At 37.8% G+C, this 121,896-nt stretch overlaps 2 protein-coding genes across 3 annotated transcripts; both read right to left on the bottom strand.

Annotated features, from left to right (window-relative positions):
* Nucleotides 1-501: 501 nt before the first annotated feature.
* Nucleotides 502-10,906, bottom strand: EIF1AX (eukaryotic translation initiation factor 1A X-linked). The gene is made up of 7 exons (XM_074906178.1): nucleotides 10,703-10,906; nucleotides 9,299-9,382; nucleotides 7,401-7,504; nucleotides 5,711-5,761; nucleotides 4,119-4,200; nucleotides 3,922-4,013; nucleotides 502-1,864 (listed from the first exon to the last, which is right to left on the bottom strand). Exons 1-7 carry the CDS (start codon nucleotides 10,716-10,718, stop codon nucleotides 1,859-1,861), a joined length of 435 nt encoding a protein of 144 aa, XP_074762279.1. The 5' UTR covers nucleotides 10,719-10,906; the 3' UTR covers nucleotides 502-1,858.
* Nucleotides 10,907-13,242: 2,336 nt separating this feature from the next.
* On the bottom strand, nucleotides 13,243-93,096 carry RPS6KA3 (ribosomal protein S6 kinase A3). 2 transcript variants are annotated; one of them, XM_074906165.1, is made up of 22 exons: nucleotides 92,902-93,096; nucleotides 78,563-78,619; nucleotides 54,704-54,820; nucleotides 52,376-52,457; nucleotides 48,544-48,624; nucleotides 47,460-47,539; nucleotides 44,948-45,054; nucleotides 42,589-42,626; nucleotides 42,058-42,200; nucleotides 38,873-38,943; nucleotides 34,875-34,963; nucleotides 34,548-34,612; nucleotides 34,343-34,445; nucleotides 33,432-33,556; nucleotides 31,298-31,420; nucleotides 29,398-29,487; nucleotides 25,995-26,153; nucleotides 22,329-22,490; nucleotides 22,062-22,138; nucleotides 20,860-20,977; nucleotides 18,576-18,716; nucleotides 13,243-17,435 (listed from the first exon to the last, which is right to left on the bottom strand). In XM_074906165.1, exons 1-22 carry the CDS (start codon nucleotides 92,971-92,973, stop codon nucleotides 17,313-17,315), a joined length of 2,223 nt encoding a protein of 740 aa, XP_074762266.1. In that variant the 5' UTR covers nucleotides 92,974-93,096; the 3' UTR covers nucleotides 13,243-17,312. The 2 variants fall into 2 exon arrangements, with proteins under 2 accessions (XP_074762266.1, XP_074762256.1); XM_074906155.1 differs by having other exon boundaries at nucleotides 31,298-31,423; nucleotides 92,902-93,084.
* Between the last annotated feature and the right edge of the window lie 28,800 nt (nucleotides 93,097-121,896).

Raw genomic sequence — 121,896 nt, 5'->3', positions numbered from 1 at the left:
GGCTGAGCCAGACACGAGCCTGGGACAGGGCAACCATAACAATTCTGCCAGGAAATTTCATCTTTGTCCTGCAGTTAAAGTCTCTGTTATACTGGAGAACTCTGGTACAGGGAAATATGTTGAGGAAACCAAGAAGCTACAGAATGGTTCATAAACCTTATCCTGAAATGTTACAGCATTTATGTTGCTTCACAAACGAATCTCGCTCGCATACAAAGATAGTAAATTCACATACTTTAAGATCAGTGGAGTAAGAATGATATACTGGTAGTATCTTTTCCCAATATTTAACAACAAATATCTAAACCCCATGAAACATATGGCAAAATTATCTAATACTAAGAAAACGTTACCCCTAGAATACGATACCAGGTCCATGTAAGTAAAATAGATACTATAATGAAAGAAAAAGAGAAGACATTTTCACAAAAGTTCTAGAAGTTCAAATCAAGCACTGAACTCCTCCTTAAAAATCATGTAAAGCAATGAGGCCACTCCGTATTTAAAGCCATTTTGGTTTTATCTATTGGGGTAGTCACTTTACATCATACCAAAAAGACTGCATAACGAATACAAGTGTCAAGAATCAGATTTTTATGGCACAAAAGGAAGTTTTCCATTAACCTGCTTTCAGAGTTGTTAAATACATAATTGAAGACAAACTAAGGCTACCACAAAATAATTTTTTCATGATGATGTTAGTCTTTATTCAGCTTCTTAACTGATTCCTCCAGTCTGAAGGTGGAGAAGAATCTTCCCATTAGTTTGTTTCAGTGATTTATTCTGGATGAAAAGATTCTTTCCTATGTTTGACACAAATTTATTTTCTCATTCATATTGTTATTCAAAGTTCATCACATAAGCTTTAATGTTGTACCTTACAATGTACGGAATTTAAGATTAAAATAAAACTCTACTCTTAACATAACCTTTTCTATATGTAAAAATATTCTACATGTTTAACGTATTAAGAATTTTAAGCATTCACTTTGGGGAAAAACTTTTTTACGTATTTTTCAGTACAAACCCGACTGTTAGAAGTTTTGTATTAACGTATCCCTGTTAAGTTGGGTGTCACCCAGTGTTCATCTTCTGCAACTACGGCGTGACTACTGCACTTACAACACAGAAGAGCTATGTGTACAAGACAGTTTTCAACAACTGCAAATTTGAGATGCTGCTTGCTTTTTAACTTTGCTTCTCCCCTACCCCTCCACTGTGGCAAATTTACATCTTTGAAATAATGAGTGTTTTTAATTATCAAAATCAGTATAAAAATAGCAGCATGCTACTAGACATGAAAAGCAGATTCATCATGCATTATGAATTTAAATGCAGATTTCTGCCTTCCTTTTATATTATCAAAATCTTTTTAAAGTTAACATCAAGGCAAGGGGTATAGGGACAGACACTGCATAGTATGATCTGATACTAATCTGAACTGGGTACTTGTATTTAATCAAAATCCATGATAATTACAGGGTAAACAATTTTTATTTCAAAATACAAGTTTAACTGGAATTGTAGTGATGAAAGCAGAAGAGGGAAAAACACAGTCTTTTATAGCCCATGTCACTGTATCTCACACCCAGAGGTAAATGCTCTAACTGCTGAAGAGAAAATATTTGTGGCATTTCATTTAACCTTTGAGATAATCCAGCATTATCCATTTCTAAAGAAATATAAATACTTTAAAACAAACATTGAAAATAAATCCTTTTGATGTAACAAACTACACTCTTTACCGAGAATTTTCAGTCTTCTTAAAAGAAAGGGACTTCACCCAAAAATAATCGAAATATCAATGTAGAACAATCCTTGGAGGAAAAAAAATCGGAATGTAAACTTCTGTTCCAAATTAGATCTGAAAAGCAAAAACACCACACAATGTATTTAATTCACACGCATTTTTCATCATGCAACTCTGACTGTAAGCTGTTTTAATGGTTCAACAGGAGACTTCCTGCACTCAGTACAGTACTGGTTTTGCTGCAACTCACATCCCGTTTTCATAACGTGTGGACAGTTACTCTCATGTCCCACCACCACTACAGACCTGAATTAGTCCATGACTCTCAAAAACGAAAACAAAATGAAGTTTAATGGTAACTTCCCCAAGTAGTGACTTAATTTGGTACCAAAATGAAGTTTTCTAACCATTCTTCTGACATAAACAACAAAGGAAATGTGCCACCACGTCTTTCATGTTAACTATGACCTTGGAAACTGCACTTAATTCTACATAGACTAGGATGATCCTTAAGAGAGGTTATTCACATTTTATCTCTTTGTCTTTTTTTTTCTTGAAGCATGCCATTAATATCATATTGCATAGCTGACAGAAGCTTAAAAACAATCACAGCTGCTCACTTAAATATACATCCCCCCCGAAGATCCATTAGTTTGCAAATTTTACTATTTCAGTATTCCTACAGCTACTTTTCACTTTGATGTCTTAAAACAGCTTCATTATTAAAAGCATGTAGTACTAGAAAGTGTTTCTATCTTCAGTAAGCTCAACCACTGACAGGCTCAAAGTGCAATTTTCAAAAGCCTGAAGAAAAATTCATCAGGATTTTGATATTTTAAAAATGTTTGATCTGATGCATTAAGTATCGAGAACCTCCAAACAGTCAAAATAATGTAGGCATTTAAAGAGAGTTAGTCATATTACCAACTTCGAGAGAGAGAGAGAGAGGACTAAAAAGATGAAGAATTAAAACAAAATAATATACTTAGAACAGCCTATCCAATTAAGTTAACTCACTGTCTTGGTAAATTACTAATCCAGTCAGACAGTTGACCCTGCCCTGCACACATTCGTCTTTTAACTGCAAAATAAAGTGCATCATCTTAGAAAACACCTCACAGCAGATTATACTCCTGCAATTTGCTATATAATCTGAATTATAACAGTTTTACTACTACAGTTTAAGAGTGTGAATGGTCAGTTACTACAGCTTAGTGATAAGCAGTAACACAACTGACTGACTCTGTGAATTCACGATTACTGTTAACTTTAGTAACTACTAAGGTGCAGCTTTTTATGATTTTAATGTAAATGAAAAACGAGACTTAAAGACTTTGTTTTTTAAAAACACAAATCCCTCAGTTATTTCTGTAGTTATTATTAGATAGTGAGGTTGTTAAAAGTACAGGGGAATCAGAAAGGTGAAAGCCACAGGTGTTTGTGCAATCTGCCAAAACACCTACATAACCTGTGACCCATTCCAGCAGTTGGTGTCCAAAGGAGTGTGCATCAGCAGTTTATGGCTCACCCTGCCTCCACTGAAGTGGCCACGGTTGCCCTATGTGGCACAAGAGCTGACCCACCAGTCTTTGTGCCTGCTCCCAAAGAGGTCTGTCTGGCCTTCTGTGCAGGGGATGCAAGGAAATCCTACTAGTCTGCTAAACCATCCCACATCATCTACTTCGCTTTCTGTCACAAGCTTGTTGTACAGAGCTTACACTTCAGAGAGCAGCACTGAGGGCCACATTCAGTTCCTTCAAGACGAACATTCCCAGTTTCATGTACGCACGCAGTCGTTGGTTCGCGTAATTGCAATGCCTCTCGCATGTGCTCACACACACACAGTCATCTGAATGGAGGCTGCTATGTAACTCTAGGTCTTTGGGGTCAAACGACTTTGATTTTTTTTTTTTTTTTTAGACAGCTTAAAGGTAACGAGAAGACTGCTGCTCTACTATTTGCTTAGAGGTCAGCTGGAGGATGACTGTAGGACAGAGGTGAGAACAGAGAGCGGACATGCACACATCCACACCACTTTCTGAAGCAGTCCCTGACAAGGTGAGCTATTCTGAATATTCATGTATTATTTTACTTGTTCTAAATGAAGAATAGCTTATTGCCAAAGATGACAGTTTCAAGCGTATGATACAAAATACATATTTACTACTTACGTCATCAATATCTTCATCATCATCTCCAATATCATCAAACTGGATTTCATCATCATCTCCAGGGCCAAATGTGTCTGTTTCATTGATTTTAGCTAAAAAAGAATTTAGAATGGTTAATGAGTGCACTTATATCAAGTCAAGATAGACTGATTATTCTTGTCCAGTATGAACTTCCAATTTGAAGTGAAAAAGATTACCATGTTCTGGAAGCTCTCCATATGCTTTCAGGCTTCTGGCTTCATCTGCATTGTACTTTAGAATAACATCAGCCTTGTTATCCTAAACGAGAATTTATTAGAATTTATTAGTAATCTAGAAAGGAAAAAACCTCCTTATCTATATTATTTACAGAAGAATATCTTGTTACTTCCTCCCCTCCAGTTCCTTTAAATTTGAAGTAAAAAAATGCTCATTTGTAGAATATCTTCATTTATTCTGGGTTTTCTACAAGTATAAGTCATTTGAGAAATCTAGTTTCATGCCTTTGAAATTAATCTTTCTTCAGAGACACACATAGTGAGGTATTTGATGGTCAGTCAGAAAGTGACAAAACTTCCTAGTTTTAAGAAGTTTAATATATACAGTAAATGACAGTATCTCAAATATTTTACAACTCTGTGTCCTAGTTTGAGCTGGGATAGAGTTAATTTTCTTCCTAGTAGCTGGTACAGTGCTGTGTTTTGGATTCGGTGTGAGAATAATGTTGATAACACACAGTTTTAGTTGTTGCTAAGGAGCACTCATCCGAACTTAAGGATTTTTCAGTTTCCCATGCTCTGCCAGCAAGCACATGTACAAGGAGCTGGGAGGGAGCGTGGCCAGGACAGTGGGTCTGAACTAGCCAAAGGGATACCCCATACCGTAGGACATCATGCTCGGTGTATAAATGGGGGGAGTTGCCCAGGAGGGGCAGATTGCTGCTTGGGCATTGGTCAGCAGGTGGTGAGCAACTGCACTGCACATCACTTGTCTTTTCTTGGGTTTCATTAGTCTCTCTTTTTGTTATATTCCTTTACATTACAGTTATTATAATTATTATTGCATTTTATTATTGTTATTATATTTTAGATTTATATTTTATTTTAGTTATTAAGCTGGTCTTATCTCAACCCACAAGTTTTACTTTTTTTCGAGTCTCCCCCCATTCCACTGGGAGGGGGGAGAAGTGAGCGAGCAGCTGTGTAGTGCTTAGTTGCCAGCTGGGCCTAAACCACGACACTCTGTAATGTACATTTCAGAAGCAAAATCTATCTTTGAACAACTGATGACATGACACGTTCATGAAAAGCATTTACCTAATGAAAGTTTGACAACTGTTTTCCATTAACCTTTACATTAGGTAAAACTACGCTACTTCATTTTTGGAAATTTAAGCAGAAACTAATCACTGATCAGCTGGCCTCTTAAGATAAAAGCCTAAACATCAAGGCTCCAGAATTCTGAGTACTACAACAAAATGTTTGGTGCTTGGCTCAATCTCCCACAGGACCTAATCCTCAAACAGCTACACCTGGAAAAAAAGGCTCAGGTGTGATGTCAATAAGCACCTTCCCTCACAAAGTCTCAGGAAGCAATTTAGACAATTTAGAACAAGTTGAACCAGGATTTGTCATCTACTCTTGACAATCTTTCTGTAATACAAGGAAACTAAAAATCATGATTTAGCATCACTAAATACAAATTCAAATAAAGTCAGATGTGAATTCCCTCACGATACCTGCTGCAATTTAACATTCAATAAAACTGTTTGTAAGATATTCTTCATTGGGAAATTACACTGAATTTTTACCTGGTAGTCTCTTAAGCCAACCAAGATAATATCAGATGTATTTATCCAAACCTGAAAGAAAACGTATGTTATACTGCAGGAATTCAACTTTTGTTTTATAACACAAGAGTCAAACAGTGCATTTATGTTTACTGAGAGATACAGTATACAGCCACCATTTTCACTTTCTAACCAGAAAACTGGAAATACTCAATTTCATATTTTAACAGCAAAACCCAGGTCATAAATACTCATAATATTTCACGTGTAATGGAGATAATATTAAGGTAAATCAAACTTCTTTGAAGAGGTTCCAGCCAACAAGGTGGTTATTCAGTTGTAACTTCTGAGAAAACAGAAATGATGCATCAAGCCACCACTCTGTGAACTGAGCTCCACAAGGGCAAAAAGGAAAAAAAAAAAAACAATGAAGGGGGTGATGGACAAGCACAGTAAACAGCACAAGAAAATGAATGGAGCTGTTTCTAGCAACTGACCATGCTAACCAGTCAAAACAAAGCCAGAAGCCTGCAAGAATTTAAATGCTCGATAGTTCTATCCTACATCAGCTTGATTTTTTTTTTTGAGACGAAATATACTTCAGTTGAAATTTTCTTTCTTTTAGACACGAGAAATAGCTGAGTGATGCTTTCTGTAGCAAGAAATTAATTCTGCAGCGCCTAGCATTTATCTGTGCACATTCTCCAATACTTTCAAGAGCTTATTGCAGTGCATTGCAGGCAGCTAGCAGAGCTCACAGGGATACCAAGATACGGCTGTTCACTGGTCTCCAAAATCAGACAGGTAGAACAATCCAGAATGAACACAGTGAATCTCTGTTCTTATTTGGAACAAACTATCTGAGAGGGCCTCCTCCATACCATATACCAGCAGAAAACAGAAAGCTGACATCTGACAAGGGCAAGAGCAGACACCATCCAAAGATGGCAAAGTTAAGAATGCAAACCATACACCTGACTTCCCTGAAGGTACCAACTTTTGCACATCAGCGTTGTATGAAAGTATCTTGGGAACTGATGAAGTGGACAGTGAAACAATGGCATCTGAGGTGCCCGCAGGAAACTATAAAAGCAACCTTCCCAAACCACTCTTAATGAACTGTTCTCAGGTAAGTCACCCAGTGAGATGATGATAATTATTTAGTTCCTCCCCAGATCAAACTAAGTGGGGTATCAGACCCTGATTCTTACTGGTTTCAGGAAATAGCACACAAAAAAGGTGGCTTTGGACAACCCTTTACACCTTTATTTCCTACTCTGGGTGTCAATCTTCATGCTAATAGAAGTACTGATGCTAAGCTAAGTACTGATCTAGTCTCAGATGTAACATACTGATTTTCAAAACGGTCAAGTTCTTCACCTACAACTAGTGAACTTTTAAATATCTGATATACATATAAGTTGCTAGAATATAAAAATTAGTATTTCATAAGCAGACAAAAAAATCTCCCCTGGAATATACCCATCCAAAGGCAGCCCTTCAAGTACAAGCTTCACTCAAAAGCCAAAGACTGCCTATTGTTGTGCGAGCAAGACAAACAGAAGAACACACTAGTTTACTATCAAAAAAGAAGTTTAAGATATTAAGTAGAGTAGAAATATTAACATTTGTAACAAGCTACATACTTAAATTTTTAAATTACATATCATGCATAATGCCACTGTTCTCTATTATAATGCTTCAAAATTACCTTTTTTCTTAGTTTCCCTCTAATATGACATAACCTCTTCACACCATCAAAACATAATGCCTCCAGTCTTCCATTGCCTAACATCTTGATCACCTGGGCATATTCTGAAAGAGACAGTAACATATAGCAAAACTTCTAAACAAATACAGCTTCATGAAATAACCAATAATTTTTGCCAGTGTAACCAAAATTTGCTGTAACATTTTATAAAACATCAACAGCTGAGAGGAACTTTGATCAGCAACACAGGCTGCTGAATGTATTGCAGTTCTCATATCATCATTGATGTTAATACTTTCAAACATTGCTCATTACTAGTTGTGTCCATGCTTCTGTTCCCTCTGAAATGCTTACTACAGGTAACTGACTATCAAGTCACGCTCAGAGTTTGAAAGCTTATGACAGCATCACAGCACCCGTCCTGACAAAAACTGGCGCTATCATTGAGGGAAAAGGAGAAAGCAGCACATCCTGTACACCCCACTGATACACTGAATCCCTTCTGCTGAGGTTCTATGAAAAAAAAAATGCTGTTTGTGTAAGGACACGTTGTGGTGTTCTCAGAAACCATCTGAAAGACAAGTACCACGCTTCACCTGAAAACTATGAAGTTGCTCTCCAACACCCACCCTCAAACCTCTCACCTTGTGTTTTATCTCCTTCCCTCACCGAGTTCCAGGAACCACTGCTGAAGTATTTCACACAATTAAAGTTTGCAGTATAATGTATTAGCATTTAACTAAAAAAAATAAAGCTTGTAAGAACTATATCATAACTATTATAAAGCTTGTAAGAATTATAACAGTATCTGACCACCTATACTTGTCAGAAAAAAATATTTATCAATTAGCCAAAGCTGTATTTAAATATCCTAAAATCTTTACTTAGCACAAGTTAGATAGTCCAACAAACCACATGAGACTATTAATAACCGAGAATAATGTTTCATTAAGTAGATTTTACTTGGGAGTTTAAAAGGATTTTAAGTTTTCTAGGTGCATCAACATCAACTCCTTTTTTGCTTGCAACTGTCACAGAATATCAGAAAGAGCTTAAAAAATTAGTTCAGTGGTCACTTCTTTTACAGTGATCTCAGTCAGTACTTTTCCTGTACTTCTAACAAATCAACTGATTTATTGGTCACTAGGCAAGTACTCACATATACGAGACCAACCACAAGATTGTGACACTCAAGACGGGCTAAGCCAAAAGGGAGGTGAGCTTACTGTCAACAAAAGGCAGGGGAGAGGGGAATCCTAGTCATCACCTTCCAGCTGAACACTCCTGTGGCTTACTTCACCTGGCAACATCCAAGCAAGCACCTTACCTATTGCTCCTGTTTTAATAATTGTTAGGCATCCCAACCTAGGAGCCAATTTAACCAAGCCATCAGGGGACAGAGGAAGAAGAGCGAGATGTACTGTTCTGCCAGGTCAGTGACTTTGGAGAGCTCATCAAGGGATCCAAGAAATGTTACAGCTGGTATAAAACAGAAAGTGGGACTGTGCATCCAAGAGGCAACAAACAAATAGTGGCAACACTGAACTACCATCAGCTAAGCTAGCTGCTGACAGACCCTCACACAGAGCCACTCAAGGGATTTCTATGGAATGTTTACATACATACTCTATTACACATGGCACCACAGCAAGGTCAGTGAGAGGCAAGCTTCATTCTTAAGTGGTGAAGCGATTTAAAATTTCCCTTTTCCCAGTGTCTTCCTCCTACACTCAACACATCATTTAGAATTCAGATACAACCCCAAGAATACCTCTATTTATTCCACAATAACTTCTCAGACATCCAGATGTTTTCTTTGTGCATTAACTTCCAATGTATGTCACTTACAGTATCTGACTGAAAACAAAGACACTACCATACTATAGTTAAAAACTCACCTTGCCCGTCTTCCTTGAACACCAGTTCTCTTTTTTCTGATTCATTCTCATTCTTACCTCGTCGCCTGTTTTTACCTCCTTTGCCTAAATTAAAAGGGTGAAAAAAGAGCGTGTTTGACTATCTCTGAATATAGTGAATGAGTTCTGGGGACTTCTGTGCTTGTTCTCTATATGGCTGTTTGAGTATTCTATTCAGATCTAGATTTTTTTCCTTGGTGTTAACATGCTTAGTTCTAAATTTTTTACTGAGTAGTAACACAGTAATTAAGAGATTAGAGCCTCCACCATTTAAAATGTCCTGGTTGCTCTGGAGGGACAGCAGCCTTCAACAAGGATTTGCCCAAGATCAAAGAATGGTTTGGGTTGGAAGGGACCTTGAAGACCATCTAGTTTCAACCCATCTTCCACTAGGCCAGGTTGCTCAAAGCCCTGTCCATCCTGGCCTTGAACCCTTCCAGGGAGGGAGCATCCACAGCTTCTCTGGGCAACCTGTTCCAGTGTCTCATCACCCTCATAGGGAAGAATTTCTTCCTTATATCTAATCTAAATCTACCCTCTTTCAGATTGAAGCCATTACCCCTTGTCCTATCACTACGTGCCCTCGTAAAAAGTCCCCCCTCCAGCTTTGATGTAGGCCCCTGGAAGGCCGCTATAAGGTCTCCCCAGAGCCGTCTCTTCTCCAGGCTGAACTGCCCCAACTCTCTCAGCCTGTCCTCATAAGGGACCTGCTTCAGGCCCCTGATCATCTTTGTGGTGTCCTCTGGACCCGCTCGAGCAGGTCCATGTCCTTCTTATGTTGGGGGCCCCAGAGCTGAACTGCCATTTTCAGATTTTGTGGCCGCTACTACCAAACGTTATAAATAATGGTGGGATAATGTGATGCTCATAGCCACCGAAGAGCAGAACAAGTGGCAACAGGGTTAAGTGCTCTTCATGAAAACACAGAAGAGCAGCTCATACTTCCCCCCTGTTAAAAAGCTGCTGCTCGCTTCCTCTCACTTTCTCTTCTCTTCCTTTAAGCAGCGGGGTGGGGGGACGGCAGAAGCAGCACTCCCCAGCGAGTACATCGAGGAGCACGCACAGCCGGCCGCTTCCTCGGCGACCGCCCCTGACAGCCAAGCCCCGCCGGGGCCTCCCCCTCCCGGCCGGCCAGGCCCCAGAGGCCTCCGACAAGCCGCTGGGCCGCGCAGGACAGGGGCCAGGCCGGGACCCGCGTCCGGGAAGGGCCAGGAGCGGGGAGAGGGAACTGGCCCGGCGGACCCGCCGGCGCGGCGGGAGGGCTCCTCCGCCCCCTCCCCTCCCCGCCCCGCCCGCCGGCACGGGGCCGCGGCGGCACACACGTGAGAGGCGGCGGCGAGCGGGGCGTCCCCGGGCCTCCCCAGCGCGGCCGCGCCCGGGCCTCACCTTTATTCTTGGGCATGGCGCTGGGCGCTCCGCCGCGGAGGGGCTGCGGGCAGGGGCGGCGGCTGGGGCTTCACAGGGCTCCCGCGAAGCGGAGGCGGGCGGCGGCTCCGGCCGGGATCGGCGGCGGCTCCTGGCGCGGCGGGACCGGGGCCGGGCTGCGGCTGACTCGTGCGCTCCGGCCGCTGGCGCCTAGCCGACCCACAGCGCCCCCTGGCGCGCGGGCGGCCTCGCGCCGCACGGCAGCGCCGCCTCTGCGCACGCGCCCCGCGCCTTCCTGGCAGCCCGCCCGCGCCTGGCGGCGCAGCGGAGTTGGGGCGGGACGCGCCTCGACGGGCATCGTCATCAGCGGGCGCCGCGCGATTGGCCAGAGCTCCGCGCCTGGCAGGCGGCGGCGGCCAATCGGAGGCTCCACAGAGCGGCTGCGGCGGTGAAGGGCGGGGCCGGGCGGGCGCGGTAGGCGCGTGGTGAGGGCGGGGCCGGGCAGCCGCGCTGGCGGGCGGCAGCGAGTACCCGGTTGATTTAGTCTGGTTTTTATAACAACGGCGACCCCAAAAGTGTCGGGGCCGGCAGGCGCCCTGGTGCCCCCTCCCCCGGCAGCCCGCCGCCGCCCCGGGACCGGTCCTCGCCTGCAGCCGCCGCCCTCCCGCCGCTCCCCGCCCCCGCGTGGGGCCCAGCCGCAGGCTCGGGCACGGCGGCTCCCGGGGGTGGCGGGGACTCTCTCCGGTGGATTTCAAGGAGCAGGAGGAGGTCTCGCACCTCCGGCCTCAGCAGCGGGCAGCGCAGCCCCCCGAGCCTGGGGACCCGCACACTCACGCTGTTACAAACGCGCGGGTTAAACGGTTACAGCGTGAGGGGAGGAAAGGGGGACGGGCTGAACTAAGGCACGATAGTGTGCATCATCGGGGGGCCGTGGCCTACGGACCTCCCTTCCATGCCAGAGGTTCTCAGGGCATACAGATTATCCAGTTCACACAAAAATATATATAAAATGTTTTTCAGACAGGACAAAACCTGGTGTTGGCCCAGGGCCACACCAATACGTATCTGAAGACAGCCAGCCCAAGCCAGAGAGTTGACCTACAGATGAATCCTGTATATTTTATAGCTGAAAACCATTGTACTAGTCGGTATTGTACTAAGTTATAACAACCCACTTATGCTGATGTAAAAAGTGCTAAAGCATGGAAGTACTGAAGCCTGAACAACAGGCCCCAAGCAGAAGATGCTAACTTAGTATATAATCGTCAACAAAGTATGTAAGCTCGCTAGTGAAAGATGCAGCCTAGAATATAATCAGTAGTGAGGACGAAATGCTGAGAGAATGTATCCAGCTTCCCTTGTTTAGCCTTGTTCAAGGCTGAGAACCCACATATCTGGCCTTGTTAGAAACTCCCTTGGTCTCCCCCCCCGAGCCCTGGCCAGGCTTTGAGTGAAATCCAACAGGAGAATGAAACCAGAAATTTTCCGCTCAAAACAAAGGTACCAGCTATTCTGGCCTGTCGATCTCTGGTATATAAGGCTGGGCCCGTTTGCAGCGACTTTGGAAGCCTCAGCTATGGGTGGACGCCCCACGTAGGATTTCCCACTTGCCGGGACAGGCTCCCCAAACCCTCGCTGTAACCGGGGCTGCCCAGCCACTGCGGGGCTGGGTGATGGTAACGTGTGCAAGTGGTGATGGATCTTTCTTAGTCACTATTCTCTCTCTCATGCAGTAATGATTTGATGCATTACCCTGTATTTTCCTGTTTGTTGCTTTAGGTGCACTATTCTGCTTTTCTTACCACATGCTTTCTGTATTACTCTGTTACATTATTTAGTTATCACCAGTAAAATACACCTGCTCTTTTCACTCTGGTGTCTGAGTTTAACTGGTATCCTTAATCAGCAAAACAACATCTCGGATCCATGGTGGGAATTTCTCTTGGGAGAGAATGCTGCTCTCTTGTGCTTCGTTGAGCCTGTTACCAACTCTCTTGTCCTCTTGGAGTTTGCTTTTGGTACACTTGGAGAATAGAAGAGGAACATAACCAGAAGTCCTGCTATCACAAGTACTGTAATTTTATGTAGACTGTGCAAAATGAAAAAAAAATCTTCCATCTTTTCCAGGTTGCAAGGCTAAAAAGGATTACAGTTGTAAGCTTCCAAGTTGTGGGAGCTGCTGAAACATGGGCATATTACTTATACACATATTTCCATTTTGAAAATGTTTAAAAGTTCATTCTCAGGGTCTCGAGCAATGCAGGCATTGCAAGTATTATTCAGCAGCCTCCCTAAGCTGTACTTCACAGCTGACTGGAGTCTTTACATGGTATTAAAAATACAATATTCTTGCACTTTGGTCTTGCTGTGCCATATATTGGGTCTACAGCATCTACTGCATACAAGGGTTTTTCCTTTGGCTATTTACCTTACTAACAGTGATCTGGCTAAATATGCTGTAATACAGTGACAACTGACAAACACTTATTAAAAACTTTCTGGTTGACAAGGTATGCTGCAGGTGTAGTTCAGTGTTAGTGATGAACAAACAAAAAGTTTCATAACTGAGCAGAGCCAATGATTAACCAAAAAAGCACTTTAAGATGGTTGAAAGTTTATTCATAGTAGAAATTTCAATTTCTTTTGAAGACTACAAAACCTGCCATGAGACAGGAGTACAAGCAGTATCTTTCCAGAACTGTTCATAGTTACATCTGGAACAGTTCTAATTACACATTAATAGCATGATTGGAACACTTCCTAGATCAGACTCTGAATAAAACAATCATTTAAAGTATTCAGTACAACTTTTATTTTTTTTTTTACTAGCATTTCAGTTCTATGACAGCAGTGACAAGCATCTAACAGATGCTATTGTAATGGTCTAGAACAAGGTACAATACCACTGTTTTCCTGGAACAGTACCTTAGACTCACTCACATGTCATGCTGAGAAAACTAGTATAAAGTATGATTGTATAGAATTGTAGAAAAATATTTTATCTGTGATTTTGTCATTTTTTAAAAATGTTTTAAGTAGATTCCCCCCCAACTAGGTTGCAAAATAATTACATCCCTCATAAGTACACCTTCCCTTTGATTAGGTCAAGAGTATCAAGATAAAGCTAATCATTTACATCATTTTCATAAGTGAAAATTCATCTATTAACCATTGCTGCTTACTAAGGACCAGCATATTTTTAATCCTTTCCTTCCAATAATAGAAAAGCACAGCTTTAGTTGGTACACCACATTTACAAAAGCAAAACACACACAAAAAAATCCCAGACGCGTAAATCTATTTTCTTATACCCATGTCTCTTTAGAAAACAGTTTTAAATAGTTTCTTGAAAAACTCCTTATAAGTTTCATTCAATGTTATAGTGATTATGAGTAAAGAACGTTGCCCTTAGAGGATATAGATGGCATTTAATGAGTATTGCAACTACACTCTTCCCTCTGTTCTCTCATGCTCTCAAAGCACAGTAAGTGGTAATTTCACACTAACACACACACCACACCCCCCCCCCCCCATGGCCTACATATAGAAGATTCACCTGTATCTGCAGTCCTCCTTTTTATCCTCTATGACTCTGTATCCTAGAGTCACTTGCTATGCTTTGCAGACAAAGCAGCAGTCCAGCAATGAAATCACACAGTGTGTCATATGTACTCACATTCTAATAGAAAGGTGCTGGGATTCAAAGAAGCATTATGTGGATTTCTTTATAGCTTCTAACAACTGCAGCTACAAAAACATAAAAATACATGTGAAAGTTGTGAACATGGATCCAAAACAGGAAGTAAGGTACATAAAACCATGTAAGTCTAGTCTGTAAAATACACCTGCATAAACAGGCCTTTTATACCTTGGTAGCCCTTTATACTTTGGTTTAGAAAGTAAATTAAAAATATAGCAGATCTAGACTTTAACACACTCAAGTTAGCATGTCTTAAACTGCTCTCTTTTATTAGCATTTAAACTGTTCATCCTATGCTGCTATATACTTGACATAGTAGCAACAGCTGTAAAGTCTAGACTAAATTAACAGCTTACTTGAGAATGTAGATACATAAAATACAGGAGTTAACTTTGCTTTGCTATTTGGCTAATGACCAATGAGCTTGAGGGCCACAAAATATTGCTAAAATAAAACTACTGAAAGTACTTTTGTATTATTTTAACATGGATATTGCCAATAGGGAAGCAGAACCTCCTTTCAGGTTGTTCTTTGCAAGGTACCTGTATATACACACTGAGAACACACAAGAAATTCCTTCCTGAACTGAAATGCTATTATTGACACACTAGCAAGTACTGCCATTCCTTTATTTCAACAGTATCAGTTTTAAATCTTGTTTGTTGACTAGGTAAGAGGATCTTCAGATTAACACATTTAAAAGCTACTCTGGAAGGTACAGTTTCTCGATTTTGATAAGCCTGATTTACAGTCGCTAACAGGCTGAAAATACATTTTCTGAAAGGTAAGGTTTTACTGAATTACTTTGGAACTGCAGACACTGTCAAAGAAAAATTATAAAGGTCTTCTTTTGCCTCTAGTTAAAGATGTTTCTTGAAAGAAGGGTAGATGCATCTGTACAGCTAAAGGGAACTTCAGTGCTAGAGGACCAAGTAAGGGGAAAAATGCTAACTGCTTGGAAGAGCCATGTGTTCAAATTTCTGACATCTATTTTAAAAATAAGAATCCTTATTCATAAAACCTATTCCTTAAGAACTATATGAGGAATTACAAATGTAACAGATTTTTAAGGGCTATAAAAGTGGGATCCTTTGCAAGTCTAACAAGGAAGCTTCCCCAAGGAACTTGAAAAACTTGTGGCAGAAGGAATACTCTCACAATCATCTAGAGCAAACCTGTGGTGTCATAGAGATGATTCTCCCTTTCAACAAACCTCTGATGATTTCAGGGAAACTAGCAAATTAATTACCATAAAAGAAATATAATACCACTAAATCAAAAAATACCTTCTTATGCAAAACACAAAATTGCACCTTTTAGTTTTTAAATTGTATTGTTCACATAGAGCTGTTCACCCAGATGCATATTTATTAAAGCTGGAATTCCAAATAGCCATTTCATATTTGAATGAGTTGGTGTAGCGTATCATTTTGGTAGAGTGGGACACTCGCTGAACTCAAACACACTCCAGTGCACCTTCTCATGTGGGCAATTTGATCTTTCAAGAGTAGCCATCAAGATGCACCTTTAATTAAGACACCAAGAGGCCCAGAATATTAAAAGTTTAGCTATCAGTATTTAAAAATTAGTCTTTCACCCTCCTTACAAACTTGCTTCCACCTGGGGAAAAGTGAGAACACTCACTCTGAACAGCTTTGTCTTACCTGACTGGGACGATACTATTTTCATGGTAAATTATAACGAACCTTTTCTAACCCCTGACAGATCTGAATGACTGTCCTCTCATTTTGCTTTGGATGTCAATTAAAATTATTGGAGAATAACTGACAGAAATTAGATCCAACCACAATGAATACAGTTTGAACCTACTTTTTGCAGGCTTCTGCTTATTAGCGGACAATACGTTTTGCTGTATCTTCAATGTTGCCTTTCTTCAATAATGCCAACATTCACTGAACAAATCCTTTGCAGCTTAAAAGTCACAGACTAGAGATAAAACATTAACAATGGATTATAAGAATAAACAATATAGAAATGTCCTCTATCAGAAAGTATTGAGCAATGATTCCTGAGTCCAGAGATTAGATGGGAGAGAACAAAAGGGAGGGGAGGGGGAACAAAAGTCAGAGCGAGATACGGAGCAAGTTATCTTTTTTCTGGGTTATATTACCTATTGTATATATAGTATGGTGAAAGATCCACTGTTTCACTTTGGAATACTACAAACAGTATCCTGATTTTCATAGCATGACATGCAGCGTCAAAAACATGGAAATGTAGAAAAGACACAGGCAAGGAGAAATACATATTCATAGTATTACATTCAATAGCTGTTTAACAGTCAGGCTTCTCTTAGAACTGTCCAACAACACTGATTAATCCAGGTGAACTGTTTCATCAGACTTAATTGTCAAAATGATTAATATCATCTAAGTAAAACAAGGCATGTATACATTAAAGAAAACAGCACAGAAATGTACTGCTGTGAACTGTTTACAAAAACATACAAAATGTTGGATGGCACAAAGTATATAGTGCTAATATAAACAGATTGTTTAAGCTAAGTGCTTAACATAAACTGTCCATCTCTACCTGTAACAAAGAATATTTTAGGGGACAAAAAAATATTCCTTATAAAAATAATGCTATGTGGTGCAGAGTGCTTTATTCAGTGTATTTTTGACAGAGGTGGCATTCGTTATTCTTCTGGTTTATTTAGTCGTGAACATGATAGTTTTCGTTGTGTTTCCACTTGTCACTCGATTTGAAGCTCCAGTAAGATCAGTAACTTGCCATCAACAGTTTAAAGCGAGAACAGATGAAAGCAGCAGCAGCAGCAGGAGCAGCAGCATTATAGGTACCAGCTGGGACAGAGTGTGCTTGCAGGTATCTGTCAGATATGTGCTACCTGTCGCCATGATTTGTGCTATCATCTTATGCCATGGTACCAAATATCTGGTTGAGGTCACTTCACAGGGCTGTTGAGGTAATTTTTTTTATACCTCTCCTCTGAGCAAGAGTAGAACGGCCGACTGGCTCCAAAACCGGTGACTGATTACGATTCAAAGCAGAGTAAGTTGCTGCCATTGCACCCTGTGGGGCAGAGGGGACAAAAACCAAGACGATCACTTTGTGACTGATGCACACATGACATCACACAGCGCTAAGTGCCAGAGATTCTGAATGAGTTTTAGCTCCCAGTCTACTTTCATCTACAAAACAGAAACCTACCCCTGCATTACTTAAATATTAATAGTGTTAGGAGTGTTTTTTAAGGTAGTAAATAGTTTTCAGATCAATCTAAAGCAATTTTACCTTGCTTAAAAAGCCAAACCCAGAAGGTATAAGACAGATTGTTAAATTAAATTCTCTATCCATGCTTTGCAAGATAGTTGGGGAATGAAATCCCATCGGTAAGCTGTTTCTGCTCATCACTTACGTAACCATTTCGGTTGCCCACGTTATTCAACACATGAAGATTTATTTAAAAAGTTAGAAAGTTGTGAGCTGTGGAATCAGAACTTCCACCTCTTTCCACCTCTGTGTTTTGGATGCAAGAAATTTCTAATAGGTGACTCAGAGTGTTAATTATATTCTTCAGATCCCTTTTATGTTGCATGACAGAGATTCTTGGATGTAGCACTGAAGGCAGCGAGGAATAGAGAGAAGTAGAATTGAATTATTTTTGATTTCTCTCTGCTTGTTCAAAATGACAAAGTTTATCAGGGTCAAAACCAGATTGTGTTTCAGAGTGTAGAACAGTACGATACTATATTAATTAACACTGCCTTTTTGACTTCTTTTTAGCTTATAATGTGATCATGAAGTATACTGTTTTCTTTTAGTCACTGACAATTAACCTCCTCTGAAACTGTAAAATTAGCCAAACTATTTTTCAGCTCCTCTGTAGTCACCCGACAACACTATGAGAAGAATTATTTCTTCTATGCTGGTTTCTTAAGGCAGTTAAGCCTTCCAGTGTAAGTCAGTCCAATAAGTTTCAAACCTAAGAAAATGAAAGTCTTTTGAAAAAGTGTTATCCATGAGTGGGTTTTTATGAAATCCTGCTACATACTACAAGTTCACTTTATGGCTTAGTGCAACACCCAGTCATAACAACTTTTAAATAGTATTTAGTGGAAACACATGCTACAGTAAATTTTAAAAAAAAACCCCATCCTGTTGTTTGCACTAATTTTGGCTATAGAGCAAGCTAAACTAGTATCTATTTACCTTCACTAAATGGGGAGCATCCTGCCTGTTCAGCTGGTATTGAGGCAACTGGTCACAGTGAACTATCCAGGGGTGACCAAGAACCTGGGCTGCAGTCAATCTTTGATGTGGGTCAACATGAAGCATTTTTGAAACAAGGTCCTGTCAGTAATATACAAAGAGTTAATGCAAATAACAGTAAAACTTCAGCTTTAAAACAGATTATTGTTCAAACTTGAAGATTTTATGGTATAATAATGTCAGTTTGAAACAGCTGGAAAACTGCCCAGCAATGCCTAACACTGTATTTTTTAGTTATGTGACTTAATGGATGTTTAGTAACACAACAGGAAGGCATCCAATTAAGTGAGGCAAAAACCACAAACAAAAATATGCACATTGGGCTAGAGTAGAGACCCCACTATACCAGTATTTTAACAATGACAAATAGCAGATATGTAGGAAATAAGTACTGAAAAAGGAAAACTTAAGAAATCAGATGATCCTTCCCCTTGCACGACTTCCCTGTGGCTAACAATCTTTCAACAACTGTGTAAGGTAAAAGTGGAATTTTAGTACTCCTGCTGGCCATATACATACTCACAGAGATTTTTACCTCACCCCATCTGAACTAATTTTGCTGCTTATACGTTTTTTTCCTCACCTCTTCTCAAACATCTTTCACAGTTGTTTTACAATTAAGTTGTGAACCTCATGAATAGGTATTTAATTTTGTTTGGTTTTTAACTTCTGCAGAACATATTAATTGAATTATTCCTGATTGTCCTAATAAAATCATATGAGAAAAAAGGAATTACTCTTTCCTCTTTGTACCATCAGTAAGATGATCTCCTTTGTTTGTCATGTCAGTCAGCTCTGCTGAGATGAAACACCATATTCTATTTACGCACTTTACATGGAAGTGGCTCTTGAGATCTAATCAGATTTTCACCTTCATTTTGGTACATCCTTTTCTACCACCTTTTCAACGTCTATTTTATCTTCTTCAAATTATGGTAGTGAGAATTGCACATGACACTCAAGATGAATTGTTGAAAAGAAATTTATACAGCAGCATAATATTTTATAGATGACTTTAGATGTCAGTCAGTAAGGGTCAACTGTAAATAGCATTTCTACATTAAGCAATTACTTGTGGACAAAAATATTTAGTTGACTACAACTGGGTTTAAGATAATTGAAGTTACATGAGCAATACTGGAAATTTTCTTATAAAACACTATTTGTTTTGCAATTCAAAAAGAGTTTGAACATAAAGATATCAAAAAGGAATCTAAGAATTTTTTTTACATGGCTGATCGGTTTTTGGTTCATTCTAGACTCCCAAGTACAACTGAACAGAATGGCACTGAAGGAAGAAAAAGCTGATGCTACCAGATTAGTGTAAACATGTTATCCTAATAGGTTGATTTGTCAATCAAATGAATGATATGATTTGTGGGAAAATGGTTGAGTTATGAGAACAGTACCATTAGAAAGCACATGACAAATCAATTAGCAAGAAAGAGCACAACATATGTAGACAATTTTTTTGGGGAAACTAGCACTTTACTCTAGCTACCCAGAAGGGACATAAAGGATACTGCACAGTTAAGTCTAGGGTCTATTTGCTATTAAAAATGTACTTCTCAAAAAAGTAAAAATTGTCTAAAATTTTTACTTTGTACAAACAACAGTAAGAAAATATAATACTTCAGTGGGTTTTGTTTTGTTTTTTTAAGTAGATATGACAACCTTAAGGACCAAAAGTTCTTAAAGTACTTAAAAGAATAAACTGCTCAAATCCTAATGAAAGAGTATGAGATTAAACTGTCTTGGATAACTCTGAAGAACTGACCCAAACAGAAAAATGTGAAAAACAATTTATTTTTATAGTGTGAATCAGTGGAGGATATGTAATGATCGTAATATTTTCATTATCCTGATTTAGACTATCTGTACAATTTTTTGAATATCGTGCTTCTACATGAAATTTTGTGACAGCTCATCATGGATGATTGCTCATGTGTGTGAATACTGATAAAATATACTATATTTCTAAGGACAGTTGTTAACCTCTATAGTATAAGGCACACCTTTTTTTCTTCCTACATGCAAGTGACTGTTGAAACAGTCAGTGATCATAAATAGAGAACATAGTTCAAGGCACATAAAGGATCAGATCAGTATTTTAAAATAACAATGGGTGGAACTTAGTCATGTACGATATAACATATACAATATAAGCAACAGGTTACATTGCAATCCATTTCCATTGCTCAAAGGACAAAACAAATATACTTGCCTTAGCTGTATCTGAAACAGTATTCCAGTAACCACCGCTGAGAGAGAACTTTCCACTACCTATTCGGGCCAAAATCTCCTCTGGGGTATCATCAGGACCATTTGCAAAAGGAGTGTAACTGTTTAACCAAACAAACAATTTCAATGTTAAGAACTTTTATAACCTGGACCTCAATAGTTATTACAAGTCTGATCATAACATTCAGTGAGTTCAACGTATATATAGGGAACAGATAGTCAGATAGCTGTAAAAAAAATTATTCTTAACACATGAACATGCATGCACTGACTACAGATCTGTTCTTAGTATATATATTCACTCTATATCGGGTGTGAAAACCAGATTTTTCCTATAGCTAAGTACTGGATTACAGAAAGTATTCCTTAAGCCTTCATATTTTAGCAAAGTAATAAAACAAGCTGTTATAAAATTAAATGTGAAGACTTTATGATGAGTCTGAAAAAGAATAAATGCTGGTTTGATACTAGAGGAAGGAAGGTGTAGCAATTTTCCTTGCTTCACTATAAGCATTCTTGCTGCTACCAGAACATCCACAACTAAAAAGAAGATATATTTAAAACCAAGTATGTTTGTCATTTATTTTAAAATGCCAAAATGTCTCTGAGGATGTTAACTCTTAACCGAAGTGGAATAATCTGGAAGAAAAGATAATCTTATTTGGCAGGTGCATCAGCAACTATCTTTCGAACTTGTGGAACTATAGCTGAATTTATTGTTCATCATCTTTTATACAAATAATTTCTGTTGCATACATAAATGCATTTCTATGCATGTATTACATCCTAACTGCATCACTTCAAACTATTCAGTGGCTGAATTTTGCATACAATCATGCTTCAATGCACTGCAGTTATATTTGCAACATGCATTTCCTTCAATATATATCCTGCTTAATTAGTTAATTTTCACATGAAGCAATTAATTCTTACTCCTAAATCACCATAAAGCAGAAATTAAAACACCTAAACCAGATAAGACATAAGAAGCCAAGAATTTTTCACATCAGTCCCTGTAAACTTGGATTCTACTGAAGGCAAAGCATGTTCTACCCCCACTGAAGCCAAAGCTGAGATTAATCAGTGCCTTGATAGAAACATCTTCATCAGTGGGCCTACATTTATTATTTTTTTGTTTATATCAGTTTGCTGTTCTACAGCAAAACAAACTAAAATTACCCTTACCCAGTAAGCATGGTATAAAGTAGAACACCAAGGCTCCATATGTCACATGCAGCATCATAACCTTGCCTCTTTAAAACCTGAGGAGACAAACATTTCTTCTGAGAAAAATGCTTAGAAACGCTTTGATCATGCCAAAAATAGTGAGATTTAAAATTTTAGTGTTTACAAAGTGATTTAACTTGTTACACAAGAATGAAACAAATGTCTGATTAGCAAAAAAAATCCAATACAAATAAATCAAGGCATATAAGCTATCATGGTGTTTACCTCTGGTGCAACAAAGTTTGCTGTGTAACATGGAGTCATCAGAAGACCATTTTCTGCTCGTAGTTGTTTTGCAAAGCCAAAGTCACAAATTCGAATTGATTCTGGATTACCAGATTCATCAACGTAAAGAATATTGCTAGGCTTCAAGTCTCGATGCACAACCTAAAGAAATAAAACTAATCACTAAATATAATAAGCTAAACATATGAAAAGCTTTATATTATATAACTATAAATTCTGTTACCTATTTTAAAATCTCCCATCAGCAATCATTTTCCAGATCTCCAGCTTCTAACATCAGCTGCAGTATTCTGATGCTCAGTGGTGTTTAGAATACTACAGTTCCACCTGGGAAACTAACTATAAAGACCCCTCCAGACATCACACTTCCCCTTAAAAAATTTGTACAGACAGTTCCAGATGTCTTGTTCTGATGGGTGAATATTTGTTTTTCCTATTTTAACATGCATACACCTACAAGGCTTTTTAAATCAGAACCTTTAGCTAGTAATATCTTTTGGAGACATGGATGTCTGTAGCTGCTGATGCATCACTGTGCTATGTAACGACACACTAGTTACTGCTGCAGTAACCCTATATATTCCACTCTCTTCATTCAGATGGTCTAAATTAATCTCAAGTGCAATCATTGAAAGCCTGATTAAGGAGGAATTTTAATATAGTTCTGCCAAAAAATAATTAAATATATCAAATAGTTATTCTCCTAATGGACTGTCATGTCAAAAAAAGCCTGTACTGGTTCCCAAGTACCTGAGATGTAAAATACTTGACAAAAACTGTAGAAGCTGCTCAAGTCTTGGCAGAATCAATCTCAACTTATTTGAAGCTTGAAGCTATGTTATAACAAGCCTGACTAAAATCTGGAATGTGCAAAGACAGTCTCTGAAATCAGATGACCTGTTTGTTATATTTTCTTCACAAGCCTTCTAGAGTTTGTTCTAGAGCTGTAAGACAGTAGAGTGGATCTAAATGTTCTCTTTTAAATATTTAAATAGGCTTGCTATGAAGGCCTTTACCTTTCTGATTGTTCTATGTATTTGACTAATAATAAACACAGCTTTTCATGATTAAATTTGAATAGAGGAGATTGCGGTGAAATATTTTAAGAAGATAATCACATTAGAATGAGAAGATACCCCAAAACTCCTGCAAGTAAATGATGTGCAGAATCAGAAGTTCTATGCACTCTTCCAGAAAGGTAGCAGTGTTTCAGGAAAGTAATATAAGACCAAGAAGTAAAAGATTGCAGAGGGTCTGTAGATTGTAAAGCCATTTAACACAGCAGGTCTATTTATTAGAGGCGTTTTCAGCATGCAGATACTTTGCAATTCTCAGATTTAACAAAGCAAATACTTAAAATTATGGAAATAAGCACCTTGTAAGCTGAAATACACAAGTGATAGTAAAGAATTTGAGCTGGAACAGTAGATGTTAAGAGGAACATCCTGGCTTGAGATGTCAGTGTATGAGAGAACTGGCTCTTGATAGCCTTCATTTTTTAGTGTTTAGACAGACTAGAATCCTTTCCTAAGTAATGAACGAAACATCCTTTACTGCTCCAAGAGGCAGAAGAAAAATACCAGTTTTATTCTAGTTGGTGGGGGTTTTTTTAATAGATTCTAAAAGGGGCAGGAAAGGAAGAGGTGGGCAACAGAAGCAGCACAGGGCTGGGGATTTGGCAGACTGTTTCTAGAACCAGTCTGCTTGAGTTGAGTTGTTTTTGTTTGGTTTTTTTTTTTTTTTTTAAGGGGAAGCAATTCTCAAGTGGGAGGAAGACTAAGTGTAACAGTCTAATTCAAATCCAAATCCTAATTCCAAGGCAATCAAAATGTTTATGTCAAAGAATAATAAATTGCCTTCCTGTATTAGGCTGTTTTCCCAAAGGTGAATTTTGAAAAGATATCAGATGTTTAGATTATACTGTATTTTGCACAGAAATAACATTTTACTGTAGAGCAGAAGAAGAGAGCAAACCAATATGCAGGACATTTCAGTTCTTTATTGTTTAGCATCATGTTTTGATTAGCAGTCTCAAGCATCTACCAGCATGCAGAAGTATTCTGCTCCAAGATGACATGATACTTCTTGTTTATCCTTTTTACAATGTCTGCTGTGCCAACCCTTAATTGTTGTATGCTGGCCCTAATACTTTTAGAATGAATTGGGAGAGAGTTGGAAGTATTGCTTACCCTGAGGAGAATGACTGCATTCCTGCTTAGCTAATTTTTCAGTTCAAAAGTTATCCTATGAATGTCCATGAGGAAACTCCTTCTGTGAAGGGTTGTGGAGACTGCACATAGATTCAGAGTCTGTCAAACCAGGTATTACCTAATACCATATTCAAATGAGCTCCTCTGGTGTCCAGAGCTACAAAAGGAAAATCCACTGAAGCCAGGGAGGACTCTCCCAGATAAAAGTTAGACTACTGAATTGCTCACTATTTACATATATGGCCACCTTTTACGCAGAGGTGTACTTAACATGATGACCCAAAAAATTTCCAAAAGTAAGAGTTCCAAAGAGCATGTGATCTAATGCAAATTAAAATGCTATTATAATATTTACAGAGATCTACAGCAAAGAAACAAACAAAAGCCCCTAAAATCCCTTGATGCAAGGACACTAGGTCTTTTTTGGCCACATATGGTAAGAAGGAACCAAGTTATCATTTGTGTTACTCTATTACATATTTCCAAACAGAAAGTATCGAGGTTTATTCATAATTCCCATGGATGCTGCTGGCCAAAGATTCTAGTCCTGTACACACAGGCTGAAATGAAAACCTACATGTGAGCAAGAGATTGAAGGAAGTGATGTATCACAGAAGATAAACCAGATAACTTTGAGCATAAATTTTCTAAAATAAATGCTCCCAGAAATGACAGTGTGTGCTGAATTGTTATTTGTTTCTTAAAATAATTTGAGTACTATGTGTTCCAAAGCATATTTTTTTGGATAACGATATTAGGTGTTAGCAGCTTGACTTTTTCCTTGCACCCTTGCTTTCTGCTTTTTCTCTATCCCCCTTTTCTTGTTTACTTAAAAATGCAACACAACTTGTCATTCTTGCCATGCTATTGTCACACTGGCCTCCTCTATCTTTGAACTACTTCTGCTGTCTCCAAATTAATTTCCTGAAGCATGAATTTGCTTTCTCCTAGCAGTCCACTGCAATTCCCTGAGCCTATGGCACAGGAGTTAAAAGGTATAAGCCACGCTCTTCAAAACCAAGAAGTGGAAGAAACTGCAAGTGTGACAGGTGGTAGAAAATAAATTTTCAGGTTCTATCACAGGATGGGGTTGGGATTAAACATTAGGTCCCATGGCTAAGCAACAGCACTGGTCCTAGTGTTTCTTCCCCACTTCTGCTCATATCACTCTATTAATCATTATCTGCATATTCCACAGAATGGCTGACAGACTGCATGAAGGACAGCAGAAACAGTTGCATCATCTCCATTATCTGGACATCTACACAGCTCATGAGGAATGTTTTCATTTCAACACAAATGCCTGCTGCAATGTAATTATTTACTAGAAATGACTTAATTACCATACAGAAGAACACATCAAGATATGAGTTTATAATTCTGAAAGGGAAGAATATTAACATCTATAAGCATTTTGTCCAAGATGAAAACTTACCCCTTGTGCATGGAGATATTCAACCGTTTTTGTTATTGTGAACAGAACAGCACTAGCTTCTCGTTCTGAGAAAAATTTTTGCCTGAGGATTTTATCCAGCAGTTCTCCTCCTTTCATAAGTTCTGTTACTACATATACATATTTTCCATCATCATACACCTGCAAAGAGTACATGAAGATATAAATTTCAAAATATTTATTCTTTGCTATCTTCTTGTGAAATGCATAGAGATAATGCAGGTGCATCCACAAGCTGTTTTCTTCAATTATTTTTCCTATATTTCTCACCCCACATACTATCAACCACTGTTCATCTTCAGAAATGAACACAAAACCTTCTACAAAAAGGCAGTACAGTAATGAAATAAGATAAAAATACCAGCATGTAAATGTTTAAAGACAAAAAAAGATTAATAATATGTAGTTGTCCCCATATAGTTTTACTGAAACAAATTAAACGAGACATGGGAGAAATTAAGAAGTAGTAATAAATGGAAACTAGTCTGATTAAGGCAAAACCAGAGCTAATTCTAGAAGCAATTATTGCAAATTACAAATATGAACGGAGATCATTCCAACTGAAATAAATCTAAGTTGAACTCAAATAACCTCTATGAAGACTGAAGTTAATTCATGCAAAGCTGCTATAATAAAAGCCTACAACTTACACATTACTCTGCACATTAAGCCCAAACCAAAGTCTGAAATTATTAAAATATGTATAATATTTTAGTCCTTATTTCTAGTTATGGAAAATAGCTTAATTTTTGCAATGGCTTTTATCTTTTATGGAAACAATAATTGATAATTACTTATTTTATCACCAGGGGGCACTACAGACTGTACTATACCAAAACACATTCTCAAGCATACTTAAGCATTTCATTTCAGTTGCACTTTCTTGGGCTTTTAACTTAATTCAGAAAGTGGTTCCTGCTTTAGCAAAACCTTTTGCTGACTCTGTTCCCTATTATTTCAACCTATTGTTTATGGTGACATTGGAATTGTTCTCTTCAGTAATACATGTGAAATAAAAATTAGTTTGTGTTTAGGCAGAAACAGTTATCCAAGTTGTAGTAAAATAATTTTATGAATAGATAGTAGTTAAATTTTAAAAAAGCATTCAACCCGATTTCCTTGTCTTAAGATACCTGGGAAATACAGACTACTAAAAGTTCTAAGCTTAGAGATTTTTGTGCTCTTATAAATCCTTTTAGTATAGTCTTTCTCACCAAATAAAAAAAAAAAAGGGGAAGAGTGTTAAAGAAATAATTCTGCAGGCGTTACAAGCTTATAATCTTAAGGAGAGGAAGACATGACAGGTTTTTATGTTCTCATTTAACAGCAATTTTTCCCCCATGAAGTAAATGACATCATCAGAATGTGCTTGTATTAAGACTTTAAATATTACATGGCGTTAAAAAGCAGAATTATCTAATTCTAGATACTAAACTGGCATTTTAGGGTTTTTTTAATAGGCAAGTTCTCTGTAATCCTGGTATAACGTGAGAAAATAAGCTTTTTTCATTTGACATGACCGATCATATGCATCGCAGTACTGCAGGGGGCATTCAAGCAAAATGTGCATTTGATTACTATTTTATTTGCTCCCCCTTGCTGGTCCTGTCTGCCTGCCAAAAAAACCCCCACCTCAAACAAATCATTCCCCTCACCCTGATTTTTCTAATGGTATTATCAATTTAGTTGTTTGCACTAAATGCTGTCGAAGTTTTCTGCACAGTTAGGTGCACAGTATTGTGCTGAGATCATAAATGTGATGCTAGTTTTTAAGATGAACTCCTGGTACATGCCAAAGATCAGTCAGTACGTCTTCTCTACCAGGCAAACTGAAAGAAACTATGATGAGAAACAGATCCAGGCACATGAACAAAATATAATGTAATGAAGAAAGAGAACATGTTTTTTGCAAAGTAAAATAAGATTTCACATACTTATTAGGTGTTTTTTTGAACTCATAAATAAGCACTTGGACAAGGAGACTGGATATACTGTATCCAGGTTTCTAAAATGCTTCTGGAAAAGATTCTCATGCAAGCTTTAAGTAACTCAAAACAGGGCAAAAGTTCTGTTATAGAACAGTAACTAATAGATAAAAAGGGTAAAATACATATAATGGTCCAGCACAGGAAGCTTCTAGGTAATGGCTTGTTGGAAGCTGTGTGCTTCCTCCATTCTTACACTGTTTCCTAGGCATCCACTAGTGGCCAATGTCAGAGGCAGGATATTGGATAAGAAGGACATCTGATTTAGCACAATATAACTCCTTCTTTTGTTTATATACTGTGTAACTGAAAAAGACCACTGATAACAATCAGAAGGAAAAATCCCAGAGGACTGTGCATTGCAGAAAGAATTTGGTCTTTTGAATATCCATTGTTTTAATCCAAACACCTTTGGAATTAAATTACATAAAAAGGCTGAGCAAGAATGAAAATTTGTTCTCCCAAGAAAGGGCCAGACTACATGATATTGATAAGACACATTACAGGAGAACTTTAGGCAGAGTTCTCTAGCATTCATCTCCACATTATTTACAAGCTACTGTTTTAATAACTTCAGAATGTTTAAGAACTTCCCTTCAGCTGAGCTGAGCTTCCTGGTTAGCTGTTTTGCTTGAGGTTTGGTTTTGGCAACCAGAGTACTTTCCTGCAGACTAAGAAAGTAATTAAGTATATGCCTTTTTGATTTTTAATCCTCTTTAATAGCATAATTAAGACAATTTTCTGTTTCTGTTAGATCATCAGAATCTACTGTTCACTATGAAAATACCTCCCAATTTATGTTATTCTTTGCTTTTTATGGTCAAAGTGTTTCCATGCTCAGAGAAAATCATACAAGAGAAAAATAGCTAGATAATCTTCCATACAAAGATCAGGTAAAGATACTAGGTAAAAGTGATGACCGTGGATATGAAGAGATTTTGTGCACCACTGAGTAACACTCGTTACTGTCCATGAAAATTACTGTGGGTATTGTGTTAACACAGTGAGTCCTCAGTTACATAATGTACTTTAAAATTGCTCTTGACTAATGTAAACAAAAGTAGATTCTAAGTTAACAAGGTAATAAAAAAAAAATTTATTCCTTTAAAAATAGAGCTGATGTTGAATTAATTATTCCTGCGCTAGGATTTATGAAGGATAAATTACTTGACTGTTTAGGATTATGTTGTACCAAAACATGAGCATCTTTAAAAGAGAACAATGAGACATCTCAGTAAAAAAATTGGATGTTGTTGAATTAATTGCATTAGAATGTTGCTTTACTTTTAAATACTGAAAAACATGAATATACATCTAAAACATGTAGTATGTCATGTCTTAAATTAGAAAGTGATATGCAATTATAATACACTGAAGGATGTCCTTAACACACTACTTACATCTTTTAGGGTAATTATATTTGGATGCTGTCCATACCGCAGTAGGATTTCAATCTCCTCTGTTGGATCTCTTTTACTCTTGTCAATAATCTGTAAGAGCAAATAGATTTATAGGCATAATTCTTTTTGTGACTATTATATTGTGTAATACTTTCGTGTGCTTACTAGCATAAGAAGATAAGCAACACATTGTTGGTAAAGAGCATGGATTATAACTAAAAGTTTTTTAAATTGGAACAGCAAGGAAAAGCAAAAAACATTGGAAAAACATGGAAAAATCTTTCAGTTGAAAACCGTTTTGGAGGATAAATGATCTGATCCTTCAGGCTTTAATAAATAATGCAAGGCTGTTCAGTAGATAAGACTTCAGTCAGCCATCATTTAATAAAATAGGAAGTTTTTAATTTGACATGAGATGCTGTTTTGATGATAGTAATAAACTGGTTTTCACAAAGCTAATCTCAAACAAATGTTTAGTGCAGCAAAAGAAAAAGCAGTAGAGTAAGGGAATCAAAAATAAGAAAATGGAAAAATTTCTCAGAGTTAATTCAGGCAACCATTCTGTTATGGAAGTTCATTTGAATCTCTGGAGACTTGCTATCAGGCTCTGAAGTTCTTCCTGTGCAAACAAGAAAAATATTATTTTGCCCTACTTAAAGTATTCTTATTCTTCTCCCTTTTTTCCTCTCCCTCTGAACTGTAGAATTTCATCTAATGTCTTCTCTATATCTGTCCTACCCCTTCTTCATCCTGACATCCGTAAGCCCTTTTACTGCTACCAGCACCATCCTAACACATTGGACACTGATCACCTTATTATTTTTTGATGATTCCTTGCGGGGAAAAAAAAGCCACAACAGAGGCAACAGAAAAGTAAGACAATCTTCACAATAAATGTTACTGCTTAGAGAATTAACAGCAATGCCAGTACTTTCTTCCAGTTTCAAGAATTACTTCAAATTGCAAGCACAGAAGTCAAATCCGTTCCTGGCCAGAATCAGAATAAAAGACAAGTATGCAACTACCAAACTGAACTTGGAGGGTTTTCAGTGACCAGTCTACGTACAAGGGATACAGTAAAACGTACTATGTAAATTGCAAATATAAATTCAGTAGTCAACTGTTCAGCAATTAAAAAAAAGAGCCACTTCATAGTACAGGATTTAAATTTCTCTTCCCTCCACCACCCCTTTACAGCCTGTTAATCCATACTCCTGCTTTCATGGTAACCATTCAGCCCCAAAGTTTTATATGGAAAGATAAAGATAAAAAAAAATAAAAATCAACCTATCATTCCACTTCTGGGAACTCTCTGATTTCAACTAAGAATTTAAATGCCTTCAAAGAAGCGCCAGAAAACCCAGTAGAATAACATAAAAACTTTAGAAACCTTGTTAAAAACTAGCAAAGACAAAGACTTTTAAGTTTATTCTGGAAGGCATACCAGACTTAAGCACTGTTATGAACTCTTAGCTATCTGACAATTTATAAATCTGCTTTAGAAGCAAAAACCTCATCTATAACTATGTTTAAATAAAAGTAATCAATCACATTTTTTAAAAAATGATGAAAAGTCATGTAAGTTTTTCACAGCACGTTTCCTTCTAGAAGCAGTCATGTAACTCCCATCAGTTCTACTGTAATTACATAGGTGTTTCAGAGACTGCAGATTGTTTTTCATGACCCAAACCAGCATATGGATAACAAACCCCATAGCAACTCCATATAAATATCTGCCAGTAAGTATTATATTTGGTTGATTAGTATAATTCATATTTTCATCAAAAATATTTTTATATTAATTATTCTAATTTGCTGTTATTTATGGCAAATAAATTAATGAAGTCCAATGTCTATGATGCTAAAACCCGAAAAGTGTGTTTTATAACAAAGTAATTACCTTTACAGCATATTCCATGTTTGAAGCTTTATGAATACATCTCTTGCAGATAGAGTAAGAACCAACTCCGATATCCTCCTTTACTTCATATCCATCAGTAAACTGAATGCTGTTCCTGTGCAGCTGCTACCAAAATAATATTATCAATTGATGAATATTCTAAATATATAACTGACCTTTATATTAAAAATAAATTTTTGAATTCCTACAGATTTGCTTCAAATTTTAAACTGATGGCTGTACTAGCTCAAAGTGGTCTAAATAGCCACTACCTTCTGTTTGATATTAGTATGAGATAAATTATATATTAGACACTGTAAATAATGCACACTATTTTAGAAACTGACAACATGACTCTTTTGGTTACTGATTTATTAAAGAGAGAATCTCCAAAACAAATAAAATCATAAGACTACATGGTAAAATAATTATAAAATAACATTAAAAAAAAATCTTCACTGTTTCTATTATCTGAACAGATGAATGCCAGCTGGAAAATTCAGACATACTGAATAGAATCAGATTAACCAGAAATTGCATGAAATGGCAGTCAAAAAATCCTTTCACAGAAATAAAAAGCTGAAAGAAGGACAAGTGTTCACTCTTGTAAGGGAAGGAAATGGTGTTCTAGTGTAAAGAGTTTGTGCAAAGGATGCAAAGCATTTGCAGGAAACCATCTGGGTATCCTGCAGCACTGAAAAGAGGAAATAGGAGTGAGGAAGTGGTTGAGGGGCACAGAGGAAAGGCAGCAGAGAAAAAGACCTTTACAAGAGAAGGAAACTATATACAAAGAGAAAGAATTTCATCTACCAAACTATGTGGGAAAAGAGCATAGAAAAGCTTGCAGAAAATTTTAGCAAGGCTTCAGGTCCAGGAATCATTCTGATCCATGTATCAAAATCAGACAGCTTCTTCAGAATAAAAAAAGATCCAAACCCCCTTGAAATGTAATGGCTTATTACACATGAAACAGGTAATGTGTACAAACAAGCATGTCATGACTATTCTAGACATTAGAGGATTAAAGAAATAAAAGAACTATTCATGTTCTGAATAAACTGTTTCTGAAAAATTCTCTCAGACATTTGCAAAATATCCTTGCAGTGAAAAATATAAACAAACCCAATCATACAGCATACGTTTTTATTCCTACCTATACACCAGTAAGTTTTCAACACAATTTAAATCATCAGTTGGTTTTCATGACTCAGTTTTCCTTGCTAATTAGAATTATTAAAAGCAGAAAGAGGAGGTAGAAATACAATTTTTGCAGAGGTCTTCCAGTTTTCTTTCCTGGACATGCATCTGCTCCTTTCCCACTGGTTATAAACTCTCCAGTGCTGAAGCACGCTTTTAGAATAACCTCAGCCTCGTAAGGAGGCAAGGCATGCCTCTCCCCATTCTAGCATAAGGTCCACCTTTCTTGCCTCATACAAAACTGCACCTAACCAAAGGTCTGTTGTCAAAAATAAGCAGCTATGGCAGTAATAGAATATAGCAACTGTATTAGGCTACTCAATGTGACAAACTCACAATTATTAATATGAGAGACCATATTGGAGTCATTCTAATACTGCTAGGAAGCAAAGCTTGTCTGCGTACTGTAACATTGACTTGTAGGATACACTGAAGTTAATTACAAAATATCACAGATTAGCACATTAACTTAAAGTGGCTTGGGAGGGACAGACTATGTCCTGGGTCATGGGTTCCAAAACGTACGGCAGCCCAAAACATCCACATACAATTCACAAATGCACTCCAGTGCCTCCTACTGCACTGCAGGATTCAACTGATATTTTCATGCATAGGGGAAAAAAGATGGAGATGTCTGTTACTCCCCTCCACCCTGTAATTATGGCTTGATAATAAAGAGTTAATACAGTACAGACGGTAGGATGTTTTCATTTAAGGGTTGAAGCCTATTCATACCCGTGGCTGCTCAGTAATTACACCGGTCCTGCAGCTTCAGAGGTTTTCTATGGATAAAATAATCAAATTTTTACTTTTCTTGTATAAAGCTAATAATGACTTTATCATGATACTTCCTTCTGTGATGAAGGAAACATCCCTCCACCAAGAGACAGCAATACTGCTTTACTGACTTTTCTTTTTTTAAAGCAGAGGTACTCACCTGGACAATTGAATGCACTCCAACTGTCTGCATTGCTTGGCTTTCATCATCTGATGCAATAGCTACAAAACTAAATCCCCGAAAAAGTTGATGTGCATTAGCACTAGGTGGGATACCAGGCGAATCTGAAAAACACATCATCTACTTACAAGCAGTTTTTAAAATGTATAGATGAGATTATGTCTACTCTGAAGAGCAAACTACAGCTTTATTATATAAAGTACAGAGGAGCTGGAATTTGCAGAAAGTGTTTCTGAGGATCAAAACAGAAATAGTTACTGAATTGTTTTGCATATACCATCTAGATGACCACACAACTGATAAACAATGACTACACAGATCATATTAATGTCAGACAATACTTTTTACATATAGCAGCATATCCATGTTACATTTATGGATGAGAAGTACTCAAATTTTGGTAACACTGAAAATATGTAAAGACAAAAATTTCTATCATATTTTGAATTGATCAGCAAAACTATGCAGAGATACATTGCCTTGAAACAGCAACTTTGCCACCCAAAGCCTGAAATGACTAAGCTTCTACATATAAATATTATGCAGAATCACCATCATGAATTAAATGAAGCCACAGAACATAGCCTTTAAAGACACGAATAATATTTTTCAATTTAAAAAAATGAGATTATCTTGGTAAGTAAAATTAAATTTATGTATATGTTCTGTTGCTGAGGATTACTTTATTTCTAGCATAGGACAACTGAGTTGTCCCTCATGATATATTTATATCAAAGACCACAAAAACTTTTATGAACAATGGAATACTTGTCTGTGAGCATTTACTTAGCCCAGCAACATCTGGAAGAACAAGACACTTTACATAAGCTGAACAGGAACAGTGTTTCTAGTTTTTTAATATGTAAATTGTTTAATTCTTCTCTTTTTACCTTTTGGAGTTTTTGCTGTAAACTCAGGGTCAAAATAAAACGTGTCTTCGGGTCTGCCAGTTGCAGGTTTAAAAGGGGGATGAATTTCTCTCCTGTACAATTTCTGAAGAGAAGGCACAGGCCAGAATGAATTAAAAAGTTATATGACACCACCAAACACTTAACTAAGAAATGTAGTGAATTAAATTTTGAATTAGAAACTCACATTCCAATCTATTTTGGAAAAGAATACATGCCTCTTAATTTCTTCAACTCCATCTGGACCTGCTCCTTTTATAAGGAAGAAAAATGTCTGTGAATTATTTTCTTCTTGGTCAAAAGTATGACTAGCAAAATTATATTTCTTATCTTTTTTTAGATGTATAAATAGCAGAAATTATATTTTGTTCATTATAAGATTAAACAGGCAAACTATGTTCTTACTTCAAAGCCTGTTTTACGCAAGCAACTGTAAATTTATTTAGTCAGTTTAATGATCATTTATGTTATCAATATTATAATTACGTTTTAAATAGTCTGCTAAACACTTTACCTAATCTGTTTGCTGGGTTTCTTTTGAAGAGCATTCGCAGAAGACTCTGTGCTTCAGGACTCAAGAACTGGGGCATTCCAAGTTTGGCCCTATAGAACAAAGATAGTTAATAGCATACAAACATATTTAGGTAAGAATTAACTTTGCATCCCCCCTGTCCTTTGTCATTCAACAAATCCATATCAAACAAAATAGCATCACTGAGAAATTGCCTTCAGACATCAGAAACAGAGCAAAAGTGCTGTCAGTCATGTAAACATGTAATTTCTTTTTTTTTCCCCTGTTTTGATTAGTATAATATTTACAGTAATGACTCAAGAACTTAAGTAGAGAAAGAGGTGGTAAAAACGTAGAAAAGAATAATTACAGGATAACAGTTTACAAACTTGCAAGTTTCTGTAATATGCTTTGATCTACTTTTAAGTCCATTTATTACCAAATGACACCAAACAAGCAAATCCATTCCGACAGCAAGATAAAAGACATGTTAGAAGGGGTAAGAAAACTATCACAGTATGACACACCAAGAACACCCAAGAAAAACAGGAAAGCTAAGCTAGAAGATAGAAATTGAATTAAGATAGGACAGATCTTACAAGATTAGTAGGCAAAAAGAAAAAAAAAGAAAAAAGACCGCTCCCTTCTTTCTTTCTTTTTGCTCCCCCAATCCATTTCAAATATTACTTTCCAACTTACTAGTCTTGAATTTTTAGATTTAAGTTTTTGTAGATCTGTCATTTAATTTTGTTTTGGAATCCTTGCCAATTTTTCTCCTCTCTGTTTAACGTTGAACCTCCATAGTCTCACCATTACCAGGTCTTATTTTTTCTTAGAACCATGCTCATGGTAAGGATGGATACAATTCCCTCCGTTCCATCTCCCATTCAATGTGTAGCTTGTATATTTTCATAACAATCCATGGCATAAGCTTTCTTATGCTTTCTGGTATTTCAACCAGAAAACATGTTTTACCTTGTGTTCCAGCTATTTGTAATGTCCACCTACATGTGACTTCACTGAGTGCACATACATTGTCATTGATTCACTATTTATTACTTTAAAACTATAATTTATTACATCTTCCATTCCTTTCAGCATTAAAGAAGCTGGGGGTGGAGAGTCTGAAAAACTTTGCCTTCTTTGGGCTCTTCAGTAACATACTACAGACAGATCAAGACCACCAATGGAGTGGAGGAAAGGGCAGTGGGCCATCCAATGCTTCCTTGCTTGCTGTGCATCACTAGCAGCTGAGTTCTTACTCATACACTTTATATGCAGTGATTTCATTGCATGTTCACTTGCTATCATTTCTGCTCACAGCAAAGTATCACAGAGCTACACTGTAAGAAGGAAGCAAGGAACACATTGTCTGCAGAAGCACAATGGTATCATTTATGATGTTACTGAAGGACAGAGAACAGACAACTAAATATGATAGGACTGTGCTGGAGTGGGTGAAAATCTTTGTCCTATTATAATCCAAAGCAGCTCCAACAATAGGATGCAGCCCTGAAGGTTCAGCATGAGAAGCCAACTGCTTAGAAAAATCTAAAACTAGGCCAAAAACATAACTGCAATTAATCTTACTGAGAAGTGACTCAATGAATCACTGAATATGTAGAAGAAAATGAATATGTAAAATTCACTGAATATGAAAACATATTAATTCACTGAATATGTAGAAACTGAATATGTAGAAGAAATTCCAGTGGACTGGTATGTACTGCAGTCCACAGTGGAGTGAATTGGAGGCCATTGGGCAAATCGCAGAGATTAAGATTGTCATTTCTCCCTTTCCATCATGAAGGTTCTCCTTTCACAAAATCCTTTACTGGCCATGTGACACAGCAGAAGGAAAAGGTGATCACTGGGTCCTCAGAGTTCCTAGGTTACATGAGTGACAGCAGTTTTTTTCTGACATTTCTGATGGACAAAGACAAAACTTTATACGAAGGCATACCTCTTTAGTAAAGGAGAAAGGATGCTTTAATAAGTTAACTTTATTGCTGCAAACTATGATTTCTTCAAATTGCAGAGCTTCTCAGTAGGTAAAACACACAAGAATAAACAAAAACTTGTCTTGGTAATGTTGTGAGAAATAAAGAGCCCAGAAACACGTGTTGTAAGAAGAATACATTTTCTGTGTATTTTCATGAACAGAAGGTAAGAAAAGCAATATATTTTAAATGATAAACTGAAAATATGAATTTGTGTGCACATCTGTCCATTGTAAACATTTACTAGTATACAGAAAATAAGAAGAAAACATACTGCCATTCTTATGGGGCCAGACAAAAAATGTGAATTTATCAGAAAATACTTTAGAATATCTTCTGGTTTTCAGCTGTTCATATTACCAACAGCAAAACAGATCTCTATGTATGTAATAATCATAAGTGTACAGAACATTAAAACAGGGGTAAAATTTTACTTCATACCACATTTTTTGTGCAGCTCTGAAACTAATAACAATTACAAAGACTAGAAGATAAGAAAGAGGTTGGGAAGGGAATGAGATATACATGCTCACATGAACTCTGAAAGTAACTGTGAATGTCAATTAACTGGGGAGATGCAAGGATATTCTACATGGCAGCTGAATACAGAAGATTTTTGTAGAAACAGTGGACAGACTGTTGAGGAACAGAGTGGAGTCACATGCAGACAGAGGAGAGAAAAGAAAGAGGTGACTTGTGAGACATGGATAGAAAAAAACGTATGGCTCCTGAAACAAGTGAGAGTGCAGTAGAACTATCTCAGACTAGCTTCTTGTAAATAGGAGGTGGTCAGAAGGAGTTTAGGCTTGCTGTGAATAGATAGAACCTTTTAGTTAAAGACATTCAATAATCACAACATGAAGATTTGAACTGGCATGGTATTGAGGCAGAAGAAACTAGCATCACTAAATTTGCAAATGTAAGATGAGGAAGAAAAATGAGGGCAAAGAATAAAATAACATGTATGCATTATGAAAGCAAAAGCAAAGAAAATGAGTTTTTCTAGCAGTTTTCACACTCTAATTCTTAGAAAAAATATGAAAGAGTTTCATATATTTACTTTTCAAAACAGGCTGTTGATGCAAAAGAAATGCTGGCTTTGATATATGGGTAGACAAGTAGTAACGGGACTAAGAACAATGATAAACAGTGAAGCAGAAAACAAATGAAAAAACTAAAATAGTCTTAGGAGGTTCCATGGGGGGGGGAAAAAAAAGTATTAGTAAAAAATGGATGGAAACAGAGAAGTAACACTATGATATGAGGAAACAGAGTTGTTTGCACAGCGCTAGCTACAGTCCCCAAAGTGGGACAATTATGTCATAGGTTGTATTAGTTCAGAGAATATGTAGGGGATCAGCAAGGAAAAAAAAAAAAGCAGGCCTTCATTAGCAAAAACAAGAACGTTAACTGCATGAAGGAAAGCAATTTACACAATATAGCTAATGCAAAATCTATACTGGAAATAGCAAAGGGGAAAATTGGAGCTTGGGCAAGTCATAGGAGAGTACATAAGGGAGGATGCACTTTAGCAAATAGGGGAATTATCAGGGAAGCAAGTTGTTGGCAGCATCAGTAATATAAAGTAGTAGGGTGAGGAGCTAGTAAGATAGAGAAGGTTAAGGAGAGTAAATGCTTTCTTTAAAAAAAGAAAAAAAGGAAAACCTACAACAAAAAAAAAACCCAAGGAAAAAAATGCACAGGTTATCAAAAAGGATACAAAAGTTAAAAAATACTATGGAAATAAGATGGGAAAGATCATGTGGTTGGAGAAGTTATTATTACATATTAAAGAGCTGCTATGAAATTCTTTGTACCTGGTATGGGGGAGGAATAGAAAGGCAAATTAGATAGGTGGCAAAGAGAATTAATAGTATGGAATAGGGAGTGAGGATTTACCAGTACCTTTGGAAATGAGGGAAGAGTAGAAATTAGATATTGCAGCCCGGAGGGCATCCCTGTAGAATACCTGATGAGATATATAAATAAGAGTGTACTCACTTGAGAATCATAGTCATGGTTTCTTTTCTGTCTTTCCCTTGGAAAGGTAGAGTACCAGTGAGCATTTCAAACTGTATAGAGTAAAACTTTCATCAATTACATTACCTGGACAAAATCTATTTTTTGACAAAACCACTTAGCATCTTAACCTTCCAAAATTCATGCATGTTAACAATCAAGTCTGTGCAAAACAACTTCTCATTGTACAATTTAAATTACTATGAACATTGAGCAGCCTTTGCCATTTTTAAAGCTGCAAAATATTTTCCTATATTGATACTTTGCTTTACATGCTTTTATCTGAACAATTTAGACTATAATGTTCTGTGATTAATTTCTGCCTAAAAAGTTCATTCTTGGAAGCCTCAGTCTATGCAACTGTATTTTAGTTTTCAAGAGAGTGGGGGGTAGGGAAAAATTCCCCTTTCAAAAGTTAGTGACGATTTCTCCTCATGCAGAGATATCTAAAAATGTCAAAAATTTAAAAATTGGCATGTACATAGCCTTCATTGGAAAGGGAAAAAAGGTTAGTTGATTGACAAAGACATGCATGATGAAAAGTGGTTACTGTATGCATACAGCGGAAATAAAGCCTGAAGGAACACGTAAGAGCTACACAGTACGTGCATGCACATTCTACAGTGCCTGGTAGTAGACAACAGACACTGTTAAAATACTGATTTGTTCTGAAATTGACTGAGTAAAAATAGACAAATATGAAGGCACTTCTGCTGGGCTGCAGTATATTGCAGGGTTATCAGATCTAAGTGAGGTAGTGAAAGCAGCCTGGCAGCAGTCACAGCAGCCTCTCTGAGGCAGAAATCCTGATTTTTGGTTTAAGAATTGCAAAACAATTTAATGAAATTTTATGGCATACACTTAAAGCCATCAAAATTAAAATAATTATAAAGTAACCCTCTGAACAGCATTTGCAAACTTGTCATCCTAAACACAAGGTATCCTCTATTTCCATCTTTTCTGGTACAACCCAAACATCAGCCTTGTAAGCATTAAAAACGTACATGAATAACTTGAGTGAATAATGTGGGACTAGTGTTATTATTAGATCTACAATAAGAGTACAAAGTTGCACTAACAGCATTCTTTAAAACCCCTTTTATTAAAATTTTAAAATTTCTTACTACCCTATAAAGCATTCAGACAATAAAAGCTGCCAACTCTTCACTACTGCTAGATACTTTTTACATATATATATTCAAATTTAAAATTTAAAATTTAACATAATGCCAACATGAAAAAAGCCCTACTTTTAACACTTCTTAAGACAATTATGAGGAAGATGTGAGAGGCATAAGCCAAAATTATAAAAAAATTCACCTTTCACTTGTTTATAGTTTAGAATTATCTTCACAAATTGCACTTGCAAAAAAACTTTTATAAAGGTAAATTTGTAGTGCTGCATGTTTTGTTTATACTTGCTTGAAATAAGTTTCTTTAGCGAGCTCCTATTTGTCACAAGCATACACACTTGTATTAACAACTCAGCACACTTGTTCTTTGTCCCTGGCCCCCAGCCCCCCAGACTATACTCCAACATCAATAGGCTAATAGTACTTTAAGAATAAGCCAATATTGGCCTTCCCTAGTTATCATCTTTTATTTCAGCAGCAGAGTACCTCAACAAATGTATAATGCTTCTGAAAACTTCAAATGAATTTTTTTAGATGTCTGGCATCCCTTAAAATAGTCACTGTTTTAAAGGAAAAATTGGAATATACTTCTCAAGGATGGTTTAAACATACTTAGTGTCTAGCAGCAGGAAAAAACAGGCCAAATGATTTGTTGAGATACCTTTCCAGTGTCCGTTTCTATGCTATAACTTCTCATACCACACCAACAACTTGAATTCTCAAATCGACACAGATTCTAATTAAGAGTGATTTAAGAGCAGATACATACAGATTGTCTATGAAAATTGCCATGCAAACTAGAAATGCAAGCAACAAAAATATGTCTTAGAGAAAACTGCACTGTGTTCCATATACTAAAGAATTTGCTTTTTAAGGTCGTATTTATGTATTCAAAGTAGAAGCCAAAGTGTTTAAAATGCAGTGCACTTAGTCTGTGAAAGCTACACCAGTCACATCTAACATCTTTCAGCAATTTTCAATTTTAACATATGCATTTTATAAGCACAAAATTATGTTTTCCAGATTTATAAAGTAAAGCTGAAGTTTAACTATGAGTTATCAACAACAAATATTCTGCCATTACACTGGAATTATCTTTTAATTGATTGTGTTTTTATTGATAAGATGTGCAGTTGTGAGGGTGTGTGTCTGCAGAGTTTGGTTATCAGGTGCTACTTTTACATAGTCAGTTTTCAGATCACAACAGCATTCTAGACGATTAAAAGGTGACAGGATGACTTATTTTCAGACACAAGAGTCCTTGTACTACAAAGAGCACACATTAGTTGTACTGTTACAGTCATATGTAGCAGCAGCAGTAAAAACCAAAACCATTTCCTTTAAAAAGACAATTATTTAATCTTTATGCCAAAAATGCACAAAAAGATTATAAATATTAAAAGCCATTCAGCATTCCTAAAATACAAAACATGATTTTTCTTTCCCAAAAGCATATTTGAATCACACATTATTTCCCTCGACTCTGTAACTTTACAGAAATCCTTGCAGAAACACCATAAGGAACTGAGCAACTGTATTTCATATCAGCTCAGTCTCATTTAGATTATTTTAATATGTGAGAGCAACAGCTGCCATTATTGCACTACGTTGTAATTACACTGGAGACTAATTAGAAAGTTATCAGTCATTTTTTTTCCACTTGAGAGTAAATTAAAATTTTAAAATTGGATCTAAATTTCTTCCCCACCTTGGAAGAGACAGTGCTTTTCCTGTATACTTTAGTATACTTCAAGTATAATAAGAGTAAAGTCTTAGTCTCCGTAACATTCAAACTACAATAGAGGAAAATATTTCAATTTAACAATAACAAAAATATGGCATATTGTTGGTGTTGATATAAGACCTAGTCCATGTTCTTGATCCAAACTCTGTGGTGGTGTTATTAATTTCATATAATCTGGACTTTTTTTGATTGTTACAATTAATTTAAAGCTCACCTTAAAGTTTATTATTTGTTACACCAAACCTCGCAAAGCACAGTTTTGCTATTTTTTATGTTTACCAGAAACCTACCATTAAAACACCAAAAGACCACCAGTCTGCACTCTGTGTATGGCCTCGTCTATTAACGACTTCTGGTGCCATATATTCCACTGTTCCACAGAAAGAGTAGGCTTTTTTTTCGTGATCAATTGATTCCTTACTTAAGCCAAAATCTGGAAGAAAAAAAAAATATTTCTAAATGTAATTTTTTTGTTGTTGTTAAAATCACTCACGGTTAATACTTTCACCATAATGTGAAATGGGATGCTTGTACCATTTATATATACACCCATATTGTACACATATGGTAATTACAAAATTTCCCTCCCCTCCCCACATTATCACAGGTCCATAACATCAGCTATACTTGTAAAGCAGATCTTATTTAAATATTTATATATTTCATTTATTTTGAACTAATTACAGTATTTGCTCCACAGAAAAATTACCTACCAATTAAAACTACTCATTTTACCATATTGCTTTACCAAAAAAAGGAAAATGAAAAGATTTTATTACAAACAGAAAAAAATCCAGGTGTTGCAATTTTCCATTATTCACCTGTCAATTTGATATGTCCTTCCTCATCAAGCAGGATGCTAAAAAAAAGAAAGAAGAATAAACCAAGCTAATTAAAATATCTTTTAACTGTTGTTTCAGACAATGTACTGACAACATTTAGGAATAAACAGAACAGCATACATGAAGACAAGCTGATTTGAACATGCATGAAGATGAATCACTAGGAGGAAATACTCTGAAACTACACATTTTCTTTTCCTTCAATTACTTCTTTTTAAAGATTATGAAACATCAGCATATCAGAATTTTATTTGACAATTTGGTTAAATTCAGCACAGTATGTAGTAACATTTATCTTGAACTTCCAGTTTTGGTCATCTGCAGCATGCGTCATCACAATTGTTAAAAATAGAGACATAGTCCTCTTAAACTGAGCAAAACATGTTAATACAATGTATGTTTGCATATGTATACAGAATGAGTATTCATTTGCAATTACTGTTTCAAAGGGTGTTGACCTCTTCAAATAACATCAAGTAATAAATATTCTTATGTTCTACCAAAGGACAGGACCCACAGGCGCTATACTTATAGCAGGTCTTGTGCTTCCGCCTGTTTATTTCGATCACAAAAAAGTCCACACTTCTCTTAGATGCCAACTACCCTTAACTGCCATTGAGTATAACTGCAATTCAAAGCATGCAAAGTATTCAAGGACTCTCTAACACCACCTACACAGCAGACTTAGTTCCTCCAGCTTCTCCTGTGTGTAGCTGCGTTTCATCCTGGGGATGAGACACAACTCAGGCACACAGTACTTGTCCATTTCCCCTACCCCTCCCTTTTCCTCCTTGCAGTTTCCATGGTGGGAAACAGATCCACAGTACAGTACTGAACTCTTACAGGCTGTATCTATCTCATCCATAACTTGAAAGTAATTTCAGCCTTTGACAGGTTTTAAAATCAGGTACACCCAAGGCTTTTAAAATAGGTATAGACACATACAGTGTGTCACTGAACAAACTATGTTTGAGGCAGTAGCTATTTAGTTTTCTGACAATTACTATTTCACCCTTTTCCTCGTGGAAGTAAATGTTAGCAAAAAGTTCTCCCACTTTGCTTTTTAAAGATCTTTTTCTACCCAGTAAGCTTATTTTTCCTCACTTCAGAATTACTTAACAGAACACTCTCTAACTTCAAATGTAATTCATTCCCTTTTCATTTGTAAATGCAAGCCCATGACAAAAGTCTCCAAATTTCTGATTTAGTATGAATATTTCCCTTCTTGTCAGTCAGGGCTAAACATTTTCAAATTTGTGTCATTTTCACAGAAGATGCACAAAATATCAAGCTAGCCTAATGGAAGTTCCATGGAACAGCCAGGTTCTGTGATACTTGTTACTCGTTTGTGCTCTCTTCCACCAATATTTTACATGAGACAGTTATCCCACACAGACTTTTCAGGTTCTCCATAACCATAACAGAAGTGGGATCACCAAGGACACTGGGACTTCAGAGTTATTACAGATTTCCTGGCAATGAATCAGAGTATGTTAACGATCTGATTAAGCACAACAGAAATGCACGTTACACCGTCACTTAGATTTCCCTCCAGGTAGAGTAACACTACAGCATACATTTATATCTGAAAGGCTCAAATGTTCCAGATGATAGCACTGAAGTTTTCTTCTTTACATCTTCTAAAACTATAAAAAATTATGTGAGGAAAGACATGAACAGGAGATAGTATTCAGTCATTTGAATGAAGCATGGATGACTAATATATTGAGACACACCACCATAGCGGAATTGTAGCTTCAAGCTTATTTTAAGTTTTCTGTGTAATTGCATCATTGTCAATACACCAAATGAGGCCTGTCACTTACTATTTTTGTATTTTACTTTAATATTTAAACTCCTTTCTGTTCTTAAGGCAGTGCATTTTAAAAATCAGTGTGGGAAAAAAAAATGTTTGCTGTTAGGCTTTCAAATGGAAAGATAGAACATTCAACTGTAACTTTGTATCACACATTTACTCCAAGTTTATCTCTAGTCCAGAAATTCTACAATAATGATAAAAACAAAAGGCCAAGACCACCTCTTCTCCATTGTACACCCTAAAACACCTGGAAAATTATTGCTAGGAGTATTTCAGTATACTCTCTAAAGTAACATGGATTATAGCACTTGGCATACCACAGAAACTAGATGATCATGTTCTAGTGGAAATGAAATCCAAACTTTTAAATTAAAATAGCACACAAGCTTCCCCTACCTCCTCCCCTGTTCAGTTTACATAGTAAATTACTGAAGTTTTACAGCTGGAAAGAGAAGTGCGTAAGTCAAAGTGCTATAGAAATTAATTTAATACACTGCATCTGCCTCAGAGGAGTCTTACTTTTCTGGTTTTAGGTCCCGGTATATTATTCCAAGACTATGTAGATGGTCTAAAGCAAGTGCTAATTCTGCCAGGTAAAATTTAACATCGTCTTCTGTGAACATCACCTGAAAAAACAAAACAACATATATTTTACATGTAAAATCTGTAAAGCTTACACCAGCACCAACTAGACAGTGGTAGCAGCGGTTTTGCAGAATGGTTCTTCATAGTACTTGAATTAATTCCTATGCAAAATCCTAGAAATGCAAATTTCTTGGTTAGACAAAAACTAGAATTTTATAATCTATACTATTTCACAGTACATACTTGAAAAAGAACTTCTGAAGCCAATATATTATTCTTTCTACAAAAATTAGCTTACTTGTTTCTGATTGTTCAAGAGAACAGACAGACACATTGTAGTGGGACTGAAAATTTTTGTAAAGCATTTAAAGAATGTGACTACCACTTTACTGGATATGAATATTTCATTTCCAGACAACAAATCGACTAAAGACGACCAAATGCCTGCATTTTGTCTACAAAGAGACACAAGGAAAGCATATGCATCTTGGTTTTGCGCAGTCCGTCTCTAATATCTATGAAAAAGAAGTTACAGTGATGGTAAAAACCCCAAGATGCAGCCCAAGATACAACTGCAGAAAAGGTAGACCAAAAAGAGTAAACTAAGGAAATAGCCTATGTAAGAGCAAGGGTAACAGCTCAGGTAGCAATCCAACATTTACTGTTAGGAAGATAAACTAATCCCTGTTTATGTTCAATGAAATGAACATGTTGTCCCAATTATATTAACAACTTTTGTGACCCACTGACAGAAAACATTAGTTAAACCTTTCTGAGAATTTAGAAGATGATAAAAATCCTGCATTTGATTCTACTGCAGTTACTGCTCTGGCTTTTTTTTTTTTGAGAATTTAAGACAAATATCTTTAGATACAGCATATGGACCTAGAAAAAAAGAGTGGCAATGGGGAGCACAGATGAACATCATTTTAAGCAAGAGTTAAGAACAAAGAATAAAATATATTTTCCCCTTAGCAGTTTAAAGAGAGAAAGTGGTATCAAAGCTTTTACAAAAGGTTGTTGCTGATGTTACTTCTACAAAAGAGCCAATATTTAGTACAGACACATTCAAGAAGGGAAATCTCCGTAAGAAACATGTAAAAGCTCAAATAATGAAAGATCTCATGAGGATGATAATACACCCACACTATGTTCTTTAAAAACATTGCATGGAATTCATCTCTCCTAACCTTAAGCATCTGCAGTGTAGACATCTAGCTCTGAATTAATCAGTAGTCAACGGGGAAAAAAAGCAGGAACTTTTAGGCTGTGGTTCATCTGATCTATTTTAAAATCACATGAATTAATATGAGGATGACATCAAAAGCATCCAGCATGCCCATTTCACTCTATCGGTTATAAACAATTAGCTTAGATTCAGGTACCTATAATGAATATTTCTTATTTAATCATATTAAATCTTATAAAATTTGAGCGGCTCAAGATGAAAGAGTCAGCAGCTGCAAAATGATATACAGTCTTTCTTGGGAATCAAGAAAGAACTACAGATTTTAAGAAAAAAGTATCTCAGTTTTGGAGTACTAATAATTTCTACTTATCTGTGGCAAAACAAACTAAAAGAAGCAGCGGGAAATGAATGGCTTCACTGAATTAAATGTAATAATTTTTCTAGTCAGCACAGAAATGATGACATATCTATACACAAAATGCATTGCATTCTACTCTCCTCTTAATAATCATATAGCTTTGCAGTGGTGATCTAACTGTCCCAGATACTCTGCAGCATGGGAAAATGGAAGACAGCTATAATTACAAGTTCTGATTACCAGATATACATTGGATATATTTGTATCTTTATCCTATGTGGAAGTTTTTGCACATGAGTGATGGCAAAAAAAAAAAAATTGATATATGAAATGTTAATATTTTAGGAGTTATAATCAAATTATTTTGAGGTAATAAAATTTTCCAAAGTCATAATTTCACATATCTACACAGAGATAATCAACAGCATGACAGAGGCAAAGTGTTCATGTTTGGAAAATTACTAAAATAAGTGGAATACAATTCTTGCTTTTTTGATATTTATAGATAATGTAATTTTGTGTTCATATATAAATAATTAAAAAACAAATCTGACATTAAATTCAGGATATTAAAACCAGACATAAATCAGTTAATTTGAATTTCTCTATATAAATCCATGCTCTGAGACTCATCTTTAAACATGGTAGCAAAGGAAGAAAATTTGCAGAAAATTTGTCTAAGCCTTTTTTCAGAAACAATGTACATTACCAACAGCATTTTCATGAAGTGACTGCTTTGTGCAAAAAACCCCAACCAAACAAAAAACCTAGCTGGTTAATAAAAAAGGTAGTCAAAATTTTATTCAATGAAAACTGAATTTAAAAAGTAAACTCTCCTAATACAGAAAAATTATAGTAAAATTATATCAATAGGCAATTTTCAAATTAAAAAAGTTTACCTCTTTGGATAAACGTGTAAACAAGTCTCCTCCCCTGAGAAAATCCAAAATAAGATATAGCTTCCCTTCTGTTTGAAAAGCTGAAAAGATCAATTAAAAAAATTAAACATAGTCTAATTTTACCCATGATCGGAAGAATAACATACCCAATAATCCACCCTTATTTTCATTATCAAAATGAATTAGTCTTCTTTGTCCTTTATGGAAGAATTTATTTAAATGAATTAAGTATCTATTCCTTTATCATGGACCATGCCATGTGAAAAAAAAGCAAGTTATCAATGGAATTTCTAAAAAAAATAAACTACACTTAGGTTAGTCAGCATTTCATTCCAGATTTTGGAAGTAAAAAGCCTAGCTTTAAAAGGGCAAATTACTAACTAATGCACATATTCTAAAACCTCTGGAAACTCATCTTAACAGGGAGATCTAGTCCAGTTTGCAAAAGAGTGACAAGTAAAGTAGTGAAAGCTACATTATTTAAGCCACAGAGAGTGATACAGATCTCAGCTTTGAACTATAGGAAAAACAGGATCCGAAAAAAACCCCATAAAATGAAAAAAAAAGAACAGAAACTGTTCTTTATCTTTTTTCAGTTTACTTTCTGCATGACCTGTTAAGAGTACTGATTTCCTCCCCCCTCCACATGAATATTTCCTTATGGCTTCCCATACTATTAAAATTAAAGGACATATTTCCCAACAATTTTGATGCAAACGGAAGTAATGCCATTGTGTATGTTTTCTATAGAGTACATAAAGCGAGGATAAGAAATAATTTTAAAAAGTAAATGTCATACAAAAGATAAAGAGGTTTTGGGAAAAAATGGCTAGACATAAATAGATAACTGCTTTTTAATAACAAAGGGCTACAGACTCTGAGTCATAAAGATTTAACACTGCATGAAGTTAGCCATGTGCTTACTTTGCATGAGAATTACTACACAGAAAGTCTTTGCACAATCAGGATTCAGATAGCACACTAATTTTCTGTGATTCTTGAACCACAAAGCAAATACTACATACTATCTTGACAAGCACCCATTTTTACAATATAAAAAAAAAAGAATTTTTCCGCAACTCACCATAATGTAACTTGACAATAAAAGGATGATTAACTTCTACTAGGATATCACGTTCCATTTTTGTCCGAACCCGATCTCGAACTACAACAGAACATGAGCAAGAGAAAATTAAAACTAAAAAAGCCAAACAAAATTTACATGATGAATCAGTATTTCTCTCATGTTTCCTAATGTACTTCACACTGTATCCCATAGTGTTATAACTGTCTGCAGCTCACTATACTTTACAAGAGATTTGAGACAATTTGATCTGAGACAGTGCAGAGTTTTCTGATAAATCTCTATGCATTTTAATTTGCTTCAGTTTCTGCTACTGGCAAAAGATGACACTAGGTAAATAAACTTAAAAGCACATGAGAAAACATAAGCACCCTTCAGTCTGCTCTATACTTAGTTAACCTTTTAAACAGTAGAGCAAAACTGCTGCACCTACATATAGAAAACAGCCATTGTTTTTACTGTTGAAAAGTAGGGAGAATTAAAGTTATAACAAACCAAACTTATAACATAAATACAATTATACTATCATAAAGATGCTTATATTGGTTTAACTCATTCAGATAACTTGCACTATTAAGTACATTCATAACTTGGAAAATTAAAGAAATTTCTTTATTAAGAACTGACAATAAAAAGAACATTCAACTGATGTAGTGTGTACTTCAGACGATATTTTTGATTTTAAAATGGTTTAATGTGTGCAGGGAGGAGTATATCAGGCAACAGAAGCAGTTACTGCTCAAGCTGCCTGTGTTGTCCCACTGCGGTGGCTCAGAATGGGACATGTATCTGCTCCTGTGCCACTATAGATTAAACTAAGCACACAGATATCCTGCATATGGAGTGGACAATCCGTGAATACAGGCAAGATGGTTAGCTGAGCATGGCACTTGCTTCAGCTGTCCTAGGCAATTCCCCTGCCACTCCAGCCAGTGCCTAGTTCCCATGTGAAGCTTCAAAACAGCCAGGATGCAGACAAAATTCAGAACTCTCACAGGTGAGAGCTAGTAGAGTTTGTTAACAGTGGTTTAAGACGTTGCATTTCTCTTTCTTTCCCTTATTCTACATTTTGTTACTGCCCCTTTCCCAAATGTCACAACTTCTTGAAGGAAGCACCCAGAGCAACAAAGTCCAGTCCAAAGTTTAAGTTGCTGACATTCCTTTGTACAGTTAACAAGCCCGAGTTCTCAGATACTAAAACATAACAAGGCAAGAAAAAAAAAAGTCAAGCAGCAAAAGGGTCTTTTAGAGGTTTAGCTACCTTTTCCTAGAAACAGGCACCTACAATACAGGTACTTGTGAAAAAGCTATATAGATATGTTTTCAAGAATAAATAAAGCTATCAGGTTTCCATCTACCTGCAGAACAGATTACTAAAAATGGAAGCACATGAAATAAGTGTTCAAACACAGAGCAAACATCACATTTGAATTTTGACCTTTACATTTAACATCATGAAAATGTCTCAAGATAGTTGTGCAATTTCACTGTCTAAAAGGTTCATATGAATCACAAAATTAAAATTCAGAATATTAAGGCAGATCCAGTTGATAATAAATTTCAAAAGACTTCTAAGTGCCTATATCTATGAAACAGTTACATGGATAACGAGCCTTATTTCTGAAAAGCTAGAGAAGTTCCAATTTACAAAATATCAACCAAAAAAAGTATAAGGAACTGAGTTCATTTCAGACATTGGTATTAGCCATTATTTGTTGTAAAATCCTGACTTTTGTTGACTAGTTTCCCTATGTGTGCTGCTGGAAGTACTGATTTTTATTAATACATTTGATGCTGGACTCTCTAGCAATGATTTGGCCCTGTTTCTCTCCCATCATAAAGAGGCACTGAAAGATGACACCTTCTATCAGAGTGTATTAATAAACTAGTCTCCGCTCTAAACAAAGTTGTATGTGTATATTCTTGGATTTGCTCTAAACATTAAAAGGTTGGTCTGTGCAGTTACATCAATGTGTTCTGGCTAATATAGTTGCATTCCTATGAAAATATTCTCTCTAAATTTGATTTGTGAATCATGCACACTGCCTTCGATTAAGAAGCAATATTAAAGGGCATTTTTATCTTTCATTTTAGAACACAGAAGTAACTTTATGAAATAGATTTGAAAGAGCTAAAGAACCTTAGACAAATCCAAGTAATACAGTGTTTAATTACAGTGTAATTTAAAATTACAATATTAGATCTCAAAAAATGTTGCAGTTATGGTAAAAATACTTTCAGTTAATATATTCAGATTTCAAAAGTAACCTTCCTTTGCTTGCAACTCTGCTCTTCCTAAAACACAAATTGCAACCAAAAGACACTCAAAAGCATCTGAAAATTCAGATAAAGTTTTAAAAAGCGTGTCATTCTCCTGTTAAGTGTCACTTTTCTGCTCATTTTGCATCCTTGAATTCTTACTACCTCAAAGACTCTCCTTTTCCAATGAAAAGTCAAGCTTCCAATTTCAGCATTTATCAGTCTGGGCCATCTGTAGGCAAAACTAGATCCACAGCTTGGACTGTAATTTAAACACGTAAGGTTAAACCACAATCAAAAGGTGATGGAGAGAAGCCCTCAAATATCTTAAAAAAGCAACTGCTGAATGACCTTTGACTCCAGTTCTGAGCTATTAACAGGCTGGAGAATGAAAGGCTACTGAGGATATCAAAGTAACTTAAATGAGTGGAAATCAATTTCACAAAAATAGGAAGTAAATAATGAGAATAACACATGCCATAAAACACAGAGGAATCAAAATATAGGAAACTGTTCAAAAACACTTACACCTTCAGTTTTATGTGAAAGTGATATATAATGAGATTTGCGAGATAAGTATTCAGGGCTAGATCTTAGGCAGAAAAATTTCAGATTCAACATTTTAGCAGTAGTTCACAATTCAATGTGACTTTTCGTTCCCTCCATCTTTATATGAATTTTTTCAGATTAAACTATTATGTTAAAGTTGTAGATCAGTATTATAACTAGTAACATAGATGATGTACTACAAGTATTATCATTACAATTTCAGTGCAGTCATGAGTTAGAAGAACTACAAATAGAAGTATTAAACAATGGCATAAAGCAACAAATACATTCTGGTTAAGGGATTAGTGTGAACAATCACTTTCATTTTAAACTACAGTAAAAAATACATTATATCTTTTTTCTTACATAATTCTTCAGGATAGAACCGAGATTGTTCAGATTTAAACTTATTTTGTTACTGATACCGTTCAAGACCAAAAACAAATAAGAAACAAACAATTTACAACTCATTTTTGCTCAAGTAACTTAGGTGATTAACTTAGATCAAATATATTCTACACCCAGAACAAGCAGAAAGAGTTTTGGGAAAATGTATGGTATACTTCTGTTTTAAAGCAAGACTTAAATGCCTGTGCTTAGAACTTTTAGAATAAGACAGCTGATATAAAGCACTTTTAAATATCATGACCTAAATATAAACTGAGCAAAAGGCATTAACTGTAACCTTGGTGATACACAGCAAATGAAAAAAGGAAGGATATTAAGTTTCAAATAACAGCAGCTCAGGGGCAAGTCAGGTGGCAGATGTAACACAACTAGTCTATTAAACCACCATCACCTAACGAACTTCTCATGGAAAGGAACCTCCTTTCCCCTATAACTTTCAATATAGTACTGTTTATTTGATCCTCCTGGGCTAACAATACAAGGCAGTGTATTCTGATATCTGCTGTTAGATAGAAAAAAGTTCTAAGACAAAATCTGTAGAACAGCATGTGTAAATACAAAGTTTTGTTATAATGTCCCTGATTCATTCCTGGCCCCCTCTCTAATCTGTGCTTACCTTTCAAGGTGGCCTTTTTCAACACCTTCATTGCATAAAGCTGTCTAGCATCTGATCCTGAGATTTTTTTGACAAGAAAGACCTGCATTGAAAATTAAAAATAATTCTTAAAAGAAAATAAAGACAAGCCAGATCAATATACTTTGCTATGAAATTCAAGTAGTCAGTATTATTTCAATGAAACTCAACCTTATAATTTCTCCCAATACGATTATTAGCTTCCTTGAGTTTAGGATTCTTCAAAGACCAAGAAAAATTTCTTTGCATTTTTTCCTACTATTCCTTCATTTCATAATCTAAAACGTTCATTCAAGACAGTCTGCCAAATTAACTTTGGTTTAACTGAATTGATTTCAGTGAGTAAAAGTAAGTATGATTGGACTCTCTCAGCTGAAATTTGAAACAGAGTTCAGCTTTTTAATATTAATCTCTAAATAGTTTTATCTTATTAAAATTCATAAGATGGCACAGCAAAAGTGCTAATACAATGATTGTTGGATATGAAGATAAATGTACATACAAAAGTTGATCCAGAAAACTATATTAATCAATGCATAACAAAATATTTTTTAAAAGAATAACCTATAAAATTGTGTCAAACCCGTATTTTTATGACATGCTTTGGATGAGTTTTGCATATACCCATAAAGGACAACCAACCTAATTTAAAGTGTGTTTCATTTCCTTCTTTAGTGTAATGGGATTTATTGAGTGGGATTGGTTTTAATATCTTTAATACAGAATGAATTCCAGTAGACCCAAATTTTAGATTTAGAAATGAAGAAATGCCATAGTTTTCTGGTTATTTATTTATGGTTATTTATGAAAAAGCACAGAAACATGTTGTGGTATATGAGAATGTTAAACATGTTATATGAAATTAGTTTTATGTCTGTTTTTGTATCCAATTCTCACTTATGTTAACATCCTTTTGCATTATCCAGAGATTACCAGAATATTTTCAAGAGACCTTGAAAAGCATGCAGAATTAATAATTTTAAACTGAATGGGAAGTAGCAACATATTCTGAAACTAATAGAAAGGAGGGATTATGGGCTTTGTAATATTAATGCTTTTTCCATAAAAGCTAAAACAACTGAGAATAAGATTGGCATTTTTGTAATACTTTGAGTCAGCTTGACAGTTAATTATTTTTGCTTTTTCAAAACTTGTCCCCTCAGTTATAGTATTGAACTTAGTATTATCAAGAAAATAAAAGGGATTGTTGAAATTATTGTTTATTAGCTTACATTTCCTTCCCCCTGAATGGTTTACTTCTGATCTGAAGATTTCCAAATAAAAACTTGGTTATGGTTCTGGATGAAATCAAACAACATAGGAAATCACCTTTGGAATCATGTTTCTCAGTGAATTCTTACTAGTTTGAGTAGAAAATTTCTGTATTTCTAAACATCTAGATTTCCAGGCTTAACTGGAAGTGCTACTCCAGTAATGTGACTAAGAGTAATTTCCTACCACAAGAGAGAATTGGATCAATTATTCTCATTTTCCCCCATATCTAAGATGGATTTGGCATTATACACTAGAGCTTAACATCATTCAGAATTGCAGTTAAGGTTCAAAATAGATGTAAAGGCTCTGTTGTCTTACACTGAATATTCCACTCTGTATCAATGATCTGTCTTGCCACATGAAGTTAATATTTTGCTTCCAAGTTGGATTTGGGCAAGTAAAAGCATGAATCATGTACACCTAAATTAAGATGTCAGTGTGGACAGTACTCACTAAATGCCAGAAACATTGAGTCTTTAACAGAGCTTCAAATAAATATCAAGGTATGTTGTGCCTTAACCAAATAATGATAGATAATGCCTAGCATGAACACAACTACAGTATATCATGTTTTCTTCAGCAGCCATTATTGTCTAAAATTTGTTTGTTACAATCTGCTACAAAAATAGATTCTGCCTATAGCTTCTGTACCTGTGATGACCTACCATTAGCAAGTTAGCAACTAGGAACACTTACTAAAAAACCTGTCAACCCTTGCCCTCTGAAACATAGAAGAGTAGTAGTTATAGAAAAAATGACATTCTGTTTTAACAGTGAATAACCAATTATTTCATATCAAGCCAATTTTTCTATGGAACATTGAGATCTACATATCATACAAACTAGAAAAAAAAATCTACTGCTTTAAAAGGATCTGCCACAATTACAGTGGCTAGTTAGCACTGATTTAGAAAGCAGTTTTCACTTGCAACATTGCCTTAATGCAAGATTGTGACTGTTCTAAATATTTCACTCCTAATATTATCCAGTACTATATTCCTGAATAATTGGCTCATCAAGCATTCAGTTACCAACCTTTCCAAAGGATCCTTGTCCTAGTACTTTCAGAAGTTCAAACTGTGAAGGGTCTGCTTTCTCATGCCCTTCCTTTACATGGTGAGTTATTGCAATTTCTTTGATATTTCCTTCTTCCTGACAGAGGAAAAGAATGGAAATTTATGTTAGTGGTGCATCTTCCCAAAATGTTTATAAATTCACAACATGTTGAAAAATACCAGCGCCACTGAATCCAACCAACTACACGCTCCCAAATGTAGATAAAAACACCGAACAACGCTATTTGCATAATTAAGGCACACAAAAAAGTTATATATGTTACAAAAGGTAGTATTAGTTCAGTAATGATGTGACTTAAACTTCTAGGTATGCATCAGAATCCAGACAATAACAGTTGACAAAACAAGTCAGCAATTTCCAAGCTTTTCTGCTTAGGCCCATATTGTTTGGTTCATAATCGCCATTCCAGATTCACAACCCATTAATGGAAACCAATCTTAATTTAGGACTCTTAAAGCACACCTGAAGTGCATCAAATGGACCAGATTTCTTAGGAAAGGCCTCCTTTTTGCACTTCAATGAGGACCACTATGATGCAGCAATGCTAATGCTCATCTTTATAAGACAGTGTAAGGCTCAAGACATTTTCCTCCAAAGTAGCACCCCCCACCCCCACTCCAGCAGCAATAAACGCTCCACCTGTCACTGAGAAAACTCTGTCAAGGAAAAGAATCTCACTGCCTCTCTTCTCAAGGAGAGTCTGTTCTATAAAAGCTGCCAGTCTTCAGCATTTTCACTTCTGTGAGAAACTAGACACCAGAAAGCTATAAAGGGCAGTGGATCTTTTTGTCTTCTTGTGCTCTGCACTTAATTCAGTATTTTCTGTATAGAATTTGAAAATCCCCTGAAAAGCAACGCTCCTTGCAACACAGAACATAACAGTTCAAAAGTAAGTAAAAAGCTACATGTCATCTGAAGAAGTATCCAGGCATCATACACAATCCAACTTAAGCAGCACTGACTGTAAATTAACTTATATGTGTAAATATACTAATTACAGTTTCAACTTTTGTGCATTCTCCTTCTATTCCTTCTACTGGCTATAGTGGATAAAATAAATCTGAGAATTGTCTTCCTCTATTTAATGAGGAAGTCTCAGATCTATTCCACAGAATCACAGACTGGTTGACATTTGAAGGCACCTCTGGAGGTCATCTCATCCAACACCCCCAGCTCAAGCAGGGCCACCTACAGCCAGTTGTCCAGAACCATGTCCAGGCAGCTTTTGAGTATCTCCAAGGATAGAGACTCCACAACCTCTCTGGGCAACCTGTGCCAGGGCTCAGCCACCCTCACAGTGAAAGAGTGTTTCCTGATGTTCAGGGGGAACCTCCTGTGTTTCGGTTTGTGCCTATCATCTCTGGTCCTGCCACTGGACACCACTGAAAAGAGCCTGGCCCCATCTTCTTTATACCCTCCCTTCAGGTTGGTCAAACATGATTTCACCTGTGTGGACCCATGCTGCTTAACCGCAGTTCTCTTTTCATCCTTTGCATACATGGAAATGGTTTCCAGAATTAGTTGCTCTGTCACCTTCACAGGGATCAAGGTGTGGCTGACTGTTCTGTAGTTACCTGAGTCTTTCCTCTTGCTCTTTTTGAAGACAGGAATGACATTTGCTTTCCTTCAGACCTCAGGCACCTCTCACAGTCACCATGATCATTGGAAGATAATCAAAAGTGGCCTTGCAATGACATCTGCCAGGTCCCTCAGCACTCATGTATGCATCCTGTCAGGCCTCGTAGACTTATGTATGTTCAGTTTGCTTAAATATCCTCTAACTTGACCCTCTTCCACCAACGGTATGTCTCCCTTGCTCCAGACTTTATCTATATGCACCAAAATGTGCACTAAGTAGTTCTAGGGACTAAAGGGAGCATTCTAAAGCTGTGCTTCAGAAGCACACATTTTTGTATTTTTCAAGTATTCAGCAAAAATTTATGTGCATGAACTATCGTTGAAAGTATTCTTTTGTATCTGGTCATTTCAGTACAATATGTAAGTGCACAACAACTGTCCATACACACCAACATGCTCAAACACATGCTTCCCCTACACCAACATTTATCTGTCAGAAGATTATTTTTTAAAAATATTCCAACCACAGTTAGAAACAAACTACACAGAACAAATCCCGAGCACATGTGTGAGAATGTGCAGATATAAGAAAAAAATTTCAATGTACACTTTGGAATAATGCACAGAACATGCTGGCAACTTTTAAAATCAGAAAGTGAAAAATTATTTTAATATAAAGAGCTTGGATTTGTCTTGGGTGTTCTAAAACTATGATGACCAATAAGACAGTGGAACCTGGCACCTGTTAAGATAGCCAAAATTTTGCATACGTGTGCACGTATGCATGCTTTGTACTACTCCTAATAAACCTAAACTCCTCCCTCCTTTCAGTAGAAAATGCTACCATCATTGACTCAAGGCTGAATCTTTACAGAGTTTGAAACAAATACTGATTCCTTCTATTTGTCAAAGGAATTATTTGCTGGTGGGCATTTGTGTTTTCATCTTCTAAATTAGTATATGATCAGTTCAATTACATACTACTTAAACCACTCAATGCAATCTTAGAGAACCCCATGGGAGGAATAGCACAATAAACAGATTGCCAAGTACACATTACTTGGGACACTTTGATCTGTTCCTGCTCAACTGTTTTATCTTTTAGCTCCCTGGAAATCTTGGGAAAGTAAAATGTCTGAAACAGAACTTCCTTGGATCTTTCTGTTATCTACTCAGTTTCAGGGACACAAAGTGATCATGTGGACGCACTGCTTTGGAAGCATCACAAAATGTAACAAAAACAAGAAATGAAGAAGAGATATTAACTTGTTCTCTATACACAAACAAAAATTATTTTTGAATGCTATGCAATTATTATGCAACTATCTTTCCAGTGGTTATTTTGGGCACTGTCTAAAAAAAAACCCCAAAAAGCAAACACAGCAAACCACCACTTCACATTCCTGATACCAAGAGAATATTCCCAGTCTTCACAGTTTCTCAGGGTTCAGACACTCTTCAGTCCTCGTAAGGTCGACCTAATCCAACTCTGTTTTAAATGAAATGGAACTCAGATCATATCCCACTTTAGTAGTTTGTCCATAACACGTTTGGGGGCAAGATTTATGATGAAGAGTTACTCACAAATTTGCAGTTTCCTTTTCTGAGATAATTGCTGAACGTTTGTTATTTAACCTAAACAGTATTTTGCAAATGCAGTTAAAAATACAAAAGCTGAGTCTTTTATAGAAATGTCAATTATATGCAGAAGTTACACACTCACTGTATCCATTATCTACCTGAATTAAAATACAAGACTTTCACAGTATAAAAAGAGATCTTTCTCAGCCAATTGCACTAATTACACTAGTTGATAGATGCTGTCTTACAGTAAGTTGGAAGAGAAGCCAGCTGTTCAGCCTGGTACTGAATTTGTCTTAAGCTCCATCTCTGATCATTCCCTGATATTTGTAAACAAACATTTGTCCCATGTGATAAAATCAAATGAAAATGAGATGATGAATAGGGTGCTGAAAGACTCCGGTGATCCTCTCCTTTCTTCCATTCCCCAACAACTTTCACACCACTACAGACACTCACCAGTGATCTGGCCATTGCAATGGTGGGATCTTCTTTCCAGTTATAACTACATCCTACTGCCTGTACTTTATTTCTGTTATTTATAAGCTTGAAAAGCTCCCTTTACTCAAGTCTAGTAAGTCCTGAGACAGAAATTTTTTTCTAGCCACACAGCTCTCAAGGCTTTCTTCACACTAGAAAGTAAAACTATCATGGAAAGCCACATTAAAAAAAATAAAATACTGTGTTAGTCAACTTAAAGTGGTTGCTACTGACTTCCGTTATCATGAAACTAAATATAGAATACAAGGAAACAAACAGAAGGTAACATTACTCTGAGTTTCCTTAACATTTCCTTAACAGTATAATAGTGTTAAATCAACACCGGCCTAGAAGGGAAGTGAGTGACAAACAAGTTTAGGTATGAATTTAAAACACCACTATTTCAGAATAACTTCCTGTACTGATACAATTTGCAAGTCAGAACTATTCTGGTCAGTATCTCAGTATAAGTAAGCTCTTAGTAATGTACCTCACAATATATGTCTATGCACAGGAATGCATACATACATAGGAAAGAACACTGAAGGGATTACATTCCACAGACAAATCAAACCTAAAAGAGAAAAGCTAAAGAGGAAGAAAAAAAAAAAAAAAAAAGGGATTCAGCAGCACCAAGGCTGACTCATTTTTTTCTTTAGGAATCAGCTGCAGATTAGAATAGGAAACATGCTTGTCAGGAAAAAAAAAAAAAAAAGATACACACCTTCTAGGCAAGCAGTGAAAAAAACTATTTAACCATTATTTGGCTATAAAAATAATAGCCTAATCACCTTGCTGAAAAAAATCCATTTTTTTGGTACTTAGCAAACTCTATATACTCACTTTTGTTCTAGTAATTGAATTTCTTAATTTATTTTATATTCACTTTTTAATTCAAGACTAAATTAACTCTGCTGTAACATAAAATACCTTATTTATTTCTCAGATCTTATTACAGGAACAACTATTAGATAATGTATTAAAAGGAAACTGGACTTCAAACCCTAAAGGAAGTAGAAGAGCCTTACTAGGTAACTATTTCCCAGTAGTAACAAAAAAGCTCAGAAGAGAAAAATGTGAGTTTACCTATACATAGAATCTTCCATAATCAATCCTTCATATTTCTGAATTTTCAGTAGATCTGAAAACAGTTCTGTGTGTAAAGAAGTGGCCCATGCAGAGCTGCAGGGCATAACACACTGCTTGCTTTACACAGTTAAGTTTATCTCTGCAGACCTTTTTCTGAGCAGTATGTTCTAGGAACAACTGACAAGTAAACTGGGCTCTGACAGTAAACTGTCATCCACAGTACCATTCTTAATATTCTCATAGGGCTCTAATTTCCACTTCTTTTACTACTCCTAATAATTCCAATCTTTTTACAGATTGATTTTATTTTCTAATCATGAATACAGCAGCAAAAGGAGTACATAAACCTTTTACTTCTAACTTCCAACTTCTGAAGATAAATGTGACAGTGGTATGAAAGGAAAAGCAAGTAAAAGGGGTCCATGAGAGAATTCTGGAGTCTGAGCCTAAACCACCTGTAGACACTTTAAGAGGGTTGCTGGACATGCACTTAAAACAACTAAGTATTGTGAGTATCATATGCACCATATTCATATGACACAACCTCAATCTGATAAATTTAGACAATACAATAACCACTCATTGGAATTTAAAAAGCACCTCAAAAAATAGAAACATTCTTAGTTTACAAATTTTATATAAAAAGGACAGAGAAACAACCAACGAAGGATTAAAATAACTAAAAATAATATTAAAATGTATGCTCTGACACAGTAATCTACAAGGAAAAAAAACTCTGAATCATATAAATAGATGGCACAGGATCAGATTTATGCTCTTACTCCTATCAGGAAGACGAAGGCTATCCAGAATAAGCAACATTACCACATCCAAACACCACAGGGGTTCTGCTGCACCTAAAATTCTCAGTTTCAGGTTCTTGAATAGACAACAGCACAATAGCAAGTGCTTGACAAAGAAATTCCAAAACACTGGGACAGAAACGGGCAATTCAGCAAGTTACCTTACTCTCAAAGATGTGCAAGAATTAGATGTAAAGTCATTTAGAACATCAAAGAATAAGCTGGTATGTCGTGTATGGAATACTTACTTAGGAAAAGTATTCCCGGAAGACAGATTCCTCCTTTTCTGGGCACTCAAAATTATGAGTAAAATATGAGTAGAAATATTTTAAACACTTAACTCTTTATGACAGCATATTTTAGATAACAGTTATTAATTCAATTAGTTCATCAGCTTCACAGTGAGTGATAAAGATCTGAGCATATATTTTTCAATATATTCAAAGTATAAATTGAAATTCTGGTATGTATAGAATACACTAAAGGGAAAAAGAAGCAGTTATCTAAAAAATGTAAAGTTTTACAGCAATAATAATAATTTAATGGTATATTGAAATTGTTCCTAAACATAGGTGACATTTAATAGTGTAAAGTCATGAAGCAACACAGTATTGGAAAGGTAAGAAAAAATACAGGGAAACATTCACAACTTAAGACATCCAGAGCATTCAGGTTAAATGGAATGTCACTCTGAAAGTAAATCAGACCCATTCTGAACAGAAAGACTGACTGAATTGTCTCTGTTGTCAACTTCAGTGAAATTAAAATGAAATCAGATGAAATACAGAAAGTTAACCAAAACCAAGATATCCAAAGGTAAGCTCTCTAACAAAGATATGCATGCATAAGACTGGGGGTGGGGAGGCAGAGCAGGAAGTTTTCATTTGATAAAAACAGTATGTGTGGTTTTTTAAATACATTTGTGGTCAACTATGCACAGAACAACTGGCAGTTTATTTTTTATGATATTAAGAGCAAAGATTAAGTTTGTGCAGTATATGCTATGAGTACCTACAGATTAAGGCTTTCTGAAAGAATTTTCCTTTTATTTTTGACATGCTAAAACACTTCAAAAGAATTGACATTATATTTTTTTATGACTCTGATACCTGTAATTGTCCTCAAATAAGAACACCCATTTTCCACAAAAAAGGGAGTAACAGCAGTTAAAGCCTAAACAAAATAAATAGCTCCTTCACCATACTCTAATTTAACCAGGAATTTTCTAACAAATTCCAAAACAGATTCCTGGGAAAATTATCTTTTTTACAAAAAAAGTTCAAATATGGATTTAGAAAACCCCAGAAGTTCTTATTGTGTGAGATATGTGATGAATAACTGTATCCTATCTCAAATTCTTTGCATCAGGAAGGGGATATTAAAGATAACACACAACATCCGTATTCTGTTAATAAAAGGGACAGAAGTGACTGCAAAACAAGGTTGCATGTTCACTTTCCCATGAAATGAATGGTACCTAGATGTAGGTGAAAGTCTCCTCAGAAGTGCAGTGAATTTCAGCTGGTAGACAACTAAGTACTGATCAAAGAACTTTCCCTCTGCACACTTGCTGGTTATATGAAATATATCAAGAAATACAACATCAAACCTGTAACATCCAAATAAAAGGTTTTATGGTGAGAGAAAGTAAAAGACCACTGGCCCTTCTGCATCTAACAGAGATGGAAATTATGAAATAACTGACATAAAAAAAGAACAAGGATAAAACATTAACCCTCACATTTTAAATAAAACCTCTGAATTTTACAACACTATTTCTGGACAAAAATATACTATGGTATGTTTGCTTTTGCCTCTCAGTAGGGTTTTAAATAAATGCTGTTTTTCTCATAAGAGGCACTGATGACCAGGACAGACATGGCTATACATACTGGAGTTTATCAAAACCCAGTGGGAAGGAAATCTGACATATGCAACAAATCTTTAGACAGGTCCTCTATTAAAAAAAAAACAAACCCACAACCCAACAACTTTTCTGGACAGTATTGTTGACATGCTGACCAAAAACTGTAAAAATGCAGTTAAGACTTTGACTTAAAATAAACATCAGATAAACAGATTAACAAATTTTAATCTCAGTGAATAACTAAAATCTGTTCTAATATCTAAAACAGGTTAAGTAACTACCAGAGAAATTAACCTTAGTAGCGATACCCCTGGTTCCAACATTGCCCAGATTTCACCTTTATCTGTTAATTCTGTACTGCTCTTAACAGACTTAAGAAGTTACAATCAGAAGTATCTTCTACATATAGTTACTTGCAAACTTAGTTATGACATAACTTGCTGCTTAAGATAAGTAAGAGTTCAGATTTTTTTTTTTTGGTAATGTGACCTTCCAGTTTGTGGTCTTGTAAGGTCGCCTCTGAATCATTTTTTACTTTTAATACTTCATTTTTAATGTTATTTTGGAAGTCCTTGCATCCCTGATAGACACAGCAAACGATGGACTGCTTTTACACTGAATATAAAGTGATAGCCCCATACTATTCCTAGCCACAATCTTCCTGCCTCGACCTGCAGAGACTGCAGTTGCTAAGGCATTGACCATGAGGCTGTGCTCAGCTGAGTTGTCAGTGGTATTGCTAGTCCTTTCAGAGTCACTGCCTGCCAAAGTCACTCCCCCAAATTGTGCAAGATCCTTTGTTCCTAGTGCTCAAGTTAGCATTTAACTGTGCCAATATTGTAATTTTAACACTCCTTCTGAACAGACACTATTATACATTAAGAAATTACGGGATTCCAGCAGAAACTCTTCCAGGAAGCGTTTCACGAATATTTTCCACTTAAAATAACATTTTAAAATGGATTAAAATCCGGTTTATATATTTATTTTGTATAGTGGTAATTTCTACATGAGAAACAGCCAGAATCACCATTAGGAAAGTTCACAATTCTGGAATTTCAACTTCTATACAGTCAGGAACCAGAATGAGAGAAAAAAAATCCCAACCTTTCTGGTAGTTTTAATTACATCAACTAAGTCAGATCTATACTGCCAGTACTGGCGAACAGGTCCCCTCAAACATTAGCCATCTTTCAAGATAGGATGACAGCCCTAAAATAAATTTTAGAATTAAGTTTCTGAAATAAAGATACAAATATTTCAACAGTATTAAAATGTAACCCTTTTCCTATAAGATAGGTAATAGTAATTTCTATTAGTGTAAAGGACAGTTCATAGTGTACTTGCCTGTGTAATAATGTTCAACTTCACTTAAGTAATTTTAACTTATATAACAAACTCACTGCTGTACCAGTTTATACTATTGACCATACCATTTCCAAAAAAAGCAAATCCAATGAATAAAGAGCTAATTGCAATCTTCTGCACTTGAAAGTTGAGCAGTGGCAAAAATACTGCTTTTATCAGTTTTCATTTGTTATTATTAGGTATGTAGCTACATAGATTTTTCCATTTTCATTATAGAATTAGCAGCTTTGTTTTCACTCCTCTCAATCTCATTTTCAGGAATGTTTTTCTTCCTCTAGACAAACGCATGTTCTTGAGGCACATGTACATTGAGTACAAGTGAAGATAAGGCTGAAAACAGAAAAATAGATTCCCCAGCAAGTTACTTAACACTGCTCCAACTACAGTTGCAGGTTTCCTTTTACTATTTTGTTAGCCTTCATTGTAGTTATCAGAGCTCAGATGGACATTGCTGGATTTTGCAAAATATTTTTCTGTCCATCACAGGCAGACTAATGTTGACTCCTGTAATCAAATAGAAACCACTCCTGAAATACTGACTATGATATTAAACCTTTGTGCTGAAGTTACATAAAGCGGTTATGCCCTGTAAAGATAGTAAGCTTATTGGATATCAAGTGATTTTAAAATGATGACTCAATGCTGGCACAGTTCCCCAGGTCATATACATAATTTCCTTTTCCTCCCCTCCCTTCAGTCAGGAAGTCTCCTAGATGCATTTTTACTTTCCCAACTTGTTAGGAATGTAGGATTAATTTTCAGTATTACCTGAAGAAATAAAACCCATATGAGCTACGCTTTTTGAAATAACAAAGAGCCAAACTGAAAACCAATTACTTTGACCTTTTGTATTAGGAAATCTTTAAGGTAAAAATGGGAAACAAAAATGAGAGGAATGGATCAGTCTAGGTATTAGACAAATCTCAGACAAATTATATATATGTTCTTACATTCTATACTCATTATACTCCTACCTTTAAATTCAAAACTGCCTTTAAAAAAAAATAAATTCAATGTCCAACAAGCATTTCACAATCTCCCATTACTTCAGTAAACAATGTTACTGAGCTAAACCATGGAATAAAACACATTCCCTATATTTGTGACTAATATTCAATTTGAGTCACTTAATAGAACAATTGTTTGTGTGTGAACATTAGTTCTAAAAAGCTGATTAAAATGCTGCTTTTGAAGTAGCAATTATTATAACAAAACACAAAGCAAAGCACTACCATGCATAAAATTCAGTCAGGTTGACTCAAGGGTATTCTGTGGATGTTGTCTGTTTTACACTAGTACCAAAGAAAAGCAAGAATAGAGCAGAAGTAAGTTCTAATTAACATTGACATCTGAAGTAAAAAATACAGGTTTCCACAATTTATGTCTCTGCTTCTTTTAAAAAGATGTAAAAACTTACATTTTCAACTGACATCAAATTACTTGTTGCAGATGGTGTGTATTGTTTTATCTGACAGAAAATAAGATTTCCTAAAAGAAGACTTTATTTGCAAATGTTTATAGTTTCAGGGGGTTTTTATTATTAAATTGTGAAGTCTCTAAGAGAAAAACAAAGCACAGAGATAACAAAGAAAAATCACAGTATTTATTCCTTACTCTCTATACTTTCTACTCTTTCCCATTCCTGGCTTTCTGCTACTCGTTTGAGATCTAGAAGGATGTCTATGTCCACATTTGTTCCAGGTAGCCAACTCACATAATGAAAATGGCAGACCTGGTTAGAGACCGAACTCCTCCCATTCTTTTGGTGTTATAGATGAAGCAAGATAGGAGTTTGAATCAGAGTCCTGTCCCAGACCAACAAGTCAAAGGATAGATGAGATCCTTTGGATAAACATGGCTGGCCAGGCTGGGAAGGTAAGTCTGAAGATGCTTTCCCTCCTCAGAATCAAAATACGAAGGCCAGGACAGAAGTGGGACTCTACTCCTTCCTTCCCAAAGAAACTGTGAGCAGTAGGTTGTTTAGCAGGTAAAGCTGAGGAATTCCTGTAAGCATTTTAAAAACCCAATGCTGGTCACCAAAAGCAGTTTTGTTAATGCAGTTCTCTTTTGATCAAACATCACAAAATTATCTCATGAACTAGACTGTGCATGCCAGCATTGGAAAAAAATACTAATTGGGTGGAACTTTCATTTCCCAGTAACTTTGATATAAGTTTTCTTCCTACTTTGTAAGCACTAACATTTCAGACCATTGCAAAGTTAAAAAAACCCCAACAATTTAAAAATAAAAGCATATTCAGTGCTCATCCATGAAAGCTATGATTCTTGTTTTGAGATAATAACCTAAATATATTATAAAATGTGTATGGGCTGAAAACCCTTAGTTTGCTCTGCCTTGTCTAGCATTTTAAAATCAACAGAATGTTAAAGACAATATAACCAAGGTGTCATAAGTAGATGAAATAAGACAATTTTTTGGACCAAACTTCTAAGAAATACCTTTCATGTTGCCTGAGGAAAATGTTTATCAACTTACAGTTCTTTATTTTATAAGGTTTATATTGAAAAACCTGTATGTAATGCAGCTGATATTCTGTCCTCATAGGTGCATGTCTTGTTTTAGTGTTTCAGTTATGGCAAGCAAATTCTATTTCATTTTTTAATGCATATTGCAAATTTTAAGAGAGTACATAGACTAATAGGTGTTAAATTACTATCCCTTTTATATACAAATCAGTAGACCTGCTTCTTAAGACAGTACACAAGAAGGTTGGGGTTTTCCCCCCCCACACACTGAAAAGTATTTGTAGACTTACAGGAGAAGAAACACTAGAAGTGATTTGAGTTTCAACAATAAAATGCTCTATCACATTCAATATTTACACGTATTGTTAAATAGTTTAGAAACAGTGCTTGGGATAATATAGTTCTCCATTAGAGGTATTTTTCAACTTAAACAAAAAAGCTTTTGTATTTAAATATATTCTCAACAAGACAAATTATATGAATTGTCTGCTAAGACTAAATTATAAAGCTGAAACAACCATAACATTAACTGTAATGAAGGCAAGTGTCACTATTCTTAATTAAATTTACTTCTGAAATGGTATTAATAAGACTGTTATTTTAACTATCACTCCACACATAAGCATATTTTACAGTTTAAAGTACTCCATGAAAATGTAACTATTAAAATAACCACTAAGTATTAATTATAAAAATACAAACATTTTTAATAAAACTAGACTCTCAGTGAGAAAACTTAACATACAGCTTAGCTCATACATTTCTGGAGAATAAAAGCTAAGTTCTACAGTATTTACATACAAGCAAAAATTTCCCAATACAGTTAAATTATCAACAGGTATCTTAGAAACTACTACAAAATACAAGCACACAACAATTTTTTTTTTAAGAAAATACAAAAGACTTTGTATACAAACATCACTGATCCCAAAGCAGTGAAAGACTAAAATTTCTTTGAAATTATAAGTTTAATTAAAATAAAATTTCCCCTTTTCCCCCTTATTCTTTTAAATAAGAAACTAAGCTCACCCGGACAGAACGAACACGTAGAGCCAGAAACTTAAACATGACTAAGAAACCATGATGTTTAGATTTTCTGACTGAGCGATCATAAGTCTAAGAGGGAAGACCAACCCTGGCGTTTTTGCTGTGACCAGCTGTTCCGGCAATTAGAAAATTTCCTGTCAGGCAAGTCAGACACAGTCGGGGGGGTGGGGAGAGAAAAAGGGGGAAAAAAAGGTCAAAAGAGACAGACATTGTTCCCCCCACCCCTACTCCCACAGTAAAGAAAAACTAGGCAGCAGTGTTACTTGTGTTGCTGATGTTGTAGAGATCAGCACAGGAAACTTAAGTAAATTGCCTGATAGCAACATGCTCTTGCAGATGTTATTCAGTCCTGGTTCCCAGAAAAGAACAAAAAAATATCAACATATATTTCAGAAATCATGCCACTATGCAACATTTCACTAGTTAAGCAGAATAGCAACTATTTTAAGCCCTACATGTGATAACTGTATTTTTATGAATTTTTACTTGATTTTACAAGATATATCTTAAGATATATCACTACTTTTTAGACTTCAACGCAGAGAATGTGGTATGCATATGCTTAATGACTATTTTTATTTACTAGTTGTTAGAGGACCAAACGGACCTTGTGCATAGCCCTCTGAAATCCTGCACACAGATGTTATATAGAGGTTAGGCAAAGACAGACTGCAGAAATTATCTGAATTGGATTGCCCAGCTCAAATGTCTGACATGCACCAATATTATATCACTCTGTAGAGTGAAAAAATTCTTAGAGTAATAAACCTAAACTTTATTTCAATGTTTAAAAAAACCAACTTCAAAAGTTTCTAAGAATTAGAATTCAATCTAATTACTTCCAACAGCTAGAGATGAAGTTTTTAAATTGATCTCTCTCTAGATTCAGTATGAAAGGTATTTTTCTTAATATTGACAGAATCTTTAGCTTTTTTGATATTAAATACAAATGCTGAGCTACACAGTGTATGCTCTATTATAGTATGGAGCAAGACTGTTTTTCTTCAAGCAATAAACAAAAGCAACTAACAACATTTAGTCAAAGGTATATAAAAGTACTCAGCTATGAACAGATCCAGGTGTGACTCCATGTAGTGACTCTGTACCAAAGGAAACATACAGCCAAATACTATACTTAATCCTCCACAAGACATTAAAACAAACAAGCCCTCCAAACAACCTCCTTTGATTAGGGTCTAACAAATATCTGGATCATGGCAATTTTTTTTAGATTTTAATTCCTCTTCAGAAGACAAAGCCAGTGATTTATTTAAGTGACAGAACATGTTGCTTCTATCCCTGTACCACATCCTGGTTGTCTACAGTATCAGTTTCTAACTTTGCCTTTAAAACCTGGATTATAGGTCTCCCAAGCATGAATGAAGACCCTCTTGGCCAAATACAGAGATGAAATAAAGACCCTGGCTTTATCAGGACCCCACAAGCAAAAATTTGCCTTTTTTGTGTTCTCTTATACTCTTCTGGGTCTTTATATTCATGTCACATCCTCAGGGATGGATCTTTCAAGCCCTATGTACTGAATATACACAATTATTACTGTAGATTACACAGGCATTCAGTAACTACAAGACCTTGAGTCCTCAATTACAATGTACTTCTTACAGACCAGTATGTTACAGCCTTTTTGGAAGAAACAGCCTCTACTACAACAGCAGTAGCACAGCATGAAAAATGATTCAGGATTTTGTTTTGGGATAAACAAAGCTTCTTGAACACAAGGAAGTTACTGCAACACAAGGGTTTCAAGTATTTCATAAATAGTACAAAAATTACTTGAAGCTTTCCTCTCTTCAATTGTTTTAAACTTCCAGCTGCTTCCCCCTCAAAACTGAAATATCTCAAGAATTGCAGTTTAACAGCAATACAGTTGCTTACACTTTGAAGACTTAAAACAAATTTAAATAAATAAATGGAAGATCATTCAAGCTCTCCGCCTTACCTTGTCAAGAACACATATGAATGCACTAAAAGCAGAGTAAGCAGGAATCTCCAAGTCACTAAATTAAACTCTATGGTAGCAGAGAGAGGTAAAAGCAGAAATAGAGAGTACGTGGTAAGACCTACACTAACTACAATGTTCTTTCAAGACCAAAAGATACTGTGGGTAAATAACCATTTTCTCTTCTTTTTGTTGCAAGGGTATGAGTGTTTTCTGCTGCAGATAAGCTCTATTTGTGAAGGGTGACAGAAATAAGGCATTTCAACTGCAACATTTGTACAATTACTGACTACTGCTCTCTCAAACCTTTTATGCGACCTCCCAGTGAAGTACAAAGCACAGTGCTTAGGGGTCAGCGGGGTTACTTCACAACAATAGTTCTCTTATAACTGGCAGGGGTCTGCAGCAGGTGGAAGAAATTTCTTGTGTGCTGGGAGAATAAAGCCTGCATGGTTCCCAAAGAGCACTACCAACCAACCAGAAACATTAAGATATATGCCACATAATTCATTTTGAGAATTTCTGAGAAGAGAGCTTGTCCTTTTAAATATTGCTTCATATGAGAAGGAGACAGGTTAGAGGGCAGCAGTCCCCAACAGGGAAGTCTGTGATAACAAGGACAAGCTCCAGCAGATTGCTCCCCTTACCTTGAAATCTTTGATGAGGATTTGTGTTATGCATGTTTATCACAAAACACAACCATCTCCAAAACAAGAGGAATTTGCTATTCCCATCAGTGACAGCTCTGTCAATTGCAGCACTCCACTTGCACAATGCATTTCCTCCTCCAGAACAGAAATACAAAGCAAGTTCATCTCCCATCTTCCCCCCCCTCTTTTAAATTGGATGCTCTGAATTAACAAAAATGAAGAGAAAATGTCACCTGACTTGCTGTACAAATAGGTATTCAAGAGAATGAAGCTCACAGCCTTCATAGAGAGCAGAACTAAAAGATGCTGGAGTAACTCTCAAAGCAGTACAGAACATGTGGGAATCCGTAGATTTTGAACAAAATGTACATGTCACTGCGAGATGCTCGCTTTTACACATAACCAGAAAAAAGCTGAACCACTTCACCTAAGTGGAGTCCGTTAGGTCATCTGACACTCTTACTATACCATCAGTCTGAGAAGTGTAATCACTAATTAAGTCTTTATGCTGCTAGATAAGCAAGGCTCTGTAGTGCGGATTGCCTTCAATTAGCTGGAAAAAACAAAAATGGAGTACACATAAGGAATGAAAAGCCCTCATTTGATGAAGGTTAACAGTTGAGGAACAGAGAGCTACTTTTTGGGTTTTTCAGAAGCCGAATAATGTACTTCTCTTCATAATAAATATGTTTGTATAGCCAAAGCAGCAATATTCTATTAATTGGGGGTGTGGCAGTTTCCATCTGCTAGTTTACAGGCTTTTCAGGGCTACCATCTGTTTTCTCTTCATGGAACAAGTAAGCAGCTTGACTTCCAATGTTGCTTACACTCTCAAATTATTCAGTTTTCTGACCAAGATCCAGAAAGTATGATGTACCTAGGATACCAAGTGCAAAATAAGGCACTCAGAAAATCCATTAGAAAACATCAGTGAAAGAGTTTTGCTGTAACCTTTCCTCAACATCTGATGACATCTTGGGGAGGAAAAAAAAGTATTCCAGGGCTTGCCTTCTTTATATGGGTTTGCTGTTTAACAGTTCACATCTCAGAGTAGAAAGCCTTCCATTGTTTATAAGGATGATGTAGCTTCTGATGTGAGGACCACTAAGTCCATTCTTACACAGGTAAAATGTGTGTACATCACTAAGTTTCTCACAAAATTCATCCAAGCTGCAGCACAGCACAGTGCTTTGGAAGAGAATGAACTTCCAATTTCATTACATTAGAGGAAAAAAAGGTATTCTGCCTCTTACAAATCAAAATCAAGTTTTACAGATATAAATGATTTGCCTGGGAAACTTATTTGTTCAAGAATCAAGTTATTTTACTGTAAAATAGAATTACATACATGTGTAAGTATATTTAAGTATATTTAGTACAATATATTAAAAGGAATATAAGAATTACGGACCACCTTAAAGTCCGAGTTTAGTAATTGTAACCCAGCTGGTTTCCTTCACTCCATTACACAGTAGACATTGTCTCTTTATGTGGCCAGGTTATCCTCTGGCTTTAACAGAAACTACAACTTACTTCATAACAAGGAACATGGTGTTATACTGAATTACATATTATTGTTTCAAACAATTGCATTGCTATGGCTGTAAAGAAAGCTTACTCAGTTTGATTTCCATATAAACAAATAATAAGTACATGTATGAGAATGTGTAAGTAATGTGAAAGAATAACTTGACTGTACACCTCATCTTTCAGTAAAACTGCAAAAATACTAAATTGTCACTGTTTTACTACTAACAAGCTGCACAAGTAGCTGTTTCAGTATCAATCTGTAAAAAATAAGGAATACCAAACTCAGACTACAAATACTTGTGAGTCCAAACATTTCTGTAACATTTAAGAAATTCTAGCTGTTTTAACACCTCCACCACAGAGCCAAGAATTTACACCAAAAAAAGGACAAAAAGACACTAAAGAAAATTAAAATATAAAGGTTATACTAGCAAAAGTAAAACAAACATATCAAAAATGATCATCAGAAATATGTTGTCATGTTAACACACATGATTATTCTTGTAACTGGAAACTGCTACTGAGTACCCTAACAGTAATATCCAAGTTTGGAGCAGTCCTGAAACAGTGCTTCAACCTGCCAAAATGCAAACAAAAGTTTCGAAACTAAAAGGTCTCACTAGTACAATGCTATTGCATTAAAAATAGAGGTGAAACTAAAAATCACTTAAAGTCCTTCTCAAAATCTAAACATTTGTCAGTTTAATTATGCTATTTTTGTTGAATTACTTCATTTTAACATTCTTATCTTTTGTTATTTTCACGGATGGTGACACAACAAATGAGATTACCCCAGATTACTGCCATTTTAGTATTATTGTCTGACTTACAGGGGGCTGTTTTACCCATGACTAACCAGTAAGTGATCTCCCTGTCCTTACCTTGAGACCTACCTTCCCACACCCTGTTGACCAGCATTTTATAGATTCATGGTAAAATTTACAGTATAGATGCATTTATAATATAGAATCTCAATGTTGTTATTTGTGGTGAGTTGACCCTGGTTGGATGCCAGGTGCCTACCAAAGCTGCTCTATCACTCCCCTCCACAACTGGACAGGGGAGAGAAAATATAATGAAAGGCTCATGGGTTGAGATAAGGACAGGGAGAGATCATTCACCAGTTACCACCACTGGCAAAAGAGAGTCAACTCAGGAAAACTAATGTAATTTATTGCCAACCAAATCAGACCAGGACAATGAGAAATAAATTTTAAAACACACCCCCCCTCTTCCCAGGCTTAACTCTACTCCCAATTTCTCTACCTCTTCCCCCTGAGTGGCACAGAAGGGATGGGGAATGGGAGTTGTGGTCAGTTCCTCACACATTGTCTATGCTGCTCCTTCCTCCTCAGGGGGAGGACTCCTCACACTCTTCCCTGCCCCAGCCTGGGGTCCCTCACATGGGAGACAGTCCTCCATGAACTTCTCCAACGTGCATCCTCCTTCCTGAGGGCTGCAGTTCTTAATGACTGCTCCAGCCTGGGTCCCCCCGGGGTCACAAGTCCTGACAGCAAACCTGCTCCAGCGGGGCTGCTCCCCTCAGGTGCTGCCAGGAGCCTGCTCCAGCGTGGGCTTCCCACGGGGTCACAGCCTCCTTCGGGCACCCACCTGCTCCGGCGTGGGGTCCCCCACGGGCTGCAGGTGGAGATCTGCTCCTCCGTTCACCTCTGTGGGTGCAGGGGCCCAGCCTGCCCCACCATGGGCTGCCCCACGGGCTGCAGGGGAATCTCTGCTCCAGAGCCTGGAGCACCTCCTGCCCTCCTTCTTCCCTGACCTCGGGGGCTGCAGAGCTGTTGCTCTCACATTCTCCCTTCTCTCTCCGGCTGCAATTGCTGTCATTCAGCAACTTTTCCCCCTGCTTATTTCTACGTTATCCCAGCGGCGCTACCACCGTTGCTGATGGGCTCGGCCTTGTCCAGTGGCGGGTCCGTCTTGGAGCCGGCGGCATTGGCTCTGTGGGACACAGGGGAAGCTGCTAGCAGCTTCTCACAGAGGGCACCCCTGTAGCCCCCCGCTACCAAAACCCTGCCATGCAAACCCAATACATTACTACATATGATTGACTGATCGAGTTGAGTAATTTGACGAAGAGACTATATTGCTCACATGCTTCAAATCATTTTTCTAACATATCTTAAAGCCTTTTCTAAGGTCACGCCTTCCTTATAAATTCTTCTATTAAAACACTGTTTGGCAAGACAAAGGTCATAATTTTCATCTCTCCTGACTGCCAACAGTTGTTTTATTTAAATTCTACTAGAGAAAAATAAATGAAAGATTTTTAACTACTGACTTTTCTTTGCAAGCATTTCTTATGCTACTTTTTGACTACCATTAATTACAATCTTAGTTATCTTAGTTATATATATATATTTAATAGGAAGATTACAGTTACTGAGATTTAGTTTGTCATCATCCAGATTGTATATTTTTATATACTGCTTTATGCTTTCACAGAATCAACTAGGTTGGAAAGGACCTTGAAGATCATCTAGTCTAACCGTTAACCTAGCACTGACAGTTCCCAACTACACCATATCCCTCAGCACTATGTCGATCTATTTAATTCTATGTATGCTTTAATTCTGTTTATTTTAATGTAGGATTTTGTTTAAAGTTTTACCAAAGCATACAAGAACTCAAGTGTACTAATATTACCCAACTATCTGCATTGGAGAGAGGGTTTACTTTTTCATCCCAATTGTTTAAGGCTGAATAGGTTCCACTCTTGCCTGTACCGAAAAAAAGTAATCTTCAGTCCTTGCACCTTACCAAAAAGAAATATACATGAGTTTTCCTGCAACTTACAAAGTATTACTGAAAACAGCTTTTCACAAATTCCTGGAACCTAATATTTCTGTATGTTTAATAAATATATTTAAGCTAATAGAGTGCAGTAATACATCAGTAGTATTGTTTTTACAGTTAAATTGAATCCAGGTAAGAGAACGTAATGAAGACAGCACATGATATGCTTTTCACTTATATACAAAATGGGAAGCTACTCTCTGGACTAGCTGTAGTTTCTGTTTAGCTTTAACTAGTAGAGCATGCATCATGATTGCAAGAGCTCAAAACAATTTGCTCAGTTGATTTACTCAATCTCTGCGGACACAGAAATACAGAAAGCAATGGCAGACAGCATGCATGAGAAAGGTATCACATAAAAGGCTTTAAATAGCTCCCCCTCTTTCAGTAATGTTCACTTCAGCTTTCACATTAGGTCAAGCTTCAGCCAGTTCTTTCCTTGTTCTTACATTTATTTCCTGTTGGACCCAGATCATTTATGAGACACATCACATAAAAAAATCTTGACAGCAAGCTATAAAGTCAGATATAATCAGTATATTCATTCTAATAAAAACTAGACTACTGAATGATTCTTCTTTTACAAGGAGCAAGATTTTGAACCATACAGCATCTTGGACTCCTCAGAAACAGGTATGCACCACTACAGCTCCTGCTTTTCTTAAAACAAACTACCAAATTTGAATCCAAGCAATGCAACTCAGACTCTCTGGTCAATTAACTTCACTTTTGATCAGAAGAGGAGGGATGTAATAAAATTATATTTATTTTTTGATATGCAGAATACTAGACAGACTTCCTACATAGATAGGACTGTGTTTGTCTTTAGCAGTTATTTTAAAAGTATCTGATTTGCATTATCAGCACACTATTCAAACACTTAACACAGCAAAAGGATGTAATATTTCAAGTTTTAACCTTCTGTCTCCACAGAAATATGGCAACTGTCTTAAAATTGCATATCTTACAAAAAATTTTGCCTTCTTACCTGATGTCCTAGCCCTGTTCACTCTACTGTTCTCAGTTACAGCTGAGAAATTGCATAAATTGTCAGTGACCATGTGAGTGTTCTAAGTCCATTTCAGTGCAAAGTTAAACAGAAGAATTTCAGAAGAGAGTTTCAGTCTTTATCTTGCACCAAAACAGATATGAAGCACTGAAAGAATATCACATGACAGCTGAAGTAGTATTTTATTAGCTGACAGACAGCAAAGGCTAGCTTCCAGTTATAACTGACTGAGCAGCCATGGTAATTTTTTGTTTAAAAAACCTAGATTATTTTACATCACTACTGGCAACCTTTTACTCAACACAAACTAAAAAAAAATGCAAAACAAGTTCCTAAAATACTGGTCAGAGGCATTAAAAAGCTAACACAATCTTAATCAAGTAGCTCAAGCATAATAGAAAGAATATTAGAGAAATGTTTTAATTTTTTGATAATCATATTGTGCTAAAATACATTGCTCCCCAAAAAAGCAGCAATTTGGAAGTGTCTGAAGAAATTACAGGAAACCACTTGTAAATAATTCTGCATGCTCCAGTGTGGACTCTCCACCAGCTATAGCTTTCTTCAGGGCACATCTACCTGCTCTGGCATGATATCTGCTCCACCATTAACCTTCATGGGTGCAGGGGCACAGCCTGCCTCAGCAGGGTCTTCACCACGGGTTACAGGGGAATCTCTGCTCAGGCACCTGGAGCATCTCCTCCCCCTCCTTCTCTCCTGACCTTGGTGCCTGCAGGGCTGTTGCTCTCACACTTTTTCACTCCTTACTCTCACAGCTGCTCTGCAGTGTTTCTTACCCTTTTGTAAACATGGTATCACAGAGGCACACCACCAGTGTCATTGATGGGCTCAGCTTTGGCCAGTGGTGGGTCCATTTTGGAGCTGGCTGGAACTGGCTCTGTCCTACACAGTGGGGCAGCCCCCAACCTCTTCCCACAGAGGTCACTCCCCCTCTCCTCTAACAAAACCTTGTCACGTAAACCCAATACGATAGACAAAGAATATAATTTTAGCAGATAAACACAAAACAAAAAAGCTCATCAGAAGAAGGTGAAGTTACAGACTCAAAACAAGGAAATAATCATCAAGCAGTGCTGCTAGTCAGAATAAATTAACCAAACCAAAACTGAACACTTTCCCAAAAAGAGATGTTCTAGTTCAAACAAGAATTCAAGGAAGCACTGTAGTCTATGCTATGAAGAATATTAGAACAAATTATATCCTTATGGCATTGCATTTTAACCACACAAATATTGTTTGTTTCTTATTCTTCAATACTGCACTACGTTAGTCACCTGTCACCACCTGCCTTGTTTCTTTACCCCATGTTAAAGACAGCAGAACCTTGCATGCTATGAGGATGAAGCAAAAGCAGTTATATAGTGCAGGCTTTTAATCTAATGTTCATATCAGCTTAAGAGCTGTATCTATTACTGGTATGTTTGAAGACAAGCTTGGAAACAGCAGCTCCATTCATTAGGTAAACTGGCTCTGTCCAGAACTTCAGCAGAAACTGCTACAGCGTTGCAATTAAATCCACACTGCATAGATGGAAACAGCTTTGATCATCTAAACACAAGCTGAAGTCTGCACAACATGCAATAGCAGCATATGAACCCTGAACTCCAGTGAAACGTGCAGTTCCAAAACTTCTGTTTTATTGGCAAGGTCATTTATCCCCAGGCTTAACAGTCAGCTAGAACTCTCTAACAGAAAACTACAGGTAAACACTGAAGTTGCCTTCATGACTGAGAAAAAGTCACAGGCATCACACTAAGAAACCTGAACTCAGTGGTATCTTCACATTATGAAATTTTGTGAACTGCAAGTTTGACATGAAGGAACTTAAATTATCAACGAAGCTTCCTGACTGATCTTCTCTTCAGAAGCAACTTCTACTTTCAAGAAGCCTGGGTTAAGAATTCCTTTGGTTAATACCTCTCAATAACTAAAGCAATGGAACCTACAGTTTCACAATCCTTGCTTGCCCTTGATCTTCCCCTGAAAGACTATTGACATTTGAAAGCAGAAAGAAATAGGAGGTATGAGATTTTGGAATTTATAGGTAGCTGAAATTTAAAAAAAAAATAAATTAAAAAAAAGTTATGTGGAAGGGAGGAAAAAAAAGGATAGATACTTGTTTTGTTGTGTTCACTTGGGAGTTCAAGCCCAAAGTGACCACTCTACTCCTATGTGTGCTTCACAGTGCATTAGTTCAGAGCTTACTGTCTAGACCCGATCTACAGCAAACACTCAAGATCTGCATTAATAGTTCAGCATCACTATTAAAATTTCACTAAGCATGTTTCAGCATTTAGCATCTTATCTGAGGCAGGAAAGGGGTCTTAAAGTGCCATCTAAATTGATAGCTACAGCTATCATCTTCGAGTACCTCCACAAACATTTCTGGTGCCATTAGCTTTGTCAGCTCTGAGCCAATGAACAGAAAGAAGTTCTCTTTCACTTCAATTTAGCCAGATTAGCATCACAAGAGGAAAGCCGGAATCCACATCAACAGAGGAGAGAAACCCCTGGGCCTCAATGGACTACCTTTGCTGTTCTTGAATGTACTTCAATGTGACACATCTAAACTTTTCAACTGGAAGCCCAGGAAGAGAACCTAAAACTTTGTATCTTGGGTTCTCGGTTCTATGGAGAAAGGGAATAGAAAGAATTTTCTACGATAATTAAGATTTATTATGCAAATAATCTAGTTTTACACAGGTCAATAAGGAAAATATGAAATGACTAATGCTAACAAAAGGGCACAAAGAGATACTGCCAAGAAATCTTATGACAGTATGGAAAAACAAAGGTGATAGTTGCCATTACATGCTGCATATCAAAATAGAAAGGGAAAAGCTATGGTGTACACTGTCACACAGAAGGAGTCATATTTCATACAGTAAGCACACATGCGTCTGCAACTGAATCTGTGTGGAATTTAACCATGACAGAATCCTTTGCTATGACACAACTACAACTGAAATCTTAACTATTAATAAAGCATATTTTTGAACTCATAAATGTAAAATATTTGCACCTATGCACTGACTAACAGAAGCCAATGGAAGTGCTTTGCTTGCTGGCACTAGGAAAAGTGGACAGTAAAAAAGAACTACATGTTTTTAATGTCTGCTTAGCTAAGAAAAGAGGAGTTGAACCTCCCTCCCTATTCAGGAATGCTATAACTCACCACATCTTACTATCAAACCTTCTCTCTCCCCAACCCAATTATAATTTCTATCACATTCAGCTTTGTGCTTCCCACAGAAAAGCCTACCTCATACTAAAAATACTAGAGAGAGCCTGTATCATACAAAAATACTAGGGAAAGCATAAAAGTTCACCAGAACTAACAGTTGGATACAGAACCAGAAAGAATCAGAATCAGTAAGAAAGAACGTGTCTCAAAAATATTAGGATCTTAGATTATACCTCATGTCTAGTAAACCTAAACAACAAAAAAATAGTGGCAAACAGCCTGTAAACTAAGCGATATTTGTTATGCTGCAATACTGTACTACCTATCTTTATTATAACCATCTTTTACTCACTGTTTGTGGGTTGATATCATCTTCTCCCATAGGTTCATCCACAATTTGCTGTCCATTCTGTAAAAAACAGACACAGCAAGTTACTAGAATGCTGAATCCAAGTACAGAAATAACTATATTGCAGATTTGCTTTTATAGCACTCTACTGTACAGGATCAAGTGCTCTCCATATTCTATAAAAAAAGAAAAAAAGTCATTGAAAAATAAACACAGAAGACTGCATATTCCTGGCACGTAATGCCACTCTTGCTTTGATCCTCATGTATTATCAAACTGAATGAAGTCACAGTGAGAAATAGATAAAACCATCTGGCATTTGAAGCCTTACTACTACACAGCTAGACATTATCTTCCACTACTACAACTTCTTCAAGAGTTAAACCTGATCAAGAGTGAACAGCAAAAAAGCCACAACAAAGAACAGATAAACATGTGCTTTCTAAAAGCAAGACTTTATGTAGCATGTCAGTTGTTACTCTACCATGACTAATTCAAGGACATTTATAACTACAGTACAGCCTTATAAAAGCTATGAACTTCATTACCCAGTATTTACTACTTTCTATACTTTTCTAAGGACCATTCTAACAAGTCATCCAGAAATAGGCTTTTGAATGAGAAATTTAGCCATATAGAGTTTAAAAAAGGTTAAATACCCTGTTGGTCAACAAATGCTTTATTTTCCTTGTCAGTGATACTATACTTGAAGACACTTTAAGAGACATTTTTCCCAGAAAGACTTGCTTACACAACATGAATATTAGCAAGTTATAAGCAAAAAAAAAAAAAGTGCTTCCAAAGTTATGGTATGGGTTATTAATTCTTTGTTCTGTTTAACAGAATTTCAATATGATTTTAGAAACAATTGAAAAACTATTAAAAATGGTTACATTTCCCATTACAACTGGAGGCAGAGTTTAAGTTCATTTGTGCATTGTTTCCCTAGAGGGCACAAACCTAATTAATCTATTTTTCAGAACAAAATCTACTTAAAGTTATATGCATGTATGGATAAATATTTTCTAGATGTTAGAAAGTTAATAAAAGCTGCTCAGAGATTCAGAGATTTTAGCTTCATTCTACACCTCCCCTCCCACAGTTCAGTCTTTCAGCAGACTTCTAGTGTGGAACCTTTCTAGCATTTTTCTGTAACAACTTTTGATTAATATAGTCTTCCATCTTGCACATGGCTGGAGGAGAATCTTTTATATGAAGTGACAGATGTCACTGACGAGAAGTAACCACTTATGAATTCAAACTTTCAAATATTCCAAACACACTGAATGTTCCATCTCAGATGATTACCAGCTCTCTACCAAGTTTTGTCCTGTGCATTTTTTTGCTAAAAGATGCAGCTGGATAAAGCTAAATTATGACAATTATAGGTTGCCAAAATATGACACATGCTTTTTTTTTTTTTTTTTTTTTTTTTTAAGGGGGTGGAGAAGGAAGGGAAGAAGGTTAGGCTTCTGATTGTCTCTCCAGTGCTGAGTTCTGGCACATGGTAGCACTGCCATTTTCTCATCTTAACTGTCTTCAGGAAGATACTAGAGACTTCTGGTATGATTCTAGTCTACTCTAGAAGTCATCTTTCCATGATGGAGGACTAGAAAGAAATGAGCTTCACATGTTGTAGGTTACTACGGAGGTGAATATAATCTTTATAAACTCTCTCAATTATGGGAAGTCAGTACAAACCACTAGTTGTACAGCTAACAGTAATTTGATAAGATGATGCTCTAAAAAACTTAAATTGCCCTCACTGTAGCATCTGTCACTTATAGTATACAGGCAGCTAATATCCTTCCTTAAGATACATAAAATGTTGAAATTTTTAAAGCCCATAAAAAACCAGCTTAGCTAAGTAAGAGAAATCAGTATTTTTAATAAAGCCTGTTTACAAGGAAGCATACTGTATCTACGTATATCATTACCATCAAGGCCACAAGTCATATACTTTCCCTTTTCTGAAATCTACAGCATATATTTAAATTAACATTTGTATTTTAGCTACACATCTGTATATTCTGTTCATGCAACAAGGCAGCTTCCAAACTACCTTGGCAATATGAAAAAATGAAAAGCATTAGAACAAATAAGTCATTTGACTTTAGCCAAGAAGGAGGAGTCTATAATGTCCTAACATCTAATGGTGGCTAAACTCCGAGGCCCAAAATACTGCAATTTGTCTATGAACTGACTCCACATGCAGATTTTCAGAAATAGTGATTCCTGCTACAACGACCATTCAGAGAAATAATAATGTACATTAACTGCAGATTAAATAAGAATTTACTACACAGTAGGCTTTGAGACTTCCCATTTATTATTTTAAGGCAACAAAAATGTAGTTGAAAGTGCAATACACTATCGGAAACTCGAGACAAGCCTGTCTTTGAAGACAAAAAGGCGAGATCAACCTCTGTTTTTAAAAAGGCTCTAATCTTTAACCTCACTGACGTTTTCAACAGTTTATCAGCCTACTAGAAAAAAAAAAAACAGCAAACTTTCACAACACAAATGAACTATTTTGTACAATCTGGTTTTCCTGTTTAATCCTGAATTGCTTTCAGTTACTCTTCAGTTGAAATCAAGCAATGCATTCCAAAATCACTTATTAGAACTAGGAACAAACTCAAGAAATCAGCATGTGCGCCACGCAGTCATGTCTGAGCCAGATCACTGGATTAGCAAGATCTTTTTAAATAGGTCTACCCAAGCAATGATTATGCTAAAGGAATCACTGGATGGTAGAACCAGTTTTTCTCAGAACAGTCTGAGCCATGTAAGGTAAAGAAGAATATGTATATAAGACTTAAGGTTTGCTGGTATAAGATACTATTTAATGTAAAGCAGCTGTGTATTCAGAAAGCCTGCAAAGTGTACTGCTTTCCTAATGAGTTAAAATGTAAAGCCAAAGGGTTCCTATTGGAACTGGCAATATTTAAACCACTGTAGAGCAAGGTCAGCAGCATGCTTAAGAGGTGAGCAAATGAAATAGGTTCCGTTTTGCTGGGTGTAGACTCGCTCTAGTATTTAACTAGAGCCAAGGACATGTCTCAATGACATAACCGACTGGGACTAGATATAACAGTCTAATGAATACAGAACAAGAGAAGGCTGAATATATCTTTCAAATGTACAGACTGGTCTAATACAAAAGACAGAGACTCTAGACCTTCATTATTCCTCAGCTGCATGCCTCCCTTTGTGGGACACTAAGCAACCAGAATGGATCAAGGATCTGGTTACTTCCCATACTCTGGCTCCAAAAGTAAAACATATCTCAGATGATCATACGAGAGAACTATAAGAACAGAAAAGGTCCATAGAAACTTTCTACTTACACCTAAACACATCAGCAATCAGTTTACACCATGAAAGGAGGGTGCACATCCCTTATAAAGGTAACCTACAAAATACTCTTCCAACTCACTCAAACTCCACTTCCTATTCTGTTTTCCAGTGGAAACAGTCATGTTAAGTTAGCTAAAAATTTGACTCCCCAAAGCCTTTAAAACTGTTGCCACATTTCATTAAACTAGTAGAAATGAATACTTAAACACAGTTGTGTTCCAGCAGTTTTGCTGAAGGCACATGGACATGAACACAAAAAGAGATCCTACAGGCTCCCTAGCCAAGCATAAAGCAGACAAACATCAGGGAATTTGCATCAGGCAGCTGGTATGTGAATGTCATCCATATGAACCGACAGAACCTCTGACACAAAAGTCCATCAACTACAAAACAGGAAATCAACCACCAATATTTGTAGCAATCAAAAATTACAGATTTAAACCCACTGAACTCTTAGGATATAATCAAGTACTTGATTTTCCTGGCAAAAAGACAGTTTAAAGAAGGCTTTTTTGGTGTTTTGTTTTGGTTTTGTTTGTTTGTTTTGAGTTTCTTGGGTTTGTTTTGGTTTGGTTTTATTTTTAAATTCCGATTATTTTACTTCTTGACCATAAATAACTGCACTGGAAGGGACCAAGAGGTATTAAGTAGTGGCATATGTTTGGGTATTAGTATTGAGAAAATACAATTATACTAAATCCTTTGTAAGAAAGGGGTATATCAAGAAATGTAGCCCACATCCCACCCACAATCAATTAATCACCTTTTTGTAAAGTAGGGAATATCCTGCCCTCTACACACTACAAGTCTATATTGATCTACAGTCTTAATGTCACTTTTTTTTGAAAAATTATGATTCCAACATTTACTGTAAGAGATCCAATTCATCTCAGAAGTCTGGCAAAATTGCACTATCTTGGGCACCTGCACAATAAGCCTAATGCTATTCCCATCTATCCTGCTTAGCACTGGACCCACATGGGTAATCTTGTATGTAAAATACACCATATCTAGCATTCATAACAGCAACTTGAACTTATCAACTTGGTGCAGAATATCTTATTTTGTACCCATCATTCCCATCACAGAGTTTTTTTACAGGTATTTAAACTGTATTAATTAAAATATTAAGTAGACAAATCATTATGTTTCCAGTAGCACTCATTTTTTCCTATTTTTCCCATTAGTTCCATCAATAATCACAGAATGGTTTAGGTTGGAAGAGACCTTAAAGATCGTCTAGTGCCAAACTCCCTGCCACTGGCAGGGACACCTTCCATCAGACCAGGTTGCTCAAAGCCCCGTCCAACCTGGCCTTGAACACTTCCACATCCGCTGTTACACCCAAGTCCTTCTCCCCAGGGCTACACTCAATCCACTCATTGCCCAGTGCTTGGGATTGCCCTGACCCATATGCAGGACCTTGCCCTTGGCCTTGCTGAACTTCATGTACCAAGTAGTCCATCTATCAAATCCACATCTCTCCAACTGAGAGACAAGGATGTCACGTGGGACAGTGTTCAAAGTTTTGCACAAAACCAGGTAGATTACATCAGTTGCTCTTCCCTTATCTGCCAGCACTGTAACCCCACTGTAGAAGGCCACTGAATTTGTCAGGCACAATTTGCCCTTAGTGAAGCCATGCTGGCTGCCATCAGTCACCTCCTTATTTTCCATGTGCCCTAGCATAGTTTCCAGGAGGATCCACTTGCCAAGCACAGAAGTGAGACTGACTGACCTGTAGTTCCCTGGGTCTTCCTTTTTTCTCTTTTTAAAAATGGGGGTTACATTTCTCCTTTTCCAGTCAGCAGGAACTTCACCAGGCTGCCACGACTTCTCAAATATGACGGATAGTGGCTTAGCCACTTCACCTGCCAGTTCCCTCAGGACCTGTGGATGCATCTCATCAGGTCTCAGGACTTGTGCACCTTCACGTTCCTTAGATGGTCTCAGACCTGATCTTCTCCTATACTGGGTTGTTCTTCATTCTCCCAGTCCCTGCCTTTGCCTTCTGCATCTTGGGCAGTGTGGCTGGAGTCCTTGACAGTGAAGACTGAGGCAAAAAAGTTGTAAAGTCTCTCAGCCTTCTCCATATCCCAGGCAACCAGATCTCCCATTTCCTTCTGGAGAGGGCCGACACATTCCTTAGTCTTCATTTTGTCACCAACATAAGAGGTTTTTTTGTTGCCCTTGACATCCCTCACCAGATTTAATTCTATCCGGGCTTTGGCCTTCCTAACCTGATCCCTGGCTGCTCAGACAATTCCTCTGTATTCCTCCCAGGCTACCTGTCGTTGCTCCTACCCTCTAGACTTTTCTGTCTTTGAGCTTGTCCAGGAGCTCCTTGCTCATTATACAGGCCTCCTGGCATTTTTACCTGACTTCCTTTTGTTGGGATGCATTGGTCCTGAGCTTGGAGGATATATTATTACAGACAGTATATACTTGAAGTTTCTAGATTTAGTTTAGTATATCCATTCTCACAATCTATTTGCAAACCAAAGTTCTGCTAATTTGGACTTACCTTTCTGAACTTTACATTCTTTCCTACAGTTTAAAAGAATTTTTTTCTGAAGGACATAAATTTGTCTCCAAAGCTTATTCAATATTAGACATCACCAAATATCTTCTTCCACCCCCAAAAGATCTCTGCTTTGCATTTAGACTATCACTAGACTATTCTGGGATTTTAAGTATCCTCTCTGCCGACTATGCGTCAGTTATTTTAACACCCCTTATGAAATTGATACCAGTTATAGCTTTTGGTATAACTCTTTTGCAACTAACCTCAACATTTCCTAATTATTAATATTGGGTTTGAGCATGTAAGTTAGCAACCAGTCTTTATACCATTAACAGAGTTCAGTATATTATATAACTATTGACTTTTCCATGTAATTGGTGCCTTTTAGCAGAAACATACCCCCCAGTTATGATATAATTTAAGAAGTGTTATATTCTTAGACTTAAAAACTGTACAAATCAAGAATTATGAACTGTGTATCAGTGCAGGATGATATTTTGAGTACACAAATAAGCAGACAAGACATCTGAATCACACCATTTAAAAATCATTATCTAGAAGTTTTAACATGCCAATGAGTAACATAGGTGATGATTTAACTACGCTTTGGAATTATAATTTAAATAAATTACCTGGATAAGTCTGAAGTTTGTCCAAAGTAATTCCTAGTTTTCAGCTACCGAGACTTCCAGACTTACCCAACAACCTTTAAACAGTTATGGGATTTAATAAAAAACATTTTTTCCCCATTTACACCTTCTGAAATAAAGTTTAGGATACCAAAAATAAATATTTCAAAACACACAAGAATTTTTGGTATTGTTTAATCATTAAAACACTGGCCATATATAGATCTGTGCACTTACACTGGTGTTTTCAAGGGACTCTCAACTGACAGAGAAAGCTCAAGAACTGTGTGATCCTTGAATTGAGTAAAGCTGTAGCAATGCTTCTGGCTTGTTTCAGAGCAGCACAGAAAACAGTATCCCCACTGAAACATTCATAACAAATTTGCTGTTAGCGACACAAGGCACTGCATGGAACTACATTCAGTAAAAACCTTTCAAACTGTACATGCTCAAACTTGCTATTCTAAGCAGCAATGATCTACTCTGAGAAAAAATTCATAGGTCCACTGAAAAATAGTTGAAAATAGACCCAGAGGACCTTGAGAGGTCATCCAATCTATCTCAGCGCACCAAGGCATGATCAGCTATTCCTACAATGTCGCTCACAAGATGTTTATTTCTAACCCCTCCTTAAATCTTCAGTAATGCAGTTTTCCAAATCTGTTCCAGTGCTTAACTAAAATATAAGGCTTTAATAGGATCTGAATTAATTACTTGTGCCCTAACTCCTGAGCTGTGAAGACACACAGATTTGAAGCACTTACCTAAATCCTGACCTGATTAAAACTTATTATATGTAAATAGCAGAAGTGAGCTATCATCTTAGACTTCTTTAGCTGTTCTCTCATAGCAGGTATTCAATACATTTTGCATATACTGTTAAAATAGTACACACGAGTATTGAAAACTCCTTACATTTTTTTGAAAAATCAAAGAACTAAAGATACGATTTATTTTTATGAAACATAAAATTACTGCAAGTACTTCTTTTATATAAGTCTTTGTTACTTCAAGTTCCAGTAATTCCACATAATTTATTCTAAACTTTATTGACTAAGGTGACTGACTTCTTCCTTTTCTGAGTATTAAAAGAAACAGCAGGACATTGAAACTTGCCTCTCTGTAGACAATCAACCTCAGATATAAGCCATTAATATGCAAATCATTTAGATACAAAGCCCAGCTTCCTTAACTTAGGATACTTGGGCAACTTTAACTATGTGATTTTGTAAGCCTTATCTACTTTACACTACCACCTTCTTATCTGACTCAATAGCATAGTTTAACAATACAGAAAAGCAGCTCCCTTTCCTTCACTGCAGTGCCTTGACTTGGCACTGGCAAATGTCCAGTCCTATGCCAAGTCAGGTCAGAAAAGGAAACTAAAAAGACATTTGAGCTTTCAGTGAGTTTAATTCTCTGAATTAGCTTAAAGTCAGACAAATGGCATTGCATTATCCAAGACACTAGACATATAGTACCAACCACTTTCTGTAGCTAAAACAAGCTCCAAATTGTGTATGTTTATTTGTTCAAGGAAAAAAAAGGGGGTAGGGAAGTGAAGTTTTCATTTAATTCCTTATCTGAATGGGTGGTAAATTATTACACTTAACACATCAATTTAGCAGCATTTGTAAAGAGAAAACATCACACCACCTATGCTCCAAAGAGGAAGAAGAAACACATATGTAGAAATCCCTTACTTCAATATGTCCAACCACTGCTGCACATATGAAAATAAAAGAAATTCCTTCTCTGCTCACAGACATTATCCTAGGAGTGACTCTAGCACCTGACAGCACACAAATCTCATTAAGACGACTATATTTGCATGAGAAGCAGGTACGTTTTGTGATCACTGCCTTATGCAGCACCAGGCCTATTGAAATGCCCTGCACCTGCCTGAGCCCCTTCAAAACAGGACCAGGGCACACACATGGGAGTATGTGCCACGTCCTTCCCCGTGAGTCAGGAGCAGCCGACAGGCACAGCAAGGCTGTGTGCTGCAATTCCTTACAAAGCAGACACGGGAATCTCTTTGCATGATAAATTACAAAGGTTGAAATTTAATACTTAAGTCAACTAAAGCATTACTCATTTATGGTTATTTTGTCATTTAGCTATTTTAATAAATTCTACTAAGGAGAGAGACCGAGCTATGGAGCAACTTCACTCTTTCCTAAAATTCACGATTTCCAAGGTGACTATACAACAAATGTCAAATGCTGGAAGGCAGGAGGAGAAAGACTCCCCGTTAAGTAAAAAAAAAAAAAAAGTTTAACATTCAAGCCTAAATTTCTAGCAGTAACTAATTTTGGAAATCATATTATATAAGGAATAATACAAATAATATTCATCATGGTCTGACTACATCCTGAAGTCACCACCTTTTGAGCCTGCAAGACAAAGAAGATTTTATTTTTCAAAGCTGTGGTTTGCTGGACCATTATACCATTTCTTCACAATAAAATACCATTTCGTCACATCTTCTGTATATACTTAATCATGTTCCAATAAATTAATGCTAGAAATTAAATGGAAATTTAATTAATTAAATTAGGTTAAATGAAGGCTTAGAAATTGTGTTAGAAAACAGACCAAGATAATAATAATGTATTTAGAAGACACGGCTACTTTTTACACAACTGAATTGCTTCACTCGAAAAAAAAAAAAAAAAAAAAAGTAGCAGCACATTTCCTCCAAAAAGAGTTAAGTGGAGCGTTAAGCATACCACAGGGGGTTCCTTGCATCAAAGGGAACATATGGTAACTGTTACTGATAAGAAGGAGCTAGCAGTAACTTTGTGGTTGAGCCACTGGAGTAGGTCCCTGGAAATCAGTGTTCACTTCCTAGCTCTAGAACAGACCTCACAAATGATGCTAGATGGGGTCACTAAACTGTTGAGCTACATTTTCCCATCTGTTACACAGGATTTCCCCCCACCCTTCTATTTCCAATGGGTGACACATTTAATCTTATTTCAGAGAATAAGGAGAGAATAAGTAGCACCATATCACGTATGCAAGCATATAGCACAATACTTGCAATAATCAACCACACTTCAGTTTGTCTAAAAAGTCCCTGAAGATATTCTAACCTATCCAGTTTTACTGATTAAATTATTCCCCTCTGTGAAAGTCACAAAGACTGAAAAAAACAATTACAAGGTTATACTCTCGCCTGAAAATCTGCGTAGAAGTTTCATTACTGTAATACAGCTATGAATTATATTTTTAAAAAAACTGAAACACAACCCCCCTCCCCCCAACTAAACAACCTAAAACTGGTATCTTGAATGAGTTCTTAAAGTTCATAGATCTGCCAACTGCCAAGATCAACTCATAAAGCTAATATTTTGGATGTGCAGGAATAATTAAACACCCACCTTAGTCTGTGTATCATTGTGAATCAAAGTTGAGCATTTGAAATTACAAACAACTACAGTTAGCGTGACAGATCACAATCAATTCAAAGACAACAGACACGCCTTTAAACATGTCAGCCTGCTTACATCTACTTTGTGTTAGATGTTCCAGCTGTGGCAAGAAGTATTATGTACGCTACAAGGAACAAAACAATAACAAGCTAAGAACTGCCGATGTCATACTAACAGAACAATTGAAGAAGTCAAACTTAACACCTTCCATGAGGAAATCAAGAGCTGCAGAGTGCACACAATACTGCACAAAGGTACTGAACTCAGTAAAGTGAAGCATCTGCCCACTCGCACCCCACCCAACTGAGAGCAGGAAATCAGTACTATGTCACATAGTACAAATGTGTTAACTAAAACCAAAGCAGGTAAATTTGTACCATTAAGAGTCTGAAAAAGCTGAAGAAAAACCCACACACCTAAACATCTTTCATGCAGATGATATGTTTCTCAAGACAGTATTTACATATATATAACATCTGTTATCTGTCTCTATCACAGCAGTTTGTGGAATACAGGGTATACCACTTATTTAGATGAGAATTAAATTGCCAATTGCCACTTTCAACCCAGTGTAAGAAATGTCACTCCACAAATCTGGGAAAAACCTGGACTTCAGAATGCACTGTACTAACAGCAGGGATGTATGAGAAGTGATAGCAGAGTGTTGCAGAGAATTCTGTCTATCACGGAGAGACGACAGTCTTCAAAATCCACACAGACCAGTCCATTTAGGTGATTTCACTTTGGCTCTGAATTGTTTACCTGTGTTGGCTATACCAGAAATGACTGCAAATACAGCCTTTGTTCCTGTGGAACGTAAGTACAACACTGATTACATAGACTAGTACAGAATGTAAAGAGACAATCACAACCACAGCCTCGTGTCTACAAGTGGCAAGACATCTGACAAATTTCAGAGTCCATGCCAGAAGTATACACAGACAATGTCACACTGACATCAGAATGGAATTACAAAGCAGAAATTACATTATACCAGATTCTTTAAAGTATCAGTATGACTGTTAAATGCACCCTTGTCTTGTGCAACATTCAAATAATTCTGGATATAAAAAATAAAACAAGGAATTCTGCAAAAGGGGATTCATACTATAGATGTATTTAGTCACCTAAATAGTTGATCATAAATCCCCTGTCAAGAGCAGTGGAAAAACCTGAACTTTCTCCACGGCCAATTTAGAGCACCTAAATTAAAGCTCCTAAGGATAGATAGCACAAATGCTTCCCAGAAAGTCTAGCAAACAGCATGTCCTTACAATGGCCAGGTCTTTCAACATACCAGTGTTCCAAAATTTGGCTGCCATAACTGAATTCATTCTCCTCCAGTTGATGCTAATATGCATTGCTGGGAGTACAGATCAAAGGATCAGGCTAGTTATTCAGGCGTTCAAATACAAACTAAAATAATCAATACTTAATTTGCTTGAAAGCAGATGACTTGAAGTAACAGGCACATTCTCACCATGAAAAACAAACCTATGCTTGCTATAAATCTTGAGTAGTCCCTGAGTCAATAAAAGACAGCATCATTGCACAGGCTTTAAAGCTGTTGTGATTTAAAACATGAAACATTAAAAACACAACCAAACCACATACTATACTATATAGATAAATTTAAAATAGTGTAACAACTTTACATGTTGAAAAAGCTGTCAGAGATGCAATGTGGATTGCTGTCCTACTTGTACCTCTAGAAACAGAAGACCTGCAACTGATCTCTGAAAACTATAAACCCATATTTTATCTAAAAAAAAAATTGTTTGCATTATTTCCTAGAGAAGGACCTGCTGTCCTGTACACCTAAATTACAGAAGCTGTTCATGGTTAACTATACTGTCTTCCAAAATAATGCTAGTTAAAAGTATTCTATTCCTCCTACTAGATTTGCTCACACATCACAGCCTATCACCTCCTCGGTGGTACTACTATAAAACCAAATACAGGACTGCACTGGGAAACAAATAAAAAAATTAATCCAAACAAAAACCTCAATGAGTTGTTAAGCAAGGAAAGTGTCTGAGCTGACTTTTAAAGCTCAATAATTTGTAATTCCATGTGGATAACAGTGTTACAAGAACTGTCAGCAAATCTGAGAGGTTAGCAGAAACTTTACCTTCCTCAGTATTACAGCTAAAGACATTATTACTATTAAACTATAACTGAAATCACAAAGAGTTTCCAGGTGGATGTAAAAATTTTTTTTGCCCAAGGAAACTCCTGCAGGATAGGGTCTGAAAGTAGGCTATTGCTATGCTACAAACAAACACAACTCGTGCAGATTGAAAATGTGAGTTATGTATTTAGGTCATTTGTTTATGTATTAAACTTATCTATTTTCATTGAAACATCTTTTCTTAAAGACTCATTGCAGGTAAGCAACCTATCTATCTACCCTTTTCCTTTGAGGGTCATCTGAGAAGCTTTTACAGGTACAGTCTGGTCTTTTCAAGAACCGAGTGTTCATTCTAGACTGGGCCTTAAAGCGCACACCTGTCAGTTCACTGCTGTTGCATGTTTTGTTAGTGGTCCTAGAAAAATTGTTGGTGATAAACTGCTGTAGAGTCATTAAGTGTTTGGGTTTCTTTTTTTAGGAAGAGGTAAAATACACTTGTTTCAAGAAGTTTATGACAGCAGTTTAAAAATAAATGTCTGAAAACACTAAAACAATAAAGTATGATTAATAATGCACATACACACATTTCAAATAATGTAATCTATTTTGACATCTTTCCGTCATATATACCATCACTGAAGTTACACAGAGTACAAGCAGTGAGCATGGAAGACTAAAGTAACAGTTAAGATCTTTTCTCTAAATCATTATTCTAGGGGGTCTTGCAGAAACATCTCTCCTATCTCCTTCTCCACCGCCCACAAGCATTACACCAGTGTTGTAGCTACTCCCCATTAAAAACAAATAAAAGATCACCACTTCAGAAGTCAGTGAATAACTTGGAAGAATTTAGAAGTAACTACAGTAACTGGCAAAAATTTAAAAGAGCTATCTGCCTGTCAGATTAGAACCGAAGATTATTCTGACTCCCAGAGACGCAGTCACTTTAAGCAGAAGACCAGACAAACATCAAAAGGACACATACTTCTGCTACGGGAGAAACTTCGCATTGGTGTCTCTCTTTGCTTTGCTCACTATGGAATAAGTTCTAACCTTGCGACTAGTTGTGAGCTGGCTCGAGTCCATACCGTTCAAGATCAGCATCACTTGAAGCAGCCTGGCTGCGTATCAGCTGGAGGAGATTCAGGTAGAAGCTGCACTGTCAGAATAAGCTATTTCTTTTCAGATGGGAGTCTGGTCACAAACTGGCACATGCATTGTGGGCTACTAGGGAATCACGGAGCAAGCACAGCTGACTGTGTAGGTGTAATGTTTACATAGATCCAAACCAACACAGTAGTACACTGTAGGAAAAAATGAAAGTAACTGAAGGCAGCTATGGCCTCGGTGAATCTAATTTCCAGCCACTCTCATTATCACTGCTTAGGAAAGCTGACACGCGTCCTGCCTAACAAGGACAGGAGCACAACGCGAACTCCCCGCTACGAACAGCAGGAAACCACACTGCGCGGCATCTCAAGGATGTTCCCATAAACGCCGCTAAGCACAAAGCTTCACCCATGCGAAACGTCCCTGCGGTTTCCCAAACGCTTGCGAAACTGCAGAGACAACCCTATCCTGCTTAGATAAGGGGGCAGCGGCACCCGGGCGGGGACGGCCCTTGGCCGCCGCAGGGGGAGCAGCGGCAAGGCGAGGGCACCGGGCAAGGTGAGGGCAGGCCCCGGCCCTCCTGGCCGCCCCCCCACACCGCCGTCTCCCTGTGGCCGCGCTTGCGGAGGCGGCGGGGCCGCCCCGGGAAGGGAAACTCGCCGTGACAGTAACCAGACACCGCGCTGGAACAAAAGCGCCCGAGTCGGCGGCCGCCGCCGAAGCAGGTTACTCCCTCCCGAGGAAGGGGGCGGAAGGGGAGGGAGCGAGCCGGGAGCAGCCCGGTCCCGTGAAACACGCCCCGAGCCCCGGCGCGGGGGAGTCCCGGCCGGTCCCGGCCCTGAGTCAGTGCCCCGGGGAGGAAGCGGCGCGCAGGGGCCGGTCGGGCGGCAGGCGCCAACGCTCAACCCCCGCTGCCCGCCCGAGCGGCCCGGAGGCACGCCGCCCCGCAGCGCCCCGGTTCCCCGTCGGGCCGCTGCCCCCCTAGCCCCCGCTCGCGGTCGCGGCGCTGCTCGCCCCGAGCGCCCGCGAGGGGAAACTCTGCCCGTCCCTTGAGCGGCGGCGGCAGCGGGAAGCGGGAGCCCAGGTCCCGTCCCCTCCTCACAACTTTCCCCAGAGCACACACATCTCCCTCCCCTCCGCCGGCCCCGTACCTCGGTGCTGCTCTCGGCCGTGCTCTCCACAGCCATCTTCTGCCAAGGGTCCGCCAGCTGCGCCAGGGGCATCTTCCCCGCCCGGCTCCCGCAGCCTCCGCGCTCCGCTTTCCCGCACCCCGGCGGCAGCGGCGGCGAGGCAGGTAACAAGCCCTCCGGAGGGCGCAGGACACCCCGGCTGGCTCTAACGGCGGCGGCGGCTCCAGCGGCGACTGCTGCCCGCTGCCGCCGTCCGTCCGTCCGTCCCTCCCCCCGCCCCCTCCCCGCTGCCAGGCGGAGCCGCGCTTCCGCCCTCCCCCCTGCCGCCGCTCGGGCCCGGCTTCCGCTCACAACATGGCGCCCGGCCCGTACCTGCCCGCCCAGCGGCGGCTGCGCGCGCCACCGCCGGGCGGGGCCCCCGTCGCCCCGGCCCTCACGGACCGCAGGTGCTGGGCCGGGCCGCGGCGGCTGGGGGCAGAGGGGCGTGCCCGGCTCAGAGGGAGGTGGCGGCCGCGCACGGCGGAGCCGAGCCGAGCCGAGCCGCGCCGCGCTTTTGGAGGCCCGGGCAAGACCGGGTCAGTCGCGGGCGCGGCGATGCCGCCGCCCCTGGCCGGCGAACGGGTGAAGCGCTCGGTGACGGCGGGGGGCCGGGGCTCCCGCGGGCGAGGCCTGTCCGCACTCCGCCGCTGCCCGGCCTCCGTCGTGTTGCCGCGCGGGGCAGCGGCGGGCAGGCCCGCTGGGTTGAGGGGTGGCCGCGACCGAGGCGCGGTTCTTGATAGGGCGCACCTGTGTGGGGTTTCGCCCTCAGGCTGCCGCTGCGAGGTGCGGGATTTCCCGCGGCCGGCAGGGCTGTTAAAGCCGCGTTGGTCTGCCGCTGCTCAGGCAGATGAGCTGGGGGGAATGGGAGAGATGAAAAGCTCATTTGTACAGACAGAAGAGAGGGTGGAGAAGTTGGGAGGCGAGTGGCGACGGGGAGGAAAACGTAGGGTTGTGCAGAATATCATTAGGCAAAGAGGGAAAGGAATTGAGATGCAGGAATTTTTTTTTTTTTGTATCAATACCACTAAAGAAGTGGTCGGACTACATGAATAAGAGTTGCCCAAAGCGGGAAAGTCGTGCTTCTCCAGGCCAAGAGACATGAAGATAAAGCTGTCAAAAAACCCCCACAGGTTCTGAAAACAGCCCTTATTTTACTTTTTATTCTCAGCTGCTACTTAGTATGCAAACAGCTGACAAACATATATGGAGATCCACGAATGTGCACAGTCTTACATGGTTCTCTTTAAAATGTTAAGCACTGTAATAAACACCCATCCTTTTGCAACGTCAGATGGCTTGGCTCATGCAGAAGAATCCTTGAAACGTTAGACCAGCAACTGAAGATGGGTACTGGTGTCAGACGTCTTGCTGTTGAAACCAGATTTTTCAGAGCTGTGTTTGAGAAGGCCAGTTCGTTTTCAACAGACCCCACTGTCCCCAAACATTTCTAGATTTTGACAGGTCATGTACTTTGTTGCATCCTTGATAAAAGTTAACATTCTTTAAATACTTGGAGTGGTTTTTGGGGTGGGAGGAATGGCGAGAGTGGTAGTAATTAAAAATGTGTGTGTGCGTACAGGCACGCACTACTGTGATGAACACAGGCTACTTTCATACTAAATACTGGTAGCATTTTTGATCCCACTTTATATTCATGTAAGCATAAATAACTACAACGACGTACAAAGGACTTTATAGGCAGTTGCTCGTAATGAATCAGACTTAGGCTGGCACGACAGAGACTTCCATATCTGGAGTAAAAGGTCATAGTTGAATGGTCACTTGAAGCCATCACCACTGCCAGGAAAAGCAGCTGTGCCCTCTCCCCTTGCTCACTGATGTTGGGTCTGGCCCTTGCATCAGCCTGTCTTTTGAAGTGGTGCAATTGCTTGTGCTGCCACGTGGTGTGTTAGACCGGGAAACAGATCTACATCAAAACTAACCCTACCCTTTTTACCTTCTGTATTCCTCAAAAAAACCCCTACCAACAAACCGTATCAAAGTTTGAGGTAAAGGTTGAGGAGATGTCAGGACTACTTCCATCAAAGCCAGAGGTAATTTGCAAAACTCCGGCCAGTTATTGGTATGAAATTTAGAACAAGGTAATAGAAAACAGATAATTCAGTAGTGCTTGGCAGCTTTTATGCTTAATAACGAGTAATTTTTTGGTAGTCTGTTCAGTGCAGATCACTTCAGTCTCAGACTGGCTGCTGGACTGTTGAAAAGAAAATTCACATTCACAGCAGTCATACACTATGTGTTTGACATGCAAATCAGGACTTAAAAATCCTCGAGTTCATGTAAAAATCCATTACGCAAAATGTTTCCATCCATCCCTCTGGAAACGTCAGTTTCTATTCCCTCACAGGGATAATTTGCTTTACATTATCAAATCTCATGCATTTGTAACTGCATCAACTACAGAGTTAGGTGCATACATCTGAGATGTGCCATTAGGGGGAAGAACCTGAGCAGCTGAAAGGTGACAACCACAGCAGGAGAAAACCCCTAAACCTAAGCTTGCCTTGAACATAGTTCAAACAATCCTTCTTTATAAGACTTCCTTCCTCTAAATAAAAAATTCCATAATCTCTTTTCCTTTCATAGTTGTCTAGTCCTTTCCTGCCTAGGTACGTATTCCAAATTATGTGTTTGAATTAGAAACTCTTTTTAGAAGAAGAGTGGGTGTCACATTTCAGTTAGCATCTCAGCATTTTATGTGTTGGTTATCTTTTGTCCTCCCCTGTGTGTGTCCTATGAATCCAGAAAAAAGAAGCTAAGATCTTATGCACTAGCCTGACCTTTTCTCAGGCACTGAAGTATGGAGGATAGGCAGAAGTATGCCGTTTCATTGTTCAGGGATTTAAGTATTATCACACCACACATTTAAATTTTATAAAGGAGAAAGCTGTATCAGGATTTTAATAGGAACTACTCTGCAAGAACAGACTTCAGGGCAAGAAAATAATCTGTAAATTGTCTCCATGGGGAGGAGAAACACATCAGTTAATCTCTGGAAGATGCAAGGGATTCTGACTTTCAGATCCTGCCTAACTCAGAGTTGGATCATCCTCCCAATGAGAGGTAAGATGATGAAGATACTTTGCCTCAAGACAGCAGCTCCTATTTTTCATTCCTTTTGTCTTAGGTCAAAATGAGATCCTGCTTTCACCTGTGGCAGCAGACCTTTCCTTTTACCCTCTTTTCCTCCAGGCACAGCCATCACTACTTGACCGCAGTCAGCACTTACAACTGTCTGGCACCAGACTCGGTTGTGTGGGTTGATTTCACCTTTGCATAAGCGGTTGCAATCATACTGCAACCACATAGATGTTTTACATGCATTGCACCAGAAAATTTTATCATGTTGGGTTAGGAAAAAGGTAGCATATGGCACTGAAATGACAGCGCTTTATAAAATCCTGTTAACCGGTCATCGTGTGAATTAGGTGGGTTTCACAGGCTGCACCATATTTTGATTTCACTTCTAACAAATATCACTGAAATGGCACCCTATTGAAAGGGAGATGTCAGCTTAATAGCACTTAACTGTCCCCACAGAAGGTGTCTTGATGTGTGAGTGGCAGAAATTGGGGAAGCTTGCTGATGGTCAGTGATGTCTAATGCTTTGCCTAGCTTTGAAGTAGTACCTACTTAATCTTTACAGTTAAGGCAGAATTCATGGCAGAGTTAGTAAGTCACCATAGACATACCCAAAAAATAAATATAAAACAGGATTACTTTGCTAATATTGCTTGCATTTTTAAAATACAAATAAAAGGGGAGAAAAAAGCAAACGATGGCAACAAAAACCACAGTCCAACACTTATCTAGAAGGTACTACACCTTCTAGTTTATTCTAGTATAATAGGTATGAATTGGAATGCAATATCTCCTGGATTAAAATTAATAAAATATGAAAAAATAAATACATTCCAAAAGTGTGAAATTCAGTTACAAGTATTATAACCATAGTACTGAGGTGTGTAATTTGAATTTAATGCACAAGAAAACATACAGAATTTACTGTCCAAATTTACATGGGAAAAACCTCCAAGGAGTTAAAAATAATCAATACAATTTATTTGTATAGCTAGTAGATGCAGAGAATCTCTTACTCTCAAGACACCTAGCAGATCACAAAGGGCAATTGTGTAGTTTAGTAAGTCATTTAACATAGATGAGATTCAACTAAGGAGACTTAGTCTTTCTTAATGATGTTTTCAAAAGTGTGAAGAGGCTTTGATTGGAGAAGTGTAAATACATCCTGCCAAAATAGACTAAGAAAGCCTTAGTGATAATTAGAACTGGTTGCTCCATGCTTTAGTTGTAAAGAACATCTCTTTAACCTCATTGAGATATTGAAAGAATGATTTTACTGATGTTTGGAAAGCTGACAAAGACGGGGGAGAAAGAACATGCTGCAAGAAGTTTCCAGCTGCTGTGAGTTGTCATGGCAGAGACACCAGAAGGCTTCACTATACGAACCAGGGTTAAAGAGAGTTATAATCAATAATTAAAAAGAGAATAACTGAAATGAATGTCTATTGTATAGTAAGATTTAACCTGACCTTTTAAACAACATCTGCTGAAGGGTGCTTTCACCATTACAGGCCCCTGGATGAGGGAATCATACAGGAATGCAAACATTTCTTACAATTTCCTCTGGCAGGCTCTTCTTTGAAGTCCTGATCCTGCAAGTATAGCAGAAGATGCGATAACGACAATAAGAATACTTCTATGTATATTAGAGATGCAGTGTCTGACTCATCGCTTAAAACTCTAGCCTTTCTGGATGGATGGATGTTTACATAAAATTGAATTGAAAGAGTAAATACTGATGGATCAGGCTTGATGGTATTACTGCTCTGAGTTTTATCTGTGGTCATTATACTAGCAGGAAATATTGTGTCTGTGGTTTCTACATCCTGAGTGGAAATCTGGAATTCAATAAAATATGGTCTTATTACAGCATACCTGTCTCTAACATATGTTCTCATTTTAGTGTTTCAGTACATACAGATAGCTCAGATTTATCTTCTGAATGACAAAGCTTATCCTGTTCACCCTAGAGTATGAGAAACCTGCTGACTTTGAAATCTTACATGGAAACTTACTATCAAATACTGAATGCAAGTTGTCAGCCCATTATGGTGAGACATTGAGAAGCAGATCAGATTTTAGATTGTGGTATTTTGAGACAAAGGAATCAGAGTATGAACAAGGATCAGTCTGAGGGTTGGGGTTCTCCTGGGTTAAATATGGTACAAGCTAGCTGTTCACAAAAAAATATAGAGATGATTGAATAGGCTATGATACAAGACAGCATAGCAATCACAAATTTGTCAGCTTCACAAGTCACTGCTGTACAATACACCAGGTCTAGAGGAGGCCACAACAATACACCCTACCTGTCTCCTCCCCCAGACCTAGGAGCTTAAGGGTCACATGCCTTTCTATTCCTACCAAATTAGGACTGATTTAAAGAGTGTACTGACAAGCAAAGGCCAGTTTGTCTAGCTTTTTGGGGCTCTAACCTTACTACCTCAATTTCCTGGTTTTATGCTCTCCCAATTAAATACTTTTAATGTCTTCCCCATCCCTTGGTCTCTTCGAAAGCTGCCCACAAAATCATCTACTCTAACAATCTTACTCTTCACTCCCATTTATAGATTACTCAGTGTCTCTTAGCCAAGAATCCCGTTTAAATCTAGAAAGCTTACTTTCTTTTCCTGACCCTTAATCACCCTCAACAGGATTCTCCTGACTGAGCTAACAGCTGTCCTTTATCCTTGACAACACCTGATCCTCATTCCCAGCAGTCTGCTGATCTTTTCTGAAATACCTGCTGTTGAAATGATCAGACCTAAAAATATAGTTTGCTGCCTCTACTGATTTGAAAGATCCATGTGTTCTCTCAAGATAGTTCACTCACACTTCCACCAGCATCTCAACATTTGTGCCTTGTTTTTCCCCTGTAGAGAACCAAGTGGTGCCTTTCAGAGGGGGGGGGGGGGGCTCAGCTTTGTGTCCAGCCACCATGTCCGTATATTTTCTATCATGACAAATAAAACGCGTAGCATCACCATCAAATGTAAATCACGAGGGATCGCAATTGTGCATGGTGTACAACAAGCAATTTCCCCATTTCTTTTGTATGATGTTTGACGTCTGCAGCTGGGGAATTCAGGTATGTGAAAGATTCATACTCCCATGTATTGTTGATATGTGACTTCTATGAAAAAGGAACTTTGCTGATGGTTGACTTATCCTGAAGTGTTTCTTCGCCACTCAGTATGAGCTGGGGGTCGGCAAACTCCAGAGCATACTGGCACCCTTCCTTGTCTCCTGTGGGTGATTTACTGGTGAAAAGGACAGGTGCCTACTCTGAATATGGATATTTTAGATCCGCAGCATTCATTCCAGGAACATGTGATGACACAGTCTCCTAGTGAATGCTCATTATTTTCATCATCCAAAGCCAGTGCTTACTGAAGGAGAGGCATGAACATAATGAAAGCCAGCTCATTATCTGGAAGGAGTGAAGAGAAATGCGGTAGCTGAGACAACCATGTTTCCCTCGTGGGTACTGCACTCTGTCCCTACTGTGTTGACCCACTTCGCCCTATTTGATGGAGCAAAGATATCCTCAAGGCCTTGCTCTAGTGTTACAACCTTGCCAAAAGAAGTACCAAGATGAGGAGGCAGCAGCATTTATCCAGCATTGCAGAGCAGCTGAAGACTGTGTTAAGATATGGTCCCTTATTTTGAGCTTTTGTGATGCAAAAAGGTTTGTATGTGACATGTGAGTCAGAATTGGTAAAGTCTGTGCTGTCCGAGCTGTGAAAGGTTCTGAGCTATGGTGTGCTTAAGCTAAGAAGTGGAACGGACTTGACCTACTGCTAGATCGGTGTTTTGCTGATTAAGGATACCAATTAAACCCAGACACCAGAGTGAAAAGAGGAGGCGTATTTTACTGGTGATAACCAATGTAACAGTGTAATACAAAAGGCACGCAGTAGGAAAAAGCAGAATAGTGCACTTAAAGCAGCAAACAGGAAAATACAGGGTAATGCCTTAAATCATTAATACACAAGAGAGAGAATGGAGATTAATAAAAATACATCACCACTTGCACACGTTACCATCACCCAGCCCCGCAGTGGCTGGGCAGCCCCGGTTACAGCGAGGGTTTGGGGAGCCTGTCCCAGCAAGTGGGAAATCCTACGCAGGGCGTCCACCCATAGCTGAGGCTTCCAAAGTCACTGCAAACGGGCCCAGCCTTATATACCAGAGATCGACAGGCCAGAATAGCTGGCACCTTTGTTTTGAGCGGAAAATTTCTGGTTTCATTCTCCTGTTGGATTCCACCCAAAGACTGGCCAGGGCTCGGGGGGGGAGACCAAGGGAGTTTCTAACAAGGCCAGATACGTGGGTTCTCAGCCTTGAACAAGGCTAAACAAGGGAAGTTGGATACATTCTCTCCTCACTCCTGATTATATTTTGTCTAAGCTGCATCTTTCACTAGCGAGTTTACATACTTTGTTAATGATTACACACTAAGTTAGCATCTTCTGCTTGGGGCCTGTTGTTCAGGCTTCAGTATTTCAATGCTTTAGCACTTTTTACATCAGTATAGGTGGTTTGTTATAACTTAGTACAATACCTACTAGCAGAATGGTTTTCAGCTACAAAATATACAGGATTCATCTGTAGGTCAACTCTGTCTTGGGCCGGTTGTCCAAGCCTTAGCACTTCAATCGGGCAAGATACTGTAGGTGGAGGAGGGGAAGTTGTGGAAGATTTTTGGCTTGTTGGTCATTCTCCAGTAAGTGAAAAGGAAGGTAATGTAAGATGTAGAAGGAGACAAAAAGGGGACTCTGTGAATAGGAGATGGCTCTTTAAACAGGGAAGAGGAAAAAGAGCAAAACATTTCTATAGAGCATATAAAGAGCTGTTGTGTCTTGGAAATGAATAGCCAGTTAAGTCTATGTAAGAATTTTTGTGTCAATATTTAGTGAATCACAGGAAATTGGAAAGGCTGATGTGTTAACAATGATAAGCCATAGAGATGCTCTAACCATTTGTAGAAATCTGCCAATATTTTCTTTTTTTAGAGTCACTTGATACCAGATTAATGAAACAATCATTCAGTGTTTCATTAAATCCATTACAACCAGATACAATTTCCAATGGCTTCCGCTAAATGTTTGCAGTGAGCAGCAAATTTTCAGATCATGAGTGGGCCTACAAGTTAATAGTCTTTGGAATTACATCACCACAGACAGTAGAAAGGATTAAATGAGTTGTCAGGATTATATTCCTCTTCTACTGATTCACTTTCAGCAAAACTAAAACTTTGTCTGACTTCAAAGAAGCTATTTTAAAAATCACAATTTTCAGGAAGGAATGACGGTTATTTCGCCTGCTTCACCAGAATGAACGCTCTTCTGCTGCGCACAGATGAGCTGCTTGCCCTAGTTGAACAAAAGCTATGATGAGGGCTTTGATCAGTGTTGACAGTGTTCCTGCAGTATTTCAGTGTCTCATTCCTTTGTGCTTTCTAGAACCACTACTAATGACGTTGTTTAAGAGAGTGTAAATTGCAATAAGATGGCCATCTCCAGAGAGTACTGAATCGGTCTGTTGCAAGGATTCTTTAATTATTAATTTCATTGCTACAGATTTTTTTGGTTTAATAGTTTCTCAGGACAAAGAGATCCCTTATGAGTGCCTTAAAGCACCACTCATCTATATTACAAAATTTGTCCACTTTAGTCCACAGAAATGCCTTTTACATTAGTGACACACCAATGCTCTTGTTTAATGGGTTACATTCCACACTGGGTTTATTTTTCCTTGGAGACAAGCAGGAAATCTGTCACTAATTTCCTTCCAGCCAGTTCTGACTGCCTTTTCTCAGTGCTCTTAATCTTGTGTACATTTCTTCTTCTCCATTTTATCTTCTGGAGATAGACCGTGTTCTCTTAGCTTCGTTCTTGTGTTCCTTTCAAGGTATTCTTCATCTTTCTCACACAGCTCCAAGCTGGCACTTGGCAGAAGCAGAGGTTGCCTGCTCTCCCTGCAATATATTCAGTGGATCTGAGGAGGTGCTCACCCACCTTGTGTACGACTGTTTCCTCACTTACCACATATCCTCTCTCCTGCCCAGTCATTTTATTTTTACCGATCTCCACACTGCGTGTGGTATGTCCAAAACTTTGCTTTCCCTTTTCACACCTAGACCCTTTCTCTTAATAAATTCCCACTTGCCATGCAAGGAACCTCTCTAATCCCACTTGTCAAGTCATCAGCTTCTCATTAAACCGTGTACCTTCAGGAGCTGCGTATTTGCAATTCAGCATTTCCTGTCTGTTGCCATTGCCAGGAGCTGCAGTCCCATTGCTGCAACATTCTCATCACTTCACGTCTTATCACTTACCGACAAAGCCAGACTGCTCCGATCTTTCTTGACATTTCAACGCCTTCACTTCTTTCTGTTTCTTACTCAGGTTCAGTTTCGTGGCTCAGCAGAACTCTGTCCTGGCTTATTTCACTTTTCTTATTTTATCCTTTACCTTGTTCATGGTTCTGTATCCTTCTGCATCTTCTGCTTCTCAGCCTCATGCATTTTTTATATCACTCTGTGCTTCAGGCTTCTCACGTAGAAGGCCCTGCTCTTCCCCAAATTCCCTCGAGTCTTCTTGTATCCACCTTAATAGTGTCTCTCAGCTGCTGTCCCAGAAAGTGTGTTTTTTTCAAGTTAGAAAACTCTTCAAAGAGCACCTTTTATACTGTCAAAAAGCAGAAGTTTTTCCACCTCCATTTTAAAAGTAAGGAGTGCACTTGAGAGAGATATATTTTCTCCGATGTAGAGCCACGTTCTATACTGTCCTCTGGAGCTCACAGGTTGGGCATCGAAGACTGACAGTATCCATATAAGGTCACTTTTGAACATTTTGGCAAATGGTTTAAACTCTTCCTTGTTTTATTTAGGTACAATTCTAAAGTATTTGGAGGACTTGTTTCCACTTAATACAAGGCTAAAATTGCTGTAAACCTTATGTATGGGTGCTCTGCAAAGAAAGGAAAAAAAAGTTTTATTGAGCTACCAGCCTTTGAAAAATGCGTAAGCACAAAATGACGATTGCAAAAAATACATAGTCTGAGAGAGTGGGTGCAAAGCAAATATATTAGGAGTAGGCATGAGAAAAAGTTAAGCTTCCCTTTCTCTCTTTTATGCTTCTCCTTCACCAGTGCTGTGGAGACTGAAAATAACTTCGCTCTCAGTGATGTCATCACCATTAGAGGCACGCTGTCAGCTTAATTTGTTTTCTGACTTCAGCAGGGGAAATAGAATCTGACTGCTGACTCACTTGTTAGGTCTGAAGTTATGTTTATTTCATCTATTTGGCCATGAATTTGGGGCTTTAAATATCCACCCCCTTTGTAGCAGGTACAGGCACTCCTATTCATGAAGGATAAAAGAAATGAAGAGTCTGAAATAACTCTCTCTGCACTTTGTTATCATAGAGAAGATGTTATCTAAAGCAGGAATATCTAAGATTTTTGCAGAGTTGCCCTACTGAATAGTTTTCTTCTTTCATACTAGGCCACAGTGGTGGTCTAGTAGTTGGTTGTCTGGGATAGTTGAGTTGTTACCTTAACCTCAGCCTCAGCAGCTGATGCAGTACGGGTGGTGTCAGCAAGCAATAGTTTGGCTGCAGATCCATTGTTCAGATGCTTTTATTTTTCTCTCTTGGCCTGCCCCCTAATGTGTCTGCAAGCTGAAGTGAAGAAGTCTTATGGAAAATCAGTGTGCAACTGGACCCTCTTTTGTCCATGTCATTATACTTTGTTTTCCATGTACCTTTGAGGTTGAGGTTGGGCAGAATTTCTCTTGCCCGCAAAGAGTATTTTTGATGTCTACCTGATATATTTTATGCACATTTAAAAAAAAAAAAAAAAAAAAAGTTGCAGTTTAGTTTGCACTAGAAAAGTAGCAGTAAATAGACTTTTCCTGTCAGCATACATTTTTTTGGCTCTCCTTCTGTATTTAAGTACCCAGGGGCCAGATCCTCTGCTGGCAGAAGATGAGAGGGGCTGTAACTTTTTTAATCACTTTACATCTTCTGGGGATTAAAAGCTTTGACTGGCACTGACTCACTTAGGCGAAGTGGAGTTGTGTCAAAAGATAAGGCGTATTTGAATGCAATGAATAACTCCGAATATTTAGAGCAAGGAAGAACACACACAAGAAGTAAGAATAAGGAAAAAGGTACAGGTTGTTTCAGTCGTGTGGTTTTCCTCAGGATGTTTAAGTAGCGTTGCCTTAGTTTCAATTTATTTTTCTGTAATTCTTAGAAGTTATTCAGTATCAGACTTAATCTCATTTTCGGCCTTTAACTTGTTTGGTTCCTTCTTCTGGAGTTTAGGTTGAGAGCTACTCTTTTTTTACCCTTTTGTTAGGATGCAGGAGAAAAACATGCTGGCATATTTCTAAATTCTCACAGACTCAATGAATCGTTTTTTTATTTGTCACACTTTTAATCATGTGCATGCATTTTGATGATAGAACTGTGTATTTCTGTAGGAAAAAACCAAGGAATTCTAGAAATTGATGTCACAGCAACATTAAAAATACTCTTTTATAACTCTTACCCCAGGGATTAATTTCAATTGTAAAATATATCTTCTTATAAAGAAGCTGTGAAAACTAATGGCAACATTTAATTTAAATACGAGGTACATGGGAAGGTAATGTACACAAACAATGAATACAATTCTTTTCCCATTGAAACCATAGGCATAATTCAAATAAATACCTACAGGAGTAAAACTCAATCTAACTTTTAACTTGTATTTTAAAATGGGAAAGTTCATCCAGACATAGAGGATTGCTGCATAGCATCTTTCAAATTAGGAGCTGTGAAAACAGTTTTTTGGTATAACCATGCATTTAAAAGACATTGTTTCTGTACTCAGAATCAGATGTTGGCTCTGCGGTCATTTTTAGGATGGTGTGAAGAAAACTGTCATCCTAATGCTGCAGACTATGGTAGTCTAATCCTGCTTTAGGAATTCTCCTAGATTCAGGGTAGAATGAATGCAGGATGAGGGAAGTTTGCAGTATTAACTTAGATATTTGTACCTCTGGCTTAAATGTACTACACCAATACACATAGTTTCTGTGAAAACACTCAAGCGTTTTTCAGCCTGTAATTAATGAAGATTAATGAATAGTTCCTTTTGCTCATGGACTGGTAAAGGATGTTAATTTAGAGAACCAAAATTTCCGTGCTTCAAGGACTCTGTGTCATAAACAAGACTAGCAGGGACTTCATCTTCCATCCCACAATAGCATCTAAAACGTTCATGCTTAGCCTTCCTTTTTAACTCTGCATACAGTCTGGTGAACCCTTCACATAAACTGCTCTGCATCCTGTAAAGCAATTTATGCTCATGGGTTTTGAAAGACAAAGACCATTGAAAGCTCATGGAAGTTTTGTCTGAGGAAGAACCAAATAAACTTTAATTAGAAACCTCAGTATCTAGCCCAGAGAAAGCTAAAGTGAATCATTCTTCACTGTTACCACTGGCAGCTACTGAGCTTGGTAAAGCTGCTGAAGGACATTTCAGCTAAATAAACAATATCTGGGAAATAAAAAATGATAGAAATAATAAGTAAACAGCATTATGAGAATTAGGAACTCAGCCTTCTTGATGGATACATGTTTTTTAAGTTGTTCAAAACTGTAAGTGTTAGTACTTTGTCTACCATAATATCTTTCTATTTTGGTGATGTTGAAAAAATTGTAGAAACGGGATTGAGTGTCATGCCTTCATAGGTGTGTGTTCAAACTCACTGAATTTCTACATCTAAAGACTGGAGCAGCATAAAGGACACCTAAACCATTTCTATGTTTGATACTGTGTGCATTATCTAAATGTGCATCCCAAATAGAACAAAAGTGAAGAAAACATGGAAGGAAAATTCTTCTTGCCTTATACGCTCTGTAATTTTGCCTTACAAAACAGAGTAAACTCCAAGTTTTCTAATGGCAATGTCTCAGATCAGGCCTGAAATAACCTATGTATTTGTTTCATCCATTGGTTCTTGGCACATCTACTGATTTGTCCTGCTGCTTCTTTCTCATGGGTTAACCATCTGTATGAGCAATATTCAAAATAGTACTTGGGTAGTAGCTGACCTGCATGCTTTATACGTTTCAGCAAAGCAAAAGAAATTCAAAACCCAAGACAAGTTCAGCAAAAGGTAGTTCAGCTTGACTTTTTAGCTGGAGGAAGAAGCTAATACTGGTGTTAATTACATGCCTTTAAAAATGCAAATCTTCATTACGGCTATTGTTTCCCATTCAAACTCAGTTAGATTTACTGTCTGTCACAATTCCTAGCTGCGATTCTTAAGCACCAGGAACTGCCTCTGTACAAAAGGCTGCAATCAAGGACTTGCCAAAATTAAATAGATGCGTGCATCAACATGATTATTATAGCACTTATGATGTAGTAAGTGCCAGGTGGAAGCATGGACTATGACAGAATAAAAAATACAGAGCTATCCCAGCTTTATGAGTTTGTATTGTTTTGTAAAACATATCTAATGACCTTTTTTTAGAGGCATCGAAGCAACATATTTTCAAAAAACTTTCTCTAGGATGGAGAGGCAGGGTTTATTATGGTTGAGAAGTGTTGGTTCTTCTAGCATGTTTGCCACACATTTTGATGGTAATGCAGCTAAACTTTGCTGCAAATTGTAAAATAAAACGTGGCAATTATCACTGACAATATTTTTATATTGAGGTATGTGCTGTTAACTTTTAACAGTCTTTAAAATCTGCAAACAATAGAAAGATGTAGCTTATATGTCATTGTGTATTGGGTCACTGCCTGAAGATGAACTTGAAAATGTGAGGAAAAATTTAGCCATTTGAAATCAAGCTTAGCGTTGTATCTGGAGGACTCTTTCTGCACTCAGACAGTACTTTCTCAAGTGGAACAAGGAATTATCAATTTTCTTGTGGGCAAGCCTCTACCAAGCTTCTTAATCCCCTGGGCAGCCACTGGCAGGGCCTGTGTCTCAGGCTGCTACTCTCACATGCAAACCTTTCTCACCACCCTAAATTCCCTGTCATGAGGGGAATGCAGATGTGAGGAAGAGGGAACATAGCTGGCAGAAGTCTCTTTTACATGAGAACAGTGTTGAACAATAACAATTATCCAGTCACTTTAAGGACCTGATGGGAATCCTTTGGCATGGCACCACACAACTCTGCCCCTAATTTTGACCACTTCTTGCCCAGAATGCAAGAGTGCTCCTCCTTTCCACTCTCAGCCATGCATCGGACGACATGGTAGGAGATACCCACCTACCCTCCAGCCCACCACATCTTAAAGACAGCCTTGTGTGTCTGGACAGACTTCACAGCAGCCTCAAAGCTGAGAGATGCAAGAGGGCTCCAATGAAGTCAGGTGAGAGCTGACCCTCACAGTAAGAAGGAGACTAGTGGCTGCACCTAAATAGGATGCATCTTTCAGAGTATTGCATGGGTAGCCTCTGTATGCTGACTGACAGTGGTGGGCAGTCAGCAGTGCTGGTGAACCTTCACTCCTTGGGTTGAAATGGTAAAAAAACCCAAACAACCAAACCCAAACAAATTTAAGAAGTGACTCCTACTGGTTCAAAGTGCCAAAATACCTGCAGTGATAAGAGCAGGAGGGTTGTGGTCAGGGCAAAGGCTGGGAGTGTTCCTGAGAGCAAAACTCAGAGGAGAGCCATCTGGGCAACTACAATCCCTAGGAAGTTGCTAAGACAAGCATGTTCAGAGAAAGTCATAGTGTTTGCCTTCCTGGTCCTGAAATGGATGGACAGACCTAGACCTACCTTGTTCACCTGCCTTGTCAAATCAGACGTGACTGCTGGGCTCCTAAGCCTGGGATTTTCATTCAGGAAAACAGTTAATTAACTTCTAACCATAATTTTCTTTCAGACAGTGACAACAGCTTTTCCACAGGTTGTGTGGACTTGTCCTGTGTCTGTACTGTCTTTGGCCATTTCAAACAATGAGAGAGAGTAGAGGGGTGTAGTCAAAGGCCGTTTCCCCACCATTGCTCTAGCTCTGCTTGACCTTCCCATGCCTACACTCAGGAACCATCTGAGAAATCATCCTGGAAGAAAAGGCCTGTGCTCAGATCATAAAGAAATCCCGATAAATGTTTTCCTTTTAAAAGTTTCTGATTGAGAAAAGCCATGCTAGTGAGTAATGTTTCTTTGATATCTAGAAGAAAGTGTTTTCCTCAGCAGCTCTCCTTACTCCTCCTGAAGCCATGGACCAAGCTGTTCCATAGTCTGTGCTCTCAGGGATTCCCCAGACCAGTTCACCAAACTTTAATGCTCTCTCAGGTCTAGATCTGTCCATCTATCTGTTCCAGGACCAGGAAAGTGAGTAGTAGTCTAGTCCCTATCTTCTTCCTGATATCGCTTCCAAGCTGCATTGCTCTCTTCCAATTCATCCTTTTCTATCCCAACTTAATATCCGGAGTAATTTGGTCCAAGTCGTTTCTCTGAAAACACATCTCATGTATCTCTTTGGTGTTGGGTAATTCAAGGCCAAAGGGGCCAGTGTTTACACAGAGTGGGTGAGCCTGACTGACAGCGTGGGAGGTTTGGTTTTCACTTGTTTGAGTTGGCCAGGAATGGTGTAAGCTCAGAGAGAACTGAGGAGATAGTGGACAGAAATGGGACATATATGACTAGCATGAGACAGAAATGGCCTGAGGTCCTAAGCAAGGGCTGTATATGTACATGGGAATATGGCCCACATGTCCCAGAATCTGAATGACCTTCGGTTTTAGACATCGAATTATTTAGTACTAGAGTTTTATTAGAGATTGATCGGTTGAATTCCAGACTGGGATTTATCTACCTAAATTGCCTTGGACAGCTATTTAAAGTTTATGAGCCTGGCCACTGACATTTAGATGGCTAAAATTCTATGAATGAAACCATTCCCTACATAAATATCCTGGGGAAAGTGTTGTGGGAGCGCTAGGTGGGAATGATGGAGGGGATCAGGTGCTTTGGGGATGTATTGACTGATCAGAAATCTGACTATGAGCCACTAATGAGAAGCTTCCTTGAAGGGCAGTGCTTAGATGTGTCAAATGAGGTAATTGTAACAAAAAAATGAGACATTCATGCAGGTGTGTGTGACTCTGCCAAAACCTTATCTGGAGTATTGTATACACTTCTGAGCATCAATGTCTGAGGGAAAGGGAATTCAGACAGGAACAGGTGCAGAGAAGTGATGATGGTAATGAGAAGTGTTTTATTGAAGAGAGCTTGCTCAGCTTAGAAAAGCAAAGACTGAAAGAGGTCATGGTTACTCTCTGGGAATGCAGAACAGGTGAAACACCTGGAAGGGAGGGAGCCACTTATGCTAAAGAGCCAGACTGACATAGGAATGAATGAATATAAATTGGCCATGAATTAACATAGATTGAAGTCTAGGATGGTTTATAACCATCAGAGCAATAAAGTTTTGGTTGTTTTAAAACAACAGTGGAAATAAGGGAGGACAGGTTCTACATTGTTTTAAAACAGGACTTGGTCGGTTTATAAAAAGGAAGATGCAGGTTGTTTGCCGGTAATACCAGATAGGTAGAACTTGATACATTAGGAAATTCGATGCAGTTTATTGCTCCTGGCCCCATTCTCTAGCCTTTCTACTTGGGCAGACATAGCCAGTGTCAGTTACAGAGGAAACTAAAACTAAAGTAAAATTGAAATATTAGTGGCTTGCTTTGAGAGGGTAGGTAATTATTTAGAAGATAATATGCCCCTGTAGATACAATAATTAAGTTCCTTCTGGTAGCATTCAGGTATTTAGGCATGAATGCCAACATACAAACCTGGTTAGATAAAAACAGCTAGGGTAAGGTAGGGAATAAAAAATAGTGCCTTGTAAACAGAGATTACATTACAGAGGTAGCCTGGCAAACACCATTAACCTAGAACCTTGAAAACAAAGGAGTAAGACATTAGGAAAAAATATTTTCCTTTCTACATGGTCTTTAAAACTCAAAATAACTCAAGGGTTTCAGACTTTCACTCTACAGCAACCAAGAGAGCAAGGCACCACACAGCTTCTGAGCTTTGAAAGAAAACATTACTGGTGGCTGATACCTGTGACTGGAGTATGATATATTGGACTAGATGGGCCAAAGTTGTCTATTTCTAAATTTCTGTGATAGTTATTCCTGAGAATTATTGGCATTTCTGTGACATCTTCAGTGTATTCTTCATCCTCAGGAATAAGAATCACATTTTAAGGTCTCTGATGATAAAGTTAGAGTTTCTGGTAGTAAAATTCTGCAGAGTGTGAACCTCAAGGATCAAAAAGAATGGTATGGAAAGGGAAGAATATAGATGGTAACACTAAACCCAGCACTCTCCACCTTTATTTTTTGACCCCACAGACTGAAACTGCTTAAAACACACACAGCACACTCAGCAGCTCTGAAAGGGATGTCTTCTCCTGTAGAAAAAAGGAGTCTTAAAGTCTTTCAGATAAGAAAAGTCATAAACGTAATCACTTCTCGACATTTTTGGATTTGAATTTCAGCACTGAAGGTTTCAGCTGCTATAAAAACATTAGTGTAGTGCAACATAGTATTAAGGCCATGTCTCACTGTACTAGTTTAGCCACCCAGGCTGACAAACTGCTGCCAGTGCCAAGCCAAGCTTTTTTTCCCCATAATTATACCATTTTTATTCCTGAGTGAGATTTCTCAGACATGCTATTGTCAGGGACATAAGACTCCATTGCCACTATGCTGAAAATTCTTCCCTGCCCCCACAATGCATTCAAACTGATCTTAGCTTTTACTAAACAGTGGTTTTGTAATCACAGATTGAACAAAGTATAGTGCTTAATAGAAGTGCCATAGTACAGACATGGACATTTTCTTATTTAACTCTAAAACAAATTTTATGTACAATACTATTTTGTTTTTTTAACCACCAGCATCCCTTCCCAAGACTCAGATGCTGTACCAAAATGAAAAACAAAAAAAAGTCTTTGACTGGAGCAGGGTAAGACATATAGATGCCATGCCAGAAATTAATTAAAAATTAAAACAAACTGGAAAGCTGTATTGCTTGTAAAACATATTCCAATTACATCAGCAATTGCTAAGCAGTAATTTGGGTTGATGTTCCTGTTATTTTCAGAAAGGAGCTCGAAACTTCAGAGTTTTAAAGAAGTATAATTTTCATTGTATTAAGTCTCACTAATTGATAGAAAGGCTCTTACTGATCTAAAAATAGAATACCAGCTAGCCTTTTCAATGATAAACTATTATGGAACAGTCTTATGATGTTTAATAGCAGCCATGGCTGGCAATGTCTGGAGGTAGACAGACAATGCTTACCCACAGCAGAAAGGTTCTTGTTCCTTGGGAACTAGCACAAGCTCCCAACTAGCAGCAGGCTCCTACTTGCAGGCTCTTATCCTCTGGGTGGGTGTTCAGCCACCTAGACACCGGCTGGGATAGCAACACAGCATATGGCAGGAAAACCAGAAAGGTCCTGGTCTGCGTAGGTGATGGGTCCCCATGGAAATGCCAGATGACCTGAATAGGGTCAATGACTTAACCTGCTTTTCAGGGAAGAACTGGTGGCAACTCTGGTCACACAGAGTGGCCCTGGCTGCAGCAACCACAAGATGCTGGAGGCTGGGGTCCAGAGGAAGGCTGGGGGGTGACTAGAGGATACTAGTCTACGGTGGAGCAAACGGGCTTGTTCAGGGATTGCCTGGCATGATCCCCTGCGGAGCTGCTGTGAAGGGGAAGGGCGCCCAGGAAACCTGGCTGTTGTCTAAAGGCAACTTACTGAGAATTCAGGAATGAACCATCTTCTCATTCAGGAAGACTGGGAATTTCAGGAGAAGGTCTGCATGGCTAGACAGGTAGTTTCTTATTGAACAAGCACACAAAAAGGGCGTGGAGAAGAGGTAGAAACAAGGACAGGCAGTATAAAGCGATGTTAGGTACTTAGTATCAAAATCAGGAAGGCCAAAGCCCAGCTGGAGCTGAGACTGCTGAGGGGCACTGATAGGAACAAGACAGACTCTGTGGGAATGCTAGTTTCAAAGTAAGTTCAGGAAAAGCAGGGACTCATTGATTAGTGGAGAAGAAATGCGTTACAGTGGAGCAAAAAGGGCTTAAGAATTCAATGGCTTTTTTTGACTCAGTCTTCACAAGCAAAGGCTGCTCTGGTACTGGCATGATTTGGGAGGGAGAGGGGCAGCCCTCCCTCAGTGGGGAGGGGTAAAACAACTTAGGGACTTGAAAGAAGCTGGATGCACTTATAGCCATGGGGATGGGTAGTATTTACCTGATGATGCTGGAGGAGCTGGCCAATGTGATTGTCAGATCAGTATATGGGGAAAACATTTTAAAATTAAGCTTTTTTAAATAGCAAAGCTGCTGTGAAGAAGAAAATGGAACATGCATGTGAACAATTCTAGCTGTAGCTGATCGACATTAGCTGCACTGGCTATTATAATGAAAGAAATTCTCACAACTGAGTGGGCCATGGGATTTGATTTTCATATTTCTTGTCCTGCTTTTATGTTTGTAAGACATTACATACAACAGCCTTAATTTTAAAGATCTGGGATTTGGTATATCATATTTCTGAAACAAAAATTAAAGCTTTGCTGAATTTATTGCTGAGGGAAGAGGGGAAAATCCAATAGCAGATGTAATGGTCCTTTTAGAAGCTGGACTTGATATGAGCTTTCACAGCTGCCCTGGGCAAGATAAGCTGGTACTCTGGTGAAATACTCATTTGACAGCTGGGGAGGAAATGCTGAGAGGAAGTGAGGTCTTACAGCCAGTGGGCCAAGTCCCACAATTTCTGCTTAGTTTTAGCTCAGCCAAATGCTCATCCAACTTAGCTGGACTTCTCTTTAGAATTTAGATCTGCACACGGACTGTGAGTCACGATCAAGCTGATCCCCCTGGCAAAAAAATATTTACAGACCATTCAGTTTGTGAGTTGTCACTTGTGAATCTTAATTTCCACAGAATCTTAATTTCCACAGTCTGGCATCCGATCTGCCTGAGACTCCTACCACACTCATCCCAGCTCATCTTTCTCTGTGTTCTTTAATACAGAGCTACCAACCTTGCTATCTGTGCTTCCTAAGTACCACCTTAGCAAGAGGGAGCACAGACTGGCAAAGCATGGGAAGTAACTACCCATATCACACTGTCACCTTTCTCCTAGAGGGGTGACTGATTTGGCTATATCTTCTCTGCTATTTCCCCAGAATGCGTAGAAATATAATCTCTTAGATATAAGTAGGTCTCTGAAGTTAAGGTATATTTAGCCAGAGAGTTCAAAAGTGAAGGTGGGCAGGCAGACAATGTGGTCAGATAAGCCCCATCTCATTCAGAAACCAAGCTAAACATATAGTGAATCTAAGAAGGAAGAGAAAAAAGGAAGCTAAGGCAAGGAGTGAGAGATACAACTGAGTTTCATTTTCACTTTCATTTGTGTCATCGGGAATTCTACTAATTGGTTTGAATAGGAACTGAACTGGACCCTAATTCAGCTATGTCTATTTCAAAGAAACACATTTAATTTAGGAGGTGAATAGTGAAGTTATAATTTTAAAAGAGGAAAAAGGACAGATTAGAAAAGAAGCAATGATGCCTGTTCCTTTTTAAAAATTTCTGTTTGATAACACACTAATAACTGCTTTGAAGAACAATGAAAGGAAAAATTACTAGCTTTGGGGCTAGATGAGGATATAAAATAAATGTCTAGGTACACTGGAAGAAATAGAGAAATAGAGAGAAATGTTATATTACCAGTTAAGAAACAGTGAAAGGGACTTATGTAAGACTCGATGCATAACATCAGCATTACTATTTTCTGTCTTGCTGTGCTTAGGCAATTTACATGTTCTTTAAATGTATGTGCTTTTAATGAACATACAGGTGACAGTGTCAGTGTATATACTGAGATCAATTTACTTTCACTTGGGTTACCAGTTGTACATTCTGAATGCCTATAATGAAATGTAGTTATTACAGAGTTTTTGTCTCCTAATTTTTTAAACCTAAAATTATACTAGGATCTTTTTTAGCAACATCATCTATGTTAACAAACTTTTAGTCTGCTTCCTTCAGATTCAGCACAGGATGAGCACTTGCTTTGTTAGTCTGACCGCACAGTTTCATAATCATTGAGCACTGGTGTTATTAGTTCTTATGGGCTTCATTTGGTAGGATATGAGCTAAGCAGTGGTTAAATCTTTCATTTGGTCAAGAGCTTAAACATATATTTAAAGTTATGTGAGTTTTGCTGGACAAACATCTCCCTTCTCTGAGTTGTACGTATGGGTGCTATGATTCACCATGCATATTCAGGCACAAGGGAGAAAAGGCAAAGAGAGGTGAGAAGCTTTTTTGAGACAAACTTGTCTTCCTAGGAGCCTGCAAATGGCTCTGGGCACCTGCGACATGCAACCTCTGGATGTTTGAAGGTGAACCAGACACTGACCGCAACTTAATTCCTTGGAGAACCAGAGACCATGCAGGCTTGTTAAATAAGAATCCATGGAAGTTTTCTACTTCAGGGTTATTGTGCTTAAATTCGCAGGCTATAATTTAAAAAAAAATCAGACTAGGCATCCTCTGATGGAAGGATGTCTACTGCCTGACCACCTTCTTTGCTCCTTCTTTCTTCCTCCTGTCTTCTTCCCAAAATGGATCTTCTGTATTATTCTCTGGAGGTAGCTTTGTCAGCATGTTCTCACAATAGAATTTATTGCTTAGTTATCACTGAGCTCAAGTATTCAGAGCTGAAAACTGGTTTGCCCTGGACAAGAGCCAAGGGCATCCAAGAGTGACACATGAAAGTGTCTGGTCAGCCTCCATGGTTCCAGTTCATCCTGTGCTCAATGCAAGAACTAGCCTTGTCTCCTCCCGTAGCTTCTGTGTCAACTGGGAGGCCAAACACAGCAGAGGAGGCAAAAGAGATGCACACTCAAAATGGTGCAGATGCCTGATGAGATTTAAAAGCCAGACTGAGACATTTCACAGAGGACTTCAGTAGTTGGGACTGTTTCCTGGACTGCCATACACCGCACAACTTTCAGGCAGTAAGCTGTCAGGTTGGCTGAAGCATAGTATGATTTATTGGGGAAATTCAGTATATAGGATTAATAACTATATACAGTGGAACTTCATGAGCTTATAAAAGCTGCTCTTGGTTATGTAGAAGAAGAATGACTAGGATCTGAAACTGAACTGCTAAAATGTCACTTTCTCATCTGATTTATAAATTCCAGTTTTGGGCTGTACTTAGAACTGTAATCAGTGTTTTGAAAGGAGTTAATCTCAGAGCATGAGGAGTGACTAATACTATTATTCTCCTTTTAGATTGCTTGCACAGAGTTTCTCTTTCTGATTAGCAAGAATTCTCTACCCAAAAGGCCCATCTACTTGCAGCCTCTGCATTCATAGTCAAGGATTACTTTCACGTAAGACATTACTTGGAGAATTTTCAAAATCTGCTCAACATTTTCCTTTCCCATCTCCCACTTCTTCTCTTGCCCATATTCATCTCTGGCTTGCATTTTACAGAGTGCTATCCAACAAGGAGAGAGGTTGTTATGATCTTGCCTCTCTTCCTGCAGTAGTTTTGAAGAATTATTGTGGAGATAGTGAGCTTCAAAATTACCCTCTTGTGAGCTTCCAGCTCCATTTCCCTTCTCTAAGGAAAGGGACACACTTTATTAAAGAGGCTATCACCTCCATGGTATAGAACTCAGCAATGCAAAAGCAAGTAAAAAAATATGAACTCTTCTGCTGCTTGGGAGTTGTGCATTGGCTTAAATGCCAAAGTTAACAATCAAAATTATGTGCAGGCAGAGAGCACAGACACCTATGTTTCAGAAAAGGGAAAGCATTCCTTGTCTTGCTTCTTTCCAAGACATTAACTCAGCTGCTTTTAATAAGCTCCCTGTTTATTGCAAGGCAGTGCAAGTTAGCAGGGGCTCAAGCTTCATCAGTTTGTTGCTGCTCTTTTTCTACTTCTCACTTTCAAAAGAGATCACCACATTGGGTTTGAACTTCCCTTCCAGTAGATGGTTGTCTCAGTTTCCCAATAAGCTACCCCAGCTTTGTCAGGCCTGATAACACTTTCTCTTCCTACAGGCACTTACACAGAATAGCCTCTGGCCTTTGTGGTTTCCTTCTGGGGCTATTGCAGCCTCTCAGTGGGAGGTAGAATGTTTGGGACTGCAAGGGAATAAAGCTCATCCTTAGAAATGTATCTCAGCCCAAATACAAAGCTTTTCAATCCTGAATCATTCCCAGAATGAAATATTCCTGTCTCTGACCTGTATTTAGCAGTTGTTATGATCTTAACCATAATTTGTTCCTTATAGATTTTACATTTTGAATGTTGGGAATTACAAGTGTTTGATGTAGAACGTACTTAGCTACAGGAGTCTTTTTATAGATTTCAAAGAGCTCTGTATTATTTGACAGTCCTCATTCAGTAGGAGGTAGACATTTCTGGCTCACAAATTGGTAACATTATTTTGTTTTTCTTTCATAAGTAACACTTAACTACTGTTTCTAATAATATTGCAGCTAAACAGATTCTAAATATGACAAAGTGTTGAAAACACTGATATGCAGGGGAAGTTGTATAATTCAGTAAAATCTTTACTTCTTATGCCCAATACTTTAATCTAATCCATCCTTTCAAAGCCTAGAGGTTTCTTGGTCTTTCAGCTGCACTTATCTGATAAATGAGCTTTTAAAAATAGAGATGGGACTAAATTCAAAAGTAGTATTCAAACCTTTAAGTACTGGGAGGGTGTAGAAAAACTGGAGCTTGTATTAAAAGCAGCTGCTGTGCTAACAGTCTACAAAACCAAAAATAGGCCTGAAGTTGAATCATTTATTGAAATATCACAGTATTTGGTTATGGTGTAATATGGTTCTCCATGTGTTATTCTACCAAATAAAACATGATTCCAGTTCAAGATCAGTATCATTATCTTCTGGAAGGCATATGCTGTTACTTGTGTATGCTGACAAGCTACACACACGTGTGCTAGGAACTGGCTGTGGCTTTGACAGCTGGTCCTAACTAATTGCCTCCGGCAAGATAAACATGGTCTGGAGTTTGAACAACTACTTTTTAGGATAAGGGACAAATGTGAAAGAGCTATGTACTGTGAGAATCCAGGAGATGAACAGGAAAAAGATTGACACTAAAAGAATATTGCTGTATCAAGAAAAAATACTCATATATTTTATGCTTATAAGGGACTTTCTATACAAGCAAGTTAGAACAATCTGTGATTTTACCCTTGATACATCCCACAAAGAATATCTTCTTTCCTGCCATTTTATTCAGTAATTGTCCCAAGCCATTATACTTCCTACACAGCAATTCACAGTCAGAAATGTAAGTGTGAAAGGAAACACATTGCTTCAGTTTGTGAAAGAATATGTACCAACTCCCTCTTGGCATGAAATTTTGATCTGATTTATTTGTAACTGTCCATACAATCTATGGTCTTATTACTTAGCTTTGCACATGGGCTTGAGTCTTGGAGAAAAAATTGCCTAATTCTTTATATTGCTGTTGCACAGGCACAGACTTGACAGATGCACCTCTCCTCAAGCCAAACCCAAGTGCAAGAGGAATAACATGAAGAATGCTGAAACTTGTTGTGAGTTGGATCTGGGTTTGTGTTTTGTGGCATGCACTAAATCCTAATATTCCATTAAGACAAAGGATAAAATTCAGTTTTCACTGTGGTTTTATTTCAGTTGCATGCAAATTTCTGGATGATGAGGCTGTTATGACTTTTCGGCATCTATAAGGAATGGAATCATCGTATTACAAAAGAGAACTTTGAGAATGGGAAGCTCAGAGAAGCCAACAAATGTAACTCTGATATGTAACTCCAATATGTAACTCTCAAACTCAGATAAACATCTGAGTTTGAGAGAATTAACCTGCTTGCCGGGTATCTCATGAATGTTATAGCGTTTGCTGCCTTCTGTGAAAACCCAGTGTTTTCTCCCCAAAATATGAGCTAAAACTTCCTCAAGGACAGAAGTGATAATAAACAGGGTGAATCGTTCCTACTCTGTCATAGCACTGAAAGATTAACACCAGGCTTACGAAAGCATGAATGCAAAGTACATGAGCACATTCACTGTACAATTACTCTGTTTGTGCAGTCAGTTGCAGTAATTGGATAATTGGGTCCACAACTGCCTAACTACATCGGTAACTACTCATTACTAAATTATATGTGAGCAATGCATAAAAAGCCCCAGTGTCTAAAAGCCTTTGTTACAGAAACATCTATTTCTTGAAGGCTCATCCTACTTAAAAAAGCATGCCTATGCACCATGATCTTTTGTTTGTTCATTCCTTTTGAAGTAGCAGAGTGTAGACAGAAAAAGAAACACAACTGAATGGGAAAAGAGGTTGTTGTGAACACAGGCTCTTGCTTTTCTCTTGTGATGATCCACAGAGCTTTTCAAGGAATGCCGTGGAAAGTTAAATAAGGAAGTTTTAAATGTCCTGCCTTAGAAAGGAGGATTCTGATGTGGTCTTCCAGTGATGGGTTGTTATGCTCTTTCCTCTCCTGGACTTTTCACAACTCTTATTTCAGTTACTTTCATAATGACTTCAGAAGGTCCTGAACCTGAAAGAGTTTTGGAAGACTGAGCCTTGGTAATGGCAAATCCATGAAAAGACAGAATGCTTTAAGTGGCCACCACATGGAGAGTTAACAGAGAGCTACCAGTAGGACCACATTTTTCACATCTAAAGAGATGCAGATGAGAAATAGCTGAACAGTACTAGCTGTAGTGTGCAGCCACTTTTCTCTCACCTACAACCAATAGCCTGGATAACAGAGGAATCGAAATGTAGCAAATGATGATGCCTATTGTTGAAAGGAGTTGCAGGGATTTTAGAAGATTACAGACTGGTGTTGGCCTTAATAAAATAGTAGAATTATTGGCTATGTAGGCATGTATGATACATTGGGCAATATTTTTCATGGTTTTGTAAAGAGAATTTATTCATCATAAATCAGAGTTCTCTGAAGGAATGAACAAGCATGTTGATATGGGAGATACAGCTGATATGGTCTCCTTGGATTCCTGAAAGGCACTTGGCAAGATCATTCACCAAAGGGTCTTAGAGAAATTAAGACTGGGATGAGGTAGATAGTGCTGACATGGATGTGCAACCGATTAAAAGATTAAGTAGTTATTTCTCTTATCGGAGGGAACTTACCACTGTGGTCCCACAGGGACTTATCTGAGGAGCCCTGCTCTTCATCACATTCATAAAAGAATGGAAAATGGGTGAAGAATGAAGTGGTAAAGTTCAGTGGCTGTTCTGAACTCTTCCTGGTAGAAAAAGCAAAAGCTAGCAAAGTGTGAAGAGTTGCTATGACATCTTGTGATGCTGAGTAACATGGTGGAGTGGGGAAAGAGAGTGTATGAAAATATAGATTGTTCACAAGAGAAATCCTAATTTAATAGATGCAATTACAGACTCTGAAAAAGGTATTATCAACTAGTACAAAGATTCTGAATTTATAATAGCAAGTTCTGTAAAAATGTCAGCACAGTGCTGAATGGCAGCCAATATGAAGCAAATTACTAGGGAAGAAAGGGAGAACAACTCATAAAACAATATTAGGCTACAATATCTTGAATGTTGTGGACATTTTTAGCCCTCATATCACTATATATATAAAAAAATAGGACCAAAAAAGGAGCATAGTAGAGTGACAAGGACAATCATATGTATGAAAATGGCTCAGTACAAAAAAATCAAACATATAAGAACGCCAGTTATGAAAAAATCTGACTCATAGAAGATATGAAAGAGCTATAAAATCATGTATGGGATGGAGATCAGTAGGGAGGGATCATTTTGCTCTTCTAAAATAAGAGGAAACATCCAAGCAGATCACTGGGCAACAGCTCATCTGTAGAACAGGCCTGAGGATGTTCTAGGTACTAAAAATTTACATTGATTCAAAAAGTGATTAGACAAATTCATGAAAATAGAAAAAAACCCAAACCCACAATAAAACATCAAAGCCTATTTAATGCTGAGATTAAACATGTGCCTCTGCCTTGGGAAATGATTGTCTACCACTTTGTCAGAGGCTGGGAGAGTATCTTCATATTCTTGTCCTGCTTTTATAATCTTACCTATACATTAGTTGTTGTTCACCATCAGGTACTTGATGGCTTTAGTCCAGTTCTGAATGACTGTTCCTATGATAAGTACAGGGATACTATGAAGTTGGAGACGTTTCATTAGGAGACTTTGGCTATGATAACAAGCAGTGTTGCTGCTTCCACTGTGCCTTTATGATGACTAACTTTTTAAGAAGAGAAGTGCTCATACTGACAATACCTTTTTTTGGCGCATAGTTGCAATGAAAATAAACAGTAACTTCACACAGGTCTATATTCTTTTTGTTTTCATGCATAATGTCTTTGAGAAACTCCAGATCAGTGAGTGACAGGGACATTTCATGAATGAATTTAATTTTGTAACCTGCACACACAATTCTTGTGTTGTCAGAATAGTTGTATAGTAACTAATACGTATCAAAACCAATCACTGTGTAAGAAAGGTTTTCAGTTTACATGTTGCAGTATCATGTTGAAAAACAACCAAGTGTCCCAGCAGGAAAGCAGACGGGAAAAAAATAGGTTTACAGCTTATTTTTAAAATAATTCTTAACTTTTGCAATTGGTGATTCATAAAAGGGCCAGTGCCAATAGACAGCAAATCTCACCATCTTCAAACAGTTTTGATTATAGTGTGGATCTCAAGTGTCTGCTTTTTTTTTTTTTTTTTTTTTTTAATATTATTTTTTTAACCTGTGCAAGCGATTTTTTATCTTTCTTGTTCTGGCTTACAGATTTTATCTCTGTTTATTTTGCTTTTACACCATAACACCAGCATTTTCTTGTTATGGGCTTTAACAGTCCTTTCTTTCTATGTGCTTGAAGACCTTTAGAGAGGCTCCCTGATTTTTTTCATATCTGGAACACTGTCTCTGTCCTTTTTCCTTCTGAGAGCCCTCACAGTCATATTCACATGCTCACATTGGATGAAGTAGCTCAGAGAAATGACAGTTTCCCTTCAGATTGCCATCTCTGTGACTCAACCAACTTCTGAAGATGATCAAAATGAAGATGGCACAACCCAGGATCTTGATGAAGTGCTGAAAATCTTACACTGTGAAAGTTATTTAGTAAGTTTTAAAACTGGAAACAGTTTTATGTGATAGAACTGCATAGTTACTAGTAGATGAAGTTGCAGCAAAATAAATTACGCTTGTTCCTTTTTCCTGGAGGGTTATTTTTTTTTTTTTCGTGGCTATGCTGTTGAAAGTACTGTAGTTCTGCCTAACATCTCTGTCTTATGACTATGTCACGCAAGTGCCCCAACTGCACTGCCTGCCACCTGGGTCTGGCAGGTGGGAAGACCACATCTTGCAATACCTGAAAAGTTGAGGTCTTCAGGAGCCAAATATTTCTTCCTCTTACACATTCACCTCCTGAATATACCTCATATCAATGCAGCTCCCCTTGTTGGAGCTTCTAGATACATACCACAGCTTTTTGAAAGTACTAACCCACAGGGAGATGCTATAGTAATATACATAGAAAAAGGAAATGAGAATGATAAAAATAAATGCCAAGTAAATCAAGAGTTTAGCTTTGGACTAAGTACACAAAATATATGGCCACCAATAGATTTTATGAACCACCCCATACATAGCTGCAGATGTTATACAGATTTGATATTAATAGAGATATCAGAGGACCAGTGAAGAAGTGGCAACTGAAAAGCAAGGTGCCTGG

This window comes from Athene noctua, chromosome 1 (assembly GCF_965140245.1).
Source record: "Athene noctua chromosome 1, bAthNoc1.hap1.1, whole genome shotgun sequence".
Taxonomy (NCBI): domain Eukaryota; kingdom Metazoa; phylum Chordata; class Aves; order Strigiformes; family Strigidae; genus Athene; species Athene noctua.
This window is presented reverse-complemented; position numbering and strand designations above follow the sequence as displayed.

Bases quoted from the DNA above. Each gene is read 5' to 3' on its own strand.
- EIF1AX (XM_074906178.1), bottom strand. The intron at 5,762-7,400 runs GTAATTTTGAAG...GTTTTCTTTCAG, and splicing joins GAGGGAAACTAAGAAAAAAG to GTTTGGATAAATACATCTGA. The intron at 4,014-4,118 runs GTAATCTTTTTC...ATTCTTTTTTAG, and splicing joins TGGAGAGCTTCCAGAACATG to CTAAAATCAATGAAACAGAC.
- RPS6KA3 (XM_074906155.1), bottom strand. From the start codon at position 92,973: ATGCCCCTGGCGCAGCTGGCGGACCCTTGGCAGAAGATGGCTGTGGAG. The intron at 52,458-54,703 runs GTTGGTAACTGA...TTTTCAATGCAG, and splicing joins GACAAGGATCCTTTGGAAAG to GTCTTTCTTGTCAAAAAAAT. The intron at 17,436-18,575 runs GTAAATAGATAC...TCTGCCCCACAG, and splicing joins ATGCTCCCCATTTAGTGAAG to GGTGCAATGGCAGCAACTTA.